At 39.6% G+C, this 144179-nt stretch overlaps 1 protein-coding gene across 1 annotated transcript; it reads left to right on the top strand.

The window, feature by feature from the left end:
• Positions 1-136533: 136533 nt before the first annotated feature.
• Positions 136534-139265, top strand: pitx2 (paired-like homeodomain 2). Its single transcript, XM_078261331.1, has 3 exons — positions 136534-137005; positions 137501-137700; positions 138468-139265. The coding sequence occupies exons 1-3, from the start codon at positions 136822-136824 to the stop codon at positions 139023-139025; spliced, it is 942 nt and encodes a 313-aa protein (XP_078117457.1). The 5' UTR covers positions 136534-136821; the 3' UTR covers positions 139026-139265.
• The last annotated feature ends 4914 nt before the right edge of the window (positions 139266-144179 follow it).

Genomic DNA, 144179 nt, shown 5'->3' with positions numbered 1-144179 from the left:
AGGTTTTATCAGCAGTGGTGTAAGCACTTAAGCTACATCACAACTGTGCTACTGTAGGAAAAGGATTATGGGTGTGGATGGTAGTAAAGCTCTGTTAAGTTGTCTGTTTTGGGGTATACAGCTTTTCTCTATTATTGGACAGAAATGGAATAGTAATTAAAAAAAGAATGCTGATCTTCTAATTTATGATGATACATTTCTGTGTTTACAGAGCATGTTTAAGAAATTAAAAGTAGGCAGAATGTGTTTCAAGCATCTTAAAATGTTCTCATCAAATAAATATCCATAGCGACATACAGTCACCAAAATGCCTGTTGAATAATTTCTGTGACAGAATCGTGTGTGCTAATTGCTGTTGAGAATTGTAAATTTGCACTTTTACGTCCTTCATATTTACATCAGCATCTTTTGGTGTTTATTCAAGCACAAGATCAAATGTGGTGGAGCCGTTTTCAGCATCAGACTCGCAGCCAAACCTCCTTCAGATCTGACCGATCAATGCCTAAAACTTCCTACATAATCTTAGTTCAAAATAAATTACAGTCTGTAAATCAGAGCTGTGTAGGCAGCTCAACTGACTGACGCTGCAGCAGTTCCGCTTTTAGATGGATAGATTTCTACAATGGAGTCATATTTTCCAGTGAAACGAAATGTAGTGCGATGGAGGCCATCCCACACGCTGGCAGAGATTGCCCCTTAGCATTTAACCCCATCAGATAAAAGACAGCTGTGCTTAAGAAATAATGACATGTCATGTATGTGCTGCTGTTTAGGAATAAATGCAGAAATTGTATTTAATTGTGTATGATTCACTCATTTATTCACTAACCATTTGCTAGAAATGTGTGGATACGTTGCTCAAACAGCTCAGTTACATGTAACCTACGCCTGTGATGCTCTACTCCTCACTGCCTTGAATTTGGTCAAAGTGTGAAAGTTAAACCCCAATCCACTGCTCTTCACACTTCACAAAAAAATGCATCTGAAGAAAATGTTGTTACTGTAGTGAAAAGTCTTATATTGACCTAATATGTTCAAGGTTGCAACTACTGTATATGAACATCACATATGTACTAAGCAAATAAAAAGCATCAGAGCAAGTTACACATAAACAACCATTTCAGAGACTTCAGAGAGACAAACATAACACAAAAGAGCAGACAGATAGTCAGACAGACAGGCACTACTGACACGGCTGAGCGCTGCATGAATGTTTTCTTGACAAATAAGAAAACCTGCCCCGGTGAAATTCACTGCAAGGACCAATTTCAGGGCTCCTGCACCAGTTTGCGGAATCAATACCAGGCAATGGAGCAGGTTGGGGCTAGGATCGATATCTGATGATACAATCATATCTTACTTCTTGACACTGTCTTAGGAGGCACACCACACTGGGGAGGATGAACTGTGGGTGGTTAAATGAAAACAAGCAAGAAAATAAAGGTCTGATTGTTGAAAATAACGTTTATGTTCAATAATGCAACAAAAGTAACTGAAAACAGAGGATTTAGTCTGCAGATTTCTATTTTTTCGGGCAATGGATTAAGACTTCTGCACTTCTCAGACCAGCAAGAACAGTTTTTGCAATTTCATGCAAATAGAAAATATTTTCATTTCAACAAAACAAAGAGAACTAAGAATTAACAGAAATTGATTTCATCTGCAGCAGTTTGGATGTCTGGATGTCAAATAGTATCCTAATAAAGAGTAAGAGCTACCTTCCATCTCTAAAATATATATCTTCATGCAAGCTTGTTACTTATTGCAGTCCTTAAAAATACTAAAATAAACCATTTTTTTTTCCAGAAAAGCCTGTCGGAATGTCTTCGCAACCACGCATGTTATTTCTTATTTATTTCTTCTCATCTTATTCCCAGCATGACTGAAACACAGCGCTGTCTTGAAGACAGCCTCAGTCACGAATGATGATAGATTAATGAAATGGGTTCAATCCCGGCCCGCTGGATGGTTTTGCACATGCAGCAAAAAGCACTCAGTGATGTCAGGGTGGTTTTAACGAGCTGGTGGTCACACAAACGCACGCTCAATCAAATATGGACACGCTCAGATGAGAGGGGGAGACCTGGGAGGGGCAAGAGTCTCACTTATTCAACAGAACGAAATATGATATTGGATAATAACTGTAAACATAGTCGAGCGACATGAACTGTATGCTCCAACACTAACGCATTTCACTCACACCTGCCCTGCTGATGATTGCTCATACTCTATAATGAGCATACATTGGGCTGGTTTCAATGGCATTTTGAGGGTTAACAGCGCTTATATGTGAAGCCTTGAAAACAATAAGCCTCCCATGTGATTTAACAGTATATCCTAGGATTTAAAACTTGGGCTCTTTAAAGTTGTATGTGAAAGCCCTTAAACCTCACCACACCCTAGAGAGGGAAGCTGCTTTCTTTATAGTCCTACATTGACTTCCATGGACTCCCAATCATGAGTCACCCTGTGTGCATTGCCATCACCCCCCCTCTCTACCCCTCCATCCCCTTCCATCTACCCCCGCACCCACCAAAACAGAGTGCCTTAGCTTTTAATGGGCCAACAGGGCTTGGCTTACTACAGTGGCACATCGTAGCCAATGCAAACCAAATTATTGCTGGAAGAAAACAGCAGAAGGCAATTAAATCCCAGGATGATCATTCCAGTCTTCATTAACAGGGTCAATGGGGGGAGTCTTCCTTTTTCATGTTCACAGTGTTAATTTATCCTTTTTTAATTACAATGATGAAAAGTACGCAGGTTACATTCTTTTATCAGTGGCTACTTAACAGTAGAAAACTAATGAGACCTGTGTGTGTGTGTGTGTGTGTGTGTGTGTGTGTGTGTGTGTGTGTGTGTGTGTGTGTGTGTGTGTGTGTGTGTGTGTGTGCAGGGCAGGTAAGCAGGAGAGTCTGCACAAATGATGACATCACTGGCACATCCTTACACTGGCATGATAGCATCAACAATTAAAATGGCTGCCTGAAAGTTTACATTGAAGACAGTTAGTGAGTTTTGGCAGGAGTGATATTGCCGTGTAGGTGCCAACATGATGGCCATTTGTTCTAGTGGTGTCAGATGTTCTGGTCCGCAGACTCTATACCTAATCAAGTAAGCATGCACGACTTATACCGTGCTTCCATTGCACTTACGCTGCCATTGCACTAACGCTGCCATTTCTTCCGGCCAAGGCATGGTTTTGATTATCACGTATCATTTAAACTCTCTCCAAACATTTGCCAACATGCTTTTAATTTGGTCTGTCTGCCTGTCTGCGGAGGAATAATCTCTACCACAGCGATTTTACGTTCAGTGATAATGCTAAAAAATGTCTCTATGCCATCTTGTCGCATGACAAAGGCCTGAGGCAAAATCTTACTGCGTGGATGTTGTTGATTTTACATAATTATAATGTAATTCAAGATAAAACCATAAATCATCACATAGTGAACATGTAACTAGAACATTAAGCACATAATTTGCCTCTCCTGTCACCCCTCTTGAACTGTTTGACATTCATACTGGAACATGCCAGCACAAACACACACATCAACAGAGAGGGCTGAGCAGCGAGCCACTGTTTGTTGACCAAATGACTGTCACCCTTTGCGTGGGGAGAGGAGGTGGAAATGAGCATAGTGACAGTGCATTCTCCCCTGCTATTTGTTACTATACAGTTGTCACTCAAGTCATAAGTTGGTCTTTGAGGCTAATCACAGCTAACTCCTCAGAACCTCACCGCAAGCCTCATACCACCCCATCTCATTCCCACATTCCTACAACCTCTTTCCTCACCACTCCCACATCCACCCTCCGAAGCCCCATCCGAGCCCACCCTCACCTTCTCAATCCACTCTTGGATCATTTCAATTTGCATCCCAACTGGCCCCGGGATTCCCTAGCCCTGTTAAAAGGCAGGCTATTTGTTGTGCTCCGCGGTTAATGCCGTGCAGAGCTTTAAATACCCATATCAAATCTTGGAGGCTCAACAGATTCAGTTTTGCAAACCTGTATCGAACAGAGGTTCAATCCGTCAGCTTAGAAGTGTACACTCCTTAAGTTGTGTGATAAGGTAAAACCAATCACTGGATTAGGCTCTCTCTGTCAGTGATGGTGTTATTTCAGTGCACAGCGTTGCTTTGCTGAAACAGGATAAGCTGATGGAGTAACATTATGGTGCTTGAGATTTTTCTTTTCAATAGGAATATACTATTAATGGATTCTGAAGCTACTGCATGTTGCTGCTCTTGCAGTTGTTTATAATGCATTAGCATTAGCTGTGAAAAGCAGCTGGTGCCGGATACCATAAGCAATCATCTGTCAAAATCACAATTTTGATTGTTTTTAATCATGCAAATCCAGCCTACTAGCCAAAAAGATTGATTGAGGTCTTAAAGTAGGATTGCAGTGTTTATTCTCATAGAGATTCTCACAAACAAACCTCAGCCTTTAGATTCACACGTATAATTTTGCACAGCATATGGTGAATGTATAACTCAAGAAAGGGAGAGTCTTGAAAGTCTACTGCTTTTTGCGGTTACTCTGCCTTGTTCCATCTGGTTTTGGGGGAGATGTGGGAGGTTTTGGTACACGGCGAGCTCGAGTGAAAATTCATGGCAGGTACATAAATAATCACCAGGCTATATATAAATATAGGCTACAACTTATGTTTCTGGTCGGAGTGTTGCAAGACTGTCTTGGATGACATTTGAGAGGAACGTGGAGCCATCCGCAAACTGCAAAGTACAAACCAAATGTCCTCTCCCTTTCCCCTCACATGAAGCTGGGTTTCCACTTCGTCCTGCCAACAAGCGTTCCATGGAAGCTCCCCGTCTGACATTTTACGCTTGGTCGAACTCACACTTCAAGCCTTGAGGCATCGTTTGTGGACAGCTATGAGCCAACTGTCATATTCTTTTTTCTGTTGGTTTTGCGTGAATGCAAAGAGATCAGTGTGGTGATTGGTGATGAAAACCCTTCGAGCGCTTTTGACGACTCAAGTGAGAAAAATTGAGAGGCTGCTTATTTGAGTTTTCTGGACCGTACAGTGCCAGATCACAGCAGAGTTTGACCACAAATTTGCATGTAGCTTTCTTAACACTTTAGTATGTAATGCACAATTAGTGTACTTACAGGAATACTCCTTTTTCTACACACACACACACACACACACACACACACACACACACACACACACACACACACACACACACACACACACACAGATAGCTGAATGTTTGAAAGTGAGCACTGCATTTTGATCAATTAAGACAACTTTGCACAAATGAGACTTTCTTATCTCTGTAACAGGTAGTACAAGGTATTTGTGCCAAATTATTGTGTGTGTGTGTGTGTGTGTGTGTGTGTGTGTGTGTGTGTGTGTGTGTGTGTGTGTGTGTGTGTGTGTGTGTGTGTGTGTTTGAGACACTGTGACAGCACTATTCATTTAGGTCATGTGTTTCTTATAAAACCAGTGTAGTTTATTCAAAATGTAAAAACAGTTGGGCAAACTGTGCTGTATATAGTAACAGGGCAATGAGTAATTAGTGAAAGTAGTCATTTAGTCTAGCCATGAGACGCCATGACAAATTACAATATATTTTATTAATTAACATTTTTGGGAAGCTTGACAATCATCTTAATGGGATATAAACTGTTGACATATAAAATTTCATGAAGATGTGTTTCCAAATAATTTTATTGTAGGCAGCAGCTTGTAACACTTTGCACATCCAAATTGGTTTTGCACAACGTTGAAGGAGGAAAAACCCACATAATGCCATGAAAAACAGTTAATACATTTAAAATGATCCCAAAGTCGTTATTTGAAATAAACATTCCTAATTTAGGTCATATTTGTTGGATTTCTTTTTTCTTATTTGTTTGTTTCGATTCTTACCTAACAATCCTGTCCACTATTTCCTGCTACATCAGCCAACAACATCTTACACATCTTTCAGTGTTCATCTCAATACGTTGCAGTACATTCTTTAACTGTATAACACGTTTAAGTGTACAAATGTTTTTTCCATTTGTAAGTCCTGTTGTTGCCAATGATAGCATTGTGTGAGGACGAGCCCCAGCTGGAAGTTGTTGCCCATCTCCTCTTCTAAAGCCTTCATGTAGCAGCTGGTGGTCTAAGTCCTCCCTCTCATTCCCTCTCCCCAGTCCACCCACCATGTTGCCTCAGGTTAAATGGACACAAAAACTAAAAGAAGTCCGTCCATTTCTGGCCATTAGCTGGTTGCTATGCTAATCCAGGGATTACATGAAATACATTTCCCCCACTTAGGGTTTCTCAGAATTTACAGACTAGTAACACCACACCAGCTCCCAGACCGTCTATATCCCACAGGTATGCATTAATCTTTGATGTGCCTGGAGTCAGAACAGGCCTGATGTCCAGTCATCACATGTGAACACCACAGTAATTAATGTGTGCTGTGAAAGGAATGCTGATTTCACTGATGTCTTGCGTGAATATGTTCATTTTGATTCACATTACGTACATTGGATGGTTTTGTCCAAAGCGATTAGACATGCTGCATCATCAAAATCTGTTTTGTCAAATGCAATTTTTTTCCCAATTGAAATTGAGTTTAACGATTGTCCTAAAGATTATGGGAGCTCCTGATTGAACAGCAATACCAAGAGCTTTTTTCACGAAAGCTTTTATTGTTGTAATCACTCCGTGTCTGATCAACTCTATTGTCAGACAAGAATGGTGATATCGGATGATTCTGCAAAGCCCTGGATTATGTTCAATAGCAAGGTTTTTAACATTTATTTTTCTGTCTTCAACAACTGCGCATCTGTGACATTCAGGTTTGGGAAATATTGTAGCTGGGTGAAATTCTCTGGTGTGCTAAAATTGATGCATTTTATATGTCCAACAACACCACATGAATAAAAAAGGTGGTATTTACAATGAACAGTTCTAACTAATATAACAAAAAAAACCCTGAAAAAACAAAGGCGAAGAGATTGGATACAAGAGCTATCACAGTATTGGACACAGTGTCTGATAATAGATTCATCACAGGCTTGACTGATTGACGTGTACTGCCAAAGCAAACAGCAAGACCTCACCTTAAAAAGTCTTTCACTTATAAATTATCATCAGACAAAGTGAATGAACAATTTTCAGTGGCACGAAGATAAGATACTAATTGCTTACACTTTTGTACATGAGTTACTTTATGAAGCCGATGGCGATAAAATGTTGGCCAGTGAACACACACTGCATCTAATTAAAGATATACAGGAATAATGAATAGTGCTACAGTATGTATCAGTTAGCTTTTCAGCAAACACAACAAAGGGGAAATCACCACAGTCTGATTGTTCCAGCCTAAGGCCTGTTATCATGTGCTTACAAAGCAATGTTTTCAGCTAGAATACAACAACGGAACAGGCCGTACTAAAGATACCTCCCCACCCTTGAGCCACTTAAACACCTGGTGATGTCCGTCAAACAGTAGAGGAAGACAGGTTGATACTAAACCCAACAAGTGTGGCTTCAGGCTAAGGATGAGCTGCTGTGCAGAGATAAGATGTTTGGTTCATCTTGGGTAGACAATTCTCCAGGGTACATTTCTAAATTTGCCAGCAAACTAGTGCCATTTTAGGGCACATTTGTACAGAGTTATATTACAAAATTCAAAGTAGACATTGGGGAAGTTCTGTTTAAACAAATGACTGACATAAACTATCAATATCTTTTGGAGAAATTCCTGTTTTACACAGTAAACATGATGGTCATATACACAAGTGGGGAGATGGTCTAACTATTGATCCACTGACCCTACCAGTGCTCAGTCCAGCTAAGAGCTAATGTTGACCCAGGACTGGGGATCTATGTGGACAGTGCTTTTGTCAGTATAGCATAAGGGATGGGCAAGTAAAATCTAAACATTTGCTTTTGGGTTGGGACCAACAAAGAAAAACTCTGAAATAGCCAACAGAAGGCAAGCACAATGAATGGTGTGATGTTACCTGTCTGAGGTAGCTCTGTGTTTTCAGACTAAAAATCTCCAAATAAACACAGAGACACAAACAAGCAGGCCAGTAATACTTGTGTCATACAATCCCAGTGGCAACAGTTTTGTTAAAAAAGAGGCTTCACAGCTTCAATCTAATGGTAACTACATTTTGAGTCATCATGCAGGTCTTGTGGAGTGTTTTCTGTGTAAAAAAAGTCCTGCATTCAACTGATAAGGTTGATTTGTGCACACAATGTTTTTATTTTTCACCCTGTACTACAAGTTGCAGCTTGAAAAGTCATCTCAGAAACCTGCTATTTTTTGTAGCCAGATAATTAGACTGTATGCAAAATGATCAGCCAATGTTAACATGTGACTAATCATGGCTATAGCCTCCAGTATGCAAATAATTATTGTTCACATGACAGTTATATCTGCTTTGATGGCATGATTTAAGCTGAAATTCTTCAAACACAAAAATCTGTCTGATGTAGGGTCTGCTCAGACCCTCAAGCTGATACATTCATCACTATTTGATACCTAAACTATTCTCTTAGTAATATCACTGCTGATTGACAGCGTATGTTTCAGTCTCTATTTGAATGATAACAAATTTAAAAAAAACACACCAACAAACACTCCCATTGCCCACAACTTGTCTTTTGACCTTCTGGATCCCACCTGTGACAGGTTTCTTAAGGACTCTCTGCTCGCTGGTCTGTGAAATGATGACTTTGATATGTTTACTTTTTTTTTTTCCAGCATGTTGTAATTCCCCTTTTTAGCTTCCACCTATATATTCCACCTCATATAGCAATACCACCACATACAGGATTAGCACATTACAAGCAGTGGCATAAAAAGGACAAATGACATGGTATGCAAATGGTTTATTGACTGTGTAACTGTTAGATTTTATGAAAAATCATACAACCAAGTTGAACAATCATATCAATTATTGAACTATTTCCCAGCAAACAAAGCTGTATTTCAATTTTATGTCACTCCCATTAAGATGCGAGGAGGTGGTTCCAATAAGAAAAAAAGGAGCAGAGCTGTGCCTAATAGCATGGAGAAGACAGTCAAATCATTACCAGAGAGTAGCTTAAAACTTCTGAGTACATTCATATGACTGACAGCATATCTGGATCAGAAGTACAAAACCTCAACCAACTGGCGCTCCAACGAGGCTGACATGAATTCAAAAATAGAGCTATGTCTGTGCTAATGTGGTTCAAATACTGCAGTCAGTACAGGCCCAGGTGAGCCAACTGTCAGCATGATGAGGTCACTGTGCTCTCTTCTTATGCTGTGTTATGCTTAAGTGTCGACACAGTTCAATCAAAATAGCTCCATTTGACTGTCATTGGCATTACCGATGGTTAAAGCATGCAGAGAATATATTTTTAGATATGTGTGTGTGTGTGTGTGTGTGTGTGTGTGTGTGTGTGCAGTTGTGTGCCCATATGCGCGCTTGCACACGGCTGCCACCGATTATGCACATACATGATCCCCTGGAGGAAGACAATAATATTGGCATTAAACACCTCAAGATTCTGCTGGTTTTTAATATATCTTAAATAATGTCAAGAAAAACACTGGAACATCACACAAAAGCCACAGTCAGTGTATAATGCTATCTCATAACGCTACAGATCTCTCTAACAACATTGACATAGGGAGCAGGCAAACAAATGTCAGCCCCTATAACATATGAAATACTCAACGTAACCAATTTTCTCCTGTCAATCAACCTGGGAATAATGACAGACGGCTGAGAATCAATACACCACAATTGAATTTTTTGACTCCCAAACATGTCTCACTCTGCACCATAAAAGACTGTCAAATGTCATGAGCTGCGGGTGGAGTCTAAAGATTTATTTTATTTCCACCGCTGCAGTCTATTAGCAACAACGTTCCTTTTACCACCAGGGGAAAAAAAGCAGGTCCAGACTCTTCTGCTTGTTTTGCCAGCGAGTGCCCAAGGACAATGCTAGATGTGTATGTGCACTAACTGTTCCAATGTAATGAATATGCATGTTTTGCAACTGACAGCAGCCTGTGACGCACATGCACGTCTGTCGGGACATTTGCAACGCCTTGCATGAAATTGAGGCAGCTTTATTAATTGGTATTTTAGAACATTTATTATTCTATTTTTAGGACCAAAACTTGATTTTCTGTCTGTCTAGTTAGTTATAACCATACATAGTTATACAATAATTTTATAATAACATGTTGTTCTATTTCTTCTTATTTCCCTTAAATACTGAATGTTCCCATGACCTCTTCCCTGAATGACACAACAAGATTTTCTTTACTGTTAACCGCCACTGTAGCGGAAAATAACAGAGGGTGAAGCTACTGAGCATTGTGGTCTTTGTCTATCACCTCATTTACAATACGGTGCCCTCTGCCTCACATAATCAATTAAAAGACGGCGAGGCTGAAGAGGCACCCTACCAGTCACAGAAGTTTACATCAAAAGGAAGAGATGCTTTTGAAGACTTGCCTCATCCTTGAGAGTCTTCCCCGAGAATGCAAGGACAGATTTAGTCACTGATAGATGTGGTTCTGGCGTACTTCAAGGTCTCGCCTAAAACATATCAGATTGCGCTGCTGCATTGTAGTACAGTATTTCACTGCTGGGCTCTCTGCGAAGAAGAAAACACTGGCCAGGAAAAGTGTTCACTTCAGGAAATATTTCATTTATAATTATGCTAATGAGTATCTTTCAGAGCCATAAATTGGACCAGAACAATAACTTCTGACCTGTTTTCTGCAGTTAAAATCTAACTACATAAAATTAAAGTAACCTTGACACCTGATAGGATTTTACAACAAAACCCTGACTTTCTTAGGGTCATCTTCATCATATTATTGGCCCTGTCACTGTCATCTTTATCCATGTCTAGGTGAGCTAGCTAACATCTTATAACAGACAGAAGCCAACTAACAGAGAGGAAGGGGCTGTCTCCAAATTAAGGGCCATTTTATGGTCTAACAGCTGTGCCAGTAGTATTGATTACCAGACACTGTGAATGAGCCAGAACATTTTTTTATGAAGTGAGGAATTCTGGGTCTGTATGGCTGGCGCCGAATGGGAGTGACCACAGGATGTTCTATGTGGCCCGCTGGCTGTTGCGGAAATATTGATGTGTCCTGTTCACATCCATGTGCCAACAGACGCCATTATTTGATATGCACTAAGCAGTAAAACGGTCCATTCTTAATGCAACCAGATATATTGTTAATGGCCAGCGCTTTAAATGTCATCTCTATGTGTGCTGGGAGTTGTCACAGGAGTTTGTTAGACTTCTTTATGCAGAGAAATTGATAACTCAATAAAATAAAAGGGACTTGAGACATTAATGTTGTAGGTCATACATCTGGGCAGCTGCAAGGGTGAAACTGAACAATTATGATTTATGAGTGAACACACTGCAAAAAAAAAAGCCCATATTCTCCAGTCATTTAGGACTGGGATCTGACATGTATGTATTGCAGCGTTTCTAGTCTGCAATATATTACACCTACATTTAAATACCATAAACAAATAAAGCTATGGTTGAAACATTGAAACATGACAGTGTGCTTGCATTTAATAAAAACAATTAGAAATGAATGGCATCCTCTTTGACTGAATAAAACTATGCTTTGTGCTATAAAGCAATCTCCTGTGCTGTAAAGCAGTGGTAGTTGGTAGTAATCCCTTATATTACATTTAATTATGAAAATGAGATGTGGGTTGTGTCAAATCGTATTTCCCTTAAAGAAGACATTTAAAGGGTAATTTTAAGACTACATGCCTCGATGGCTGGTCACACAGTAGATGGATATTTTTTGCAGTGCAAGCAGTGAATGTTCTTGGTTCCCAGAGACCCTTGTGGTCATCAGAACAGGTGGCTAGAAGCTGATTTTGGCGAGAAGACAGACACAATTGAGAGCTTGGGAGCACAGGTGTAAGAGTAATCCAATCCATTTAGAACAGAAGATAATCGTCTTTTTATAGGAGTGTATTAGAGTGCAAACATGTCCATTCGTTTATAATGTATGAGAAACTATGTCTCAGCAATAATAAATCAACCCAATCCCTTTGAGTGACTCAATATGTGTGTGTGAGTTGGTGGGCGGATGTGTTTACCAGTGTCTCAGTGTGTGTGCGCCAGTGTTGATGACACAATAGCGTGGCTGGCGTCTGCCTCAAGCAGAGTTATGCAGAAGTTGTTGGTTGTTTTGCTGATCCCTCTCTGTCAGTGTCACAAGAAGCATCATCAATCATGAGAGAGAGACTGGGGGACCAAGCCACCCTTCCCTACAGGTCTCTGTTGGCTCAAACAAGCCCTGATCATTATGGGAGGATTACTATATAGGCTAACAGTACATATGATGTCAGTCCTAAAGGCAAAAAAGCAAACCATAGACGATGCCTCATAATAGCTCAGGGTCACTTGAGGCTGTCAATACCGACATGGAAAATGATTGCCAAATTTTTATGTGACAGTGACATGGACACTTGTTTGTAATCCAAGTTTTACTTCAGTCACACACGTGTTATACTTTATTACTTTTGATTTTCTAAATTACATTGAAAGAGTAGTGATTAAGCATTGCACTTATACAACATTGTTGAACTCATGACAGGCAGTACAAAAATAGGATCAATAGTTAGATAGATATAGTCCTTTTAATTCAGTTCAGCTGGAGATTGAGATGTGTTATGCTAGTAGCAGCTAACGTAACCTTGAGCCACTAACCTCAAGCACGGATGAGCAGTGGGCTACAGAGGTCTGGTAAACTCAGTTATTTCTAACGCCACAGCCCCAGTTTTGTTTTATTTTTCAACTTGTAGTCTTTAGCCCCAACCAACGTGAGCTAAAGTGACATCACTTGAGGCAATGTATCAGACTTCATGTAGCTTCCTCTCAAGCTTCAAAAGGCTTTATACAGCTTTTTGTGAGGCTGTACTGTATTGTAGTACTGTACTTTGAGCTACTGTAAATGCTAATGTCAGCATGCGTAAACGCTCACAATGATAATGCTAACACTCTAATGGTTATAAAGTATAATCAACAGATCATTTCAACATTAACATCAACATTTCTCCGACGCTCCATTGTTCCGACCTCTCAATAACCCGAAAAATTCCCTTTGGTCCTACAGCCCACTAGTCTGACGTCCCTTTGTGGAGAAATTACGAATCCCACTATGGCCAAGACCCGCCCTACGAAGCAGCTCGATTGGTTGGGGTTAGGCATTTGACCTTGAGTGCTTAAGGTTAGGATAGCCGATTGGTCAGGGGATAGGACCTATACAAATGGGGTTACGTTACCTTGGGTGAGCATGGACGCCTGGCCAATAAATGCTATTGAAGGGTGGGTCTTGGCGTGGCCATAGTGGGATTCATAATATCGCTGGTGGACGTCGGACTAGTGGGCTGTAGGACCAAAGGGAATTTTTTGGGTTATTGAGAGGTCGGAACAATGGAGCGTCGGAGAAATAACATGGCACCCCAACAGACATCATCATCCCTCGCTAGCGTGGCTAAAAATCTGAGAGGAAAGTTTGGGGTGTTGCAACCAAAAAAAGCTTCAAGAACTTGCAGTTGACAGTGTGATTTGCAACAACAAAATGCATATAGACATAAATCATTGCTATTGATGTTTTAACCATTTAAACATCTGTCTTGTATTATGACACATTAATGAAACCACACACTGTGATTGCTTTTCAATCCATTCTTCTGCAAAAACATAATCAGAAAAGAGTTGTAAAAGTTATAGTGAAAATGAATTAATTGTATTTTTACGTCAAACTGTTCACATGACCTGGGCCAGTCATCCTGTCTGTACTGTACCAGGTGTGCTGTCAGCTATTGCGTCTGACATTTGTTATCTGTTGAAAACATCTGGTTTCAGTATCCACCCTCAGAAGAAGAGAAAGAGTCTTCGGTCGGGGGGGTAGAGATTTTCTCTCATGGCTCATGTCATGTTTTCATCTTTACCACAAACTTCTGCCTCCCAAAAAAGCATTTTATACCCAATGTTTACAGAGAAACCACACCAGTGCATTGCTGTGAAATGAGTCGTCATATCAGCAATGCCTGACAGGGAAGCACTCCTCCCCCGGCACACGAGGAGCGGAGCTCTCTCTGGTCTCTGCCATTGTAATGGAGGCTGTTGACAGAAATAGAGACAGGCAAACATATGTTCCCTCCAAAATACAGGAGGGGAGAGCCTTCTTGTTTTCAAAGATGCCATTATCGCAGCAGTGTATCGCCACTCCTCACTGTTGTTTGAGGAGGGGTTGTCTCACGGTCTCCTCCTGGTCCCAGCTGAAACTGTCACTGTCAACCAGTTGAAACCATCTTCCTCTGGTGCACACACACAGACACACATTTACCCACTCCCATGCACAGGACACACACACACACACACACACACACACACACACACACACACACACACACACAGATGTAAGCACATACAGAATTAAAAAGTAGCAGATTATATGTCACCAAATTATAGTAGAGTTAGCTAGGAAGCATTGTTAAATGTGAGATGAAATAAAATAAATAAATTTGTAGTTCGATTATATGTAATAATGTGTACTTTGGAATGTAAACTAGATTGGGAATGCAAAACATTTCAAAATGAAGTGAAAGTGATGAGATTATATTGGAGTTGTACTCTACAATAATGATTACCTTATGAAACAGGTAATCTTCTAAAATGATGAGATAAAAAGTACTTCCCAGATGCTCACCCACCCTTCCAAAGCTGCTCCACACATGCACCCAGCACTGATGTTACACACATGCACACGCAGAGGGGCCTATTACCACAAAATGACAAACTAAATATTTGGGGAGGGTGATATCATTCTGGTAGGCCTCATTACCATAGTCTGAAGCACAAATGCAGTTTCAAAGACTCAAAATCCCATCTCCGTTGATCTGCCAACATGCAGAGTCTGTCCTCCAACTGCCACAGCCATGCCAAAGCAATTTGTTTCTTATTTTGCTTTTGGAAGCCAATATGTTTTAATTAAGGGAATACATAAGCGAAAACAACACCATAAATAATCGTCTTTCCCCACCCATGACAAAGGAATTTAGTCAGACCTTTCTTTCTCAGGCATGGCATACATACTTAATGACCTAAACCAAAGGGAAGGAGGAAAATATGGTTTCTCATATACAGCGCAAGTTATGTTACCTTAAATTCAGTCTTGGCCTTCAGCTGTTGTGGCCTTGACTGGAGAAAAGTAAAGAGGTGCCATGACTTCCTAAAGCTCATGGAATCTCTAAAAGTCTTTGTTTTTTCCAGAAGCAAGCAAGGCAAGCAATCGTCCAGTTATATTTCCCAATAGAACCGCGCCATTGGGGGTCTTGTGCCACTGGGGGCCTCGCACCACTGGGGGCATCGCACCACTGGGGGCCTCGCGCCTGCCTAGTTTGCAATCATGCAGTTTTTATTTATTTATTTATATATATATATATATATATATATATATATATATATATATATATATATATATATTTTTATAATTCAATATTTGTTTATGCCTGTTCTTAACTCAATGTGCTCTAAAATGGAATTCCGGTTTGTCAAAAAAAAAAGAAAAGATTTTTGATGTTACGCCCTTATCATGGTTATGTTTTTTTGTTATGCAAGGTTATGTTAGGAAGAAGGAGACGGGAGAAAAAATTTCAGCTACACAAGAGTGCGACCCATTTCGCAAACACTGGACTACAAAGACTTTATTGCTGAGTTTGCGGGCAAGAAGGCAAGAATGGTGACTTCACTCTATCCAGCATGGTAAGTCGAACGCTATATAAAGCTATATAAATAGATAAAGTGACATGCAGCTGAGCTGCCATGCCGTAGGTCAGATGGCCGATTGTTCTGACAGCTAAATAGTCCGTTATCTCTCTTAACACCAAAATACAAGTATCTCTGTGACAATGCCTTTCATCTTATCTATTTTGGCACGTATTTCAGCAATATGGACAGAGGGCTTACGTCAACATTTAACACATGCACACACAGCAAGGCACCCGAGAACACACGTGTATTTTTGCGTCACTAATGCCCTTTATGACAGGGTGGAATCCTGTGCTTGTGTTCCTGTAATCTTAATAATGCTCATTTTGTATTGTATGCTTTTTGTATTGCTTTAAAAGAGTTGACAAATGTCTAGGAACTTGGTTGACCTGGCAATGAAGTATTATATTAGAACTCTTAAACTTTCATTTTATCATTTGCATTAAATTAAATAATTGTTTGAACAAGTGTACAGACCTTTGGGGAGAAAAAACTACTTTTGCTGAGAGCCTTATGTCTTTTAGAAATTAGGTTTTCTTTGTGTTGACCAACTGCAAACGATTTCCTTTTGCGAAGTTCAGTTGGGAGCCCAGCAGAGTTCTGACAGATTTGGTTTCCTCTGTAGATGTCTTGGCATCCACATTTCCATACATACAGTGCAGTTTCATCATGGACTCATTTTAAAAGCTAAAACAAGCTTTTTTCTGGTTATGAGTCAGCTTGGGTAAATGGATTTTCCATCTTACTATTCATAAAGAGGGAGTATCTTTCCTCCATTCCCTGTGATGTCAAAGTACAGTCAGTCATACAGAGTGAGAGCTCTGTTGGCACCCATCGAATAGACAGTGTCGCCCCAAACCCAAAGGGTTTACATGTGTGTCCTCTTTGTTCAGAGACATCCAGCGGCATCTGGCAACAGTCAGTCCCCTTGTGCTACTTTATGGAGACAAGTGTGTTGTGTGATCAGGTTTCTCAAGCTTCATTTATTAAAATAAGTAATGCATCACTGTGATTTGTCTTGCTTTTTTTGTTCTTTTTTTTTACTGGGGGGGGGGGACGACATACGGCTAGGAAGATACAAGGCCTTTCATATTTTGAGACAGTGGAAAGGGAGGGAGAAAGACGTATAGGGGGTGAGAGGAGTAGAGAAAGAGCGAGCTGGGAGAGATGGAGAAACAGGGAGAGAATGATAGAGAGGGAGAGGTAAGAGATGGAAAGAAGCAAAAACAGGAAAGGGGGGGGGGTATAGAGGCCCTCCTGCTCCTCTTCTTCTCCCTTGGTATCACCTCGGAGGGAGAAAACAACCTTCTGCCAGGTCATTTCTCATAATTTGTTCGATTTGTGCGGATCCTACTTTATTTTCATTAAAAATAACTCGGAGGAAGTGCTTTAAGTTGTACACCACCTGCCCTCCCTCCCCTATGAATTTCCATATGCAGACAAGTTAAAACCGCCTCGCTACAATATATTGAAGTGTCTTGCTCTGTATCAATGAACCTTGCAAATACAAACAAATAAATATGACTGAGCTATTGGTCATACACTTGTATGCCAAGTTTAAAAACAAAATTACAGTTTAACCTTACAATATATTAAAATGTTTCCAGCAGGTCCCTCATTGATGTCGATTGATTGAAATGTTGCTATGGTTACATGTGTAGTTTGGAAAAGAGGATACAGGAATATGATCAATGGAAATCACCAGAAAGTATTAATCGAATGCAATGCAGTGCCAAGCTGCACCCAGACCCATCACAGGTTAACACAGTACTCTGCTGTGTCTGACTGGTCACTGTCTGCTCTGTGCAGCCTTTTGACACGTCCATCAATATGAACACTATTGACAATCATTTAGAAGGGAAGTGAAGACAAAGTGTAGTTAACTCATCATTTCAAATTAAATATGACTTGTTAACCACGTCAGACGTTTTACTCGAAATGTAGAGTTGCTTTACAAATTTGACGACCAAGCAGAATCCAATTTCAGAACATTTTAATGATGTTTGCAGATATGGAAATGTAAAGCAGCTCAGTCAGTGGAGCTAGTGCAGAAAATACTGAAACATTAATCAAAAGGTGTTAAGGTGCCACGGGTTTGGGTGCTATCTTTTCTTAATTGGATACATGCATGTGCTTGTTGCAGTTAATATGTCTTTATTTGTTATATTTCATCAATCAAAATGGTACAATATTTTATTAATTCAACCCACAGTGCAGTGTTATATTTCCTGACAGGCTGCTGCTGCTGCGGGGGCCACGTAGCTGCCAGAGCATCATCCCATTAGTTTGACTTTATTCTTATTCCCATCAGGTCTTTTGACTGCGAATGAGTATGAGAGGGAGGCCAAGAGGTCACTGGTGACTAATTTTCTGAGCACTCACAGATTGTGTAAGTAATGGAGCACTTATTGCATTCGCTCCCCCATCACTGCAAACAAGCCCCAAAAAATCCATACAAATTCCCACACGTAAGATAGCGTCTTGGGAAGGGAGAAGTGGCCCATCTTTAAGATATAGCGAGCACCATGGAATAGGCCTAATGTGCAATTTAAAATCAATATCTTTAAAAGAAAAATGCCTCTCCTATCTACCACAGCATCATCTAAATATCAATAGGGCCTCTTGGTGCTACAGAGAGAGCTGGGTGCGAGGAGAGACAGATCCGAGGTGCTTTGACCAAGGATTTCACACCGTCTATCCAGAGGAATCGGGTTCTCACTGCCTCTCTTTCAATTTTAATACAGTGCCGTACTTGGCGCATGAGGTTTAATAAAGCAGCACAGTGTCTGTCAAGCCAGGTGTAGCTTCAATCCTTTCATATTCTAAGTAAATCCCAAAGAAAGGTGTTAAGGATACCAGCAGAAGAAGACAGGCAGGAAAAGAGGGAACCGAAGGGGGGTGGGCATGTTTTTTCTCATCTCTCATCTGCCCAAGGTACTATATTCTTTTTTTTCCCCCTTTGCAATACTCTGGATTTCAAAGTAGTGTTATTTTGAACAATGTAGCTTCTGTGCATTTCATGCTGGAATTTACTGGATTTTCCCAAAGATGACCTGTGGCTTTGTTTCTCCTACAAACCTGTGTTTTAACAAGGAAACATCATCACTCAAAGAATCAATTGGCAATGTCTTCGACTTAAGTAGGATCATAATAAAATCATCAAATTCAAAGCAAACAATAAGAAGTTGTTCGTGCCACCACAAATCCTTTACATTCTCCCTTATTACATTCAGCTGTCAAATGTGAACAGAAAATGAAAGAGACAGAAAGATAACATTAAATATAGCAACATTTTCTCTTATTTAAATGGTTAGAGCTGGTCCAAACATGTGATGGGTGGATATTTTTCATTTCATTTCAATTTCATCCAGTCAGGCCTTGGAAAATGTGCTATTTTAAAGTAATTAATGTCTCTGTCTTTGCCATGTCTTGTGTTTGCTCATCTGGATTCCATGGACAGGATTCCTCCTGATAAGGCCGCCAGGAGTGGATAGAAAGAGAAAGGGAGGTGATGGAAACTCTCAGAACACACTGAAGCACAATGGGAAGAAAGGAATGAAACTATCTTCATTTCATCAAACTAATTCATACACAAAAGTAATCTATTTGTGGTTTCTCATATCGTTCACATTGTCATTGCTTGCGTGGAGTCTTCATTGGTTTTACCTTTTCCAATGTGGTAATTTGCTGCTTTTCTTTGTCTTATGTCATAGTAAACCTTTGGGATTTGAACTGTTTGGTAGTAACTTTTTGACTGCCATTTTTCACTATTTGCTGAAGCTGTAAACACTAAGAGATGAGTCAATTAATTGAGGAAATATTCAGCAAATTAAATAATGATAAAAACAATAATTAGCTTAATTATTGTGCTATTTCAGTTGGTGATGGAGACTGAGTTCTTATTGAAGTGATTTCATGATGCACAACAGGCTGTAGAACAACACTAAACTTAAACTTCTTGACGACTTGTACAACATGTTAATCTGCTAAAGGCTGTACGATATCATTCTGCTGTATCAAACACAGCTGTCTTATTAATGGACTGCTTCGGCCAAGGTCGGGGGGGGGGTGCTGTAATGGCGACCCCTAGATGACCCTGGCTGCACTGGCCGGGGGACGGGACTGATTGGTGCTCTGATTTGAACTGGGCATTTAAGCGTATTGACACCAGATATCACGTCTGTAAAGGTAAAGATATATTTCATGTCTTTGAAATTGGACTGGTCTTGCTTTAATCGTTCTAATCTTGAAAAATATCCAGAACTGGGTGTCTGAAAAATGCCTAAAATTTAAATATTAACATTTGCATCTCAAAATATGTGTATTTTTCTTAATATATTAACATATTATAACACATTACACATTATCGGTTATTCAAATCATGTTAAAATTATAACATAGAATAGACTGTGTGCTCTGCTCCTGTTAGCGTGACAATGCTTGGCCCTTGGCCAACGACATGTTTTATTTAATAATGTGGGAATTTTCTACTGTTTTGCTTTCATTACAGCCTAGGAGGCTAAAGCTGAAAACAGAAACAGAAAGCCAGTTGCTTTAAAGCCTGAACTTAACAGCCCAACAACTGTCAGATGCAATATGAGCATCTGGATTCAAAAAAGGGAGTTTTTTTTTTTTTAACAGGATGTCTGCTTAATGCGGTGGTATTCTTTCTTTTTCTCTCCTCTCTCAAAATGTGTGCCCTCTTTCTTGTATGCCTGAGTATGCTGGAAGTCTACAACTTCACTGGTGACCACCCATAACAACCTGGGACCATGCTAGCTCTGGGGTCCAGAGATTTAGGCTGGAAAGGAACTAAAGCCAAAAGCCGCAGGGGAGTATTTCCACAGCTAGGATGAAAAGTATGGCTCAGTCTTGGGAGTCACAGGGACACGGGGAAATGGAGAAGAGGGAGGGAAGGGTAAGGAGGGGAAATTTATTTCTGTTCTCTTGCTCCTGGGCCAGTCCGCAGGCCCATGTATCAAAAATACCACCGCAATCAGGAGACCTGAGTAATCTTCCGCAGATTTGGTGAAACAGCAAATGTAAAGACCGCTTTCAAAATAAATAAATATTTGTCCTTACAAGTAACTCTGAGTGCAGCGATTACATTTTGATTTGTTGTCTGAACAGTTGAACACTAAAACGGGAGTGAATATGATTTGGGCAACCACGTATTTCCAGGAATTTTAGAATACAACCACCCTCCAGCAATTTAACAGAGTTTCAGTCTTAGTACTAGAGCAGTCTAAATACTGTAGAACAACATTACAAAATGTAAAGGAGTCAAATGATGTTTTAGCTGAGTTAAAATATAAAGCCATAGCCTCCTGACGATAGGTAATCAGTTTTCCCCAGAATCTTTTAACCCAATATCTTGGTGGTTTTAAACTGATTCATTCCTGAAAGCTGCGATGAAAAGTGTCATTATGAATTAAATGTAAATTTCGGTCTTATTGACAAAAACAGCAATTGATGTTGACGTTGTAATCAGGGGCGTAGCACACAATTCTGGGCCCTGTAGAAAGGCATTTTCTATGGGCCCCTCAAGGCATCCACAGCTATTCATTCTAGCATCTTTTTGGGCCCTCCTCATATGAAGGCCCTGGGTACTCAGTCCTCTTTTTCCCCCAGTCCTACGCCCCTGGTTGTAACAAAGCCTAATTTCATGCCTGACAAATTTTTCAATGAAAGTATGAACAAGCAAGCAGCAAAGCAACGCACCACGGAGACAGCCACTGGCACGTGATGCATTCTGGGAGGGGCCAGGACCAGAGTCGTACTGTTTTTGCTCCAGTGACGAAAGATCAACATTGGTCTCACGGTATAGCAGATCACTGAGAAATTGAGTGAATTTCATCTGGGAGTCAGATTTCTTTGTCTTTCTTCTCCTTGCTGAAAAGCTGGATCCCAAAGCAGATGTGCCTCCGAGGCACGGGCCATCAGGTTGAAGGGTGCAGGCCGCGCTGAGAGTTGGTGTTAGGGTTAAATTTAGAGGTTGGAGGTCAGCTGAGGGTCAGGGTTATGGTCGGGTTAGGGTCGTGGTGAGGTCAATGTATCGTACCCCCTTAGGGCAGCCTTTAAGTGGTCACTGTTTACCTCTGAGTCCAGTTAGAGAAATGTCATCTAACATACTGCAACTATGAGGATGTTGTTGCACTGTGTGTGAAAAACATAAAGAATATGCAGCAATGTAATTAGAGCTGAGACGATGAACCAATTAGTAGCTGGACAGAAAATGATTGGCAACTATTTTGATAATGAATTCATAATTTCAGTATTTCTTCCAGAAAAATGATAAATATTTGCAGGTTTCAGCTTCTCAAATATGATATATATTTTCTGTATCATATATGATATACGAATAAAACATTTGAAGACGTTGTCTTTGGGATATTAGGAAAGGAATCTTTCTCATTGACAAAATGATTAATAAAAAAACACAATTGGCAGATTAATCAATAATAAAAATAATCATTACTTGAAGCCTTATCTAAAATATTTGTTTTTTTACTCTGCTAATAATAGTTATTTAAACAGGTCTTTCAGGACTGTGGGTGTTGTGATTGTGGGTTCTATCACACTTATATTCTCACTGGTTTCTAGCTTAAGAATGGCTTATTTACCCCCCCCCAATATGATTTACGTGAAATGCCAAAAGAAATATTATTGACGTTTCTATGGCATCTTGCACCAGTTGTTGCTGATGTCACCCTTGGCTTTCACCACAATGTCTGGTTCTCCCCAGTTCTCAGAGGCTGCGGCATGCTGGGAAACCTTACACCGTCCAGAGGGAGACGTGGGATGAGTCTGTGCACATGTTTCATGCTGGGGGGCACAGACAGTGTGCCATATCAGACAGCTTCCCTGCCATGTCCCCCTATACCACAGTACAGCAGTGGCTCCCAAAACCAAAATTATACTTGAGGCAAAGACAGCTAAACTAGTGCAGTCAGACTGAGGAATAGTCCAAAACACTATTGGGCATGTGAGAACGGTTCAACATTGTGACAGTAAGTAGTGTTTATAGTGTTTCACATGCGTCTGTGCCAGACAAATCCAGTTAGTGCTTCCCTTAGTGGATAGACCAACAACATTATATGACAGATTAGTCCATATCGACGATAATTAATTTAGGGGATTAATCGGAAAATCTGCCGGATTGTCCCACAATTTCGGGCTGATGTCTCTGTCTAGCTAGCTGTCGGGACAACTTTTGAATGAGCACGTTCCACCACAACAAGTTCCTTTGCAGAGGCACGTTATTGCGTTCGGTGCTTAGCGCCGCCCAAGACGATTGTGATTGGTTTAAAAAAATGCCAATAAACCATAGCACGTTATTCTCCCATCCCGGAATGCTGTGTGGACTAGCCAGACCCTACTCCGTAGCGCTGTGGAGGAAGGTCTGGCTATGCGAGACTAGTTACAGATTAATATAAAGAAAGTTTGATATTCTGTGAATTTTAAGTTAAATGGGAGATAAACTTGTGTTTACTGATATAATGAGTGTAAAAATACAAGGAAACCGCTGTTTACTGAAATGTTAACTGGCTTGTAAAAGGTTAAGGAACTGCCTCAGGCAGCAGTATTCAAGGTTGCAAAGAAACAGGACGAAAATATTCCTCCAATTCATTATCTCCTTTCTATACCATCTCTCTATTGTATTAGGAAATCCAACCAGGGGCATTCTCAGGCTTTGGGAGGCTTAAGATCTCATAAAATCAACTGTCACCTGCTTAGTTATTGGGTGCTTACAAATAACCAAGATGCATAACTTGAGAAAGTACCAGTCCCTTAAACCCTTTCCAGCAGGAAGAAAATAAGCTCCTTTCAATGCATTATTAATATTTTGCCTAAACTCAGTCTGGACCGAACAGCGAACTGGATTAGCCAAAGGAATTTAATATAAAATTCATGCCTTCTCTCTTTTTCTCTCTCACAGATATATTCAGTCTGTTGTTAGTTAGACAGCCACGGCATTCCTCCGAGCTCTGACAGACTCAACATATGACAGCAAGGGTGGGAGCAGAAAGTGTGTGGCCCCGCTGACTGCCATGTGTTGTCATTTAAAATGATATTTTCTGAAGTTAATGACTTATACAGGCTTATAGGTATAAATGGACAGTCTCTGGTGTTAATTTCATTGGCTGAGTGGGCCCCATAAAAAGGTCATTATGCCTGGTTTGTGTTTAACTCGTGTTTAATTCCAGGCAGCGAGAGAAGGGAAGCTGTATTGATTAAATGACAGCTTAAGGACTAGTTTTGTAATAAATAGGCCCTGTGTATTGGACTAGAGAGGAACAAGGAGTCGAACAAAAAAGATGGCTTGAAATAAGTGTCTGAGCTGACAATGTGTGGAGATGAAGGAGTGGAGAGGGACAAAATGGAGGCTGGGACACTTCAGGCTGATGTTAACAAGCAAATTAGCCACAGCGGGGCAGCCGGGACTAATCAATAGCCACAATAAAAAAGTTGGTGCTGACCACGTAGTGTCTGCAATGTAAACTGCCCGGCTCTAGGTCCCCAAGGCCAGGCCAACAATAACCTACAACTGAGCGAGACACAAAAGGTATCGACACGGAGAGCGCTTCAATTTCCCCAGACGGCGGGGCCCTGTCACATCAAACTGGCTATTAGTCACAAATTCTGCCTGCCACCAATCCATCCCCCATTCTCTAGGGGGACCTTGTCAACTTGAAAGTTGTGCCGCTGGCAAAAGGACATCTGGTTCCACTGTAGTGTGTGTTGAATACAAGAGGCCAGGAGCTGCCTGCCTGATAAAGGAGAACAAACAGGGCCACTTTAGACTTGTCAAGCCTTGTTAGAGGGAGCAAATGACAAAAGAAGGGAAGATATTAAGAACAAGAGGCTGTTTTTACGGCTCTCTGGTAAAACAGAGCAAGCGGGTCTGTATAATTATGATGATACTGAGTTACTGTACATGGAATAAAATGGTCTGACATGAAACAAGAAAGATGTTAATTTCTTCTAGTAGCAATAAACTAATTATATATATATATATATTTAAACCAGGCCTATAGTGTAAGATTTGCCAAAGACTAATCTAATAGAAAATCGGAATTATCCAAATATATTTTGTATTATATACATGACTTATGTCATTTTGGAAACACAGCAAGTCAGATTTTTGCCTGCAGTCCTTTGCACTACTTGTTATACGTCTGGCCCTCCTCAAAGTGTCCAAACCGACATGGCTGTCAGTGGCGTGTGTGTAGCCTTGTAAATTTCAATCAGCGTCTCACAGCAGGGTGCCATGGTTCGACTTCATTTCCCTCCACACTGAACAGGTGGTAACAGACTGGTCTTCACTCAACGCTGTCTGAGTGATCTGTCGCCCCCGCCATTACTGCTCTATTAATTGCCCCTTGGTGTTCATGACAAGATGCTCAGGCGCCCCCGCTTAATGTTTAATGCGGCGACGCCTCAAATCAATGCGTGTTTAAGAAAGACACGACATGCTGACCAAGACTGCTGGATTGTGCCATTAGATAGCTGGAGGAAGGAAGTGTCACATCACTCTTGCTGTGGAGTGGCAATTGGAGAAGGCGGGATATAGTATGTGGTTAATTGACTCAGACAGGGAAGTTAATGTGAATCCTTTCTGCTGAACTATTTAAACTATCACTAATGTTAATTGTAGGAGAAGGAGGGCAGATGGTAAGTCTTTGCTTGACCCTTAAAATCCCTTAAAGACTATAAAGAGACGAGTTAAAAACAAATAAAATGTGTTTACTTTATTAAGCATTTTCTTTGCATTTTCACCCCTAAAACCTACATTTTTTTTTAACATTGCAGAATAAGCAGCAAAACTAAGCCTTTACACAAACTGTTAACAAAGGCCTATTTAATTAGATCCTATCATCCCACAGAACATGCACATGTTCTAAAGAGGGATATTTTAAAGGAGATTTATGATTCTATTGCATTTGCCTCTTGATCGAGGGGGTATCATCTGGGAATGGATCTGGAATACAGATGAGATTGGGCAAAGGCTGAAAAAAAGAAAAGAAAAAAGGAGATCAATTTTAGAGGCAAAGGTTTGGCACATTTAATGAATCCATGCTCCTTCTCCCTCTTTATATCTTTCCCTCACCCCTTTCTCTGTAAGGATGAAAAAGATGAAAAGAAAAACCCTCACAGAGTGACCGTTAGGGAGGTGCTCTGCGGGCAATCAATCACCAATCAGTCATTGAAAGTGCTTGTCCTGCTGTTGGAGGATGTTCTTCATTACTTACAGACTTCCAATAACGGATGTGAGGGTGAAGGTGTGTGTGTTTGAGTGTGTGTATTGAAGGCAATTATTCATGGCCTTTTACTCTAACCGCCTCGGAAGGAATAAGTTTAAACCTGCGATATGGTTTTTGGCATTCACAGGTGAACACAATATCATCAAACCTCTATTTCTGCCCCTTTCATACACATGTACACGCACATACACACATGCACATATCATCCTCATGAATTTGGAGTCCTCTGCGGACCCAGTGGGCTTTGGATGATCCCCGAGGTTGATATTAGCTCCCATGATAGGCATCAGAAAATAACCCAGCTTAGAATGTGTTTAGATTCGCCAACCTTAACTTCTTTAAAAGCCACAATAAGCACACTGGACCTGGAGTTTTTTTTTTTAAGAATAAAGCTGAAATATGTTTACAATGTGATATTGCTTCAGAAACACACCTGGAGTCATGTTTAAGATATTTTTAGAGGAGTACACAAATTAAACCAAGGGTCAAAATGAAAATGAAAGTACATTATTGTTAATAAATAAAAATGACCAAAATTCTAATAAGGATTATATAAAAAGATACATTAATTAAAAACAAAAACAAACTAAAGATTGGTGTTTCATACAAAGTAACAACCACAAAATGACAAATTCCCACTTTAGCAACAGACAATAGAGAAAAGAGAAATATTCAGCCCTATCCCACAGCAGATATCCCACAACTTATTAGATGTGTTGCTGGAATACCCTATTAGGAATGAAGAAGGGAGGTAGAAGGGAAAGGGGGCTTTACTTTAAATTGAGGAAGTGCCAACGCACATTTATTGGCTCTAATGTGGCACGGGCGACCCCCGTCACAATATTGGAGCTCCGTGGGCCGGTGCTGCCACAGTGGGGGGACATAATAACCTTTTTAAGGGTGCGGCGTGCTGCCGACTCACAGAATAAAGACTTCACAGTCAGCGCCTGGCGAGAAAACGGAGGGCCTCGCCCCAGATGAACATAATCTTTTGTTATTATGCTGTTAATACATTTTCTTTCCACACACTGATCTCAAACAAACCCACCCCCAGCGCCCCACAACCACCGCCTGAAAAAAAGGATTTATTCCTATGTTCATCTAACCTTGTGAACAGAGCTACAAAGTCTCAGTATATTAGGGGAACAATGTTTTTTTCTATACACAGTCATTAGAAATCATGTACAGGTATTAAAGGCAACAGAAGTGAATAATTGTGTGTGTCTTGCTGAAGAAAAAAAAAAAAAAAAAACACACCTTCCAATCTACTACATCAGCCACAACACGAAATCCCTGTCATCTCCCACAATCCCTTTCACCCAGTGTGCTGACACCAAGTGGTTTTGTGGTTCTGTGTCGCTGCTCTGTGTGTCAGCCAATCGAGCAGGCCATTGATTAACAGATTGGAATTATTAACTGGGGGATCATCCATCCCACATCGCCGTCATTTCCATTATGCCTCATTTCAGAGACAACGCACGGCAGAGGAGATGGGCCGGGCAGAAAACCACCTCCTCATTAGCATTCTAATTAAGAGGCCATCAGATAATGATCAATCAAAGCAATCAGCAGGCAGACAAGCAGCCGCATGCAGATAGAGAAGAGGTGCATCTCGGAGCACAAACATGCACACAAACGCACAGTTAAACACACAAATAAGTTGTTATATGTATTTTTCCTAGGGATTTGGGGGAAAAGAAAACATCTTGTACAATGTGCCTTTGTTATTCTATCTTGTCATATATGATAAAACATATAATAAAATATTATTATTATTATAAGTCACAGCTAAGTGACAACAGAAATCCATTACAGTAAGTTCAGAACATGTCCTTAAAAATGACATGATTGCATTTATGAAAAAAAAACTGCATAATTTTAACAACCTTTAACCCTTGTATGTTGTTCACCCACCACATTATTAGGCTTTTAAAACAATACAGCCATAACAATTTATGTAAAAATACTTAACAGATGTTTACTTTAGCTCAATTACCAATTATATATACATCATTTATGGTTCATATATGCCATTTTCCCTTGTGAGATCACATTTATGATCATATGATCATTTTAGTTTTTTGTGAGAAAACAAGGAAATTCAATTAAAAAAATAGAAACAAGATTTTTGATCATTATTGGTGCTTATTTCTTAGAACTTAATCAGAACAGGTGAAAGTGCTTGAAATGTAACAATTTTGTAACTTTGTGTGGGAATAGCAGGTGCAGAAAGACAACATAGTTTCATAGCACCTACATTTGAATACACTCGGGTCCAGTAGACCCGAACACCTCATATGTAATAGTAATGTGTAGGGGGGGGGGGTTGTACCGTGTGCATTGAAAATAAGTTATTTTTTATGTTCCTCACAGAAAATGAGCCAAGGCCAGTGAGTTTGAGTTAGAAGAAATAATAGATAGCATCATTTTTCTTTTAGCAAACACTGAAAACGGGTCCCACAGACCCAAACACCACACAAGGGTTAAAACACATTCACCTCCCTTGGAAGTTGTCATGTTTAATGTCTTACAATGTTGAATCAGAGTAGATTTAATGTGTTTTTTCGACACTGATCAACAAAAAAGACAAAGGGACAAAGACATATCTACACAGTGATTTGTGGTGTGTAATCACAAATATAACACACAAAATACATGTTTGTGTCACATAATTTGTTATAATTTGAATAGAGTTTACCTGTGTGTATTCAATGGGTTTCAGTTGATCTGTATCTGGAAGGTCCATCTTTTGGGGGGTCAGTATCATGACAAAACCTATGCAACAAAGATAAAGGCTCTAAAAAAGCCACAATAAACCTACTTTTTTGATGCAGCATTGTGAGACAATAAGCCATGAAAACTTCAAAGAGTGGTGAATACTTTCTATACGCACTGTATCTGCAGCACCAGATGAATAAAATAACATTACATCTGCAAACGAATATTGCAACATGTTTGACGTTTAAAGTAAAAGTCTACATGCTCATTCATGTGTGTCAAGGGGTTATGTGATTCTTTGGCCCCACAAACCACACATTGTTTGGAGAAGTGTCTTTGGCCCAACAGCAGCGGTGCGATGGACCATCACCTCTATGCAGGCATGCAGCAGTTATAAATAAACATAGACCCTGTTTGGCAATATGTCAGTGCTTTAGTGTTTTATGAAGCAGTGTTTTATACCACCATTCACATTAACTCCATAAAGCCGTGCGGCCACCACTGGCGACTCAACGCCGGGCCACTGCTGCTGCACAATTATGCAGAATCCCATTGGCTTTGATTTAGGAACTATCAGCGGGGCCGAGCTGCTGGGCTGAGAGTCGAGGTGTGGAAAGGAGGCGTCATTGATTGAATTTTATGTCGTTGTTGTTGGAGATCTTAACATGCCAGAATTTATAACCCGGAGAATAATAATGTCATATAAAAGCTGACAGAGCCAAATAGGGCCTCGCACTTCATCTCTGCCGCAACCCACCACCACTGGGGCGGCCCTGTCACAGCCATTCTCCATTTCAAATGTATTCCCCCTCTCTCTGTCTCGCTCTCTCTCCTTTTTCTGAAAATGAAAAATTTGTGTTTGACATTGGAGAAAAAAATCAATATGAACTTATAAACCATACATAGGGTGCACTTCATTATATTGTGACAAATTTATGTCTGCTTTTCATGATATAATAAAGCAGACATATACATTATATATATATATATATATATATATATATATATATATATATATATATATATATATATATATATATATATATATATATACATGTTGAGTGATTGGATATAGAGGACTCAACATAAAACATTCCCACAGTAAAATGGATGCTAATTACTTACTGATTTATTTATTTAGCATTAAAATATATGTATTCAAACTATAATGAGTAGAAAAGGGTGAAACTGTAAGCATTATCCTATTACTACGGGCAGTATAGTCAAATATAAAAAAGGGCCTAATCCTTACAGTTAAAACCACATATTATAGACTGCAGCTACATGCACGTAAACAACTATACACAGTGACCAGATTGTTTAAATAAACTTAAGTTTGGTTCCTAATTTACCAAGTACAGTTTAATTTTATGACATCATCTTTAGTTATAAAATAGTGAATCGTTTTTCTCTGAACTTCATATGAACTGAAATACAGAATGACAACAATTCATCTAGTTTTGCCTGCAGTTAACCATGACTGTTTACTAATAACTTAGAAAATGACTCCAAAATAGAATTTTAGATGAATCCTTATCCAACTTTGTAGCACTTACGCAAAGTATTCAATCAGCTAACACCTTGCAGACGCAGAAATTTTTACTTATGTTGGGAAAACTAAAAAGAGAAGCCCAGTTTCTTGTGTTACTGTCCTGCTTAGCAGTGCTGTGCTTTTAAACACCCCCTGGTATCAAATAGATGTGTGCATCACATCCCAGTTGGCATGCCCCCTCCCAAACTATGGTGCTGCAGGTATCAATGAGAAACCTTTACACCACCAGCACCATACTGGCACACAAACAGACAGCCCTGTCCAGACGTCATATTAGTGCAGCGTAATCTCACTCCCCATCTCCAAAAAAAATGACATGACGTTGACTGAGCCGAATTATCGAATTTTCATCGGCTGCCTTAGGCCATGTTGGGACTGTCCAATTTTAGCCTGAGGAGGACACACCATTAAAGGAGATGAGTCAAGATGAGTCAAGAAAGTGCCTCTTCTGATTGCCCCAAGAAACCATTACCGTCCAACTGCAGCAGGACGCCACTGGTGGAGTGGACACATGCCCCAACTTACACATACACACATACGTACTGTACAGACACAGGCAGGCATGTATTCAAAAATGCATGCACACATACATCGCTGAAAATCCACATATCCCCATCCTTACTCCATCCCATCCCACCCCCCTCCTGCAGAAAGCAGATGCAATTTACATGAGTTGAAGGGAGGTGACAGGTAGCAATCAGCCTGGGGAATAGGGTTAGAGGCTGACGCCCGGTTGCGTATTACCGCCTGCCAACCAAAGCCTACAGATTGCTTATACCAGGCCACGACCTCCGACCCTGCCACATATCAACCAATTGCCCTTTAGTATAATTATGTGGAATAATCTTTTAGAGTTTGATTCGAAGGAGATAGGGAGGGAGGGCCAGTTCTAATTTATTTTTTTAAGAGATGGCTTGTTAATAAACACTTTTTTGGGCCCGTCTGGCAGCCATAAGTGAAATACCCTTAGTACTAGAGGTCAGATTTATCTATTTGCCTGTGCATCTGTCAGTCAGTCCAGACAGACATCTACACTGAATTGGTTGTAGGTGAAGACCGTCGGGAATGTCATTATCCCGTGATTATGTTTTAATGATAGCATCATTGGAGGTGGCCCTCTTGGATCTGTCAAAATATCATCACATTGTTTAGATGTCATTAAAATTTCATGAAGTGCAGTGGCAGACGAGTCCTGCCAACAACCTGATGTTACCTGCAGCCATGAGATTACATCTTTCATCCTTTTCTATTTTATATTTCCAAGACGCACCTCATGCTGGGACTGCAATCATCGCTGGGTTGCTGAACACTCAAACCAAAAATAAAGAATCAGGGAAGTATTGAAAAATGATTAGTCTATCGACAGAAATGATAATCTATGTATTGTTTAAGCAAAAATGCCCCAAAAAAAATCCAGCTTGTCAATTGTGAGGATTTGTTGCTTTTCTCTGATGTAGATCATCATCAAACACTGTCATCAAATAGTGTTGTTAGGACAAAACAACTTTAATGACACAGACATAGCCTATGGGAAGGTGTGAGGGGTTATCTTTCATTTATTTCTGACATTTCAAAGACTAAGCAAGCCTAGTCAATTTTATTTATATAGCTGAAAATCACAAATTTGCCACAAAGGGCTTTACGATCTGTAGCAGGTTACAACACCCTCCATGATTAGATCCTGGATCGGGAAATACATGGGGTAACATTTTCTTCCAGGTTGGACAGACATGCAACATATGTGTACAGAGTACACAGAAATAACAATAGTGAAATGGAAAACACTATGGAAAAACAGAATGACAATACTAATTACGAATATGAATCTGGGAAAGATGTTGAGCAACTTCCAAACACTTGATACATGATACTAATGGAGAGATTAATTGGTGATAAAAATAGTCATTAGTTTTAGGCTAGGCTTAACTGAATCCTTTGGTCATTGTTTTCAACATCTGAGTCTTCATGGTCCATGCCCAAAAGAAGTGTAACAGCTTGTTGCTTATGAATTTTAAAACATGTTTTCACACTAAGTAAAAGATAGAAAGCTTATTTCATGTTTAAAAATAGAATAAAATGTCCAGTAGGCTATGCATAAACCCAAACACATGGAAGCAGTGTTGAATTTCATTAAAACGTACTTCTGACAATTACATTACTGTGTTTTATTTTTTTCGGTGTCTGATCTTAACCTTGGCCCGTTAAAAAAAAATCATGAACTTAACCCTTAAGAGTTTGGTATCCCTTCGACGCCACACACAGCCACATTAGTAGCAGGGTCTGACCTTAATCATACAGTCCCATCAGAAACCCGCTGACCTTAACCTCCCAGGAGAACTCTCACCATTCACACACTCACTGGGACCCCCGGCTGCCCATTTAGTGCTTTAATGGTGGGAGGCGCCCGCTCAGCCACCCATTTCATTGTGTCCCCCCTCTGCCTTACACCCCCCCCACGCACCAACACAGTGCACGTGTACACACACACATTGGAACACATAAGTCTACGTGCACACATGCACACAAAGGGTTTGCATCAACACAAACACAAACTGATATTGCACCAGCCTTCTCTCCACAGGGGGTTAACATCAACATATGTCCCTGTCACACACATAAAGGTGAAGGTTGTAGGCTTGTGTGGCCACATGTGAGGCTGCATGTAAGAAATAAAATGTGAGTCAAATCCTGATTTTCCCTTTCAATTTACAGACTTTTTTTTTTTTTTTTCAAAAGTTGTTCAAGTTTTAAAACCAAGACTTTTGACAGACTTCTTGGCTTTATCGGAGGCGTGCGACACAGCTCCCATCCACTCTGTAGTTTGAGCAGTCTGTAAAGGGCAAAAAAGAAATCAATTCCACCCTGACAAATGTAAATAAGGTCTTATCGGGGCAGCAGCGACGCATCGACAGCATCAAGCGAGCAAATGTTCCACTCGCTTGCCTGTCATTTAACTACATCACCGGATCGCTTCTCCATATTTTGCCCCGAGGACAACCAATTCTCCATCACATCTGCGTACATATGAGCTCACATGTGTGGGTATGTGTGTGCATGTATAATAACGTACGTGTGTGTGCCTTTCATTTTTGCTTGTGGACAGCATCACTTTACATTTATTGAAATGAGCAGATCTCCCTGGGGCGCTTGTGCGGAGCTGAGGCCTGCAGCCATGCTAGCATCTATCGACTCTCTAGGATTAGGGCTGGCTGAGGCAGCCTCTCCCCAGTGGCCCCAGCGAGGTGACCTGCACCGAGACAAAGTTCAGCATGGGAGAACAGGGTGAGCTCTCCCGGGCACAGATTAGGGGCCCTGCCTCTCCCAGTGGAGACATGAAAGTGTGAAATGATACGATGTGTCTCTGTGCGTGCACTAGAACACACACAAACAGTCACATCAAACAGGCTCAGGTTTGTTCAGGCAAAAACTCCAATTAGGAAAACATGTCACATGTGACAGGTGGATACATTTATCAGTGTGATTTTACACTAATACACCACTGCCTCAAAACACACACATTTATTGAGTTATACTTGAAAAAATAACCAGAACTCACATTTACATATACTACATCTCAATGTGCTGCTCTCCAGGCAAAGGCAAGGAAAACTTCGTTTAAAAAAGCACATTTTCTATAAATTGGAAACTAAATAAACTTTAAACAGTAAAAAGCAAAGAAAGCAAACATACAAACTATTCAATCATTAAGATGCAATACTCATTATTGAGGGTCATAAAAAAAGAACAGTTGTGAGGCGGCTTTACAAATTGGACGTCCATGGACGTTATTTTTTGAGAAAAAAAAAATGAAACTCTGTTCCGTGTGTCTGATTTAGTCCACGACAGACATCCTTTTCGGTTCACAACATTAAATCAAATTATCTACATGAAAACTTTTTGTTTCTTTGACAGACAACCGATAAAGTTAATTAATTAAAAAGTGCGCTACTTCGGCTAGTTTCTAAATTATTAAATAATTGCTTAAAGCATCTAAACAAAGTTTAGTGTTGGATTTTGTAACATTCCAAAATCTAAATTTTGACTTAAAGATTTTATATGCGTTGTATATGCATATCGGTTCCAATATTGATTATCGGTTAAATTAACTACTGATAATCGGTATGGGTACCGGCCTTGAGAAACCAGTAGCGGTTGATCCCACATGCCTCCCATTTATTCAATCTTTTCTCATGAACTTGCAAGTGGAGGCTGTCTGAGAGCCTCACTTGCATTTACAATAACTACATTGCAAAATGCTGTTCCCGTCACACACAAGGAACATGTTGACATTTTACAAAACATAGTTCTATATCAGGAAGGCTGCACAGGCTAACAGCAAGCTAAAGGCCGCTTCACCAGATTATAAATTGACCCAATATGTCTCAATTGTCCAATAGTTAGTAAATAAAAACAGTTGCTCATCTTAACATCAAGTGACTCTGTCTTTACAATGTTGGTGATGCACAGGAAATGAGGACTTCTATGTTTCTGGCAGCAGAAATCACTGCATTTCAGGATAAATAGCAAAAAGAACAGGCTTGTTAGTATAAACAGAGATAGCTACCACACTCGACCAGACCGCAACCGACCAGACAGAGAAAAGAGCACAGACTACAAAGAACAAATATATAAATGCCAGGTGCGGCCACATATTAGTTTGCCAAGTGATCCCTGGGAACCGCAGTGCAAAAACAACACAGCAATGACTCCTGAGCACCAAATGTGTCACCAAATAAAACAATAAAAAAACACAAGAATGTTGTGGTTTAAAACTTTATTACACGTGACATTTTCGTTTTGCAATCAAAATAATCACATACATTTGAAGTGTTCCTTAAGTAAGACATTTCTCGAAAAACAGCTACATTTGTTTAAGTTGGTTCTTTCAGAGTATCGTTCACTGATCCTACCTAAGGCCACTAATTGCAGGGAGAAAGGTAAACATCTGTGTTCAAACAAGGCCATCCATTACACCCTAGCAGGCAGGGATATTACAGTTTTTAGATGTTAAAGTAGTAATTAAGGTTTCAGAGATTTTAATTGGTTCTTTTGTTTCATATAAGCCCCCTTGCCTTTGAAGCTACAATGAACAGGAGTATTCTTTTTTTTATTCATCCCAAGAATTTCCCACCAGAAACAGGATCCACACAGAATCATACAATTTTGATTTTGTTTTATTTTCTGAAGCAGTGTAACAATCACATTTGCACTTCACCAAATGAAATATCACCGTTTCTGTTAAAAGTCAAGACGTTACATACAGGAATTGGCTAATCTGGGGAAGGAAAAGGGGGAAGGCGGGTACAAAGAATGAACTCCTTAAGTCATGAAGTGGCTATCTTGCCTCTGAGTGGTATCATCATCATCTTCATCATCATCACCACCACACAAACCCCTCTCTTCTTCTAGACTGAAGAGGCAAAATAATTGGATTCTTTCCCACAAATAACACCTTCACCCCTGAGCTTAATTAACTAGACAGACTGCAGGGCCAGGGTCCATTCTCCACCACTCTCACCAGGCTCTTAGTGAGGAAGAGGAAAACCCAGCTGTTATTGCCCACTGGCCTTTATTACCATGGCTGAACGATAATATAGGTTATTAGGCCAAGTTGTTGTAAGGAATGGTCTTTTTTTCCACTAGCCCGTTATATTGATGTGTAGTACTGATCCTGGCCTCTATAAAAATCCTGACTAAAAAAATGTAGCGTTTTGGACAACAGAATTTGGTAAAACGTTAACACAAAATGTTTCTTTCACCATACAATTCCACTGATAATCGACATAAGGCATTGTATGTATCTGTTATGTGCATTTATGTATCCATATCTATCCATCTATCTACCTAATATATGGTATTGAGCCTATTTATATTTATCTATCTCCATCGATATCTATCTATCTATCTATCTATAACACAGTACAATAATAACCTCATTGAAAGATGACAATGTGCAATAGTTTCTCACCTCCACACAATCCTCTGAGGTGTCATTTGTCTTGGGGGGGGGGCATGAATGACAGTAGTCAATATACTAACAAATACAGGCTTTGACAAGTACTACAACAAACAGACGAAGACTAAACAATCTATCACAGGTCAGCTACGACACCATTGGTCAATGCATTAACAGTAAAAAAAAAAGTAAGATCAACTTAAGGGGATAGTGTGGTCTGTGGATTTAAAGGGTTTGCTTTATTACCGTGGGTGTTGTTTTATGGCAAAGTGTATGCAGTACACCCACCGGCCCTCCTAGATGCCACCGTTCATATTATAACTCTTCCTAAGGTCCTTAGGGCCACTTTGTATGGAGGAGTTGCCATTTTGCTGTCACTGGTCCCCCCACACTTCCCTTCGCCTCTAAAGCTCCATGTTTGTTGTTCCATTCTCCTCTAGATCTCCCAGAGGAGCTCCCTCATTTTAATATAAATAGAAAGCTTCATCATGCAGTGGCACAAACTTCCCCATGTTGCATTGCTCCAGTGGCATTAGCAGCAGCAGCCGAGGTAGGAGGACATGCCGAGGGGATGGAGCAGCGGTAGCACGCAGACAAAAAGCAAACATGTTTTGTTATAGTTTTAAATGGCTGGTCTGGTTGGTTTGGTCTTGGAGGCAAAATATGGACATGTAGCAACAAAGAAATATGATGCTGAATAGCAACAAGAAGAAGTAGCACTCTGCTCTCTTGATACAAAGTACAAATTGGGCTTCTCTTAAACATACGATAGAGCAGCAATCAATTCTCTCTTGTCAGTATGCCAGTGGGCTCGCACAGACATGAGGGATTTAATAGCTGACTGATGGGCAAACTGCAATTCTATTGAGAATTTTTCCCTTTTTTATGTGTCAGATGAGAAAGCCGCTGAGATCTAAGAGAAAGCACTTCTTAGGCAAACTGGACCATGCCTGCCTCACTCTAATCAGATGTGCACAGCTGTATCCCAAATGCCAGAGGGATCATTTGACGAGAGATATTTGCAGCCCCTCTCGGCTCAGGATTTCTGCTCTCTCCTCTGTAGTGGTAAAGAGGCCTGAAAAGGCCAGCGGGGCTAGGACACAGCCCGGGGCACTAACTGCCAATAGCTTCGCCCCAGAGAAGCACTGACTTGTGCCTTGTGATCGGTGAACACCTAAAGCCGCCACCATTGACTAATTGTGCTTCATCTGGGTGCAGGATCCATCTTGGCTAACAAGAAAGCACTAGAGGTCTTCATTTAGCTATCAAGCCTGCTCTCCCCGGGGAGGGTTCTGAGTGCAGCTGCTGTCCTTGCTCCTCTCCCAATCAACACATCAAACGCCAAACCCCAATTCATTTTCCTCCCTCCCTCTCTGTCCTCTCCCCTCCGCCTCGTTCCCCTCCCTTGCTCCATCTTGCTGCGATAGAGGCAACAAGGAGGAAAGTTCCAGGATGGTGGAACCAAAGAGCAAAGAGAGACACAGCGGTGAATACTGAGCGGCAGCTTTAGCCCAGCCCTGCGAGCTCTCTGGATTTAGCAGGATATTTATTCTTTTATATCCAGACAAAAGAGATTGCACATGCCCTCCTGTGCTCACCAGAGTCACTGCGGTAAATCAGCAAGAAGTAGCCCGAATATAATCAGACTCCATTATGAAGATTCTTACAAATGCTTGGCAATAATCTGGTGTAAACAGTGTGGCAAACGTGGGCCTAACCTTTACATGTGGATAGGATCTGACTGACAGCAATAATATTTATTTATTTATTTATTTATTCAATCATTCATTCATTTATCTATAACCTGATTTATCCAATCTTTCATCTCATACCAGATGTAGTCAAAAATGCAACTATTTATCCTGCTACTGTTTATAAAAGGTTTGGAGATTGTCACAATGTTACTCGTCTTACACTGCAATTAAACACATTATTTCTGCTGATTTTAAAACATTTCTTCAGAAAGAAAATACTTTGTAGACTACAGTCATGTTTCCTCTTCATCCTCTTCTCTTCTTGCCCTGTTTTTATTACCTACAGGAATCTAATAACACGCACATACCCCAACAGCTCCCTGTCCTCTGTCAGCAGCAGCTCATGTGTTTATTAAAAGCTGGGTTTAGCATATGCCTTGATTAGATTCTTAATTACAGAAAATTACCATAGAGCCACAAAAAGTATATGAATGTCCTCCAGGAAATAAGAACATATTAAAGGGACTTAATTCCTCCATTATAATCACTTTGGAGAGGCTGCTCACTCCGGTTGTGTACAGTCTTACACTGTAAAATGTATATATCGCACCCTGCGGTTGTGTGAAATGGTGGCTTTAATCCAGTTTATCATTAAATGTGATGTCACTTCCTATGCTCTTTTAAACAAAGCAAGGGTCCCCACCCGATAGTTCAAAGAGAATGGCAGTGATGTTAAGCATTTGTTAAGTTCTTTTCAGTAATAATCCTGTTTTTCTTTATCAGATCAAAACGCCTGTTAACATGGTGGTTGTCTTTTTATTTACATTCATACAGTCATGGTTACTTGTGCATTTTTGCTGGATGAGTTGCATGTTCATTAGGCCCTTTAAACAGCTTAAATCCTATTGTCGAACTAAACTAAAAAGGCACAGAATTTCTTTTTCTTCTTTCTGATAGTTATGCAAGAATATTGGATTGATAAAACACCAAAATCATTGCTCATATTTATTATTTTAGTAGCTTTTAATATTGATTTTGGCACACAAAAAAGGAGCACTATATTATCGCTAATTTGGAACAGTTATTCATTACACTTCTTTTATCTTAAACATAAAATACTCAGTAAAAGTAACTATTGAAACTGCGGTTGAAAGGGTACCATGAACTGCAATTAACTGATTTTATTTTATTGAACTTTTGTATTATTAAACAAAAACAAATGTTCTCATTTTTTGTCATTGTTGTCATTGTTGCATCCAAACCTTGTCCTCCAGTTTTGTCTATTTTCCTTTTGAAACCTAAACATAAATGGGCTAATACATGCATGGAAGTAAAGCTACATTCAGGACTGATAAGTATAATTATACTGCTAAAAAGATGACATTATGGAGAAATTATATCCGGAGTGACATAGTGTTAAAGTGTTTCCCTTTTATTATTGTGACACTGACTGTGTTATTAGACTAATTCCTCTTCCTTTATTGCATCCACAATTAAAGTGATTGTAGTCCATGTGTCCATCACATCCCACTGGAGTATGACGTTGACACTCAAGGCTGCATCTGTGTAGCATTACAGGTTTCACATATAATGTGACATCAATAATAAGAAGGCAATCATTTGAATAGGATGTTGCACCAACTCATATTAGTGAATATAAATTGGGTAATTAAAGCACAAGTTTAAGCTTGATCAACTTTGATCTGAATGTCATCCTCAGCTGATGGATCTGGCGCATCCAAATTGCCAATAATCAATAGCTACCAACTATTAGTCCAGTTTGGTGACACCAAAACAAACACGTGTGTTGTTGTCTCAGAACCATGAGTAGTAAAACAAAATGGCATTTTGAATTGAGATAATGAAGCCCTTTTAGGCGACTGGGTGTTGAGTTATTTCTGCACCAATCAATAGGCTGAGAAAAAAAAGTCAATAAACATATGCGTAAATTGATTTCATCTGCTTATTATCATATAAAGCAGCCTGGTAAATATGCAACTAATTACTGGTCACACTCCAATACCAAATGCAAAAAGTGATGCTCATGACTCAACATTCAATACGTTATTATTTCTATATCAATAAAAGACACAGGAAATTTGTCAAGACAAAAAAGCAATTATTTTTTGCTTCTTTTTTTCTTGTTCTTAAATATTTCCTTTATACTTTTGGACACAGCTTGCCAAAATATTCCTCTGCAAGGAAAGACAGATAATACTTTGAATATTAGTGACTTTAGCGTTTTCTTCAAGCTCATACTTTGTTTTTGCAGGATAATATCTAAATAAGACAATGATAAATTGTGTGCATGTGTGTCTTCCTCTACACATTTCTTTTTCACAAAGCCATCCCACTTGATACTATAAAAAAACTCTAAATGCTCTATGTGTCACTATATCCACATCACTGCCCTCCTTGGCATGTTCATCCACAGGCATCCATGCCATCCAGTTCTGCATCTCGAAGATGCCAACCGCACAACATACCAGCCTGCCATATTTTCCAACCCTAATTCACCAAGCCATTTCTTGCCTAATCCCCCCCCCTTTGCTCGCAGTCGCTTTCCCGCTGGAGTTTGGTTATACGATCTGGAGAGATGACTGATTTCCCGTTCCGTCCAATATCACAGAGTCGCTAGTCTCCTGCCTCCCTCCTCTAACAAGATGAGCTGTTTTCCATTTGGGCCCTTAATGCCACTCTGGGCTTCATTTTGTAGATCCCTGATGTACCACAGTGAAATCATAGCCCTGGACTCAAACATGCTTGTTGATCTTGAGATTACTGACCCACACAGGTCCCCCCCCCCCCTCCATCTAAACCCTGTCCGCCCTCGATGGGGAAACCCAGGCATGGGATGATATTCAGATGTCTTCCACTGCTTCTGTCTCTCTCTCTTTTCACTCCCTTTCTCTTGCTCTCTAACCATGGTCGTCCACAAGTGCTCACAGCTGCTCGCGCCACCGTGCCGCTAAACGGGTTTTAAGACGGGTCCCAGTCGAGCCTTCTCTCACCCAACCAGGAGGCAGAGCCCTGGATCCAGACCTTTTTAAGTGATCATGCTTGTATCATAACAGATTAAGGGCTGCTGCTGCTCTGGATTAGGCCTAATCTAACCTTTATCCGCTCCCATCTTCACCTGAAACTTACAGCGACTAGGAAGTCAATCGCCAGGCCCCCGTGATAAACAGCGACACTGATCTTTCTTTTCGCGCTCTAATTATCAGGATTAAGAAAAACACTTTTGAGTAATTATTTTCACATTGGATAAACATAAGGCTTGCACGGATTTAGCTGAGCTTTCGCCCAACAAGAAACAGAGATCTGAGCGAGCTTACGAGCTCCAGACAGGCAGATGGAGATCCTTTCTAATCAGGAATAACCAACAAACAGACAATGGAAGAAAAGGCAAAGAACAAAGAAATGAATGTCCTTTTTTTCATTTAAACGATTGGGGATTTTTAACAGCTGAGGATGCACTGTGCACATAATGCCTTGTCATAAGTATATTTACCGTTAAGATAAGGGAGACGCTACGTTGTGTCTTTTGCTTCTACTCCTTTGCATGTCTTGAATTACTGTAGTTATGTTTTCTTTTTTAGTGCTGCTTGCTAATGGATTTGCCAGACGAATCACACATTTGGAGAATTCTTCTCAGAGGAGAAAAAATGTGGAACCATGGGAAAAAAGATGACCTTCAGAGCTTGTTTGATATTATATATTATTTCAATCATACACAATTACAAACTGAAATCACATCACAGCACCAAACTGAGGCCCAGATAACCTTTTAAAGGGACAATTCCCTCAGAGGGGTGACCCATGACCCCAGGCCTGCCAGCAATCTTCCGCAGGATGACTTGGCTGTGGCTGCAGAGGTTATGTGCGCCGACACATACACATGGACACACACTCTGTCTCTCTTCTGTCTCTCTGACTCTCCCAGCTTTTCAAATGGCTCTTACTGTATCTCCATCTTTCAAATATTGATATACAAAACAACAACAATTAAGCTGGATAATTATTTATTCATGCACTTGTCATTTCAACATGTTGAAAGGATGGTCTTAAGGAAAATCACAGTAAGTAGGAAAAGAGTGATCCACTTTGTTTTTCTACTAGCTTTCTGTGTGTTTATGTCTGAACCCAATAGTCAATGAGTCCAATGATGTGCATCCACTGTCTGTAAATACGTCAGACTTGGGCAATGGGCATACAGTACATTTCTGTGTAGACCTGTTGGGTTCCTGAAAATAAATGCTTAATTTCTTCTTTTCCATAAAAACTTTAATTTAGAACCAAATCATCTAACAATGAAATCTAAACTTACGACCTATCTTAGAAAATGGCTACAAGGCAGTCAATAAGTATTTGAACAGTAATTCCAGCACGTTGTATCTGTATATGTATAACTAAAAAAGCATACTTCCTTGTTAATTATTAAGAGTTTAACACTCAAAAACGTAACTCATCTGTGTTTGTGTAGTTTGATGAGATTTGATTGACAGTGGCCTGGTAACAACAAGCACAACTGTTATTACAGTTTGATTCAAACATTGCTAAATCCTAAATTTGGGTGCAGAAGTACATGACACAATCATTTTCCAGGTGAGACCCACCCACCTCAAACCATAAAAAAAAAAGTGAAACCCCCAAAACTAACGATAAAACTTTGGCAGAACCTTATGTGTTCATATGACCCCATTGCTAAATTGTCTGGCCTTTAAGTTGGGGGAGTTTACACAACTGCATAATTGTGAATATGTTTAGAAAAAATGGATGGTAACAACTGCATGCTTATCATTTCACTTGAAATCCAGTGTGCTGCTGTAGAGCCAAAACAATGTAAAACATAAACTAGTATACTTGACACTGTATCCCAGGAAGACATTGGTCCATCTGTCTTCAGATTTAGTGTTTCTTGTTTGTAGTTTGTTCATGACTGTGTACTACAAATTATTACAAATTTGATCAAGTTCTTATTTTTGGACAGTGTTAGTTTCAAATGACTTTTTTTTTTTTTTACAACAAGAGAGTTGTGTCTTAATGTAGCAGAAACCCTGAAAAACTTCAGTGTCTGCAGAAAGGCATGTTTATATAACCCTTCACACTGGAAATGTCCTTTAACACATTTTACTGTACACTAATTAGGTTGTTGAACTGGAGCTGCACATTGTATAACACAAAATGATTACTTGGCTGTAGTTACCTCAATTCATATAAACCTGATAAAAGCCAGGACAAGGTAGGGCCTACTGAGATTTACAGCCAAACTAATTTTCCAACACTCATCCAGGAAATGACAATCCTGTTCCTCTAAACTCTGATTAATCTCCCTGAAGTGCGGTGAACATTTCTGTGTTGCCACTAACCCCTCGCTACCCTCTGACATCCCCCCGCTGCTAAAATGAAGACCTCTTGCGTCCACCTGCCCTCTGCCTCTACTCAGAACCAGATGCCTCGCAGCTTTGATGTGGACCAAACTTTTCGGGTCAGGGAAGGACAAAAAAACTGAAACTGGCTCGCATGAAGCCACAACACACGCAGTGCTTTTGTCTTTCAGCACAAGCATCATATACAATTGTGAAAAATGTGAATTCTTTAACTCTGTAGCCACTCCATGATCAGTCATGTGCAGGGGGGACAGATGTTCTCCTCTGCTGGGGTTGTGGGTCTGCTCTTAGTTTCCTTTGAGCAGTGAGACCCTGAGAGGAAGACAGCACTAATGTATAAAGGTCAGAGTTATGCACATTATTCAGTTAATTTTCCTTTTCTAACTTTCATTTGAGTACAATTATTCTAAATGACACATGACCTAAACTTACATCCAGAAAGTTATCATTAACATACTGTATACACATACACATACAAATGCACTCATGAGATTGTTGTACTTTAGTATGAGATACTTTACTCAGATTTATTAAAATTGCTAGTCAACCGAAACTTGCATTTTTGCTCTTAGAAGGCACGGTTCACTGAAGTTTGTAGTAGAACAGTAAAAAAGCTGCTCATTTTGCTACTTTTAAGGAACCGAATGAAACGACAAATAGTTATGTGTTTGCCCTGCTGGTTGTATCTTATGTTCACCCTATTGTTGAATTTTTAAGCCTTTACCAGTATATTAATATAATTCCCAGATTATTTAATTCATAAAATCTGAAAAGAATGAATCCTTTTATGTGACAATCACTATAAATTGGACAAGCTGAAGCCAGACTTCTAGTTGAGTAACTGATTTTGAACAAGAAACCTCTTAGTAGATAATTAGTGTAGCTTTGTGCAATCAGGCCAAGTATTAAATAAATTGTGACTATTTCTGACAGGCAGCAGGTGATTTACAGATTTGATCCCCTGGATCTTTTCAAATTTCAATGAAAATCTTCTAGTCATATTAAAATTTCAACTTCCAAGTCCCCTCTATGAATGCAGGCACCTGTTTGGCCAGTATTGCTTGCAACTTTGCACCACCTTCTCCACCTCAGTTTTTTGTGTTTCTACTTTTTTTTTTTTAAAACCTGACTAATATGACTAACTGAGACTGTAGCCAAAGGCAAAGGCAGCATGAGAAGGTGAGTTTCTAGTTTTCCCAAAGCTCTGTTGGAGGTAAAAGAAATCACCGAGACTAGACATGCCACTGGGCAATGCAAAGAGGGAATGAGAAATTAATGGATTACTCAGTCAGGAAAGAGGAATGTATTTGCTACTTTGTTGGGTTTAGGGAGTATGTCTGAGAATATGGAGCTTGAAAGAATGGCTTCAAAATAACTGTATATTTAGGGCTTTGGTTCAGGCTATTGTCCCATAATTACCTGTTGTTTATTCGAGGGATGGGCAGCTTTGGTGCGGTGCAGACTTCCTGCACAAACAGGAGGGACCAAACAAATCCAAGGTTCACTGATGAGACTTTTAAGCACTTTCAAAACGTGGGTGAGATGATCAGCTAAAAGATGTTAACTAAAGTAACAACTTCAAGGGTTTTTTCCTTTGAGCAACAGATTATCTGATTTGTAATGATGACACAGGTCCGGACAGACAGAAGCATATTTACGTATTTTAGTAATGTATGTTATTTGCTACTTACTGGAATGCTTGCTAGAGGATCAGGTATACTTAAATAAACTCAATTATACTGTTTATTTCTACGACTTATTTTGTATCATTTGAGCAGGAAGTTTTTTTTTAGGATATTACATGAAGTGATTGGGATTCAACCTATATCTTTGAAATCAGCTGGAAAATGATTGTATTGTACGGTGGCCGAGACACTTCAACACAAATACAAAAGCCACAACACAAACACAAAAGCTATAACACAAACGCAAAAGCTACAACAAATACAAATACAAAAGCCACAACACAAATACATAAGCGACAACGGAAGTGAGTGACAACGGAAGTGAGCGTGCTGTTGACAAACAGAGCTGGTGGATGAGCAGCTGGAGGAAAGTTCTTGTATGTTTGAGAAGTAAGTGAAACATGGTTCCTTGCTAATTATGATTACTTTCGCTATGTGATTGTCACGAATAAGCACTTTTGTTCAATATCTTTGTGTGTGTGTGTGTGTGTGTGTGTGTGTGTGTGTGTGTGTGTGTGTGTGTGTGTGTGTGTGTGTGTGTGTGTGTGTGTGTGTGTGTGTGTGTGTGTGTGTGTGTGTGTGTGTGGGGGTGTGTGTGTGTGTGTGTGTGTGTTCTGTGTGTGTGCTCGTCGCTGGGAGCTGATCAATAACCAGATAGATATGGTTAACAAGTTACAAGCACGTAACAGTGGGATATAATACATTATTAGTGTGATATAAACAGCTTCACTAAACGTGACAAACTATAGACTTTAAACGTAGCACTCGCGCGTTAAAAGACGCTGGGCGCCATTTAGATAACGTTATAGCTGTAGCTTCGTATCCTAAATGGCAGAGTACATACATATGAAAATAAAAAAGATATTGAACAACATTGCTTATTTGTGACAATCACATAGCGACAGTAATCATAATTAGCCAGGAACCATGTTTCACTTTTCAAACATACAAGATCTTTCCTCCTCCGGCTCCATTTGTCAACAACACACTCACTTTCGTTGTCGCTTATGCATTTGTGTTGTAGCTTGTGTGTTTCAGTTGTAGTTTTGGTGTTTGTGTTGTAGCTTTTGTATTTGTGTTGAACCGTCTCGTCCACCTTACCACTGACGTATTTAAACAAATGCAAATCTCTATATCCACACATTTCAGCACTAGCATGTGGCTTTTAACTGTAAATGGACATCCCAAAAGCACTGCATGGGAATGAGACGGTTCACTAATTAGTCTTTTAAGTACTGAGTTTTTTTTCAATGAGGACAAATTACAAACAGCCTGTCTTATTTAGTTGCTGGTATGTTTGCAGGAATGTGTCCTTTCTGGTGAACTAGAGTGGTAACCTTTCACAAGTCACAAGTCATAAGCTGAAATTAAAGGCAGTATGTTTTCTCTAGCTGGGCTTGATTAGCAAAGGAAACATTCGCTGCACATGCAACATTTATAAACTTTCTTAAGAGCATAAGTGCAGTTTACTTAGTTTCTTGTCACAGAGGTAAAAGGTCAGCAAGAGGTTGGTGTTTGGAGAAGCACATTAAATGTTGGTTTACCCCTCCGAGTTATTTTTGAGACTTTATTGACCACAGCTGGCTTCTGTATGACTAATGCTATATAATGCAGGAAGATTAAACCAGGGTTGGCAAATTATCACATTCAATTGTCCTGTGGCACATTCCTTTAAAACATAAAGAGGCCTGTACACTGAGAAGGAAGAGGTGATGTGAAATCATCTGCAAAATCTTTAGAGTTCAAGGAAATATAGAGTTTGTCAACCTCATTTATGTGTTTGATTACCAAGTGTTTTTTTCTGTGCAGTGTGGGGACACAACGGCTACATGAGCACTACACAAAAGATGTCACATTAATCCATAACTCTTAACCATACCTTAAACACAATTTATTTGCCACAACTACAATATTTTCCTAAACCATTAACATAACCTAGTCACCATGTGCAGATATTTTAGTAGGAAGTGATTTTTAAAATGTTTGCATTGGAAAATAACAAATGTTGTCATTGGACGTAATCATATGTCGACGACGGGAACGTTAAAGCTTTTAAAAACAAAACAGCACATCTACCACTGTGCAATGAAAGGCAGTAAAATAGATTCTGAAGTCTTCACCATAAAGCAACTGCTGACTGATCAAGTTTTATTTGGTTTGGTTTACTGACCACATTCTAGCACCCTTATAAAGAAAGAAACACCCGGCTTTGTCAGGGAGAAAACGATACCTACTCATTTCCCTGATGCTTCCTCAGTCCAATAACCTCTTTTATGTTGGCATCCTATAGTATCTGAACTAAGAAAAGCACAGACAAATCTTTATATCTGCTACTCTGAATGTACAACAAAAGAACAAACGGTGCATCACAAAGTCAAAGATCTCACTGTGTTTGGCCGGGTTGGGTCAGTGGTAGAGCAGGCGCACACATACTGAGAGGTTTATGCCTCGACGCAGAGGTCCTAGCTGTCCTGTCAAGTTAAAGGCGGAAAAGCCCCAAAAAAAGAATCTTAAAAAAAAAAAAGAAATCTCACTGTGTTATCCTCTGCATTTCTGCATATCCATGTGTCACATCTCCCACAGCATGGTCCACTCATCATCAGCTGTAATTTGATTTTTGCCGTCTACGATGACAATGATGGCGATAATCCACGTCACAATGGAATATTTCCCAGTAGCCTCTATTGATCGGTACTGTTATTTGCCATGAGGATCAGTGTGATAATTAAAAACTAAACACATTTAGCATCTGACTTTCAAGCTTTTATTACCTCAGATAGTTCAGCAGGAAAAAGAAAGGTCATATTGAGGATGGCCGATGGGTTTGACAGGTCCAGGTTTGTTTTGGATATGATGGATTCTAATTTATTGTATGAAGACAGATTAGTTGGTGACAATGTCTTTACAATAGACATCTATTGAAATACACAGAATGTGTGATAGGAGCTTTCGTGTGTTTGAGATTATGTTGATGCCGTTTTTGCTTTACTCAACATCGCAGAACAGAGAAAAATGACAATTATAAGAAAGGAAAAAAATGATGACATGCATCATAGTGCAATTTAGAGATGTAGTTAAAACTACTTAAAGTCCATAATAAACTCTGAGATCAGGTCTGATGGTGCGCACAACCAAAAATCTTCACAGATGCTGGATCAAATACAACACCTTACTCTGCTAGATGAATATTCTGCTGAACTATCAGCACAGTGTGCAGGTCTTTTGTTTGACTTCTGCCTGTTAAGAACTTGTAATGGAGCTAATAGTAGAAATAACTGTTCCAATTAAAAACCTATGGTGATGTTAACTGTGTGTGCATGTATTATGGACTGCAGTGATGGAAGAAGTATTCAGATCATTTACTTTCGCAATATCAGACTGAGAAAAACAGTCCAGCATTGAAAATATTATCAGCAAAATGTGAGAGTATTCATAATGCTGAAAATGAAACCTGTAAGTGTTTAACTAGTATATGTTGTGTGATTGAATTATTATTACTGATGCATTCAAGTGTAATTTTACTGTTGTAGTTTGTAGAGGTGGAGCTTATTTGAACAATTATACATACTGTTGGGTAGTTTAATATATTTTAAGTACAAAATGATGCATTGTTATGTTGTTTAGTAAATAAAACCGTAGTTTGAAATGTAACTAGTAGCTGTCAGATAAATGTAATCAAATAAAAAATATTATAGTTCCCTTTGAATTCTAGGGCTGTAAAAGTTTGCGTATTTCAGAGTATTGATTAGAAGGATAACCCCTTGAGCTGAATCCTTTAATTTTACAGGGGGGTTCTTATACAATTATACAGAAAATACAAAACACAAAATACATTCATACATACACACAACACTCCCAAGCCTAACTACTCCAACACTGACTGATTTACCCCCAACAATACTAAAAGAAATAATAATAAGAAGAAAAATAAAAATATGTAAGTAAACTCACACAATAAGTTTGCATACATCCCAATGGTGCTGCTATTTACGGTATATGCAAAAAGTAGCATAAGATAGAAATACTGAGTACCTCAAATGTGTACTAAAGCACTAATATAGTCAGTTACATTCCACCACTGATGGACTGCTATCTTACCATTCCATCTCAAACACAAATATAGTGTGTCTAACTGTGCTTGCAGGTCATATGTCATGTTCAGTGGTCTTGCAGTGAACTGGGTTCATACAGCAGGACAAAGACACAACTGCAGCACATACAATCAATAAATCACATCAGTCAGTCAACACGACTAATAAGATCATAGCATCCAACATACCGAGGCTCTAACAAGTGATAACACAGTCCATATGGCAGGCAGATCAGAACCAGTTTTCTTTTTTCACTGGACTGTCTGCATGTGCTGCAAAAATGTACATTTTAACAATTTGTTTAATCTTGAGTTCAGACTTAAAATCTAAATGTAAAATGATGCCTATTATGTGCTCATGAATGTCAGCAGCGTCTTACTGAAACAGGAGTCATCAAGTCACGTCATTTCAAGATTTTCCTTTCTTCTTCTTTTTCAGGTTAAGGGCTGCATGGGGGTCGACGTTTGGGGGTGCGCAGCTAAAGATGAATGGACTAAGACAAACCAGCTTCCCTCGCTGCTATTTGGCAGCTGGGGCCCTTAATGGCTCCCTTAAGATGCAACGCTTAAGAACTACAATAAGGTGGCAGGGGCTCTCTGCAGTCCAATAGCGCTGAACATGATAGAAAATTCTGTAATCTGAAATCATAGCTGTCTAGGCAATGTTACTGGGGACACAACAAGGGTCCAATAGCTCCAAGAGGTAAAGGCATGATGCTGGAGATATCGGTAAGTTTCATGACAATACTTCATCACTTTTGTCTTCCAGGAAAAAAATAAAAACTGGGTCAGCAGTCCATCTTCTATCAATAAAACCCAAGACGCTGAAGTAGCTTTTAAACAAAGCTATTTGTTTTTGCTGTCATATGATCGACATTTACGAAGATATCTTTGGGGGGGGGGGATGGGGGAAGCTTTGAAATGTATTATCCATGTGTTTGCCTAGCAGTGTAGAATCCAAAGTCAGGCCAGGGAAAGTTTTACAATTAATTGTTCTCTTCCGTTAGTTCATACTGCCTTAATATGGAGGGATCCAGACAGAGCACAACTGTACACATTGAATTGCCAAAAATCATACCACATTGTGTAAAGAAATAACATCTTAATATGTAGGTGATCTGACAAGATTAAGGTTTCTGTGTCTGACTGAAGTTTGCGGTAGAGTCAGATGAGAAGACTGGGTAACATTATTTACCGTAGATTGATACCACTCTAGCTGTCTGATGAATTTGAAGCAACAGTCTTTAAGCCTAGCTTAGTTTAGCACAAAGACTTGAAAACGGAGATAAACTTTATTAATACGTTATATCTCGTTGGTTTAATCTGTAAAAAAGTGTAAAAGCGAATTGTCACTGTACATTTTGTTTCTTGGCCTTGCTAGTTGCCTGGCCACTGCTTCAAAATGGAAAATTGTCATCGTTACAATTCAGTTTTTTGTCTGTTAATTATGTGCTAACTACAGCAGAGAGCTTTAGTTGCTGGTAGGCCGACTGTATTACTTTTGGACAGAGCCAGGCTAGCAGTTTCCCCCTGCTCCCAGTGTTTGGGCTAAGCAAAGCTAAATGGCTGCAGCTTCATATTTAAAAGACAGTTATGAGAGTGGTATTAATCATCTTTTCTTACTCCCCACCAGAAAGCGAGAATATAGTGAGAATATTTCCCAAAATGTCGAAGTATTGCCCCACTTTATTGTTGCAGAGGCCACCTTACCACTGAGCACCCCAAGAGCACACAGTCTAACACAACTCACGAAAGCATTTTATCTCTCTAATAAATTAACAGCGTGGCCATAGGCCCTCGCCAGGAGCAAACACAAGCACTCCCCTGGGGAAGGCAATTTAAAGGGAGAGAGGAGGGGGACAGTGCATCAGGCCACCACTTGGACGGATCAAATCGACCTTAAAGACTATTCAGTGCAAGATGCAGCAGAAATTGATGGCCATGTATCAATGAGATGGAGACAATGAGGGCGAAAGGTAAATGTCCCAGGGTAGATGTTTGTGCATGTGCATGGCTGAAGTTTACATTGGGCCTCTCACTGTGTGTGTAAATCATGAATATCCTCGCAGCCACCGCTGTTTAAGGCCCCTTTGGAGCGATTTCGCCTATTTTATTAAGCAGTAACAATTTATTAAATTCAGTGGAAGTGGATATATGGCATGCCATTGGAATGGATCCTTTCATACGTGACCGAATCAGATGATGGATGTGGCATTACTAATCAAATTCATTGTGGTAGCCACTTGGGAATTTTGCCGGGTGAAAACAAGCCTTACAAGTTTATGAAATGCAACCAAATGACAATTATATCACAATCTTAAATTATACATGCTTTCTATGAACTCCAATAACAATTCATACAAGGGTGCACTATAGTGAAACACTGGATACTTTGTATTTAGCTCATAAGAAAGTAAATCAAAAGGAGACTATCAACATGAATGATTGAAGATAAAATCACTAGACCATAACATGGGCAAAGCCTCCAATGAGACACATCCATCTATCTCTCTCATCACTTCATTTTAATACCTTTTATATTTTAGCTAGAGTCTGGCTGACCCAACATGGTACATACAAATAGCACATGTTGACATTTCAAAGGTCAGTGTTTTCTTATCTATGCCATATTTCATAATTAACCTCTTGTTTTAATGAATTCCAGGAGGAGAAAAGGCTCGAAATAATCAAACATATTCCAGCATCTGAACTAAAGCCATCTAAAATGTAAAGAAATGTAAATGCATTAACTGAGAAATTGCATCGACAAGGCTATCCCTGCTGCATTTTTTTGTTTAACCTCAGCTGACTTATTTGACAAACTGGTCAGTTAGGAGGTCTCCCATTTGAATAAGCAAAGCCCTGCTGTAATTGGGGTGCACATATTTTGAACAAAAAAAACATGAAAAGATGAATCACCACAAACCTTATTCGTCCAGCCAGACGAAGGTGGAAATCAACCTGATTCCCAGATGTGTCGCCCACCCCCGAACCACCCCAACCCCCACTCCCAGTTATTCCTGTAACCTCTGAGACTATAAGGAAATGAAAAAGGATTAGTGGGACTCTGAATCAACGAAATTACTTTAAATGACTTCTTCGGGTAGCCACAGGCCAGGCGCACAGCATGTTTAAGTTGACATTTCAATTGTACAAGTAATTTGCATTCTATTTGACTCTAAATGACTCCTCCATATTAAGGATTCCAATAGCAGTTTTTGATTTCCTCAGTTCAAAGATGAGCCTAAGAAACGTGGCTTAATCAAGGTATGTATGACTCCTGTCAATCTCCGACCAAAAAAAACAACACCTCTAACAAGGTGAGGTCTTAACTTCAATCAAATTCTTAACGTGTCCACTCATGACACAAAGCAAATGTTCAACCGTTGCACCACACCTTATTAAATAAAGATCACTAACTGAACACATGTATCTGTATTATGGCAATCTGGTGAAAATTAGAAAAAAGGAGGGAATGATTGCTTTGAGGTTATCACTTGAAGCTGCAGACAGTGAGGTTTAAATCGGATGTGATCCTGTTGCTAAGATACTTGGTAATGTCACTGAAACATAATTCTAATTGGTTGGAGTTCACGCATGTCTTCACATATTTTGTCATTGGGAGGATGGAGTCTTTCCAGAGTATGGTTGTATTGTTTCCTACAGAATTATCATTTAATCTCACAGTCAGAATTATGTGAAAAAGCATATAGAGTATAACATTTTATAATGGCAATTAACTACATTTTTATAGTGGATGTTTGTGTTTTATTTAGTTTAAGGACAGCTAAAACACAACAAATACACATAACAGTCTCACATAAATCTCACAGTAGGTATAATACTGAATCTTAAAATCATTCTTGTGTTTTCAGAATATGTGGGAAAACCTGTCAAAGGTACATACTATTGAATTTGTTTCTATAGTTTCAATCATTTTCATAAAGTCAATATCAGCGGCCTGATCTGTCTGAACACAAGGGAAATTACTCTTACTTTATGTGCAGGGAAAGAAAAGATTGTAAGACACGGTGCTTGTTTCTACCAAGCAGACTAAGCACTATGTCTGTTATTACCAAGAGTAAGTATAAGGGGTAAAATCCTTGTTAATGCGTAAAGACAGAACATGATTTCCTAGACTATTAAACTGAGGCAATTTTGGAATAGAGGAACACACTGTTGCTGGGTGTTGTGTTTAAGCACTGCTTTGGAAATCCTCCACTAGAACAAACTAATACTGAAGACATGTATGGATGCATGGTTATCAGTTACTGCAAGATGTGTTTGCTACTATGTGTAAAATGAAAGACTTGTAGAGCGTCTTGCCATATTTCAAATCCAATGCATTTCTTTTTTTCCCCAAGTACACTTTGTCACAATAAACATTGCAATAAAGGTTAATATTTGTACATATCTGCTGAGAAGATAAGACCATATTCAGACAATTAATTAGATGTATGTAGGTTGATGAATTTGATGTTTATGCATTCGATTCCTCAATTAAACCGCCTAATAATTACATATTAGGGGAAAAAAATTCAGTCAATTCAGATCTAAAAAAAAAAAAAAAAGGGAACTTGAAGATCGTTATAATTTGTACTACATACCACGGACCAAAGCATCATTAAAACAAGTTATTTAAAAAAAATAAGTCCCACTGGCCTACTGTAACCGTATTCCCAACCTGTATTGTTTGATCTTCTGGTGAGAAGAGATACCAAGGCCACTTCCCACATGTGTAAAGCAAAAGCACACAGACCTACAGATATCCCATCATAATCTGCCTGATATCCTGCTGTTCCATCAAACACTAGTTTCTCCTACTTAACAAAATATATACTACAGATACACTCTGCCGTACAACACCTCATTCTCATCTCAATTTAGAAATTGTGGTTATGCACCCTAGATATACAGCAGTATGGCTGGAGTATACTTACCCTCCAGCCCTATCTTTTTATCCCATGTATAGATGGGTACTCGATTGTCACCTTTCTATCTATTTTCCCAAGGTCAGAACATGATGGGTGAATGGCCAGACGCGAGACAGAGGTAATGAGTTTGGAATGGCATTTAGAGCAGCGAGAGGCTCAGGACTCACACCTGACTCATCACACTATGGATTCAGAAAGAATAGACAGTGTTAATGAAAATGTATGGCTCAATCCATGGTTCAGACTGATAAAAATGAAAAGAAATGAACTACTCTTGAAGGCAACATTATTAGCTAAAAATAATTAACATATTAACAATATTATCTCATGCTCATAATTTCAGCATCTTGTGTGATGTAATTTTAGAAAATAAGTGTTTGCAGCTATACTGTACCATTACTGTGCTGGCTAATTTGTAAAAAAGAACAGGAGTTTAGCTGGTTACATTTAAGTCAGAGGAGCAGCTGCATTTAGGAGAGCTGTTCTGCGGGATACCCACCAAAGAGCTTATGTATTTCACCATGGCTAACATGGTATACAATTAACCCTTCTGTTGGTTGGGCTAGCATCAGACTAGGCTAGCAAGGCCAAATACCAAAGTAAAGCTACTGTGTCACGGTAACATGCAAGTTCATAAAAATCATAAATAGATCGGGACTAGATCATAATAGAATAGGACTGCCTCGAGTGAGGTGAAAATGAAACCGTTATGAAAAAGATTGTTGAGTGACAGAATCGACTGCTAAAAGAGGAGAAAAAAAAATATTTTGATGGTTTTGACTAGTTTGAGTACTGTTAAGTTAAGTTAACATTTTTTTGAGTAATGCCTGGAGCTGCAGATAAACTGTATACCATGTATGTTGTTTTTAATTACAAGTAGGCTTTATTCATTTGCACACATCATGACAGAAAAATTACATATGAATTATAAATACAGGTCTGTGTGAGGCTGTGTGAGGCTCAGCGCAGGAACACAGAACATTATGTAACGGAAAGTCTGATTGGCTCATTCGGGGAGAAGAAACAGGTTAAGCCTGCAAAAACAGCTCACATCAACAAAACCCGGTTGCCCCTTTTATGCATTCTACGCCAGTGTTTGCTCTTGTAAATGTCCCCCTATACCCTAGGGCATATATCTCCTCACACAGGCCAGAGCAAGCAGAGAAACAATCATGTTTAGGCCATCCATGAATGACATACTTTTCAATTGTTCTGTCAGCAGCACAGGAGAGACCGATAGCAATGTTTTTCCAAGCCTTTCACTGCTCTCAATATCTTTGCCGCTCTGCCATGAGAGGCGAAAATGCTTGTTTACCCAGAAACCAACGGCCTCACTGATTGCCATCCCAACAGTAATGGCCAAGGATGAGGCAGATCAATAGCCATCTGCACCCATTCCTAAAGCAATAACATTCAATAGGAAAACCCATTTACTTTTACTTACCTTTGCTTTATTTTGTTTTACCAAAAGGACAGCCAATTCTCATGAAGATGGGATTTGACTGGACGGGCAGTGGTTATGGATCTTTTACTACTGTATTGCTTTTTATATTGAAATGTGTGCAACGGTGAGAGCACTAACGGAGACATAAAAGGTTGAGATGGTGAACTGGTAAGTACATTTATCAGAAGAATCTCCACTTGTTTATGTGTTATGTTTCTTGTTTACTCATTTAACCCTGAAGTATGGACACTGATCAAGAGCAGGCCTTTAGTGTTACAGCTAAGCATTGATTGCTGCCGTATAAGAATGATACCAATTTATGGCCTCAGGAACATATATTGTCATTATCACAAAAAAAGATATTTTTTTCTATCTTTCTGTTCTTTTCTTGTCTCTTAAAATACACAATTTTATCCCTGACAGCAAACAAATACGGGGTCATAAAAGCCAGTTAAATGCTACATTTGTGTGTGCATGTGCATGCTCTCACTGGGTGAAAACAGGAAGTTTAATAAGAGTTTGTGTGTTCTGCTGAACTTGCCTTCAAGCCATTTCACAAATCCTCTTGCAGTCAGAACAGCCAGCTCTCCCAGGTGAACTTGGTGAACACTTTTTATCACCCTATCATTCAATATTCACTTCAATATTGCACTAACCCCCTGTATTGAACCATTGCCTTCCACCCCTTTTGTCTCGCCAGTGTTTTTCCTGATGCAAGGTAAATTACTTTTCTGTATCTTTTCATTCTGTGGCAGTTGTTTGACTCGGTCTACCAAACTAAACACCCATTCTGGCTGCCTTCCGTATAACCTTGCATCTAACTCCAAAGACTTCCCTGAATCCTTAGCAAAGCTTCTGGGAATGATATTTCTTTACTTTGGCACATCGCTGACCTGCTGCAGATATACTTTAAACTTTTTTCTTTTTTTAAGACGTTTTCACACTCAATGTGCAGTACTGTGGACAATTTGTCACAGTGTTGTCACTGGTGTGTCAGAATGAGACGGTTTTGCCTGGATGCTGCATCTTTAATATATATATATATATGTTCCCTAGTTTTTGTACTCACCCTGTCTGGACATTTACAAAATATTTCATCTGGTCTTGTTTGTTTGTTTGTTTCACAAGCAAGATGTTCAATAAACTCACATGATATTTACTGAAAAATATTACAGTGAACACTGAGTATCTTCACATGCACACCAATATTCCACTATTATTCCGCATATGACAATATTCCAAATTTGATGCAGGTAATGTAAACAGCATATTCCGGTTGGATATTCCAAATAAGGCCTTTTTCCGAATATGGCATTTTCCGATTGAGACATGTGGGATATTCCAGTATTATTCGGGTTTTAGAGGCATTCTTTGGACATATTTACAGCGCATCTGGAATATGCATCTCAATCGGGGTTTTTACCACAGTTTATGCCCAGTTTATGGCCTCTTGCCTGTTTACAGCTTATAGTCAGTTCTGTGCGTTGCTATGGTTGCTGTACAAAAACCAACCAGCCAACAGTTTGCAAGGCTGCAGACCCGATAAGAAGGAAGAAAGCTACTTTTAAAGGGGTGATAGAATGATTATATAGGGTATTTCACTCTGTTCTTTAAGGTTTCCTAATAGGGTATGTAACATTGGTTGGGCTGAAAATGGCCTGGTTGCTATTCTATGGGTCCCAATGCATCCCTGTGTTTTGGCCCTATTTGGAACGAAAGCTTTTCTTCCAAATATGGTATGCTCATAAATATTTAGATGAGCTGCGCGCTGATTGGTTGAGCGAACCACATACACATACAGTGGAGACGACACAGCAGGTCTCATATTTCAGACACTGCAATGTTATACATCGTTCGTTACTACTAAATTACTAAATTCCCTTCTGAGACTTTTTTTATGCGAGAAATCAACTATGTAAAGGTCAAATATGTGCCATTTTACGAAAATGTATGGCTAATTGCAAATTTTGTCTGACTGTGTGTCGGAGTTCATGAGCTCAGTGACAGCGGCCGGTGCTGCCTGGGTTGCCGCCTCGCCACCCGGCCTGTCCTTTCACAGACCCCGGGTACACTTTCGGCATAACTATAGTACATTTACAATTTGAATTTCTGAGGTCTCGTTAGGAGGAGGCTAGCTAGCTCTCATTGATAGAGCTCCATCCAGCTCACCACAGGCTCTATCAATGAGACTCGCGGACAAGAGGCGTTTATTTCCCCGATCGTTTGTTTAAATAACTCAACACACATATACATTATAAGATTAACTGAAACCTGTGGTAAGAGATTGCGGGCGTAACAAGCTCGCTGACCGCGCTCTCACTCACACACACCGGCCATTTAGCAGGAAGAGCGGAGGGAGAGCAGGGAGCTGCAGGCCTTGGAGCTCCATCAGGGCCTCTGCATTTGGTAGTCCAGTAACCCAGAAGCAGGGCCGGGGTCTGTGAAGGAGGACAGGCCGGGCGGCGAGGCAGAAACCCAGGCAGCACCGCCGCTGTCACGTTAGCCTGCCCAGCTACTGAACTCCGACACACAGTCGGACAAAATATTCATAAAACGGCCCATATTTGACCTCTACATAGTTGATTTCTCGCATAAATAAGTCTCAGAAGTGAATTTAGTGATGAAATAGCAGACAAACAATTTATACAATTTCTGATATCTGCGCGACCTATTCAGAAGACTACCTGATCTCAGATCAGTGGTGTAGCCTATGTAAATGTTGGGGCGTGACAAAAGTAGAGACTAGAGCCAAATATGGAGGAGCCACCGAGTTGACATCAACTCGGTGGTTTGTTGAGATTTGCCCATTTTCAGAGGCTGTTTCAAATTGTGAGATTTGCAGAGGAAAGAGGTGTCAATGGGATTTTGAGGTTCTATGTATGTCCTATTTACCCACCAAACTGTCGTTATTCAACTATGACAAGGTAAAATCGGTTTTGCATTCTATCACCCCTTTAAACATTATCAAAGACTTGGATATCAACAGGTTTTTGGATATGCGCACAGATCGCTACGCCGACCTTTTCAAGAAGCTGGTTGAAGGAATGAAAGAGGGATGCTGTGTTTGCACGGTCCAACAAGACAGCCGCCACTGGTAAACTCTGAACAAAACATATTTTGCACGGCTGCATGTAAACAGAAATATTAGTGGAATATTCACTTTAATTAGCCATGTAAACAGCTTAGTCGGAAGATAATCTTTTTTGGAATAAGGGCACAAAACTGAATATTATGTGCATGTAAGCTTAGTCATTGACAGCGTTGTAGTGACATTTAGGTTGTAGTGATAAATGTAATTTCATATTTACCTTTAGCCCCATGAGCTCTCTGTGTGTTAGTCCAGCAGAAGTTTTCTATATCTTTCCAAGTATGTCACCAGCATAGTCCATTACTTTTATCCTACATTGTGTGAGGATTAGGGCCCAGTATTTTAACATTATCATGTTCTAAAATTAAATGGAAACCTTAACAGTCCATGGGTCGGGTGGACTACTGACTCAGAGTTACTAAGTCAATGTTTTTAGCTCAGAAATTGACATTGGTTAGTAGGAAACACATATATTTCCAAGATGATTTACAATATGAACCAAGTACACATTGTAGGGAGGTGTGCCAACTGTTGAATCCTGCTAATTTTAAAATAGTTTGCTATGGAAGAACCAATCCATTTGGCTAGTTGCTTGGAGAAGCTTACCACTACCACCTTGTTGCCAGGAAGCGAGATTAAGTGTCAACCCCGTCTTTTGAGGATGAAATACTGTATTAGTGTTGAGATTTCTCCAACCGCAGCTTCTCTTTTTACCTTAAATCCCTATTTTTTATGAGGAAAGACTATACAGTAATAACAAAACAAACACTGAATATCAAAATCTTCCTCTTGCTGCAACTAGTCAGCACAGAGATGATCATGATGGGCAGTGTTGGGAAGGATACTTTCAAAACGTATTCCGTTACAGAATACATGCCCAAAAATGTAATTTGTAACGTATTCCGTTACGTTTTTCAATCTGAGTAACTTTTCTGAACTATTCTGAATCCTTGGATTACTTCCACATTGAATTGCATTTTATAGGTGTAGGAATGCGGCCATCACATACAGCTTACTCAACAAGCTAAAACAGACTAAACAGTGTTCTTCTGTTCCATCTGGCTGAATGTGTACCTGAACAAGCAGATTGATTTTTGTATTTGTAGTCCCGAACTGCATACTACAAAAATCTAACCGCAATCTAAGCTACCACAAGCTAATTTTAGCTAACGTTAGCTAGCATGTAAAACGGGGCTAGTCAGTCTTTCAACGGCTCTGGGGCTATAATAAATCAGCACATAGGAGAATGTAAAGTCGCATGTCAACTATAAAATAGCAAGGTGACCAGTAAAACTACAGCAGACGACTACCCCTGGCTAATTTTAAAAAATAACTTACTTTAAGATGCTTCTTCAGGTTGGAGGTGGAGTAATTTGGACGCTGAAAGGAAGTTGGTTGCTGGCAAGCAGAGGTTGCACTGCACAGTTATATTTCGTTCTCCCTGTTCTTTCTTTAATGTGAAATGCTGTTTGAATTTCCAAGATAGAAAAGCATTCCTGCCCTGGCTCTGTTGTGCCGGTTCCGGCTTCATCTCTACCTCTATCAGTGATCATGCAAATACCTCACTTTTTTCGTTTTCATATTGGGGCTTCTGGGAAATGCATGGAGTTACCTTAATTTATTCAGAGAGTGAATAAACTCGTGAAACAGAGAAGTATCGTCATGTAATCCATTCATTTCAACCATGTAACTGTATTCTAAATACCAACTATTTAAATTGTAACTGTAACAGAATACAGTTACTCATAATTTGTATTATGAATACATAACACCGGTACATGTAGTCCGTTACTCCCCAACACTGATGATGTTGGTCACAGGTGTACGTTAATGCAGCACCTTACATGGGATTTGCCCTAAAAGGTTTGGAAGATTTGCAATTAATCATCCTGTATCTGCACTGCAACAAGTATTGTTTCCAAATTTATCACAATGCCAGACCTTCAAAGGCATGTGTCTCACATCATGCCATCCCACAGTAGGAGACATGAGATGTCAGCTGTAAATTAGGCAGACAGTGACCCCACACTGTTCCAGGTTTTGGTTAATCCAAGGCGAGGCACACAGAGGACATAGCCGGACACATTAATCCCTGTGACTTAGGTGCTCAAACACCATTTATGTAATTCAGACTATATCCCAATTTCTGGATGCCATTTACATTTGGGTTGTTGACTCTATAGCAAATCAGTATAGAAATGCTGGACATGTTATTGCCAGGGTCCACACAGGAAATGGAACTCCGACTTCTAACAGCACTAATGTCTTGCTGTACTTACCAAACTGTATAAAGAATGGAAGCTAAACTAAACCTTTTGGCTATATTAGCACCATAATCTGTCAGATGAAATTGGCTATGGGTCCCACACTGTGCACAGGTTTGTTGGCTGAACTAACTATCCTTTAGCAGTCTAAAATGTGGAACTGCCAGCAACTGGTCCATTATATCTCGTCCATCTTGTCTCGTGAACAAATTTTCTCCATTTCTTTTTCCTGGACAATAGTTACGTTACTTCTTTTGTCTTCACCCCCGCCCACTGGTGTACAATGTACTTAACCAACAAGACTAAGCCATAGTAAGATAACACAAGTTAGTATTTCTATTTTGGGACACTATGGACTATTTTTGCTGCCTGTAGGGACCATCTTAAATACATTTGATAACATATTAGTCAGTTCAGAGCTTTAGTGCAACATAACTGCGATTTAACAGGACATAATTACACTTTAATGTGGGAGCATTAAGCCAGTACTTCAGTCTTTGTCAGTATCCATGAATGGATCTAGGTTTGCTAATTTGTTCATTTCTAAAAGTGAACAGGAGCCTTAACAAACTACTGTGTGTTTGTGTATGTCTCTAATTATGTTTGCATACATGTCCATGTGTCTGTGTGCATTCTATTCTCCGCCGTGTCCATACTCTTTCCCCCACAGTCCTACTGCCTTTATCAGCAGGCTGCCGAAACAGCTGCAGCCTTTTACCAAGAACCCTGTGACAGCTGGTCTCAGACACACACACACACACACACACACACACACACACACACACACACACACACACACACACACACACACACACACGCACACACACTCTCCCTCTCCCTCTCCTCAGCCTCTCTCCAATCCTCTTGTATCTATCCCAGGTGGAATTGGGTTGAACAATGGCATGATGGGAAGGGTGTTGTTTGGTGGGCTTGGTGGATAGTGGAATCCTCCCCAAGGTGACCTTTGAGAGGTGGTGGGGGAAGAGTTGAGGGCTTTGACGGTGTAATGGACTGGTGTCACTCTGGCCGGAGATGCTCAGCAGAGTAATGATATCATCTCGATGCTGGGAGGTAAAAACCGCAGAACTACAATTTATGTTGGATGTTTTTTATTTTTCTTCCCATTGCTGAAATTGAAAGTTGACATGGTCGTTTTGCTGTACGTGTTTATGGCAATTCCATGACCCGTAGGCCCTTAAAAGTCAATTGAATCAGATCAAACATTAATGGGAAGTCATTAATAATGCCATTCTTTCATATGCAAAGACAGTAATGTAGTATATAGCTGGTAAATTATTCTGACCTTTTTCTCTTAAATGATTATATTAAAATGATAATACATTCGGCACATTATCTGAAGGAGATGATTATGGTGTTTAGAGGAGAATAAACAACACAGCACAGTTTTTCAGTACAGTACATTGTTGATTAATATGTCTGTTTGAAAGAAAAAAATAAGTAATTTAATTAGAGAGTAAAAGAGACATCATGTGTATACATTCCTACACACTCGTTATTCCTGTGTGTATCCACTTCAGTAATTGGTCCAAACACAAAGTGAGACAGGGTACAATTACAGCACAAGTGTAATTAGCAGATGCTGAAGCAATACGACTCGTAAATCTGCCCATCGCCAATGATACTGTATGTCAATGAGGCTACCCAAACTCACATGAGATCCAGATCATGCTTTAATTACCTTGAAATGAACCAACTTTGAAAAAAAAGTATCTTGAACTTTCATATATATTGATCTTAATTATTTCAGCCCCAGAGGGTTCAACACACACACAAAGTGAAAACAGAAGAGCATTTCTGCCTCCCCTCCCCTCCTTCGTCTTCTGACAGAGATTTTGCTCTCTTGGTGTGGAGGTGTTCAGAAAAAAAAGAGGAAAAGAAAAATAGCCTGGGGCATCTAGCAGAGGATTTGACCCGTTCCCTTGCAGTCAGAGGCAGAAAACGCACTTTTTCCCACACTAGCCATATTCAGGTTTAAAGATTGGAAAGTAAAGCGGTGCCCCTATAGGTGAAAGCATTCATCTTTCTCTCAATATGTAGGTGCGTGCAGCATGGAACAATCCAGACATTGTGCTGACCCGCCCCGTCTGCTCTCAGCTTACACACACAAAATAAGATAAATAATAATAAAGGTTTCCACGTTTATCAAGGGTCCCGGGGTCTGCTGCGTCACGTTAATTTACTTTCAGTCTTATGGCATCACAGCTAGTCACGCGATGGTGTGTTAACCCCCTTGATGATGTATTAAGTTGGATATATAATACGCAAAAATAGATGAAAGTTCTCCCATATGAAAACTTTCACTCTGCCTCTCTGTTTGGTCCATTCAGCTCTATTTAATAAGGAGCTTCTAGTTCTGAGGCGTGGAAAAATAAAGTATAATTTTCAATTTGAAAAACAATCACATTAATGAGGCTTCATGAAAATGCTTTATAATAACATAAGGACATCAAGCAATGTTTTGAACATGAGGAGCCTTAAATTTCACCAAAACAGTTCTGGGTTAGGGTATGGGTTAGGGATAGACCGATTATCGGCCCTGGCCAATTATTGATCAGTTTTTTATCAGTTTGCAGATTATATTTATCGGCGTTTTATTTGCCTGATAACCAATAAAGTTAATTTATTAAAAAGTGTGCTACTTTGGTTCCGCTACAGCTCTGTGTCTGTCCCTCTGCTTCGGTTTCACTCATCACTGAGTCTGACTTAATGTCCCGCCCACAACACTATCTGACTATCTTTTACTGTGTATTATGTTGAAAGTATCTAATTATCTAATTCATTAAATAATTGCTTAACACATTTAAACAAAGTTGTGTGTTGGAGTTTGTAACATTCCAAAATGTATGACTTAAAGATTTTCATTTTCACTGTAAATGCATATTGGTTCCAAATATTGGTTAACTACTAATAATCTGTATTGAAAAACCAGTATCAGTCGATCCATAGTAAGGGTTATAATCAATCAACAATACACTTTAATACACAATATAATTACAAAGACAATACTGCCCTGCAAAGGCAAAAGGAAATAACTTTGTTTTTGGTCGAAAATGAGTTAATTATATTTTTGGGACATTCAAGACATCCTTTATCAATATGGGATATAATATGGGAATTAATATGTGGATAAGTATCTTGAGTCAATTTTGTTGTTTTTTCGAGAAAATAAAGGGTTGTGTTACAGTAACTTCCAAAAGCCCAGAAGAAACCAAGGCAGAACACTGTAACACCAGTTACCGCTCTTTGACTTTGTTTTGGAACGCTGAAATTGAGTTAGGGTACAGGATAGCAATAAATAGATGGCTCTAAGTAATTGTAAATCATGAGAATGATATGCCATGATCACTACATTTTATACAGGTGTTACTAAAATGATATTTTAAATGGTGATCAGCAACCAAATATTGATAATGTGGAAGTCACTGCCTTTTGCCTTGGCGTGACGTCTCACTTTTCACAGACAATACAAAGGCAGAGTACAGTAACTTCAAAATAGAGGTCAAAAGTAAAAAAGTCAAGTTTGAGCTCAAGCTTTTTTATGTAGATAGAGTTCATTACTTAAACATCTAATTGCCAGATTTCCAGTGTCCTGCCTGTAATTCATTTGGCTGGACAACTAAAAAGCTTTAAAGTCATTTTTCTCAGTTCCACACTCTAGTGCAGGGGTCTTCAATGTTTTTTAAGCCAAGGAAACCTTAACTGAAAGAGAGACGGAGCAGGGACCCCCTACTACATATATTGTACAAAATGAATTTGCTTATTAAACTGGGCCTACAATAACGTGTAGGGCGGCCTAAAGCTTTTACACATACCTTTTTTGCATAGATTACTAAGCTATTAAAATAGCCTAATAATTGTGGGCATGATTTTATAAGTAATCTTTTAATGTTAAATATACATATGACACATTAAATCCTTGTGGATTTTAGTGGCTACCTTACCTATAGGCCAGTTAACCTATTATCAGTGGGGATTTATATTTGCTATTGGGATTCATTTTAGGACTTTAATTTTAGAAAAAAACTTAATAATGTGGATGCCCCCCTGCATTGACTCTGAGGACCCCCTAGGGGTCCCGGATCCCCTGTTGAAGATCTCTGCTCTAGCGAGTTAAGGTCTTTTGCCTTTGTAGGGCAGAATATATGTCTTCTATTGAGGCCAAATGTGGCACAGAAATATAATAAACATACTACTCTAAAAGGAGAGGTTTTTTATGTCAATCACACAGCTATTTGACAATAACTTGTGTTTTCCACAATGGCTCTGGTACCATGGGATAACACTCCAATTCTACTGCATAGCACTGCACAATAACCATATTTCATATTTCTGAGAGAGGGGCAAATGGAATCGCTGACGGCGTTTTTCCTGCACTGTGTTTTCATGGTGGAGTCGTGCCCGATGATGGTTATGATAATTTGATCTGAGAAGACACAGAGATTTGAACTAGCAGAAAGGAGGACGCAAATCCCTCAGTAAATCCCTACACTATATAGCCCCCAGCCTGCCGGGAGAGTTTAATATCTACTGGAATGATTAAACTGAAAAGGTGAAACCACTATTGTAGTAATAAGAAGTAGGACTGTGCAACAGGGGTTGGGGAGTGGGCTAATAGTTTGCACTGCAACTCTGACCTCCAATGTATACAGACGGTCCAGAATACTAATTTCACCAATTTATGTGCATCTATTCCTTTTATTTCTCCTAATCATTCAAATAGGAATATATTTGACAAATGGAACAAATTGGCCTTTTATTAATTTATTTTCTTGGTCTTCATCACCCTATTAAGTACTGCTTTGCACTAGAAAACAGACTGCAGCAATAAATATATAACAGATAAATAGGTAGATAAAAAAAATATATAATGCACTTTTTGTTGCTTTGATGAGATGCTACAGTATGTGATATATTAAGCATGACTTTTTAATAAACAGTTTTCAAATTAGCTTCTTTTCTTTTTCTCCATGAAATTTCCCAACAATTGTCAAAAAACGTATTTCAATTCTTTGAATACCAAAAAAAATGTACTGTTTATTTTGTGCTTATTTACAGTACTGCTGTGAGTGTAATTATTAACAAAAAAGTCATTCAAAAGAAGTAATGCAACTGGTTGAAACACCAGAACAAGGAATGCTCTGAACTTGGTTAAATTGGGCCATAAATGGGAGGTAGCAATTTGTTCCTCACGCTAATTACTGTAAAAAAACATAATCCTGTATGTTGCTGCAGGAAAAAAAACAACTTAATTACCAAAGTAAAATCAGAGGCAAGCCCTTTTTAACCAAAAAGGGCAACAAAGACCACAAAACAAACTCAAAAGAACATAACCTTAATATTATCACATATATGGCTTACATGTTAGGGAATTGCCTTCTTACGGATCCACCAGAGACGGAGAGCAGCATTAGCTATCCCATTGGTTTCCCCTTTCTCATCTTCGGTTGACTGCAAGGCCATTCCTTCATTACCAAACTGCCAGTGTATCATGGTGTGGGGAGAACACAGCTTTCAAAGTGCACGGAAGGAGCCAATCTGATTGTGGATTGTTTCTAGCCACTATAAAAACCCACTGATAATGTATGATAATGAATACTTTGTAATCTCATCCTGGCTGAAGCCTGGCCTTAAAACAGAAAAGTGATGCACATGTCACATGCCACGCAGTGTATAGCATGTACTGCGTGTCTTGATTTACAAAACGAGTGGGCATGGTGTCGCCAGCTTCTTTTGTCCTGCCAGTGAGGAGATTTATGAAGAGGGTGTAACATGCTAACCCCAGATCCCATCACCCATGGTCAGGCCTCCAAACCAACTGGTAGAATTCACCATTGCAGTGACAAGGACATAATCCCTGACTGGCTTACCAACTGCGGAATCCATACCAACCAAGCTAAGTACCACTGCCAGATGTAAAACCCATAGCATACCAACATGTTCTACGAAGGTGGGGGAGTGTTTTGCTGCTGTCTTTCTTGTGACCGTAATGGGCTGGGGACGTTTGGCCATTGTTAATGGGGATGTTGGTGAGTACTGATGGTTCTTAGGTGCTGAAAGCTGCAAATACCTGCACACTGCAATGTCAATTCCCTGTGGGTTCAGCAGCAGTCTACCTTTCACCATTCTGGTGGTCTTTTGATTCATGAATAATAAATCAATAATAAAATATAACATGATGGAGCATGAAAATAATTAATTTGTTAAGATGCACATACATTAGATTTCCAATCCTTCACTCATGGCACTGTAAAGATTTTGTGTATATATTTACGTTATGTTTTTGGTACCTCAGTCACGACATTTCAAAAAGTCATGGAATATAATGTATTATGGAAATTATCTCTGACTTGATTGGCTGCTGCTTTGGTTAGTCAACAGAATAAAATATCCAGCTGACTCCACAGCCATCATCTACATGTCTATTAATAGTATTAAGTGTGGGCCTAATAAAACCCATGGGGTTTTCACCAGAACCAAATCTGATAGTGCTGCTGGGTGTTCTCTAAAAAAGGTCATGGAAAGATTTACAGTACACAATCCCCTGTAAATGAATGTAGTCATCTCGTAAAATACTGCCCCCATACAAAATCTAATTATAGTATATACATATAATACAGTACTACCTGCTAACCATACTAAAATAAAAAAGGTTTTCTAAATCTAAAGCATTCTCAAAACTTTCGGGAAAAATCATTTCATTACCAATTCAGTTTTTTAGGTGATTTCTATTTTTTCTTAAAGTAATGTCCCAGAGCTATAATAAGCAAACATTTTAACAACTGACTCGACAATGGGGTCTTTAAACTGAGCTAACATCTCACATTATTCTTCCTCTTGCCTTAAAGTCAACTTAACATAATGTGCGGCCTTACTTAATTGAAGCTCGTAGTCTATGATTTCTACACTTTCACTGGTTCAGTAACTGTAAAAGAATATTGAACAATTGTTTAGGCAGTAATGAATTACACTCCTCCTTTAGTAATGAATTACACCACTTTAGTAAGAAAAATAATGTGTATAGAGTAACTTGTCACTAAGTATTGTGCTACCCCTAACATTGCCTTATAATGCAAATGATAAAACAGAAAAGAAGGACAGAAATATGTCATAATTATGATTAAAATGGCTACCCCCTTTTAGACAACCTGTTAGGGTCACTTCCTGGTGGTCATTCCTTACACTGTTGAAGTCTTCCTGGGCTGAACGTCCATAACTATAGATTTTTTGGTACATAAATTATATTAATCACAGTAACAACAGTAGGAGGTACACTGAGTCAGCATACCAACAGAAACCAACTGAGACATGTAAGTAGGGTACATTTACTGTCCATTACTCAGTTCATGCTTTTGTATCTAAAGTGCTGTTGCTATAGTTATACCTCCCCTCCAAACAGACCTGCATGTCAACCTGTAACACAGGATAAAAGTGCATTTTCATCTTTTTGTATTATCCTGCTAAACAGTATCCAGGCACAAAAGCAACCAACTTGCAGGGTAAATGCGACGACTCATTCAGGCTCCATACAGAGTAATTCTGCTCTAGCCCCTTTAGTCTCTGCTGGCTAAATCCTCTGTTAGAGATAGAGGCTGGGTTTGATCCCCTGCAGGATCTCAGTTTATCTCTCTTGCAAATCTGCTGCCAGATGACAGGGTTAGCTTTGTGGACTGTGGCTGCCCACGCTCCCTTGTGTTGACTTCGGGTCACATTGGCCCGTTTTTAATTTTTGTTTTATATCAGAAAAAATGGGACGTAGAAATAAGCACTGAAAATGTGTAGAATAAAAATTTTACAATTTAAAACGTTGGAAAAAGCAAAAACAAACTGTGAAATAAAGGCCTCAAAAACGTAGAAAAAACTGTGTTTTTTTCAAGGTTGACAGGAAGACAACACAAGGGATAAGATCGACACAATGCCGGGTGCCAGTGTTTCTCCCGTTTTACAATTCTGGAGCCATGGACTTATGTGGGGTTCAAAATCCATCTATGTCTTAAAAATACAATTTATGTATGTTTAATTGTCTATTTGCACATGTATATATCCTTATTTTATTAAATTACAATTTAATGGAGAGAAAAAAATCAATACCTTTTTTATCATTCAATATCTTAAATTTCTAAAATCCAATACCTATTAAGAATTTGGTTTAATTGTAGCAAGTTATTTTTGCAAAGTTTATTTTTAATGGAAACACATTGTGTTCATTTTTTGCACATTTTAAAATGATGTAGTTTCAAAATGAAACTCTTTAATTCTGTCTCAGCTGTCTCAGTAAACATGAATGTAATTTAATGTTAAAGTAAAAAGTGGTTTGACAAAGTTTTGACATTATCTGTAAACTCAAACGAAATTAGAAAGAAAATTTAATTGCATTATATTTACCGATACAACCACTGTACTCTGTGTGCTACACATGCCCAGTCACTGCTGTGCACAGGAACACACGTGTCTTGTGTCATCATTTCATCAGTGGGGTGCAACCAGCTGCTGTTGCTGCTTGCTCATTAAACATTTGTAGAGTCAATACAAATTCCACCAAGGCTCCCTTCCTCAGGGCAAACACTGGAAAATACAGTATGTAAACGGTGCCGCACTCATTCATCTATGCAGAAAATAGAGCTATCTTCCCGCCCTACTGTATCAATAACTGAGGGATGGAGGGGGTCCAGAAGCAAACCTCCGCAATTCATTACGAGCCTGCGTCGCCTCCGCCAGATGAGACGGTTTGCTGCTGTTGACAGCTCGTCTCTCTGCAGAGAATCGGTGATTATTGTTAAATGTCAATGTGAAATATCAAATCAGCATGCGAGAGTACCTCTGCTGGAGTTAGAGCATTCTGATTTACACTTGAACTTTCTTAAAAACTTTAATTATCTAGGAAAGAGATTGGTGAGCATGCCTTGTCTGTTGTTGACTTACATTTTACTCCGATCACATCAGGGAACTTCCTTAGACAGTTTCAGTCTTACTGCTGCAGAATCGTACGTTGACGACACTTTGATGGCTGATTTCAGATGCTAAACGAGGGAATTTCTCTTATGTTTACTACCAGGGTTGGGTAGTGATGGATTACATGTAATCTGGATTACCTAATCAGATTACAACAATCAAGTAACTATAAACAGCCCAGATTACAACAAAAAATGTGTAATCTGATTATGTATGAGGATTACCTGATTACATGTTATCATGCAAACAATGCAACTTTTTTATGATAGCCTAACTATGTAAAAGATAGAAAAATGTTTTAGGAATGTTTTTAGTTTTAAACATATATATATATATATATATATATATATATATATATATATATATATATGATGTATATATATATATATATATATATATATATATGATGTATATATGATGAAAATAGTTAAACAGATTGATATGAGGATATGCACTGAGAAATGGATATGTTCAGAGTAAAGAAAGTACTTAGTAATAAATATAACGTTTTTAGTTAATAACGTTTTTAGTTAGTTCACACAGGAATGCTTTAGTGAGAGCAAAAATATTTCTTAGATTTAATGAAATAATAAAGAGAAAAATAAAATGAGAATTCATTGATCAATTCTATGGCGGTGTCTTTTTACTTAAGGTGGATATTTATTGAAGTGATCTAAGAGTAATCCTAACCTGTTGATTACAAAAATTGCCATGTAATTTTTAGTCAGTAATGGATTACATTTCAAAGTAATCTGACCCAACCCTGTTTACTACCTTAAAGCTTAAGTGGGTAATTTGATATTAATGAACATCCATTACATTCAAACCATTGCCAAATGAAATGCTACAAAGCTAATTAAGACTATCAGTTCCACACTACTCTCTGTATTTCTCAGTATGGCTATGTTCAGAAGATTGTGTCGTCTGGTGATGCAGAAGCTCGAGTGAAGACAATTACCTTTTCTGAAGAGTCCATCTTGTTTTTTTAATCCTCCATGTCCTCTTTGGCTACTAGCAACTGCGTGGAGGAGGGGTGAGGACGCGTGCGCAATCACGGAAGGCTGTATCAAGTGGATGCGCCGACAGTGTTGTTGTCATTACTTAGAATTCCTCATGGGGGAGACAGAAACTACGCACTATATCTTTAACTAGTAATTCACCAGCTTTTTTTTCCGCTGACCTTTTGGTGTCATGCATCTTTCTTAAAATTCCACCTGAGGTAATTCAACTGAGGTGTCATACAAAGGTGCACCAGGACACCCAACCAATGTCAAACGGTGATTGTTAATCATGATTGTGCTGTGTGCAGTTGTCAACTCTGGGTCAATTATATTCAGATATTTAAAATATTTATTTCCATCATTTGGCGCAGCCAATGTACTACGTTGCCTTGACTTGATGAGCTTGAGTGAAATAATCCTAAATCTCTTTACCATCATCTTCATCATCACAGATAACTACGCATGAAGTCTCCATGGAGAATAGTTTCAATGACTGCTATGGCTGCGGTGACAGCAGTTATATGTGAATATGCCCATAGTGACATGCTCCTTACAAATTAAGACACAATGGCATGAAGACAAACCTGTTTTTTGTGTTATTATTCTAAGCGTATGCAGGCGTTTGAATGGCTAGGGACAGAATGGGGTTGTACAGCTAGCGGATATAATGCTGAGAAGTTTTTACTAGAGGACACTTTACTCAATATGTAAAACTAACTATACATGTGTGTACATGTGTGTATGTGGAGCTTACCTTTCACTGTATTTTGTATAATCAAGCAGAATATTATCTTAAGGTCACACAATCATTTTAGCTCTGGGGACAAGTTGACTAAACCTCCCCAGAGAGACAGATTGTTTAGCGGCTATCATATTTGCAAGAGCTTTGCTGTATGTTGGAAACATGTTAGGTCAAACATTCTAGTTTTTGTAATAGTAACTTTTCAAAAAATATATCATCCTCTACAGGTTTTCTCAAACAGCTCTTTTTGTCTGGTTGAAACTGAGAAGTTATGACAAGCTAATTGTAGATCTTTCTTATTAAATTCTATGTTTTGCCATTGTGCTCCATTTTTAGACCGAAGTTGCCCTGCAGTATTCTGAACCCAGGAAAAGCAAAGGGCATCTTGGGTGCCTGGGTAGCTCACCTGGTAGAGGGCGTACCCATATGCAAAGGCTCAGTCCTCAACGCAGTGGCCTCGGGTTTGGTTCCGACCTACGGCCCTTTGCTGCCATGTCATTGCCCCCCTCTCTCTTCCCTTTCATGTCTAAGCTGTCCTATCCAATAAAGGCCTTAAATGCCGAAAAAAAAGCAAAAAAGCAAAGTGCATCTATGCATTGTGCTATAGCATTTAAAAGATCACTATATTTGGCTTATTTTAGCCATTTATTATAGTTATTTGGAGACCGGCCTTTCGGACCATATGGTACAAGCTTCTACTAACCTCAGTGTAGAGTGAGAGAAAGCTGCAGAGACTGTATTGACTGCTGTGGTGAGTAATCTGGCTACTGGCATGCCGCCCCCACACTGCGAAAGTGAGAATAGCCTGCTGGGAGCAAAAGCACTCTGAGGCCTGCTTATCAAACGTCTTCCTGTGATCCCAGCCAGCTAGGCCCTCATGGTTCATTGTGAGAGCAAGATATTGCAGGAGACACTTCAACTCTGAGCCACCGTCACGAGAAACTTGTAAAACAGTGTCTAAGAGCGTAACTTGTGAAATGTAGAAACATTATGGCTTTTCAAAATCCATGGGAAATGTGTATGTAACAATGTTTTTTTGTTCTACTTTTTCTAAAGTACTGTAAAATTTCATGAATACAGACAGACATTCGAATAAAGGAAAAACAGCTTAAACAAGCCAGTAATTTGTTACTGGAGTTCTTACAAAAAACGTTGTCATTATTGCCAGATTATCAACATAACCTCAGTAAAGTATTGCACAGTTGCATGTCATATAAGTTACAGTACTAACTGAAATTGCGTGCTTCAGCCAGCTTAAGTTCACATGGGTAAAAGTTAGTTTACCCCCCCTCTCTCTTATGGCTGACCTCGAATTTCCTATGCCGCAGACACTTTGAAATCCAGTTTGTTTTTGGGCCTTTCAAAAGACAACACTCACTTTTTCATGGTGTAAATTCTTCTGGGCCTGAATTACAACAACAGATGAAAATAGTTTGTGTATATTTGGTCAGATGTTTTATATTTATTGCTTTTATTACCTATACATCACAAGGTATCATGGGCAGACTTTTTTTTATAAAAGCAACATTTTATTGTCCAGGACTTAACCTCACTCGTGAGTTGAAACAAGATTTAAGAGATAGGGCAAAAATGTAACCTTAATATGAACTTTGCATGAACGTATGACCCTGAGTGGAATGATCTTCCTCTGGTGTAAGACTAAATAATAAGTCCAATGTGTGCCAAATGATTCAGAAATAATCAACATTTATAGAACTTGTCTGTCCAGAATCTTACTTTGCTTTTGATCTTATCAGAAATTTCATTAGTTATCAAATTTACAACAGAGGAAGAAACGTGCAGTGTTGGAGTGTCGTAGATAGAAAAATGTTCACGACACAACATCTCTCTTGAAATTGTTTTCCTACCTATTTAGTTATTTAGGAGGTAAAGTTTACAAGAAATGTGGCGCGCAGGGCGAGGTGCCAGACAGTCAACACTTGACGCCACTAAACAAAAGTAAACACAAAGTCCAAAGATAGCTGATGGCTGTCAATCAAACCCATCCCCAGCTGCCTTTGCCTGTCAGCCGTCACTCTTTTCCCATGGTTCCTCTGGGCTGGACTATCTCTGCTCGTGTTTTTAGACAAACAGATCAGATTCCTGCTCAAACAGGCCGCTGACGTCCCTTTTGATAACAATGTAATAACTCAAAACAAATGATTCAGCTCTTTGATGAGAACACTTTTATGGGTCACGAAGACTCACCCTCACACTGACATCTGTTTGATTTTATCTTCTTGAACTTTATCCTCTGCTGGAAAATTTACTGGCTCTGACCAAAGCAGTGTGTCAAAGCCAGACTAATAGAGGGGCAAAGGCAACTGAGACACTGGGCAGGACAGCACATCTTAACCCTCAAAGCCTGCATCATATAGTCTAGTGCACTTACTGTATACTACACTCTCGAGCATATGGTGTCATGAAATTTAGCAAAATGAGCATATTTTAAAATGCAAATATTATCACCAGTGCTGATAATAGTATGGAAGTTCACCTGGTAGATGGTCAAATAAACTCACACTCAAAGAGAACTCTAAAGTCCCCCTCCACCAAAACATGTTGTGCTTGGATATCTGTGTCACTGTACAGAACGATGGATGTGCAGAGAATGACAGTAGAAGACTGTTTTCACATTCATCTGCTGAACGGGTTGAACTGAAGTTTCTCTGTACTCGCCTTAAATCTCAGTTTAACACGTGTGATTTTGTGACATCACAACTAAATATAGTTTTGGAAGCCAGTCGTGGTCTAGCATTTGACTTACACAGTTGGATGTCATTGAATATTGGCTTTTCAGTAGTAGTAGGAGACATAGTGTCTAGTAGTTGGACTTTATAAGCAAAACATATTTGTGCATTTGTAGATTCAGGATTTTCCAATGAGGGAGGAGTAGATGTTATTTTAAGAATTTTGTAACACAAATTATTACTCAACGAAGAGTGTTTTCATATGTCTTAAAACATGTCTGGGGGAGATCTTTAATACAGACAATAACTTCATCAAAGTTGAATCATCACACCGAAATTTAACTTGTAGCCAATTATTTCCTGTTGTGTCGGAGTGGCAGAAAAATTATAGCATAATAGCTTGGGCTGATCATCGGCTGCATTTCAGTGGAACATGTGTGAATAAAAAACCCCACCATGAAACCAAAACCTGGCCCTCTTAATTCTTGATATCAGCACAGCCTTCTCATGCTTCTCTATATTTCCTCCTTTGACGAGACCCTGGCCGTGGTTGGAGCTGTATGCTAAAGCCATGGTCAGGCCCCAGAGATTTCCAGCCTCTTAGATGCCTATAACTCATCCCTAGCTCTGCTTCTAAAGGGAGTCCTCCCCCTCAATCCCAGGCCTGAAATATCCTTTCAAAGGCCGCAGACTGGAGACAGATATGTAGGTGTTTCAGATAAGGTAGGAATTGCATTAAAAGATTTTTCCGTTTTAAAGCTCTTGCCATCTTTTTTTGCCCTTTCCCATAGACTTGAGAAGAGTAGTTGAGAAAGGATGGGAAGAGGGCTAAGGGATGTACTTTGGGACGGACTAGTCCGTACATTTGTGGTCAGTTCACAGCTCATAACAGACTAGCGCTAACCTCAGTGAAAATTGAATAATGTAGAGTGGCTAGAGGCAGCGCAGAACCTTCTCAAGAATACTAAAGTTATTGACCCGGGTTTGGAGGAAAATCCTCCCAGCTCATTGATCTCTTCACCAGCATAATTACAGGGAAGTCAGATGACTCTTCATGTAGAAGAAAATAGAAGATTCAGAGTGATGAATTTTCAGAGTGATGAGGATTCTTGCCAAATGCAACCGTTAAATTAAAAGCTCTTTCCACAACCTCAGAATGGGATAATTCTGTTTTGCAAAGTAAAGTGGCTGTGGCGTGTGAAAGTGAAAAGTAAACAGCAGGTCTGTTAAGGCCCTTGTATGTATGTATGTATGTATGTATGTATGTATGTAATTATGTATGTATTTATGTATGTATTTATGTATGTACTATGATGAATTATAGTGAAAGAAAGTGTGAAAAATGGCAGGTAAAATTCTCTTCTTTTGGTATCACAAGATTAAATTAAGTTATTGTTAATGAGCAAACATTTAACACAGCGTAAAGGATGGACATAGTTTATGTTTGGCAGAAGAAAACAATATGGGATCATAGTTTTCACCTAGAAGTTTACTTCATGAAAAGAGAAAGTGTCCTTGAGTATTTTAAGAAAAGGAAAGTATTGTACTTTAATATACTGCAAATATACCAGCGGTTAGGATACAAAAACATCCAGTCATAAATCAAAGTATTTGAAACGTTGCTGAACCAAGCCTAGATATTCGCTGAAATAATATATCACATATCTTGTATTGAGAAAATTACAGACAAGCACACGCAGTCTAGGGAAGGGCGCTAGACTAGACAGGGACTAGGACCCACATGGTCAAAACCCACACATCAGTGGATTCGTAACGGCATGAGAGAGAAAAATAAGAAAGAGAGACAGGGAGTAGGGAAACTTGCTGAAATGCTTGTGGCAGTGGCTGAAATCGAGGGAGGAATTTGCACACAGCAAAGCTAAAGATGAACGTGTAAATGGTTCCGATTATGAGGGGAAAAGCGTAGCCTTTGCTGTCCTTCTTTTGTCTTCATTACATCTTACTACTGTAAACCAGGAGGAGTGTTTTAAAGATCTCGAAGGTAAGACCCTTGCTTCATTTCTATTCTTTGCCACTCCAATGCACACATTTTTTTTTTCTTCTATTCCAGCACAGCTCATTGGCTCATTTGTTGTTTGGTAGTGTACATTTTACTTATTGAGCAGTGGAGTTTTGTACAGCCTAGGCAGAGATTAAGACAAATTCTGATAAGGACTGGAAGTTGACTCTCAGCATTAAGGAGGATTAATGTTTAGCTCTGTGTGGCAGGGGCCTTCTCAGTGGCTGTGTTTACGCAGTGTTGCAGACCCCGCATTAATCCGAAATTAGTATAAAAGATCAGCTGTGGCCACTGAGGCGAACCTTCACAGGGCTTAGGCCAGTAATCAAGTCTCACTTTGGGACAATGAGCGCCTGGAAGGTCAATGAGAGGCCTGGGTTGAAGGGACGAGGAGATTGAGGTGGGGGGGGGGGAGGGCGGTGAGGGACTTTTGGTGACCACATGGTTTAATTTAGGTGAGATCCACAGACACACACACACACACACACACACACACACGCAGTTTTCCCCCACAGTATGTGCCTTCTTTATATTGGGCGTTCATGACCATGATTTGTTTTTGTTACAGCTGCAAAGGACATTAGTGTTTATAATTTAACACTTAAAGACATTTCTTCCTTTTTCTTGAAGCCCGTCTGAAATCTTATACATGTATTTGATGTCACACAAGTTTACGTTTCAGCGCACTAAGTATTAGCTCTGTCACATAATTATAATGTGTGCTGAGGGATTATAACAATAAATAGAATAAGACTATCTAGCTGCTTCTAGCGTAGAACAACATCTCCTGTTCCAACGCAAACCAACATTGAGCAGGGCGGGTAGGAGAGTCGCAGGAGATGTCTCGCCTCCAGGATCGTCTCTTACAGGAAAGTAAAACTGTGTCAAATTGAAAACAAGCAGTATAAAAATCAGTGAATTTTCCACTGCCAAACTAGTGCTGGCTGTTGCAATACAAGAGAGAGCCCCACTGAATTCAGTTAGGAAAATAAAATAAAGGAAATATAACTCAGCATAAACCACAGCCCTTGGATGATAAATACTCGCAAAACTGTTGATATCTGCATTATTTTGTACTTTTAAACCATTCATACTGTGAGCGGCCACATTCAAACCTGGTTCCAAAAGGAGACCATTTTATTGACATTTTAAATAAGGCTCACCATACAGTACATGTAGCGTTATCATGTGACCAAGTGAATGTCTCTAATGCTGCAAAAAGGGTCCGAGAACTTGCCCTTGTAATACTTTCCAAACTACATCTAAGTTCTGAAATGATTCATTTATAGGGCTTTTACAGCGCCTGGGCAAATTACAGTAGCCTTGAATCTCTTCAGTCAACTATTCTTGGCACGTGCCAAACTTCATCCTGCACTAACTTTTCCACAGTAGTCCCACCATGTATGTATTTTGTGCACACATGTTAACAACAGAAAAACTACAAATGAAAGGGTAACAGCACAAAAAAACAACAGCAACACAGCCAAACGGCAATTTAGGGCATTTGCACCACATTGTGGTGGAAGCAGCTCTCTTCAAGTGCCAGCAGAGTACCAGCGAACCCCCCACCCCAGCCACCCACTGCTCCTGCTAAGATTAGACAAATTAAACACTATTATTCACGTCACTCCCGCAGCTGGCCTTTTAAGTGGTTCTACGTTAACTATCATAATGGTTTGCTTTGAAAGCCACAGTCGGTCCTTAATTTACAATATGAAAAAGCACTTTCGGCCAAGTCTCGGTGGGATTTTTCTTCTCTTCTTCCTTGTGTTGCAGAGGAAAATAGGTTTTCTTTACACTGCAGTTTCCAGTAGTATGCATGGGTTTCCCTTTCCTTATAAAATATGTTATACTCATATCCATATTTAAACAGCATAAGCAACAATTAGAGTCTAAAAACTTAGATTTAACATTATCATATCAAGTAGTAGTTTAATCCAGGTAACATTTATTTTCAAAGGGTAAAGTTTTGTATAGTCTTGTTAAAAGCCAGCCAGGATTCTAGAAGTCAGCTTTAATTAATCATCCCTATACACTATTTTATCATTTGCAAAAAGACATTCCTGACTTTGTGTCCTTTTTTAGACTGACGACTATAGTAGGTCTGCCAGACTCTCACATCTGTCCATAAGTTTTTAATGTAGTCTCCTGTTGGTAAAAAGCCCTTTTATTTTCCCTTTTGTATCCCCCTAACCCGATAATGGATGTGGTATTGGCCAGGGGCCCGTGGACGGAGGACGGCCGGTGATGGATAACCTAGTTTCAGACCAATCATCACTGTACAGCATGTGCCTTGTATCAGTAGTAAATAGCCCCCCCCACACACACACACACACACACACACACACACACACACACACACACACACACCCACACACTGAGCACGCTCCAGATACCGATTTAGGGAAGTGACAGTTAGTGGCATCCTGTTAGCTGCCTTACATTTTAAACCTCTATCATAGACACAAACTCATAACAGAGTACTTAGTTGTCAAACTACATTGGTATGGGATGGACAAAATAATGGAAACAGCACATAAACAAGAACTTCTAGTTTGCAGGGGCAGTTACAAAGGCCAAACATATGCCCATTAGTAATGTTAAAGAGGTAAACAGGTCACCACCTTATTATCGATATTTAAATAAAACAACAAAAGACTACTGAGATAACCAAAAGTGTCAACAAAACTTACAAAATTGCAGGACAGTTATTCTCAAAACGAATAACTGCAAGAATTAGCTGCAGCAAGAGGTAGTGGCAAGACAAAAACATTCAGACTTCATCAACGAAAAAGGATCAGTGGTCAAATGTCACAGCAAACCAAGAGGGATAGTTGACTTTTACAGAATTGCTGCTAAATGCCACCAAAATACGGCTTCAGAATGAACAAAAATTTCAGTCAGCAAAACTTTTACATTATGGATTTCATAAAAGTGTTTTTTTATGGTAGGCTTTGAAAACCATTTACTTGTCATGAGTAGAGAACTAGTCAGCCTGTAAAAACAGTTGTATAATGTCTGCTGAGGCTCTGCAGGGGGTCTGAGAGAATAACCCAGATGATATCATCAGGGTTATCTTGGCTTGGCTTGAGATTTGAGGTCCCCACACCACAAACTTGAGGTGTGGGGTTTGAAAAATGTGGGCATTTAGGAGGCAGGGAGGGTCTAATGAAAGACATTATTGAGTTGTGTAATTGGACATGTAGAATCCGGTGTTTTTAAGACCTGACCCATATTGTAGTTGGGAGGGCCTAAAAGTCAAAATATCTCATCTACTGCCACTTTAACTTTTACCATTCTTGTGAGCCACCTAATTTAATGTGTTGTTTAAGTATATTGCAAACCGAGCCTGATCTCTGAGCAATAGAAAACTGGTTTACATTTTGAGAAAACTATACAGTGGTATCTACCCTCAATAACATTGTTAAAGTACTAAGTAGTGTCACAAAACAATAAACATGGTGATGGGTCTGTATTGTTAACTATTAAGAATATACCGTACACAGTCTTTATAGGAGTAAAGACCAATGTCTCAAAGGACTAGAGTCTTCACTTATTGAAGGTCTAATATCTGACTGCACATAGAGCATGACTTGTATGGCATAACAGGCCCAAATTGGGTAATCAGTGTTCAGATATTATGTAACTATTATTTTGGCCACATCTGGCAAGGCTTTCTCAGAAATGTTAGGACATGAACTAAATACTACTAATAACAAATTAAACTGTATATAGTGTACATTGGTGTTCTTTCTGAAATTTAAGTTGCATCAGCAAGACCACAAAACACAGATTTTTGTTACATGATCACGCTGTTATGACTTGAGTCAATGTGAATCAGTGTGTGTTCTCACCAAAACCAACTTGTGGAAAAACGTATCCAAAGTTGGAGCGAGTGGTGTCATAACCCACACCATCACTGCAGGAGCCAGGGGAGCAGAGAAAGCGAGCCCTCTTCCACTCGTCTCCCCACATTATTACCTACGATGAGTCTTGCATATCAGCTTGAAATCCAGCACCAGGGAGCTGCACTTCTGCAGCAGGTTGAGATAGGTTAAGATTGTATGTCTATAAAAATAGTGACAGAATAGCTCACGCCTCAGTGAAACACGATCACTTTGTCCGCACACTGCCGCTCACTGAAACACCCTTTAGTCGGAGTTTCAGATTTACTGGTGGATTATTACTCCAATGCAAGTGTCTTAGCAAAGACGTAATGATTATTGCACTGGCAGGTCATTTGTTGCATTCAGTCTCTGTAATATAGAATGAAAACATTTCACTTTTCAATGCAGTTTCTCTCCATTCCACTATTTTTAGAGCATTTAAGAACATAATACATAAAGACTAATCCTAATGAATTACATGGTATATTTCTGGGGACAAACCTTTAAGACTGAATGGTATATTTGTTTTTTTATAAACACAGAGGAATTGTGGTTTACATTAATCATTTCTAAATTATGAATCAAGTTTGTGAACTGTCTTTTTTTGTTGGCGGGAGCCGCGGCGCCGCAGGAGGTAATTACTGCAAACAGGGTTAAAGCTGTGACACAATTTGAAACCAGCTGTACGACTCACCATGTCACCATACAGCATGAGCCTGTTTGTACCCGAGTGTCTCGAGGAACTGCAGGCGGCTGGTTCTCATCCTCACTGTGATGATTTATGCCTAACACATCTTAGTACAGTAAGAAAAGAGTCAGCATACAAAAATAGAGAGGGGAGGAAAAAAAGATGCTCTTCACATTCACATGTTTTGCATTTCTGCCTGCATGGGCGAGGATGACATTTCATTTCTTACCAAGTCATCTCAAACGGGCTAATTCAATTTGCACTCAAAGCTGTTTCTAATCCTCTCCCCATTCTCAATTTTTCACTCCATCGTCTGAATACCAGAACATTTGATGTTTGATTGTCTTTAAGGGTAAACGTGGGGCATTTTGACACAGCTGTTGGTAAAAGAATGGGAAGAAAACAGTAGTTGCATGATGGAGTTATCCAATGATATTTAATCTGCATCATGTAGTTTAGCAGGTTTAACAGTCGTTAAGTTTCTTTGGCTAGTTAGTACAGTTCGTGAAGCTCTTTGATCGCTCTTTAAGAGGGTGACTGTAGATTAGATTTGTTGAAGTAGGTGGAAATACCAGTGGGTTTTACTAAATAGATGTACACGCAAGCAGGACCTCTGGTCAGCAAGAAATATTTACAGCATGTAACTTCCAGTAAAACTACAAATTTAGCATTTATGTTTGTGTACAGATTAAACAAAGATATATGTATTAATTACTGAGCTTTGGAGGAGTATATTTTCTCAACTTTGGAAAGCCAGGCCCTGCTTCTGGTTTTAATGCTAAGCTAATCATCTACTGGCTCTGGCTCCATATTTAGTATAGACTCCAACTCCAGCACAAAAGTCAAAGTTTTCTTTAAAAGGGGTACTCAAGTGATTTAGCATTGCCCTTCCATAAAGTTGGGGATCTAAGAGAGACCAATGTTTTGTTTGAAGAATGGTAAAATGTGATGCATCAGAGGGCAAGATAGCTTTCCTAACGTGAGTTAAGCTCCAGAAATCTGAATCATACAATTCCCATAATGCAACTCAATGCCCTCTTTTCATAACACCCTCCCTGTGTGCTGAACGCCCAAAGCGTTCAAACTACATGCCCCTAGTTTGTAACTGAGGTTCGTTGTTGAAAACAAAATAATAATGTATCCAAGCCCTAACCATGATGGTCATCATATGTTATTTTCTCAGACTTGACAAAGGTCCTCCAGAGTCAAAGAAGCCATTATACAACTGAAAATGTCTAATGACCAAACTGATTTTGATGAGTGCAATCATTTGATTGCACTTTCAACATGCTGCTGAATTGAAAGATAACTCTTCTTTTTGAATTATTAAGGCCTGCTAGTAATCACAGCAACACTTTTGCAACAAGGTCGACCATCATCTACTGCTAGAACAGTTGCAGTTTCGCTGCCTGCGCTTCTATATTTAAGTGTTGTGGTCATGCATGATCCATTGTGGGCTCAGAAAGGCACTTGCCATGCCAGGCTACAGTATCAGACGTCTGGCCCCGACTGTTGCCATGAGAGTTTCTCCACACTGGCCACAGCTTGCCTGCACTGCGCCCGCCGCTAACAGCCCTCGCGAGGTAATCCTTACCCACTTATGTGCAGAGAGTGAAACTAATTTCCTCATCCGCTCATCAAATTAGCTAGTGGATTTTAAAATAGAACGGCTACTCTTACGACTTAACTGCATTTCTATCTTTTTAGAATATACAAAATAGGTTGTTTACCTGTTGAAGTGTCTTTTAAAATGTTCAATACCAGCCAAAACTAAAATGTCATAGCTGCATTTTTCTTGTGGACAGTGTTAATTTACAAAATGTATTTAGGGATCAGGTACCGTTTGAGGATTGTGGTGATGATGTTCAGCAAATGTCCACTTTATAAAGCTGTAAAGGTAGTGACTTGGCTATCTGAAGTCAACATTAGCATTTGGCATGCAATTCTAGGTCACATCAGCAGGCCGCAAAAGTGAAAGTAAGAAGGGAAACACTGTACATTTCTGAAGTTTTTAAGTTGTCTCTAAGGGAAACACTCACATGTGCAGTGTGTAAATAGATAACACAGAAATGTCTTAGTTTCCATCCTCTGCCAAGTAACATAACACTAGATATAATAGCAGCGATAAACTGAGAGTTCTGGCCACCCTGGCAGTCCAGCAGGTTATGGGAGAAGTTTCTCTTTACCAGCCCTGCACGCCATGTCCCTGCACTGCATTTCTATCCATTAACACTTTCACTGTGCACGCACTCAAATTGGGAGCGTAATAAGAGGCAGATGAGTTTTGTAGCCGCTCCCCTCGAAGCTGGCAGAGACCCTGTAGGAGGGAAAATTTGTCAGACTAAAATCACCCCAACAGGGGGGAGCTCTTAGGTCAGAAGCCCTTAAGTTGACGATAGCAGACACTCCTATGAGTTTGTGATGAAAACCGCGTGATCCATCATCGCCGGCGCGTTCTTATGTTAAGGGACTGTAAGCATGCTGAGAGCTCCCACGAGCCTCCACTTGATCACAGTTAAGCTGAGCTACATGGGGCACAAAGCTATCACTCATTATGAAAATGGAGGGAAACTGAGATAAGCTTCCAAATTAAATAATTAAAGTAGATCCTCATAGGGACTGTTTAGCATATGCACGTAGATATCCGAGAAGTAAAATAGCATCATAATAATATATCCCTTTATTCTTGACATTTTCACAAGAGCTTTTATATTTCCTGCTTGTCACTGGCTGAAATCAATATTAATCAGCATATTTTCTGATATATATACACACACACACACACACACAATGGATGCAAAATCTCATATGCTTAAAGTTAGATTCAATTCAATTAATTGTATTCCACCGTAGAGATTACATTAGAAGATCGAAAGTGCAAAATAAAATTTCAACAACTCATTTTGTAATAGTTTTTAATTAGGATTTTAAAAAATAACTTGATGATCATAACATGTTATCTATAGCCAGGTTATATACATATATATATATATACGTTAACACCACAATAACTTAAAAAGGCAAAATTACAAAAATGTAGATGCCAATGCACATTCGAGTGCTCCACTTCAGGCCAGGCTTAACAAGTTGTTGGGCTTTTACTGGGACGTTCCTCTGTGTAAAGTACAACTAAGTTATACACCATTAGTTGTATTTAAAATAATCATCCATGATCTCTTTCGCCTGAACTCTCTTCCAAATAAAAGCCATTCCTAAACAGCAGTATCACCTTGTCTTACACCAGTACTAATGTGACCCCCCCCCCCATTAGCCCCACTAGCACAAAGGTAGCAACATCCCTAAGTCTCGGAGCCACGACAAGTCTGGCTCTGATTACCATGGGAGCTACTGCCTCTGCCTGAGAAAAAAACTCTGCTGGTTTAAAATAAATGTTATTGTTTGTCACAGGAAACCAATCTGATTACTGTTTCTTCTCTCATGCGCACACTTAACGCCGCGCACCGTGCTGTATTTATGCATGTGGTTTTCATTCAGGCTCCCCAGCGAGGGGGAAACGGACACCTCGCGTTTTCATCGTTATTAAGTCACACTTTGGGGAAGGTTAAAATAGGGGTTGTTTACACAAAGCATTTGGCAGTCTTTGGAAGACAATCTGTCTGTCCACATCAAACAATAGATTGAGTTTCTCTGCTGCTGCAGCACCAGCAGTGTCTCAGAAATGGGCAGTGGAGAGGGAAAGGGACGACTCCTCTGATAGTCGTGACGTCTGTGTTTGCTCAACTTGACAGCGAAAGTGAGGAGTTGTTAAAGTGCAGTGTGAAGCTATTTTGGGTTCGGCAGGAATTGGCCATTATGACGGTATCATTTCACTTTAGCTATGTGTATTGTTACGGCAGAATTGTGTGCGTGCATGTGTGTGTCTTCCAATGTAGCATTTAGCTGTCTGGACATAGCATTTAAGGAGCCTTCTACCCCTTTCAAACTGTGCCTTGTATCCCTCTTTCTCCCTTCCCTCTCTTTCCGAGTGTATCCCTCTGGGGATTAATGAACACACACACACACACACACACACACACACACACACACACACACACACACACACACACACACAGATACACACACACAAAGAAGTGCAAAGAAAAAAAAACAAGAGTGCCAGTAAAAAACAGAATAAAAGGCTTAAAAGGCATCTGGGAGGAAAGCTGAGAAACCAAGAGACCCGTCAGCAGGGTCTGCCAAGGCTTAGAAGTCAGACTGTTTGTTTTGCTTCATATGTCGACACGGCCGCTCTTTTTCTCCCAGTGTGGTTCTGTCCTGCCGTGATTCTCTGCCAGGCTCCTTCTCATAAACTTTACCTCCATGGGGCACCCCTACTTGACACCGAGCAAACCAACAACACCCACCTCCCAGAGAAAAGAAAGGCAATATGTAAATGTTGTGAAAGGAGCCAATTAGGAAATGTATCTTGTTTGAAAGGGCCTGTAATAGTTTAAATCCAAAAACATGTTTTCTGCCTCCCTGGTAATGTGTCACATGTGAGGCTGTGGCTTTCTGGAGACCATGGGGTGGGTGGGCGGTGAAAGGGGGAGGCGGGATTTGAACGTGCTTGGTGGCAAACATTTGTTTATGTTTTCCAACTGGTGCATCATTTCAAAGGGCAGCATGCATGTCCCATCATGGGCTTCACATCTCCTGCCGATTGGAAACACATTGCAGCGCGCTCTGCATGGTAAAATGTCAAACCAACAGTCATGTCATGTATGAGAGAGAGCGGGAGCATTATGTGATGCATTTTTTAAAGAAACAATAACTTACGCATTTAATCAGGGAGACATCAGCTCATTTGGTTTCACTTAAATCCACAAGTCCCTCCTGATGTGCACAAATAAGATTGTTTTTCCGGGGGACCCCCTCCCCCACCCCCACACACACACTCCCAGTGAGAGGGAATAAACTGCTGTCTGTGTGTGTGTGTGTGTGTGTGTGTGTGTGTGTGTGTGTGTGTGTGTGTGTGTGTGTGTGTGTGTGTGTGTGTGTGTGTGTGTGTGTGTGTGTGTGTATTCAAAGATTGTTTTTTTTTTTTAAAATAGGTATTTTCTCCCCCTATCGTTCACTCCGTTTGTGAGGAAAATATCACAAATGTCTGTATAAGTGAAATGGAGGAGGCCATAAAGCATGTGTGTTTCCTGCTTCTCTTTATTTTCCACTCCCACTCTGCCTGATGGTTAACAAGACTTTGCCTTAATTGCTCCCATCACACAGTTGAAGCGTACTACCAGAGCGATGCCCTTGAATGGACCACCAACCCTAAAACCTAGAAGAAACTTTTAATTTCCTCATAAGTAGCCACCGTAACCAATCTTAGTTTCCATTTAACATACATGAAAATCACATCTGTTCTCATTTTGATTAAACTCTTAAAAAAAAGGAAAAGAAATATGAATCAGTCTTTTGACATTTCATTTGTTAATGTGTCTTTCCTCTTCTCTAAATTAAATGCGGTCAGGTTTAACACATTTTTAAATTAAATTAGGATTTTTGCACAGGGATTGGCACGCATCCTAGTTCTAAAAATAAAATTTAAAAAAGTTATTAATTATTTAAAAAAAATTTTTTATTTATAATTAATTATAAGTATTATATTAAAAAAAATGTCATGGACAAGGGTTTTATTACACAGTAGAAATGTAATTTTGCTGCTAGGAAGATGGAAATATACAAGCAGAACTTACTGGATTTCCCCACATTTATCTGTCTCAAAGTAATTACCACTCAGAAGATGTTAGTGTCTAATGTATTTATGCCGTTTACTGCATTATGCAGACAAAATACATTTTGAACATATACTGACTTAACTGTCGTACAATAACTAACACTGGAAAAAGACTGGTTTGGAAAGTAATTTATTTATTTGTGATTAAACAATGATTGTCTTGGGTTTTGCGATTGCAAATTCAGATATTTTCATCATCCCTTTGTTACATAGACCTATAACAAGTTTAATAAACTTTAATTTCAAGTTAAGATGTTAAAGTAAAAAGAAAACTGCTAATTGCTGGGATTTGTAATTTTGCAATATATAAACAAATAATAAACTCTTCACAGGTAACAACATGACATTACATTGACATGACCTTAAACACATTTCAACACAAAGCTATTTTGCTGTTGATATACAAAAGACGTGAGTGAGCCTTCTTTGAACCAAGTGCAATTCAATCTGAACATCCCAAACTGATGGTGACAATTGTAGTTCTTGTTGTTGTTGGTGCTGTTAAAAAAAACTATGAATGCTTTAATTTGAAATCTGCTGGTAATGACGTAGTTATAATGCTAGACTATTTAATGACACACATAATGAATCCAAAACGTAAATATGCTTTGTCTTTTTCTTTACTTCTACTCTATTACTAAAAGAAATGTTAACATTTATCATGTTTTTTCTGTCATATTACCTTTAGTTTGTGTACAGATGCTTACAAGACAGTGAATATGAGACTGGCCAGGTGTTATCTGTGAGAGCCTCCAGTAGAAGACAGCAGTGAGGCAGCGGGCAGCACAGGGTGAACACGGTGCTGGGCAGGGTAAGGCCTTATCGCCGCTTTAATTTTTCTCCCCAAGGTGAGCTGGGAAAAGATCAGTGGCACTAAACCCTGGGAATTACCCTAGATATTGGCCCCCTGTGCTCTGCAAATGAAATCCTGCCGTCGGCAGGAAGAACATGGTGGTTAACACTCTGAAAATCAGTTTTTGTGCAGACCACAGCTGGCGTGAAGGGGCAAGGGAAAGCAGTAGAGAAGGAAGAGGAGAGAAAAGAGGAGGGGGAAGGGCGCTTTAAAAAATATCGACATTACTCAAAGAGAAAAAGACAGAGGGAGAGGGCTTTGCTATTGGCGTCTCCATTCTTTAGTTTATCTGCTTTCAGTCCAAACGCATATTGCTGTGTAACAAGTGTCAGTGTCATAATCATTCACCAAGCATGATAAGTCTTTGTGATTGCATTTAGGCAGAGACACATGCAGATGTGGTACAATGACAACAGACAAGTGCAAGATAGTATGTGACAGCAAACTGGAGTTTGTAGTTGTACTGACCAAACTAGAAGTGAAACCAGAACCAGGGTCCAGCTGTCTGGGGGTCTGAGCACTGTTCCCGGGGCTATGGTGAGTGGGTGAGTGGTGAGATAGAAATCACTCACCTTCTGATCATAACCTTCACAGTCCTGAACCTGACCAGCTGTCAGGCCTGTGTTCGCCTGCACCCACTTTAAGCACCGTTGGGAATATTAGCGTAATCACATTAACTATTTTATTATTCAATTTGAATAGATTATATATATAATATATATATATATATATATATATATATATATATATATATTGAATATATATTAGTTTCAGAATGTCTGAGTTTATGTTTTCTGCCAGCAGCAGTTGGTTTGGATGAACATTTTGTTGCTAGTAGCAACTGCTACAGACTCAGTTCCATACCAGTTTAACTGACATATCTGCCTTGTATTATAGCAGTTTTGTGATTGTTGATTTGTCAATTTAGTTCTTCTGTGATAGATGTTTGCTAACCAAACTAGCCATACTAGCCTAGGCTAATGGCTTGCTAAGAGTGCGTTCCATTTTCCTCGGAAGCCAGAGCTGGGAATGACGTCACACCCGAGTTGAAAGCGTTCCATTTACAAGTACATATATATGTATATAATACAATACCAGTAGTAAACAACGCATTATGCCGTTTTTCTGCATCCAAACAGCGTAACCTGTCCACAGATAGAAGTTGGACAAGACTGTGTGTATGACTGATTTAGTGAGACACAAATAAGTCACAAGTGCTAATGACTGCATGTTACTACAGCTTTCACAACTGTTGATGCACGGGGCATCCACGTTGGATTTTGAACTTGGGGTACTGCAAGGTTGTCCGAGTTCTGAGGTCAGGGTGCGCGTTTCCGACTTTGACCTCGGAAAATCTGACTTCCGAGTACAAATGGAACGACCGCAGGAACTGCCCTCAGAACTAGGAACATGCTGAGAAACTTGTTGCGTAAATTTTGTTTTGGGGACATTTTCCGGGGCCTTGTTACCCTCCAAAAAAGTCCCTGATCAGAGGGTAGTACTTCTGAAAGTACAGGAACCTTTGAGGTGGAGTTTTCGGGGATGACCGTCACCGATTTGCCAAACACAGCGAGCTGCTTCAACTCGCTGATGATTAATTCATAAAACAAGGAAGCACTCTCATATCAATGTATGACCATTTTAGGACGAGGGAAGAGCATTTCTCTTTGTTTGATAATATTGAAAAGGAAATTTAGGCTTTGCTGTCGGCTTCCCAACTTTTGAAAAAGACAGGGAGAAAAAGAGAGAGATCACGAGCCAGTGCCACACCGAAATGCAGCTTATTAGAACATTCTAAGGTTGTTAATTTACTGTTGGGCTGACAGCACTGCAAATAATAATGTCAAACGTATTTGACAGCTGCTGTGACATCCCTAGGGTCTGTCCATAATTGAACACAAAATCACAACATTTAATGCAGATAAAAAAATGTAATTAAAAAGGATGATTAAAAATTGCAATTTGAAATATGCTTGGCTTATTATTAATTAGATGAGCTTATTCGTATGTTAGTACAATAATTAACCTATTTTACAACAAAATGTATATTTGTGAACTTGCTAGCAGAAATGTGCTTCAAAGTCACTAAAAGAAAGTGACTTTGTAATATATATATATATATATATATATATACATATATATATATATACATATATATATATATATATATATATATATATATATATATATATATATACATATATATATATATATATATATATATTTTGAAGTAGTTAACAAAGTAAAGTAGCTAATGCCTTAGAAAGAATTTATCATCAACTACTCTTCCCACCACCAAACTGACACGGCACGAGAGGAAACTGTATATGTTGTTATAATTTAACACTCACTTGTGTCAGTCTCAGTTTCTCTGCGCCCCCCTCCCACACACACACACACACACACACACACACACACACACACACACACACACACACACAGGGTTCTGATCAGGGTGTAAAACAAGACCATCTCTCTTTAGAATACCACTCACCATATTCTCCCAAAAATAGCAGGTGCCCAACCAGCTACCAGTGGTGGGAGGATTCAGAGCTTAAAGATAAATGGAAGGATGTTTACTCATTGCCAGAATCAAAACAGTGCTAATCTCCAATCAAGTCCAAAAGGCAGATAGTTAGCAAGGAGAACCTAAAAACAGCCCAGAGGGTAACACATTCCTGCTATGATTGAGCTTAACTTTGATCTGACTATATGTTGGCCCTTGTGCACTGAAAATGATTAGCACTTGTGTACAGTGATTTAGGACATTGTATATTTATAGATGAACTTAAGGACATAATATGGTGACACCGGAGTATTAGTGCATGCTCCACAGTTTAGTGGGATGGAAAATGCAGAGTGGTGGGGATGTGTGGAAAACTGATGGAAAGCTTGGTTGGAAAACATAGTTAGCTGACTGATGACCTTGGCGATGAGCATGTTTTACTGAGGTGGTTGGGTTACAATATCAGGACAGTTGTAAAGAAAAGACCAAAATGTGTTCTTTTTACATAATACAATAGTTGTAATGGATTTATTTGTGATTAGCAAGCGGAGAATAAACACAACATGGACTTCTAAAGTAACAGATTGAATTAATTTGTCAAGTGCAGACTATTTAATTCAAGCTGGATCGAAATTGTCAGTCCTGAAACTATAATCAGCCATGCTTTTTAGAAGTGCGAAATAGTCTGCTCTGGCTTCATTTAGAAAGAGATAAAATACAAAAGGATGTTTGTGTTCCAGTGAGTGAATCACAAGAACTCTTTAGGCTGTAGCAATGAAATGTGTGTGCAACGCCACAAGTATTAAATGGTCTATTACAAATGAAATATGGTTTCCATAATTGTTCAGCTTTCTAATGACATGTAGCTGCAGTGTGAGTGTTACTGTGTTGAAAGGGCGTATTTTATTTTCCTTTGGGTTTCAGTGTCAGTAGTTTGCATTGGCCCCGTTTCTGTGTTATGAAACGAGCAGCCTCACGAGGGGGCAAAAGGGGGCTTTGCCCCCTCAGTTGTATTTTCTGCCCCCTTTGTTCAACATCGTCCATAAAATGTTCAAACACAATTACTAGTACAAGGTCTCCATGGCGTCTTTATCGCAGGGTTCTTTCAACTGCTAACAATGTAATCCCATCTGTGGCGATATTTGACACAGAGCGACCGCTCCAGCCGTCCTCTCACTTCATTAGTAGCCTATGTCTATGACTTTAACCACCTTATAAAAGTATGTGCTTATACATCTATAGTAATAGCCTTGCAACGTGATCTGTTTACATGTCTTTTGACAAGGCAGCTGCATTATCAGAAGCTAGAGCAAGATAGATTTGGATGGAGAATCGGATCGGGGAGAGATCAATGACCCGTCACTTTCATCAGATGAGGAATCTTCATCTGATGACGAGGAGCTCCAGCTACCCGTATCATCACAGCGCAGCAGCCCTCAGACGCTGACGTGACAGATGCTTACAGTCTAGTGATAGGCATTCTAGTGTTAGACGTAACTCGTGTAACGTTAGCCATTTCTAACGTTAGCTTACTGCACTAGCTAAACAAATTATAAATATTTCATTCTTTAGTGTCGGCTCAACCATTACCGGACGGAAACGTCTACAACCGGAAACACGCACTGAGAGCGCAGTCACAGCTGTTTGTGTGTGTGTGTGTGTGTGTGTCTGTGTTCGATCTGTAATGAAAGCCTAAAGCTCATACATTGACTTATAAATAGTTACTTTGTCAAGTCGTAGGCCTACTTATTATTTTTTTAAAAGAGAGCTAAAAAATGGACAACTTAACTGCTTCAAGAAATGCCATAATTGCGAGTGCTGACGCTGTTGCGGCAGCGGGTAAAGCCTGGGTGAATTTGGTAATTTTAGCCTACTTTATGAAAAAAAAATTGTCCCCTTGCAATTTTTACCTGCCCCCTTACCGAGACCGGGCCTGCAAGCAGCACTCTCTGCAGCTGCTCTACTATCTTTCATGATTTACCTTCATGTTCTACTATTTTGCATTAGCAGTTTAGGGATTAGGGATTAATAATGGGGACATACTGTACCAGAACAGAAAATCTGCCATGATAAGAAGTAGTGATCGACCAATATGGATTTTTTTAGTTCCTATGCCGATTTTTTTTTCATCAGCCTTAGCCGATGACCGATACGGGCTGTTGATTTTCTTGAGCCAATATTTGGAACCGATACTGCTTTTGCTCCCTCAATTTACATCATAAAAATGTAAACCCTGCCACACTGGATTTGTTTTCGGAATCTGCTCTGCCATTTCTTTTAAAATAATAAACAAAAACACAGATCAGTGTCACTTCTGTAATCATCTTACATTCATATCACCCAAATGATGTGTGCAATGTGCATCATATGGATGGGTGCACTGCATATGGTTAACTGTGCAAGGGTAAAAGGCTTTCATCAACATCTACAACACAGCCTTGGTGATGCATTGCTTGCTGACATATTATGAGACAGATATAATCAGGTCATCAAAACATGTCCTTTGTCAACACATTTAAATAATTTAAGAAAACAATAAACCTGAAAAGTAGCCATTGAAATAAAGTGCTTGATTTGTAATTTAAGACTGCCAGCACTCTGCTAGTGGGAGAGGGGCAGTGCATGGTCTGCATGTGAACTGCAGCATCTCCAGCAACACAGAGCTGCCTGTGGACGCCTGTCTGTAAATAATGCCGGGAAAAAAATTATCGGCAAACGCAGCAGCCGCGTATCGGTCGATGCCGATATATGTAGAATTGCAAATATCGGCCGATATATCACTAATAAAAAGGCGATAAAATTAATAACATTTAAGGAAGAAAATGGGCATATTTCTTCAATTAATGTGAAAAATTTACCAACGTAGGCAGGACAGAAGCATCACTCACTACTGATAGCTACATAATATCAAAAACGTGGATATTAAGGCCCAGTCAGAAATATTCTGAATTAACCCTTAACCATAAATGTCACTGTAACTTAAGTCATTTTACTTGCCAAAAAAGTATAACATTTCTCACTTTATCCGCACCACATACTTGACTCATTGTTCATGCCCATTTCATGCATTTGTAAGACTTGTGTTGTTTTTGACGACACTGAAGAAGGAGCAAATTCAATATGCTCTAACCATTGAGAAACATGGATGCGTTTCCTGAGACTAAGTGTCACAATAGACGAAGGGCTGTAGTGCAAATAACTTTTTGATATGCTGCAGATTAACAGTCACTTTAGATTTATTAACTGAGGAACTGAGCATATGTGGCATGCATTGGCTTGATATTCCGAATGTGTATGGACTAGAAAGTGGCCATTTCCCAAGTGGTTTGGAGGGATGTTACCTGCACTTTGGCTGCTCAGTGAAGCATTCCATGTCTTCTGCCATTTGGCTGACTATGACTGGCGTGTGCCTGTGGCAAACAAACAGGGTGGCTTACTATTAGGTAAAAATAGTGGTAGGTAAGTGCCCCCTTAAATGAATATTGTCAGTTCATAAAATCTTAAAAAATGTCAGTTCATAAAAAATACTTTGCATGGATTGATAAAATGAGGCTGATGGCTAAATGGAACCTCTTTTGTGAAAAATGTCCCTGCAACTGAATTAAGAGTACTTCCAACATTCATCAAACCGATAAATAACAAAACAGTAAGTAATGAAGTACAAAATTGTATATCAGGACTCTAGGAAAACCATTCTCATATATTCCCACACCAGTTTAAACACTACCTTATAGCAGCTAGTCCCCTGAATGCAGAATACATATTTCAGTAATCCATCTGTAAAGAGCTCCGTCTTCATCCACAGTGGCAGAGCGAGGCAAACAAAAGATGCAATATACCATGTTAAGTACAATATACCATGTTAAATAGTGTGATCCATTCTCCAATCAATGTGTGCCAACTGCTTCCTACACTCTTGTCTATTAGCTGACAAATGGCTGCAGCTACTACTTATATAATTTGCTGTAAATTAACTCATTATTTATGGTGTATTAAGCCCTTTTCTAAGAAAAATATTTTCTTTGCTATACTTTTAATTTCAATCAGAGAGAGTAAAAATGAAAGAGAGTAGTGATAAGTAGCCTACAGTATAGTCTTGACATCACTGTGAGGTTACCAAACAACCAGCAGAGACTCCAAAAAGTCACTTTTCCTGGCTAAGAAATAGTCTGGCACATAACCTTTCGTAAAATGAAAAATGTGTCGTTTTTACACTTCGGCTTTTGCACAAATAAACAACTGAGATTCAAATATTAATTAGTGAGCATTAAAGGTGCTGCTAGATGGATGCTGTACCTGCAGAGCCAGGCTAGCTGTTTCCACCAGTTTCCAGTCTTTATGCTAGGCTGTGCTAATCGCCTGCTGGATCTACTGTATCCTCATATTTAACATACAATTATGAGAGTGGTATCGATATTCTTTCCCAACTCGCGAGAAAATAAAGTAAAAAACAATATAGAAATTACCCCAACTGTTTAACAATCAAGCAGTACTGTCATCATTTTCCTTGGATGTTCTATTGATTAAGATTTAGTCTTTGCTCTTATCTTTGTCTTGTCAGCTGTGGCAGCCGTTGATAGTTATAACCGTCTCCTTTTTATTGCAAACAAATTGTTAGTTCTGGTGCCTTAAAAATACCTAAACTTTCAACTTGCATGGACTATTCCTGGGTAAGGCCTAAATGTAAAGTGTTTCAGATGTTAAAATGTTCACAAACTGGGGTGCATCACCATTGGGTTATATCCAGAAGCTATAGAGATCGGGCAAACTTGACCGCTATTTATACGTATAGGGATAGTGACTGACACAGAATATCTAAATCAAGCTGAACTCCGTCTGAGACATGAACATTTCAATCAACAAAAAGGTATAGTTCCTCCAGTCGGTCTTTCTGTCTAGCAGGAAATTATGACATCTCATGTTGCTTGGCTTGAAAAGTACACATGGAGAGGGCAGACATCATAAAAAAAAATGCCTATCCACCTGTTGTTCTGGCATTGGGGGAGCATTTGAACCCCACCTGCAATTCTTTGGTCTGGCAGACTGTGATGTGTGTGTACGTGTATGCATGTGTGTGTGTGACCAAGTGCGTCTCCCCATAAACAGGTGGGGTTCCCCGCCACAGATATCGGGTTCCCCTCTTTGATAACGCATTACAGACTTCATTAATTTCACTCCAGCCACGCACTCGCCTTCTGACAATCTCACTGAGGAATTTTTGTGTGAGCACACCTCCTTGGACTTGTGTAACTTTTTCAAGCAGAGATTAACATGTGTGAAAACAAATGTAATTTAACCCTTTATTGTTTTAGGAGGTTGAAGCAGACATGCCCAGTGTTAAAAGAGCTGTCTGTATCGGACACTGCAGGACTACCCCAGATAACATTATGACCAATGTTTTTCTCTCATTTGGGAAAAACCATGGAGTATTCTTTGATGGATTTATTTTCTTTATTTACTTGTCATGCACACAAAGTGCCCAACCCTCATGGGTTTACAAAACAGTAAAGTACAGTTGCAGTGGTCAAACAAAATTAAAGGTTATTTTATAGCTCCGTCTTAAACTAAATATTATGCCTTTTCAAGGTTGGCAAAATAAAATCTGCTACAAAAAAGGTTCCCTTCCTGAAGCTGAAACTCAAGTTTATTATCCAGCCAAAAGAAACATAAATCATCATCATCAACCTTTATTTAGTTCTCAGGAGTAAAATCGAGGGCAAGCCCTCATTTTCAATGTAGCCAAGATATCATGAAATAAATACACAATATAATTTAGTACACAATTTACAAATGTTGCACATATATAAATATTCAATGCAAAGACTGTAGAACTGGAGTTTCTTTTACTAAATCTTGTAGACAGGACAGTAAAAATTAACCTCATTCATGACATAAGGGATATCCATAAAACATACATTAAATAAAATGACGACAAAATTATAACTGATGTTTCTTTTAATTTAATATATCAGATATTTTGAAATTAAAAGGAGGGCCAGGAAACACAACTCTCCACACGTACATCCCATATGTCCAGTTGTGTATGGGCTAATTTGTGCTTTACTTTGTTTTCTTGACATTGATTGGTTATTCTCGAGCACATGGGAAACCCGACACCGCAGCCCTCCTGATTTCCAGTTGTGCAGTGTGTCATCTCTGTGTCTAACAGATGACATAGTGGTTCGAGGTGAACTTGGACTGGCCCCGACTCCGTCCGCATTGAAACTCTGAGCACTATGCTTCCAAAAGCATGTCTAGCATTACTCCCAACTAACAGAACAATGCTGGGGATTAGGACCCTGAGCTAAATTTATAATCGTAAAAGAATGCATGTAAAAACCCAATGACCCCTCAAAGGGGTTTCATTTTCTTGTCTTTTTTCCTAAAATTAATTGTTCCAAATTACAGAGAGGAAAACTGTGGGCATATTGCTGCAAGATTATGTTTGTGTCTTCTGGGGTAGGGTGGGGTCATTTAGGGGCAAGCTTCAAAAATGAATTCAAACCAAAACTTGTATGACAGTTGTTCTCAAACAATTCCAATGAAACAGTTTAATGTTTGATTTGTCAACAAATAAGGCAATAAATTATGTGAGAGCCTCAGCTTGTTTGTATTTAACAGTCTCACAAACTTTTGTGAAATAAGCATAACGTTAACAAGGGCACCCTGCTTGTAAAGACACACTTTTGTCAGATTTGTAGTTGTCCTTTGTTAAACACACTCAATAAAGTAAATCTATTTGGTTAAAGTCGGGGAATATGAATCATAAATATAAATGTATTGAGCTATTTAATATTGAACATACATAATATTATATGGAACTATTATTCATTAAAAAAAACTTTTTATATATCACCTTTGGGCTGTGCCTGTTTGCATGAAACGGTCACTTTGGCCACATAACATCTTCTCTAAACATTACCAGTAGTAGCACTGCCCTGTAAGTACTGCACTTCTTGTTAAATGCTTGGTGTGCCCAGACACAAGCTCGACCTTCACACTTAAAAACAGACAGCTCACCGAGACGGCGACAAGTGCTGGGGCATGAACTTGACCCACTGAGGGTAAGGAGGACGGAGCTAACAATGTTGTACTGTCAGGACAGAACCAAAACATACCTATTCTCAGTTTAAATTACAGCCTTGTTGCTATATAATAGTGAGAAATAATATATCAGACTACAAAACATGTTAAAACCTCAGAATAGAACCCAGTGTTACCATAACAATAGTTTTTGGCCACCATTGTTTCACTGCTGTGACCATATGCCATAAGAACATACAGTGCGTGATTTTCAGGTATTAGAAATCAGAGAACATAATCTATTTTATTTGTTTTATTAAATTGTTTTTTTTACCGATATCCAATCCTACGGCTGTGCGCCAGTAAAATAAACTGGACTTGAGAAGCATTAATGGGAGAATGAAACCTCCTCTGATCAACAGGCAAATAGGAGCCACTTGTGCAACATTGTTTAAAGGATATCCATGTCATTTATTTTTAGAAAGCTATACCAACTATTCAAAAAGGTCCTCATAATGTTGAAACACAGGTCACCGCTGTCATTGTTTTTTTTTGTCTTGTTCAGAAGAGGGGCAGCATCTGTTAGGACCTTTAACTCTCTGTATTGTGTTGGCTAACACAGCTTTGAACTTCATTCTGATCAGACAAGCTCCTTGATTTAACACAAGAGAACAAAGTTTTTTTGGAAAGGGCCAGGGTATTTTTGGCCACAGCAGTAGATACAGAGCATGTTGATGCTTGATTTTGAGATGATTTACAATGCCAGGTCATCTATAAATCCATAGTGTTGAAAAGATAGATAAACATACCACAGTGGCCACTGAACAGTGGGAGTGGGAAGTTGTGGATAGAAATACTAACCAAACCGTTTCATCAAGCAATTTTTGATCTTCCTCTCAACTGAGTATTGATATTTGTGGCTCACTGTGTAACTTTGTATGCAATCTTTAACGGGTTCGATGCCGTGCAATAGTGACTTTAATTAACAAGGTCAATTGTTACCTCAAACAGAGTAAACCCTATCTATCTTTGCACCCATATGTATTTCTTGTTGGGTGTTGTGGAGCTGTTATTAAGGACTAAGGGAATGAGAAGAGAGAGAGAGAGAGAGAGAGAGAGAGAGAGAGAAAGACCTCCCCCACACAAGTCATTCAGTTTTGAGTTTGCTGCAAACAGACAGCAGGAATTACTGTTATGTTGTTTGATTCAAAATCATATTGATCTCTGCTCCTTTTGATTCGCATTTTCCCCAATCACAGCCAAATCCTCCCACACAGGCTTTGCTTTTGACAGATCGCTTTCAGACAGTTTAAAGATGCCAGCCACACACCGAAAATTATTCTCTGAGAATATTACTTTAAAATGCGTATTGATTCCGCTTGCAGAAATGAGGCATTATGTGGGTGTTGAGTGGAGCGCAGAGATACGGCAGTGAAAAATGACACTGCGTCATGAGCTATCAGTTTCAGTGGCTCAAAGAGAAACATCTGGTTGGACTCGGCTCCAAAGAACACAAAACCAGCTAAGGAGACTGCATAAGTTGGGAGCAGACAGCCTTCAAAACAAACGCCACCAGCTTTGTTGGCTTCTGACACAATTTGCTCCAGGTCTTATTCAGTTTCAGAGCCGGGAGTCTTACAATGATCTCCATGTGCAGAAGAAACTTATTGCAATGTGGCGGGCCAAGATGAAAAGAAAAAGGTGAAAAAAAGGTGCAGTTACTGTGTACGATAACAGATACCCATCCTATGAATACATTACATTGTTACCCCTTTGGACACTGTACATAGTTTGGCTTTAGGCGTAATCCATCAACCTAGGGTGAGAAATAGCCTTCTATATTTGGCCTCTACATCTTTAGCTTGTTCTCTCAGTGGGTAAAGGGGCAGCTGAGAAGACAACCCTCTCCATCAGTCATAACTGCTGGCCCAAGGCCCAGAGTTCCTGTCACTAAGAGGCTTAAACCAAAGAATCTTCCCCTCATTCGCATAAAAGCCAAGCAGGTCAAAAGGTTCTAAAATGATTTGCATAGCCAATGAGGTACTGACTTTATGACTATAGTCCACTATTTGGACTGTAAGTGGTTATACTCTCTGAGGACTGATTTCCTTAGTTGGCACCTTTTCCTCTTCTTCCAATCAGTGCAGCAGCCAAATAACCTTAAATTGCTAATAGTACTAACGAGCGTGTCGGAGGATTTACTAACATCATCACCTCAGAAACTAACATGCAGCACTCTAAAACGTGATCAACCTGGATCTAGTTCATTTCAGTAATTTATTCTACAACAGCTGAAATTAAGGTATTAAACACCACCATGAGCCACAGTATATGAGCCCTGTAAAATGCAAGTGTGAGACCGGCAATAGGAAAACATTTGGGGAAAGGAGCCGAAACTGGGAATTACTTCTGTAACGCTGCCGGGTGACCACAAAAATCTGTCTGTGAACCACGTCAAGACTGTGATCATTATTTTGCTCTTTTCTCCGGCTTTTCGTCTGCATTCGTTTACCACCGCATCAGCATTTTTCCTCCAAATGAAATCTAAAGGCATTCCTTTCTCTTTCCGCACCCTTTTCAGAGCCCTTGTTAAACCCAATATGGCTTTCTTTCCTGCTAAAGACATGTACCTCGGCAGTTGATGTTGTAGAATTACTCTACCATTTTTAATCAAATTAAATATCTTTAAAACTTAGCTGGACTGAGTGATGAAGAATTTAACATGACATAGATAGAGTTGACATATTGATAGCTAATGTTGGATCATGTATCTGGTTTCTTTCTCCACAACAAATGTTTACTAATAAACTCATCATAAAGATTCCCAGTATTTTAGACCAAATTTTGTGGCTGCGCTACTTTAAAATCTATACTTTTTGCATATAGTTTGCTGTCAGAGGAAATGGGTGGGAATTCTAATAGACCAACAAGTCATTCAATGAATTACACTGGTATTAAAAGGTGCACTATGAGTTCCTGCGTGGTCACTCCTGTTGACGTTCCAAGTAAATTTCAAACAAAACAGAGCAAGCTCCCCCCTCCCCCATGTTTCCATAACTGTCATGACTAACTGACTAACTGTCACTAACCCCCACCCCCCTCCCCCAGCCATCTTGTCAGTAATTGGCTGGAGTGTTTTGTTGTATTTTGGTGCCTATCCTGTGCCCCTAGTGTTTGTTTGACGTTTACGACCCCTGTGTTGTCTCCCGAGACCGGGCTTTTTCACGGTGTGTTCAGGGGGCAGGCAGCTAGCGGATCAAGGAGAGATGCCTACGATTTGAGACAAAAATGAAATCGCGCTGAAACCATGCAGGAACTCATAGTGCACCTTCAAATACCTTTGGACCCTGAAACTGCTATCTACAAGTTTAATGAATACCCCACTTCATCTGTGTGCAACTCAAAGTGTCTCAAAATCAAAACATTGTAAATTAAGTTTATAAAATTCCCAGTAATGAACCCAGAAAGTACAACTAGGCTGAATCCAATTAAAAGAATCCATATTTTTTGGGATTTAATGTATACAACTGGAATTACAACTGCTTTCTATCCCATGCTTTATTTGTGCCTAAAAATAAAGACATGTCCCTGTTTTATTTAGCTTGACTTTAAGCATTTTATTTAACCAGTGTCTTTTGTAATCTGCATCTTCAGCCTATGATGATATGTAACTAATATAACTCCCAATGTAAATGGTACAGTCTGCTTTTGTTGTTTTAATCTGAAATTGGTTATTTTCTCAAGACTATATGACCGGCACTTAAATGATCTATTGGTTATTGTTCTGTCTTACATGAGCATATCATTTACTCTAATTCATGTGACTCTAAGTATGTGCACAATGTCTACAGTAATGTTCTTGGATGTTTCAGATCTGCTGAACACAGTGCGGCAATTTCTAAGCTGGAACATAAATATGCACTGGCAAAGGCTGATATCTTGTGGTTACAGAACTTATCCCACAGAACTACTCATGGCTGAAATGATTGACATATTAAGTTTAAATAATGGTGTAGCCATCCCATGCCGTCTTCAAAGTGCAACTCGTGCAATTTCTGAAATGTTTAGAAGTATTAAACTCTCTGCCTGTACTATGACTTGTGGCAGGATCTCAAGAACTTAATGTTGCAGGACAGTTGGAGAATGTATACTTTATCCATATTAGAATCCAAACCTATATCCAACCGTTGCATACTTTATACATTGGTCATATGGGTGGTTTTTTGTATCGCAGATATTTTTTCCGATGCAGATGTTTTCCAAAACAAGCTGGCTGATTGATCAACTGTAAACACAGGTGTTAACAGGATGTGATTTGCCGGGAAGGATGCGTGGGATTTCCCCCTTTCTGGTCTACATATCCCTGCATCTGCTGAATTATTTTTATCCCCGGTGGTGACAAAATGTATCATCCCTTCAAAGTGATCAATGCTACTTCAACAATAGACCATACGTTAATTACACCTATATACCTGAAATAGAAGTAGCCCTAAGTAAACTAAGTAAAGCGCTGTAACGTGAACAGTCTATAGTCCGAAAAATCCGAGCGGCAGTTGCTGGTATTTAGTCGCTATAGAGCCAGCGGCAGGTGATTAGCCGCCAACAGGTGACTGCGAGCCGGCTACAGACACCGCCAGATTACTGTCCTTTCAGGGGCCATGGTAGTTGAGTTAAGCCAGAAAAAGTTAGGGTCATGAGGCGCTGACAGTTACATTTAGGCACCAAAACGTCTATAGTTTAGGAAAAAGATCGTGGTTTGGATTAAAACACTCCTGAGGACGGAACGAGTGATTCCTGGGTGAAAGTGCTTAGTTTTCGCCGCAAAGTGAAATGAAAGCACTGTGTTGACGCCACGTTTCACTGAATATTGAAGATGATAAATAAGTGTTTTGGCATGCCTGGCTCTAACTATGGTATTGGAAGGGGGATATAATTCTTGCATGTTTTGTTTTCTTAAGCATGATCAAAAAACATCCCCCCCCCTCTGCTTTCTTCACAAATCGTACTCTGATACCCTGGTAACACCAGAAAGTGGAAAAATCAAAGTTCATTTGTTGATCCTTGCTAAAATGGTGGTGCTAGTACTACTCACGGGGCTATTTGTCAAACTATTGTTGATTACAAGTTAACAGCTAACATACTAGCTGTAGCGAACTCGGTTGAGTGTGACAATACGTTCACGAAGTTTATTCCACAGTCTCCTGTCTAATAACCATTCCTCTACTGTGTGGGAGTTTATACTCCATCAAATAAGGGTTATATGCGATATGCAAATAGATGGTGCAACAGAGCCAATAAGCCAGGGAAGCTTCCTCTGTCTCCGTTACCTCAAAGGTCAGAAATGTGTGTACGGTTTGCTACTATAGTCAACGGTGCAAATTCTCGTATCGAATTTCACCAAAGTTATACTTGATGAGAAATATTCACCCAGATTAACTTCACCCCTGTGAACCAACAAAGGAAGGATGACCATAACACCTACACAACTGCAATATGTTTTTTTATTTTTAAACTGCAACTGGAATTCTGTGAAAGGTTGGAGCGGATATGCAAATAGTAAATTGTTCCAGGTGTAGTCAGAAAGACTTATTTCATAAGCTTTACATAAGTCTTATTTGTGATTCTGATCAGATGTTGTATTTATATCAAAAAGATTATCCTAACAGTTAGATTTTTTTTTTGTTCCCCCCCAATTGCATGTACAAGAATCAAAAGAAAGCTACTGTGTATAACAAACCACTTTCTCACCACTTTTCTGCACTCAATACAGTCATGTATTATAGTCATTTCTGTCTAGGGAGAGTAAAGAATACTGAGGCTATACATTTAAATGTACCAGAAGTGTCTGACAATGTTATCCCACTGTTGCATCTTTTGCACTACTTACTAGTAGTACTACTGTACTACCAGACAGCACTTGTGATTCTCAAGAGTCCTCATTCTATGCTTGAGTTGACCACCACCCAAGCCATGAAAGGCGGTATGAAGTCATCACAAAAGTCAAGAGCTACTGTGCCACAGAGACTGATGTTCAAGGAGGGAAGAAAAAAGTTGGCAGAAAATCAGTGTTGTGTCACTGGAAAGGATTTGCAAGTGGGAGGAGGGAAAACGAGGGAAAGTAGGAGGGAGGGTTTGAGAGAGGAACTCGGGTTGAAGCGGAAGACAGATGCATTGGAGAGAGTAAAGGAGGGGTGAGGGGGAAAAAGGTTGGATGAATAAAGTAAAATGAAGAGATAAAAGAAAAGTTGTAGGGAGTGGAAGAAGGTGAAAGAGGTGAATTGTGGTTGTGAAGGAGAGAGAATGGCGGTGTTGACAGAGGAGGTGAAAGACATTTTATCTGGCTCCAGGCCCAGCTGGTGTCTACGCTGGACCGCTGTGGGTGTCAGATCTTTATTCCAACCCTAGAGACAGCTGGAGGTGTCAACGCCGAGCCAGCCTTGGTTATACATCCCCACAAAACTCAGCCATGTGTTTGTGCACACAGCAGCGCCACTGTCACAACAAGCAGATATCACCTTGACAGGGGTTCTCCCTCATCCAATGACCATTTGTTAAATATTCCCAAATCAATGGTTTGAGTTGTTGTCACTGCTTTAACAAAATGTTTAACTTAAAGGAATTTATCTTGGAATCTTTAAAATGGCTACTTTAAAACCAAAAGTCACTTGTGGGATTTATAATCGAGCATGACAAGACCCAAAAGAAAAGTTATAGAGGGGCTTTCATGCCCCATTTACATTGAAACAATCACTCACTACTGGGGTTTCAAATTCTTAAGAACCACGGACAGACATTTGAGGGGTTAACGCTCTAACTACAAATCAAACTTGTACGAAGGCATTTTATACATTTCTTAATGGGTTCCAGAGGAGGGGATGGCTCTCTATCACGTGTGGCTCTGAAACTACCATGTCACCATTAAAGCGTTACAGCTTTACGTAAGGAATGGGCAAATTCAAGACATAAATAAAAAAAAAAGAAGATGATGAGAATTCATTTCTATTCAGTTTAATGGTTTTTCTTCTAAAGCTGGGGTCCAAAAAAGTAGCATATCCAGCCACTAAGACATATTGTAGAGAGGAAGAGGTTGCAGTGTGTATGAGTAAGACACATTCCTCTGTAATGAGGTTAGTTCTGGTCTGATAGGTGAATGAGGATGATATGACAGTCTCTCCAGGAATCTAGAAACAGCAACTTTGGGTACAAAATGTTTCCAATTCCAAAATAATATTAAAAACGTCTGTTTAAAAAAGTGAAATTATGTTACTTGAATAATAATCTATGCTAAAAAAAAATTTACTTTTTGAAGGAAAACTGGTAACGTGTGTCCTTTGTTAGACTGGATCTTATCCATGAGATTTGACAGATCACCCTCCACTCAGCTGCAGTCTTCTTAAAAAATAATGTGGCCATTTAAGGGGGAAACATTTACTGTCTATAAATCAGACAGGATCAAGGGACGGAAAACCTTAGAGTAATCACTTTGTACGAGTATGCTTCACTTTTTTAATATGGTGAAAGTCCAAAAGAAAACTCATAACACTCATTACAGAAACTGATTTAAGAGGGTTAGTTTAAACATTTGCAAATTACTATGACTAAATACTATACTGTCCACAATATTGCATTCATTTATTAGATGGAGAGATGTCATAAGTGGTAAAAAGGAAGGAAAAAATAGAAAACTGAGCCCTCCTTTAAGGTATATTCAGCACTATTTGTCTCACTCTGTCCCCAAGCAAACAGCTCTGAAAAAATTAGCATGTTGCAGCACAGCCTGCATCAAACTCAGCAAGCAGATGTGTTTACGGGAAATGGGATGCCTAATAAATCTTTGGCATAATGTTATTGAATTAGTGGGGACTTAGGAACAGATACCATTTTAAATCCTGTCTTTTCCAGTTCACTGCTTTTGATAGCGATATATTAAAGTCCCACATGATATACTTGCGTATCCGCCGTCATTTTTCATCACCTCTAGTGGGGCATTGGCGAAGGGGTGACAATGAATAATAAATTAGGCTGAATTTTCTGATGGAATTTCCATTTACGCTGTGAACAATTTTCAGGAAAGAGGATTTACACTTAATACCTTGCGGTGCCCCCTCCAACAGTTGCTGTTTGTAGCACAGATTAACGTGAGATCTCCATCCCGTCCATGGCATGATGTGATATTTGCTGCCATTTAAAAGAAACTTATTAGTCTGAGGACTCAAATCTTGGATGTTCAAGCTAAATTAAAGCAGCTGTCCCTGGAATAAACCTTGGTAAAGCATCAAATCTACTAATGCACAGCAAATAAACACCCTAATATTACATCTTTGCAGGTCTAAATCTTATGATGTCTTATTTTTTTAAACAGGTCTGTGTGCCTGGTTTGGGAAGATGTACTTTTAACTTTGCTTATAGCAATACTATTGGTAGTGCAATGTTGTGAGGAACAACTATAACAATATATCAATTACATTATTCTCAATTACATGAATTATGAAGCTCATTATCACCGACCTAATTACATACTGAAAATGCCATTCCTTTAAGAGAAAACCATTCCTTAAATATACGTCAGATGGTGGCGCTTAAGGAAAAGTCAAAGGATCGCCAAAGTCACCAGGATTTATTGCATGGCAGCCATAAATATCTGTACCGAATTTTGTGCAAATCCATCAGGTAGATGTTGAGGTGTTTCACATGACAAGTGAAAATGTTGACCTGCCTAACCCTAACCCTAACCCTATCCTCTGGGGAACAGAGTCTGTACAATATGCCACGGCAATCCATCCATTGATGGAAGCGATATTTCAGTCTGGACCAAAGTGGTGGACCAACCAACCAACTGACATTGCCATCCATAGAGCCATGCCACTACCATAGCCTAAAAATCAGACAATGCCTAGCCCTATTTTAAACAATGGATGTGGTATGTTATCCGATATTAAGATCTGGATCGGGGATCGGAAAAATTAACAGATCCACGGGCCGATCCAGTTTTGTTAGTTTTTTTTCCCTCTGTCGCACGTGAGTCGCATGCTCGAAGAGTTGAGTGTACAAATAAATAAGAATTCAATACATTACATCTATGTTATTTTGTCTTAGTTAGAAAAGTAATGTTTAGTTAGGAAAGTCTGGTGCATTTAGTCTCTTCCACATGGTGGAAGGAAGGTATAAGGTGGAAGGTATACAGTTTATTATTAATTCAACAACGGTATTGGATCGGTATTGATAGATACACAAAGCCCAGACATCGGTATCAGGACTGAAAAAGTCGGATCGGTGCATCCCTGAATATAGCACGTTTATAGATCTTACGATTAGTAATCAGTGCTTTTAAGTCAACCCCATACCACAGCACTGACTTCTTATCACGTAACATGTCAACAATTATAACAGACTCTTCCCTGTCATAAACTTCTTCCATGCATCACCTCCTTGCTCTGACCTTTCCTCTCCTTAAATGTTTGCAATGAAGGAAGCTCATTCCACTTTTCCTCTGGATCAAAGCAGAAGCTAAATACCTTACTGGTAAATGTAAACAAGCTCACACACCCTCACACAACACATCTTTCCTTTCTTCCCAACATGGCTCGTAATCGGATGCCTGGATGCCCCTTGCCATCCCTCATTACCCAGCATTCCTGAGGGCTACATGCCGAGGGCGCGGCAGAAAGACTGGTGTGAGGTTGGCGCGGGGCCAGATGACAGTGATTTATCGAAGTATGATTGATGGCTACAGCTGATATGCCAGCTCTGTTTTCAATTGTTGTTGGATCTGGCACTTCTCACCTTGTAAAAGTGCTTTAAGGGGAGCTTGGGGATGAATGACGGTGCAGTGTTAGAAGTAGATGATGGTAAGTGTGAAAAGTGGTTGAGTAGTAGAACTTGAATGGATGGACTGGAAATGTTCATAATTTATTTCAATGCCGTCAGAAGGAGAAAAGATGGCTGCTGTGGAAGTTTAATTCCAGTTTTATGAGATCAAGATTTGATGTGGTCCCTAAAACTGGTACTGGAATGTGCAGCCAAATGGTGATATACACCAGAATAAAATATTGTTCATTTGACAACATTATCAAATATTTTGCATCCAACTGACTATTCAATAAAGTTAAAATTAGACCGGTCTATACCATAGACTGTATAATATTAATGGACAAAGCATCCGGTTCGGCGAAGTGCTGCAAATGCGGAAGTGCCTTAAACATTCTATAGCATTCTATCTGAATTCCAGCAGGGGGCGACACGTGCAGATGCAAAAGGACGTTGGTTTCTGTAGAAGTCTATGAGAAAGTGACCCACTTCTCACTTGATTTATGAACTCAGTAAACATTTTCATAATGAGTTTATGGTCTCAATCGCTAGTTTTAGGTCTTCTGCAATACAGAATGATGTTCATTTTTTAAATTGTGGTCTCGATTTTAAAATCGGTGATAAAACATGGGGTTTTTTAGAGCGCGGCTATGATGTGATTGCCAGTGAAAGTGTGTAACGTAACGTGGCTCCTCCCTCACTCCTCCCTCTGGTCTAAAATCGTCACATCCACAACCAGGATGGCTACGCCCGTAACGGCAAACTCGTCGACTGATAGCAGATCTCCACAAACCAATGGGTGACGTCACACATGCTCTGTCCATTAATATTTTACAGTCTATCTTCTATACCAATTTTTAGCATCTAGGAGGTATTGTAAGTACCTTAAAAACTTCCCAAGTACAGAAGCCTGTGACTGACTATACATTGGGAGCAAAGTAGGATGCAGTGCGACATGATAGAGGAAGGAAGAGGCCGGGGTGGAGGGATGGATCAACAAAACATTGGTCTTCGATGAGACGACTATTAGCTTCCAGTTTCCAAACACAGTCAACATTGGTTTTTCTTAACCATGAATAGCGTTCCCTAACATTTACCAAGTAGTTATTTCACCCCAAACCACAATCTTATTCAAACCAAGTCCCCTTTAAACTTTTTTTTGAAAAGCACTGAAAATGATGTTGTTCTGCCGACAGGGGCGGGATATTACAAAATGACAGTGGCCCTGGGAGCTCAACATACAGCAACTTAAGAAAACATATGCAAGGAGACAAAACACAAGCAAATTAAGAACACATATATCATCACTTTGACAAGTTACAATGTGTTGAGCTTTAAGGGCCACTTTTGAAAATGTTTATATGTCGTTCTAGGGAAAAACAAAAACGGATTATTTTATTAGTTTTTTGTAACACACTAGTGACATGTTAGGTTAGTGCAGTCTTAAAATCATACAAACCATCTGATCATTCCTCTCCAGGCTGCCATCTAAGCTTGATTTTATTCAGAATATAGAATATATAAGAAGACAATATAAATTTCCTAACCTGGAAGCCACATCCTCCTAGATATTCCCCTAGTGATATATTTGTCCCGGTATGAATGTATCCAGTGTTATATACAGTCATGTGAACAAATTAGGACACCCATGCTAAAGTTGACTAAAAAGAGGAATAAAAAAATCATCTTTAGGAAATTGATCTTAATGCCTTAATAAAAAAAAATGAGGAAAAATCCAATATTTAAGGACACCAATTTTCTTTGTGAATGAATAATGTATCGTAAATAAATAAATGTTCTTCCTTAAAATACAGGGGGCATAAGTAAGTACACCCCTATGTTAAATTCCCATAGAGGCAGGCAGATTTTTGTTTTTAAAGGCCAGTTATTTCATGGATCCAGGATACTATGCATCCTGATTAAGTTTCCTTGGCCTTTGGAATTAAAATAGCCCCACATCATCACATACCCTTCACCATACCTAGAGATTGGCATGGTTTTATTTCAGTTAGCCTAATAACTGGTTTGATTTGCATTGAGAGTTGAGAGCATTTTATGGAAAGTACCCCATGCCAATCTCTAGGTATGGTGAAGGGTATGTGATGATGTGGGGCTATTTTAATTCCAAAGGCCAAGGGAACTTTATCAGGATGCAGAGTATCCTGGATCCATGAAATAACTGGCCTTTAAAAATAATAATCTGCCTGCCTCTATGGGAATTTAACATAGGGTTGTACTTACTTATGCCCCCTGTATTTTAAGGAAGAACATTTATTTATTTACGATACATTGTTCATTCACAAAGAACACTGGTGTCCTTAAAGATTGGATTTTTCGTCATTTTTTTAATTAAGGCATTAAGCTCAATTTCCAAAATATGATTTTTTTATTCCTCTTTTTAGTCAACTTTAGCATGGGTGTCCTAATTTTTTCACATGACTGTATACATATGCTATATGACTCTGGGTTACACTAATTTAAATTAGTCAATATTCTTCTACAGTCAAACTTGGCATCAACCATGTTCCATCTCCTGCCTGCCAGAATGCTACTAGATGTACCTTGTAAAGAATGTGTGGATTTGGTTGTCAAAGTTGAATTTAGCCAAAAGCTGCCAAGAAAAATCAAGGCAATTGGTTTCTACACAATGTTGTGCTTGTGGTGAAAGCACTTTTCAAAGTATTTTGTGACTTTTGTGAATGCTGATCATGTGCTTATACTTACTGTCCTACGCTAGTGGCTGAACGGGCGCTGAATTTGGAAAGACATTGCCGAGGCAGTAATGTGTTTTAGAAGGCACATTAAGAACTATTGAGCCACTGGTGTTAATCCCTAACCATCACTTTGGCCATTCTGCTCTATGTGGGCAGTAAAGATAGTAATTGTAATGGTTTCCGTGTTAAACGGATATATTTGTTCTCTCCTTCGAGGCGCTCTAGGTTAAATGTTTAGCTGAGGTGAACAGGTGGCATCCTCATTGCTACTCCCCACTACCCAATTTCACAGCTCCACTGTTCTTGCTGGGAGCTGCATAGCTGACGCCATGGCTTTCTGAGTTCCTGCTTCGCGGCCAAGAACGAGTTGCCTTGTGTCCCAGCAGGGAGGCAACCTATCAGGAAAGAGAGGGAGCTCCACAGCATGCCGACAGCGTAAGGAAGGACATTAAAGCCTCATTCGTGACCTTCTGAGACAACAATAGCTATCTGCCCTTTACTGCACTGCTGTGGTCCTACTGTATATTGCGTCAGTAGAAACAAAGAAATAACATAGCTAAATGTATTTGTTTCATTCCTAAAGCTTAAGTATCATGTGATTTAACTTTTGGTAAGAAACAACTAACATAATTTAAAGAGTAGAGGCAGATGACCACAATATTTTGGTTTAATAAATTGGCAGGATACATTTAGAGGTAAGATACAATATAGACGACTCAAAAGAATTTTACTTGAAGACTTTTTACACTGAGTGATGGTGATGATGGATAGGTGCCTGCTCAGAGACTCCAACCTGACATTTTTAATGAAAGCCACTGATATTAGACTTACTGAAAAAATACTACTTCACTCTTGAAGGGTACCAGAAGACATTATTGATCTGAAGTTGAAATGTCTGTTCTGAGTCCAACTCATTCTTTAATTTGGCTGCTCTGCTTCAAACACTAAAAAGGGATCTGTGGTTTGTATGCTGAGGTAATTGGACTGATACCTAATTGGGTGTCAGAAGAGAAAGGAGCGGGTCGGCACGATAGAAATTTTCAGTTGTTTATCAGCTTTTTTAGTTTGATGTCAATTGGGCAACTTCTTGGTCTTTAAAATATTAGGATCAATCATAAAATCTCAAAAAGGTGTCAATCATGCCACCGTTGGTACACCTTTTGCTAATAGGCCAGTTCATTTCAAATTTATGACAAATTTTTCATCTAATTTTCATCCCTGATTTAATAGTATTTCAACGTTTTCTTTGAGTTACAGGTAAGCTTAAGTGCTGGAGCTACACAGGGAAAAATAATCTTCTTTATGGTGTTTTTCTTCTCTGTGGCCATAGACCAGTTATGGAGTCAGGAGTTGATCGATTTGTTTCCCCTTGAAGTTGAGTGGGATTGGTGACAAAGCCTTGGTTCTGTTAATATGGGCCCCCGATGACCTGACGGTATTTGAACTGCCCTTCAGGTCCAGTGATCAGAATGCGCTTTGTTATAACCATGAGCACCATAGAAGGGGTTAAGACTCGGTTGGTCCGCAAGGGCCAAGCCTTCAACATACTAGAGGATCTGCAGTTCTCTTTGTGAGGATCATGGACCTACAGCCTGTCAACCTGAATTAATGTCTCAGTGGCCAATGGAAAATATCAATCAATCATTGCCCGAAGCCCACCATTCAATGGCAGCAAATCCAGTCGGTAAACATTTTATCTTTATCGCAAATATGGGCCATCCTTTAAAAAACTGTTTTGTTTCAGGTTTTCTATGACTTGTTTTGTCAAAGTAGATAGGGCATGATGTATGGATATGGATCTAAGGATGTCTCACTCTCTGCACTCCAGCTTCCAAAATAATTGTACTGGATATTTATTTTTATGGTGGTTACAAGAGCAGTACACAATTATTTGCAAAAATGTAGACTTTTTTTGGATTAATCTAAAACATTTACTAATTTAATTCAGTTAAGACTATAAACATGTAATTCTATCCACAGTATCTATCCACAGCCTATAAGGTGAAGTGTCTATACAGAGGGGTCGTGCCCCCTTTCAACTTGTCACACAATAAATCTGAGGGGTCACAAGAAAAAAGAACATTTTTGTTTAAATGAAGTATTACATATCTACTGTCTTCGCTTTTTACTTTGTTTAAAAAGCACTCTTTGCTTTAACAGCTCACTGTAAACGTTGACGAGGGGTCGCAGTTTGACTTTGCTTTGTTTGAATAGATCACAAGTCACAAAGGTTGGGATTGGGAACCACACTGCTTAAGTGCATATGTAATATTTGTCTTAATCAAGTTTTTTTGGCCCCCATCCTAATCCGAGTTCTTATAATTGGGTATTATCGACACCAAGTCCGATCGGCCAATTCACCTCTATCAATGTTGTGTTTAAGGCCATTTGTGTGTTTATAATGATTTGTAAATTATTGTGTGATGCTGTGGGTTAGGATTAGTTTTGGAGGGAAGTACAGACTAACCTACAGAATTACCTCCTTTCATTAGGGCCCACAATGCCAAGCTGTGCCCAAACAGTCATACCCATAGGGTCTGCAATATGTTGAATATAAAATGTTTAAACTCTAAATGTCTGGCCAGGTTTTATTCATGTGTCATGTCATGTTTACACATCTGTCTACCATTAAATTCAATTTCTCTAGTTCCTCTAGTTGATCTAATTTTTCCATACAGTATATTGAGTGTTGCTTAGACTTGCGCCTTGATAACAACATTTATATCTTTGTACTGACAATAATAACATGGCTTCGATTACATTTTGGAATAATGCCACAGGTTTTGTTAAATTAAATTACTTTAGGGGCATTTTTAGTGGATTTCCATTTTGTCTGCCAATCAGAGCAGAGTTCAAAGAACAATCTGTCTCCTAGATAATATAGCATTACATAATAAACAACAAAAAGAACCACAGTATTGCTATAAAGACATATGAGATAGTTTATTCTAAACCACTGTTGCTCAATCTCTGCACTTCTGAGGTTTTATATAATGTTCCTCAGAAACCTCTCAGGTCCTATTTATCAGCTACAAAACCATTCAGTTTGGCCCAAATAATCACACTTATACAGTATATTCTTGACTATGAATTTCAGATAAATCTGTCAAGATAAAAGGCAAGTTGAAAGGGTCATCCACAGCTGAATCTCACAAAAATGGAATATGATCCAATGACACACCAATTAATTTTGATAATCAAATTTAGCTTGTGCCATATTTATTAATGTAACATATGAGAATATGCTGCAAAAGCAATTATAGAGACTCGAAATTGCCTGGAGTGAATGTTTGTCCCACCACACATGCAAAATGAAGTCATGTGCACCGCCAGGGATGCACAGCGTTTGCGTGATCCATCACATCAGGCATTATCAGTCATATAATGAAGGCTTTGGTTCCACTCCCATGCTTTCCTTTCTCTTACACTCCTCAGACATTTTTTCCCCAAAGAATAAAACTATGTCATCCCTTTTTCATTACACAAGTATTCCAACACTGGAGTAGCCTGAAGGTTAGAGAAGCTTTCTTGTGACCAGAAGGTCATATAGTCTGAATCTGCCAGATTGGCTATGAAAACCTGGGTGGGGGAACTAAATGAATACATGACGACCCCCATCAAAGTGCCATTGAGCAACACATAGCAATACATAAATGACAGTTCATAGCCTGTTTCACCTGTCGTTACTACCAAAAATATTCTGAAATCCATAAATAAACAATTACACTTCACATTTTCTGGGCTTTTTTTGGAATACATTTTTCACTGAAAGGCTGATCAATTCATATTTCCTAATATACAACACCAGTAATGGGCCTTAAAATAAAACCTGTGATGAAAGAGTGGAGAAAGACAGAGGGAGAGGACGCAGTTGTGTGAAACAATCTGGAAAGAGATTTAACACTTCTAATTACATCTATCAACAATTGGGGCTTTCACGTCAAAGCCAATGTGTTTCCTGTTAGCTGAACACCGTTCGTGACAGCCCTGAAATTAATTGAAACATTTGAGAGAGGGGGGAGAATGCTCTGGGGCTCATGTGGCCTTGGCTGACGCGTCGCATGCACTGCAGCCCCCAAAAGACACGGAAAGCACGAGCTATCCAGCAGGAGCTTAGCCCAGCCTCAGTGTCAGCAGGCTAGCTTTCCTCCCAGTCAGGGGGAACCAGATGTAACTTTGTACTCTGCATTAGCACTTGTATCATGTAGAGGCAGCCGGCGCGGAAATGTCCCTTTCGTGACGAGGTAATTGCTCTGCTGTGTATTGTTTTGGAAAGCAGCTCTTTAGAAAGAATTAGACATGAAAGACCCGAAATGGAGGCATTTACTTTCTGGTGTTCATTTGATTTATTGACTTGCTATATGGAGGTATAGAAATATAGGTGAAAGGGTGAAGTATGGAAAGTGGGAAGAAAATAGGGAGTGGCAGGAAAGGCTTGTAATAAGAGAGACCATCCTGAATATATCAATATTATATCGATATTGTGATTTGAGACTAAATATCGTCTGGATACAGTATGGTAATATTGTAATATAGCGTAAGTGCTGTATTGTCCTGGTTTTAAAGGCTGGTTACAGTAAAGTGATGTATTTTTTGAACATACCTGACTGTTCTATCTCCATCGAGGTATCGCCCAGCCCTAACTCCAATTACTAATATTACAGTCACTTATTTCCAAGTCAAAATTACGGTCTGCCTATTGATGTTAAGAACACTCTTTCCATGAGGCCGTTTTTTTTTGCTTTGACAAAGCTATCGCTCATGTTTTTCTACACCCTCCAGCAAAATGCTTCTTCTTTTCCCAGTGTGTTGGCGCTCTCTTGCCACATATATAAGATAATTTGACTCCCTGTGGTCTGTAGATGAAGAATCATTCAGATGTTTGTACAGGCGAACCTGCTCGGCCAGCCTGCAGCTGACCATGTTGAAATAGAACGCGCAGAGTTACGAAAATTCAGAGGTGCTTGAGTCACGGCGCGTAGTCGTGCACACCGGGAACAACGCGGTGACCATAAACCTACCTTTAGAGGTTAGATTTCAGGCCTCAGTTTATAATTACGTAAACGAGTCACTAAACCCATAGTGTACACCCTCAATAGTTAAAAGATTTTTTTTCAACAAAGCTCCCAGGTCAAATATTTGCAAACTCAGCAATAAAATCTTTTCTGTCAATTTCTCGGTTGTATGTCATTTCAAAATGAGTCTCTTTGGATTCTAGACTAGACTAGTCTGTCAAACACTAAAAGCTATTTAAAGATGTCACCTTGCATTCTGGCAGTAAACAATTAATTAGTGATCAAAAACAGAGCAACAGATACATTCTTAATCAAAAGGTATTGTCAGTTGCAGCCCTAATCAAATCCTTATCACATCACAGGGACATTTCAGTCATTATACATGTTTGACCTAGTTTGTTCCAGCGTTTGTGTGTTTTATTCACATCATGATTTATGGATAGTTTTTGCTTGTAATTAAACTAAAACTAAATCATTAAAAGCCTTTGCTGAAATAAGAGTTTATACATTTGCTTCTTGACTTGAAAACTATTTTCTCTGAGTGCATCCATCTGTGAGGGTTTAGGCTGGCATTTTTTTTTCTCAACACTCTCTCTACAGTTAATGTGCATGCATATGTGTCTGAACATCTGTTGTGACGACTGACTGAAATGTTGTGTGTCCATGTTGGAAAAAAAATAAATCCTTAGATCTATAATTGAGCATCATTGAGCAAGTGTTTTCATTTTGACAATGATAAACTGCCATTACTCTAATTTTATACCAACATTTGTAAGACTGTCTGTTGGAAAACTCATTCAGTAATGGAAGTCTTTGTGCGTCTGCTCCGTTGGTTCATTACAATGGAAACTGTTGTGTGACATTCACAGCATGCCAGGGGTCAGCAGCGCCAGCCTCAAACAAACTGACGTGTCAGTCAAAAGATGTACTTGGAAATAATCTTAAGCATTATTTATGAGGCTGGCAACTGCCATTACAATGAACTATGACATCACCTAAGCTTAGCCCATTAAGCATTTATTTGCAGCAATGTGGCACCTCACACAACAAAGCTGACCGCCCGGTATTCCCTGCACCTCCGACAGCCTGCAGCTAATTACATGATCTGATGGTTACACAAGGAAGGTTGCGACTGGTGGCTTGCTGCTGGGACAGTAAACGTGCTCACCGCCACCTGAACAACAACAGCTGCTGTGCCCTTGAGCAAAGTGCTAAACCCACAACCGACCCAGTAGCTGCTTATTGGCCAACGATGTGTAAACTGGGCAGCTCCCAGATATAAACCAAATCTTTTGAAATGGAGAGCTGCCAGAAGAAAACAGCAGTGGGTAATATACCGAAAACTGAACATTAGACATTTAGGAAGGATATTAAGGAATGTTAAACGGATATGACACAGATTTTGGATTGTACCAATACTATACATACGCAATGACAGATGATTTGATTTGCTTAGGTTACCTAAAAAGTTAACGATTGCTTTCTGTTGGGCAGGTAACTTAATAAAAATAGCAATGAACTTCTGCATCACTTCAAGTTTTTTGTCAATCTTAAAAAATGGTCAACAGCAGAGTGCACACTTGTCTCTCCTGTGTCTGCTGACGAGGTGTAACAGTGTTCTTCCATGATTGAGTCACAACAAATAACACTACGTGCATTAAAAGAGACATTTTAGCTCTAACCAGGCAGAATTTGTTTTAGCAAATAACTGATGAATATGATGGCTTTTATGATGGGGAATTATGCTATATTTACAACAAAAAGATTATTTGTCACTGTACCTTATCAAAAAATATATAAAGATACCTTACGAATGTAAACAAAAAGGTTGCCCCCATCACTAAAACAATGCAAGGCTGCACTGTCAAATTGTTGTATAGGTGTTTTAAAACAGTAACACCAACAATACAGGTTTCATGGCTCCTGATGCTATTTAAGGTTTGTTTACATCAGTATTTCTTGTAAACACAGGTCTGGAATTTTTTAATAATGATCAGTAGACAAAGTATTCATTATTTATTAGAATATATTATTTTAAAGTCAAACTCTTGTGATTATATATAAAAGAAAATGTAATTGTGGCTTTAAAGAATGTATTTGTGTCTATAATACACTAATACTAATACAGAAATATATCAATAATGGGGCCACTCGGTCCCTATTAGGGTCTCATGTTAACTTGAGACTATCACAATCCTAGTTGTGAGAGCAAAGATGGTCTATATCCTTTGCGTTCTACTTCCGGGATTGCTCCGGTGCTGCAGGAAATTCCGCCGGATGCATGTATTTTCCGTTTCCTTCCGCTTTCTTTGTGTTGGAATTTTAAATTTGGTGTATTAATGAAGACTATTGTTAACTGCTCCTCAGATCTCTGCAGGGTAAATTGAGACAGCTAGCTAGACTATCTGTCCAATCAGAGTTTTCTCTCGCACAACTATTTTGCAGCGGCTCCGTGCAGAGCTTAGCACCGCCCATGACGATTCTGATTGGTTTAAAGAAATGCCATTAAACCAGAGCACGTTTTCCTCCCATCCCCGAATGCTGTGTGGAGTAGCCGGACTCTCCTTCAGCGCGATTTGGAGGACTGTCTGGCAAAGCGAGACTAGAGCAAAGAGAATAACTCATCAGTTTGTGGAGCTCTTTAAATGTCAAACAAGAACCATTCTGAGGGCCACATTTGGTCCGCAGGCCAAACTTTGGGAAGTCCTGTATCATTCATTGTCTACCAGATAAATAATAAACAGAAATATGATATACTACGACTATGAATATGACTATGATCATTTCCCTTTAGGATCATGAAAACATTATCAGATTTCACACTTTCACTCAATACCCACATTTGCCCTCTGGCATCAGTACAGTTCATCTTTTTTAATTACGCTGTCACTTTGATCTTCAGATATAAAGTAGGCAGAAGCTTTGATTAGTTGTCTTGTTTTGAAATCCGGCCACAAGGTGATCTCACTTTCAAATAGGAGAGGAAGCGATCCTGGAGCGATCCAGCTCCTTTCAGACTTACAAGAACAAACAAGATTTCTGATCAACTGAAACAGGAAGTTCACAAACAGGTGGCTTTCAGAAACTGTTCAGGGGTCTCATTTATAAACGTGGCGTACGCACAAAACGGGGCTGAAAATGTGCGTACGCCACTTCCCACGCAAAGGTTGTGATTTATAAAAAACTAACTTGACGGGAGAGTGTGCGGTCCTCCACGCAAACTCTGACCCATGCGTACGCACATTTTGGAGACAATGGGAATTGGCGATGCAGATGAGGTGGTGAACTGAAGTCAGACTGCAGAAAGTAAATGTGAGAATAACGATTACTCGTATAAGTATTGATGCCTCACGCACATTTTTTCACTCCATATCATCCACGATTAAATCCAGCAGTGTTATTTGTGCTTGTACTGAGTGATACTTGTTCCATGAACACCTTGTAAAATCCAACTCAAATCTTAAAAAAAAAATGTATTAATGTTTAATCGGCGCTGTCTCGCCGTAACATTGTCTGCTACGGCGTGCAGGAGGAGGAGATGGCCCGACTGCATGGAATACAGCATAGCATCAAATACCCTAGCATTATATAACGGCAGAACACAGTGTAAATAACTAAATATCTGTCTTTAAAACTGTGCATATATCATCAAATATCAAAGTCTGGAAATACAGCCATTAAGTTCTCATGCAATCGTTACTTAATGTCCTCATTATCTGTCCTAACTTTAATACTGTTCATGACCAAACCTGCATGAAGAAAAGTGTTTTTGCTTATTAGACTTTCATCTTCAAATTGTATCTCGGGGTGGGGAATACCACTAGTTGATGCTGTGATTTTGGCAAGGTGTTAACAATCACAAATTGTTGTAAACATATAAATACTGCGGTGAACCCGTGCGTAATGCTTCACGATGGCATTGCTGGCACTGCAGGAGCACTCCGCCAATGGAAGAATCAGGAGAGAAAGAGGCTTCAGGGACCATGAAATTCCCTAAAGCTGTGCTCTTGGATCTATGTACTGAATTGGGTCCAGTAGAGAGGGCAACGCGCCGGAACCGTGCCCTCCTGGTCCAAATACAGGGCCTCGCCACTCTGGGGGAAACTTCTGGGGGACATTTCCCTCTGTTTCCAGAGGGAAATGTCAGACAGCTAAGTGTTTTCTATAAATATTATATATAATCTTCAACTTCATCACTAAGGCTTGTTTGGATAGCCTATGATATATAGTTTTGTTCAATCTTATCATATAGGTCTGGTATTGTATATCGAAGCTGTCCCAGAGTGCCGTAATGCCTGCCGTTTTGGAAGGTATTATTAATATAGGTAGTCTATACATCAGGCCGAATTTATAAATCAATTTGCAGCAATTCACCAGCGTCTGAGAAGCTTTTTGCTTTTTCCCGGCCAGTCATGCTTCGGCATTATTCGGCATAACGAAAGAACAACTGCCAGGGTCATTAACATACTGGTCAGCATCCATGAGGTGCTTTGCATTGACTATTTAAGGTTAAAAATGGGCGTGTACAGGGCGGGATAAGAGGCGGATTCAAGTACACACACTTGTGGGTAATCTGTGATTTATAAAGGGAACATTGCTTGTAGATGTGCCTACGCACGGTTTTATAAATCTGAATTTTTGTTTGCCATACACCATTTTTGGCTTTTGGGCGTATGTACACTTTTAGTAAGGATCCTACGCACAGTTTTATAAATGAGACCCCAGGTTATTAACCCTGCTACTGTGCCAAGAGATTTCTCCATCTGTAGCATTTGAGAGTCTTGAGCTGCCGATATGTTTCTTTAACCCCATCAGAAGGCTACAGTTTTCTATTGTGAGTGTAATGAATTATACAAATTAAATATAAGAGCATTCATTGTTCTTTTTTCACTCAAGAAAAAAAATATTAAATCTATTAAAATGTTGATAGAAACTGCCCTGAAGAGACGAGGTTTTGTTGTGCTGCAGTAAATTGGCAGCTCGAATGACACCATGTCTTTAACTTAACACCTTTCTTTCCAGTAAAATATCAGTTACACAAAAGACCACATTAAAGAGCACAGCCACCTTGTGAAATTTTATAATTTGAGTGATTTTTCACTTGAAAAAAAATAGTATAAAAAGGATCAGTGCTTTATGTAAGTGTTCAAACTGGACATCACAAGCTTACAACATTTTTATTGATATCTTGTGTCGTCTCATGTGAGAGTCTCTCTATTAGAACACCTGCATATAAAAGAGGTTTGTTTGACTTTATTCAAGTTTCCACCTCCACCAAAGGTCAAAGGGTAAACATCAGTATTCCTGTTTTTAGACAAAACTTAAAGCATTTCAATGACACTCATATTTCAATATTTTGTTGTTTTAGTGAGCAGGCAGTTATTGCACACTGCACTATCAACCCGTTAAATGCCTCACAAAGAATGAACAAGAAGAACAAAAGAATGCTGACATCTGTTGTTATACATGTGCATGGTTTAGTATCCAATCACGGGAGTGAACATAACAAAATGCCACCGGCGGAAGGCTACGACGTGAGGATTGGTTAGGACAGATTAGCAATTCAAAATCCGTTTTCTCATTTGCCTATTCTAACAGCTTTTGAAAAATAGGGTATCGAAATGAACAATCAACTATGAAACAGACCAGTTATAGAACAAGCACAGCCAACACTGTTACCAGACTAAAGCTTTCAGTGGCCGTCCACCTGGGAAACGGCAACAGGAAAGATCAAAGCTTCAATCTTTTCTCCATTCTTCTTCTTTCCTTTTATCTTTCTTTGACTTGAATAATTCCACTTTAGGAGAATGTCACATAATTACCAAACTGGTAGTGATGGTCTCTGATAAGGATTACAGTCCTTTCTTAACTACCAGGCGCTTTTTTGATAATCTGTAACCATGGATTTCTGGATCTGTTTTTTTTTATTTTATTTTATTTTTTTATTTATTCTTCCTACTTTAAATGAAAAATGGTACAATGCAGCCAAATGTTGCATTGTTAATTTGGACTTTGACCGAGTGCTGGTTGAGCTGTTTGTTGTTGTGTTAGGCATGGTGGCTATCGCAGCAAGTTATAAATATCTAGTTCTTCAAGTCTTGACAAAAATTAAAAGCTATTGCTGTAGACAAAAAATATAAACTGTATTATTCCCTATACTCAAGGAAAGTATCCCTAGAAATGCCTACAGACTCTGCATGTTTGGAATAACTAATGTGAAAGCTTAACTGAAATGGACATTAATTACATTACTTTGTCTATCAATTGATAATGATGAGTAGCCTTCTGACCTGTATTCAAATAAAAGTGCAGGCAATCATTTTACTTTGAAGATATAGTTTATACTTCATCCATGTAACAAATGTAACTCAAACAACAAATGTACTCAATACCATGAATGAACTATCATCTCATATAGGGAATTATTCCAACCAACACGAGGTCTACGTGGCTCAGACCAGACTTCAATTGCCCATCATTTTTATGAAATAGGTATTTTCTTCTTCTTCTCTGTTATCAATCTGTATAAAAATTGGACTCAAATTAAAATCTCAATCCACCTTCACGCCACTGGCCCTTATTGTGCTCAGGCCGCATCTCCATTGTGTTGACAGAAATCAAAGCTGGTAGTGGAGAGAGAAATAGTGAATACGTATACCTCTAATCCCCCTCATCTTGCTGTTGGGCCAGGGTGTGTCCCCCGGTCTTCCATAATAGTCTACAATGAGAAGCTTGAGTAAACACAATCAATGGAAGATACTAGCATATTCACCGCAGAGACTTCCGAAGTCTCTCCCCCCTTTTATTCACCCCTCCACGTATTCAATTACACACCCCTACCTTTGTGGATTCCAGGCAAATTACAACCTGAGACAAAAGGTATTGATGCAATATTACACATGGGTAAGTAGTAGTAGTAATAATAATAATAATAATAATAATAATAATAGGTGATGTTATTGGCGTCACACGATTTTCTTGGAAGAAACAACATGATTCTACCAGAGTGGTGCCCTCTCTCCCCGTCTCTCGCTCTCTGTATGGTGCTCCTCCATGCTCTCTTACTCCTGGATTACAATCTCTTCATCCATTATTAATGAAGTTAAACTACTAGTGGCATACTGAATGTGCTGCATGGGAGATTTGTAGCTAATCCAGCGCAAAACAGCCCCAGTCACATAATGAAGGGAAAAAAAGCACAAATGTCAACAGTTTCACACTGAGACTGGATTAGACACCCCCACCTCAACCTCCTCATTCACACATTGCCTCGCTCTCACTTTCCTCCTCCATGCCACACACACACAGACAGAGACACACACACACACACACACACACAGACAGAGACACACAGAGACACACACACACACACACAGACAGAGACACACACATCCAGCATGAAGACTTATGAGTGTACAAACATCCACCTCCCTCCATCACCTTATCTGTCATGTTTCCCCACTAACGGTAACGGATTAGTGAATCTGAAGTACTGATTTGAAGGAAAAGGCCGAAGGGCAGTTGAAGTCTATATGTGAAATCTCTCTAAGTCTTCCAAGGAGTAACAGTTGTAACCCTGTTTCTTAAAATCAGCCATATATAAAAGGATAAGACTAAGAGAGAGATACACATCGCACGCCTACAGTATGAGTGGCTGTTGACCCTACGTCATCTATAAAGGTTCCCATGTGTCACTTGCAGTCTAGTGGTTGCACAGGGATGGCCGTTGTGTTGCAGGGAAACACTCTGTACTCATATACAGTTCAGCCAGGCAATGTGGCTCCATGAAAAGCAGAGACAAGCATGAAACACTGGAACTAATCACAACGCAGGACATGGGACTAGCATCCTGATTTCAGATTAGCCACCCTCCCTCCCTCCATTTCTCTTTCTCTGCCTCTGTCTTCACATGTTATCTTTGTCTCCTTTATCTACCTTTTGGAGGAGATCTTTTTGATCTGCATCTTGCGGTTTTTTAAACCCGTCTTTGGATCATCTATGTTTTGTTCTCCCCTTTGCTTTATTGCAACTTTAATCTTCTCATAGCCATCTCTTTTTCTCATCATACCTTTTATGTCTATTCCTCTTTCTCTTATCTTTCTGAAATTCTCTGTTGATGTTAGTTTTTTTTCCGAATTGCTTTCTTTAAGTTAGCAGTCTACACTAAAACTTCACTAAAAAAAAGACCGTAAAAGACTAAAACATCTTTGGTTTTAATAGCCTGATAATCAAGGCTGAATTGCCGTTTTGTTTTCACTTTAAATTCAGACATAAATCTCATGTTGGCCATTTCCTGTTCGGATGAGGGATGATCTTGTTCTCACCAACCACATTTTCTGTCGATGAAGAAGCAGTTAGCGCGAGCAGTTAACTTATAATTTAGTCATGTCAAACAAAGTCAACATCAATTCGCACAGCTGCATCGGTCTCATCCACGCTTGTTGCCATTTTTGTCGCCATGTTTCTGTGGCTTTTTTTGTCCCCATTTTAGTCCAACCTACAAAACTCTGTTTGACACATCACTTTCCGACTTTGTAAATAGCATACAAGTCAACTTCCAAGTGTTATTTATGACTGGAAACTTCTCTGAAATTTAAAATGGACATATGGATGTCTTAAGTGAGCCAAAGTATGTCATTAAACTGAATTTGACCTACATTTAATCTTTATTATTGTGCTACAGTTTATTCTCAATGCACAATATTTTTAACCCTCACATGACCAACTCTGCAATCATACAACCGTCTTCAGTTGTCAGACAGTGTTCGCTCGCCAGTTAATCCATCCCATATCACATGAACAGAGCAAGAGCACAAGACCAGAACTATTTGGTTCGGAGATGTGGGCAGCAGTTCAGAGGCCTGAAACCATATGCAAGTCTGCCAATTTACAAATGTATCCATTTTGGAGAGAATTTGTTGAATTTGAACAAAAACAACTCGCAACTCAAGTACCACTTATTAGCTATTGTTCTGGATTCTGTTTCAATCTCATCTCACATTCTTCATCAGCAGATGGGGTTTGCTCAGTTGCCATGAAGATGATGAAATGGGGAGTGGGTCTACTGAGCCATAACAGAGCAAGTTCCATGCACTGATGAAGACCATGAGATGTGGTTGAAAGCTCCAAAGTGGATTAGCCTTTCCTGAATTAATTATTTATGTACCTACACCTTCCATGTATATATCTTTTTTTTTCTCTTTTTTTTTAAACGCATAAATTTTGATGGTTTATTTTCCAAATATCACTAGGACTGGGTACATAATTTGATACTTTTTAGGCACCGATCAAATTGCCTCCTTAGTATCGAGTATCAAAAAATGCCTCGTCATTCAATACCTAAGGAGTAAATCTCATCAGCGTCAGTGAGCCAATAAGCATGCAGCATGCTTCTGCCAAAAAAAAAAAAAACTATGTTACGCACATAGACTGGGCTCACGTAGAGCTGAAAAATAAATTAAAAGAGTTATGCCGTAATGTCTAATGTTATCATTTCTTTTTGTTTTGTTTTTTGTCTTTTTAGTTTATAAAATTGGTATCGAAAAAAGTATCATTCAGGAACCGGTATTGAATTCAATGTATTGGTATTGATACCGGTATCGAAAAATATTTGACCGATACTCTGCACTAAATATCACCCATCCTGTATTCCACTTAGGGTTGCACGATAGTGACAAAATGTGACATTGCGATATTTATTATGAATATTGCGATATAGATATTAATTTTGATGTTTTTAAACATATGTAAAATTACAAAAGTTATTGGAAAATGCATCAAAATAGATTCATAACAAAGAAAACAAGTTTTCTTACAACACAAGGTTCATTTCAAGTGACAGTCATATTGGACTGGTCCAACATGAATAAATAAATAACGACCATGTCTACAGAACAGGACATGTTTTACTGGTTGTGCAGTATAAAATAAATAAATAAATAAAGAGAACAGGACACAACTTTTCTTTCGCTTTTCTGATTCGTTCCATTTAGTTGTCTCTATTTCTTCACTTACACTGTCACTCTGTTGAAATATGTACACTCGTGGTACACTCCATACGGTTTGTCACGTAGTGGGCCCATGTGCTGACGTGTACTAACATGTGCAAGTGGCACGGTAACTGGCCAATGAAATGATCATTATAGCGTTTCAAGCGGGCTCTAAATCAAACACAACTAAGCCACACAGCCAACGGACAAGACGCAGCGCTCCACAATATAAACAAAATATTGCATACTTATCGTGACACTATCGCTATAATATTGCGCAACGTGATATCACGATAACGATATTGAGTTGATATATCATGCACCCCTAATTCCACTGTCTGAACCAGCCTCTATACATCTCCAGCTCCTTCTGTTCCCCCTCCTCGTGCCCTCTCTCTCTTTGCCACAGTAGACCAATTAGCACTAAGCTGATTCCAGTTGTGACCTTTGGGTCCACCTCAGGTCTGCTGACAGGAGAGTTAACGTGTAGCTGAACTGTTTCACATGTTATCGACGGGGTGGGAGGCATCATAGTCATTTCATCACACCAATTTCATTCTTGGCCGATTTCCCCTTAGGCAGGTTAGTGGCAGCTTCCCATTGATTTTTCATGTAATTGATCAGAGACCTGCTTGAGCAATTTATTGGCCAGCTCGCACCTGTGATTAAGGCTGAGGCCGCATGTGTTTATGCATGTGCTGGCTATTACTTTCTCCACGATCACCCACGTGCCATGAAAGGCGCTGCCCGTCTGTGGCTGTCAGCGCAATGAATGCCGTTCGAGTCTCGGGGACATTTTTAATCATGCTTGACCAAAGCCATGTCATGTCATGTCCAAAGTCAAGAGGAATGGAGACAGGCTCGTCTGACTGACCAGCAATGACAGGAGTTAATGTGTTCACATGAAAACATGGGCCAGAGTTTAATTCAAAATAATCCTTATTCATTTGAAGCCGTTTCATGCATGGGATTAATATTAGAGCAGTCGGGGGGCCAAAACCACAATGACATCAGCTTGAGCATTTTCTTTGGAAGCCGAGGATAGGATAATTACAGAAGAAGACAAAGACGAAGAGCTGAGTACTTTTTAAATATACACCATGTTAGCTTGGCATGTCGGGAGAAGTGAGGCTAGCCTATCATGTCATTTACTGGCCTTGCGTATTAACGTTCTAAACCACAAGCCATGTTGCTGAGTTGGAGTGCTTAGCGTTGGTGTAGCTCGTCTCCCATTGGTACTGTGACAGAGCTGGAATAGTAAGGATCAGGCATAAAGCCGCTCAACAAGCTCAAGAGCCATCAAAGAGCCACCCTTTTAATTTGGTTAATTTACAGGCAGCTTTTTCACTAATAACGTTCTTGGAGTGATACTTGACAAATTGAAATGCACACAGGATATCTGTGTCTCTCTCTCTCGCTCTCTTTCTCTCTCTCTCTCTCTCAATTGTAGAGAAGTTCCCAGCCATTACTTTATTTCTAACATATTAGCAGTACATAAACTGATTTGTTTAAAAGATTTGTGGCTTTGGAAACACCAATTTGACTCCAAATTTTATTACATGGCCACATAGTGTTGGCCAGACAGAACACTAGGCGACAATCACATGTGGTTTGAGGCTCAAACTAAAGAAAAAAAGAAAATCAGGCTGGTTTCTCAATGAAAGAGCACCCCTGACTAATGGAACCACTTCACATCTTCATTACTCGAGCTTCCTGGTGCAACAGCATGATGACAGGACTTGTATATTTCACTGAATGCTGTGGGGAAAAGGTTTAGATTCACTTTTAATGACAAGCAGGAATGAATACAAAGTCATGATGTGAGGTGAGGGAAGAAATCAGAGAAAAGTGCATATTAGAATTTAGTTTCTGTCTGATTTAATTGTAATTTAATTGATTTCTCATTGCATGAGCAGGATGCAAAGGCTGCAGAGACAGGAAATATTTTTCATAGTAAACCATTTACTCTATATGTCTTTGGAAATAAATTGGGGCTTCATTTCACAATAGGACTAATAAGCTTGTGTCAGAGTGTAATTTGGCAAACAATAGAGCCCATATAACAAGTAATACAATGTTTCAACACAGTCTTTACTTGTGGAGATATAGGGCTGTATTCTGCAGAGTGTACATATCAGGTTATGGTCGTTGTGCATATTTTTTTAGAACACCGTTTTGGCTTTTAAACTGCCTATTTAGCCACTTTGAATAATCATATAGCTGTCAGTGTATTGGTTCCAGGGGGAAATATGTTGTGTTTCATGCATTGTATTATGTGCGCAACCTATGCTTAGATGATCTGAAGTCTGCATTGGTGTGAAGGTTAAAAGGGATAGTTCAGATTTTTTTTTAAATGTGGGGTTGTATGAGGTACTTATCCATAGTCAGTGTATTACTACCTACAGTAGATGGCGGTCAGCACGCCCCCAGTTTGAAGGAGCAGGCAGGAGTACCAGCACGGACGCTATGCAATGTAGGCCTACTGCTGTTGACGGGGGCAGCAGCTAAACGTAAGCTATTTTAGCCACCTAAAGAAATCAATATCAGTGTAAGTGTACACTATATTTAGAATATTTTCGCCGCTTTACCTTGCCGTTAGACAGACCTTTCCGATGGGGAACTGAAGCCATTATATCCATCTATGCTCTCTTCGCATACTTCGCAGAACGCGAAATTGCTGGTATAACGTTGCCTCGATCAGTTAGTTGGTTTGTGTTATTGTGTGACTTTGGTGAATCTGTACCAACGCTTTTAACCACCAAGTCACACAATAACACAAACTAACTAACCGATTGAGGCAGCGGTAGACCAGCAACTCCTGTGTTCTGCAAGATAAAAAAAAAAAAATAAAAAAAGAGAGCATACAGTAGATATTGGCTTAAGTTCCCCGTCTCAAAGGGCTGCCTGACAGCAAGGTAAAGTGGTGAAAATATTCTAAATATAGTGTACACTTAAACAGATTTTTTTTTTTTAGGTGGCTAAAATATGCTTTGCTGCTGGCCCCGTCCACAGCAGTACATTACTTAGCTTCCGTGATGGTCCTCCTGCCTGCTCCTTCAAACTGGGGGCGTACTACTGTAGGTAATACACTGACTGTGGATAAGTACCTCATACAACCTCACTTCAGAAAAAATCTGAACTATCCCTTTAAGCGCTGAAATCAATAGCAAAAAAGCGAATTGATTCATAAAAAGTTCAGACATTTTTAACTACAAAGGCCTAAGTTTTGAGATTGTGTTGTTGCTGACTTGCTGCATGGTCTATCACCTCTCCCCTTTAAAAGTGGAGGCTTGGATGCGTGCTGATGTCAATGGGAAGCCGAAAAAGAGTGTTTTAAAGTTCTCTTCATTATGCAGGAGGGGCAAAAGTTGAAATGTCCAACTACACTGGCTGTGGGCTGATGTGCTCGTTAAGAATCAGGAGAGAGAGCATCGGCAGAGCAGGTCACCGCGTTTCTCACATCACAGCCCCATCAGAAATTCTTTCAAGTGTCCTTCTGCGTCGCCAAAGATGACAACTGCGAATCGATAAGCGCTTGAAATGAAAAGAAGCCGCCGGTTTGCCCCCGAGGCGAAAGATTTCACGCCCGCCAGCCTTCTCTGAACTTCAGGCATTCCTCTGCACCTTTCTGCGTGAGAAACAGGAGGCTCTTGACTGATTTTTTTTTTTTTTTTTTTGTATAAGAAGGTAAGAGGAGAATATAGCCGAAGCATCATGCCTCTCCAGACGCCGTTCACCCTCTTCTCCCCGTGCAGGCGGGGCGTGATTTGAAGATGTGCATGATGCAGGCTTGGTGTTTTCTGCACGGGTTATGGGGTCGTTTACTTTGCATTGTGTGTGCGTGTGCCATATCACAACATCTAATATTAAAGCGACCGGGTCACATTTTGAAGAACTAAGCGAGCTGTGTTGGCAAATATGCACATTTTATTTATTTTATCCTATATTGGTTTGCATTTGACCCAACGCTCTTTGCCTGCACGTGTGTTTAGGCGAGTGGAAGATTAATAAAATATGGCCTTCTTGGGCCTTTGTAGAAGACTAAGAGGAATGTGTCTAGGTGCTAAAAAAAAAAAACTAACTTAATTTAATGTCTATAGTCCTGACAAAATAAACCTGATCTAAGCAGCTATTAAAAATACATCGACCAGTATAATCCCTCCATTATAAGTAGCCTATATGTAAGGCTGCAGTAAGAATGTATTGCATTACATTTGTGTTTGGGATACAAGGATGCAAACCATTCCTGAATCATCAAATGTTGGTCGGGGGGCGGAGGGGATGGATGATGCGCTCGTTTTGCTTCAGTGTCCCCCTATTGCCTGGAAATTCCCGTGTGGATGTGCGCATTAATTACTGGTTTAATGGGAGTATGACTAAAAATGTAAAAGGCGGATTAGGCGCAGGGAACGCCGGCCTACGTCCGGTCTGCTCGCCTCACTTAAAATGCGAATGGAAAATCAGCCTGTATCTAACGAAACGGATCTATAAAGAACATTTGCATCTGAGCCAGCTGTTCAACTCTGCACATAAATCCGCAACACGATAGGGCTCTGTCTGGCCCTGAAGGAGCCTAATGTATCCATTGAAATAGGTTTCTGTTTACCTCGGAATATTCCAAATATTGCGTTTTTAAAAATGTGTTACATTATTTTATAACCAGTGCCCAAACGGTGGGCTTAATTAGGCGTTAATTAGGCTCTAATTTGCTGATTACATAATAGGCTGCCTTAGGAATCCGTATCTGTGACTTTAAATACAGTATTTCTTTAAATGAGTGGGTAAGTGGGTTTAGTCATGAATCCGTGGCTATGACTGTTGTTTATTTGTTATTATGTTGATAATGAGCAGTGGAGTTGCTTGTAAGTTGCATTTAAGGTTTAGGCAAATTCAACGATTATATGTTTTGCATGCCTGCAACTCAAATGGTGCAATGTTACAGTGAACGCACCGGGGCAAGGTAATATGAATATCAGTGGGGTTTTTTGTTTGTTTGTTTGTTTGTTTGTTTTTTAACCTGCGTTCGCTTTTTAAAGATGCCATCCTGAATTTTTGTTTGATTGTTGTTGAAAGTTGAGAGGCTCTAAGTTTGCCCTCTGACTACACAGGCGCATACACAAACACACCCCTTTAAAAGGCACACACACGGGCGCGCGCGCGCTTACACACACACACACACACACACACACACACACACACACACACACACACACACACACACACACACACGGGGTCCCTCTCTGAGCTCAAAAGAAGGAGGAAAAAAATGCGCCACTCTTGGAGCGTCTTTCAAGAGGAAAAAAGTTGGGCAAGACAGAAGAGGACGAACCAAGGGGAGACTCGGACGAAAGCGCCTCCTTCGCCATTTCTCCTCGCACTGTAAATAGATGGTTATTTATGCGCATAAATGAAACTATCCTAAAAGGTAGCGCTGCGTCTCCTTTTGGATAACATAGCGGGGGGAGCCACATCCAATGCAAGGCTCGCATTTCCGGACAGAAACTTAGACTTCAGCGCTACTGGACCTTGAAGTTTCCTGCATTTTCGCTATAAAAACACAGTTACTGGTGTCTTGAGTGCGTTTGGACGGTGGAATTATCTCTTCGCTATAGAACCAAACGCCGACGGCTGGGAAAGTCGAACCCCACCGGTGTCTACAACTGGTAAGTGCAGCAGGAGGAGGAGGAGAGGCACTACAAATAAATAACACAGAGATGTGAGTTAATGCAAGTGAAGGAATTTGTTCCACATCGTGTTTTTTTCTTTTCTTGTTCTTTGCGTTTACGACGTGAATTTCAAAGTCGTGGCTGTAACATAAAGGAGCATGAAGTGATGTGAGGGTTCAGGGTTCGCCTTACAGGTCGGCGGATGATAATGATGTATCATTAGCGGTGATGGAGTGTGGGGACTTAAAAAGAAGGGGGGGGGGAGGGGGGAGAACCACACTGTATTGTCTTGCAGTTGGTGATAAATGTAAGAAACCCGTTAAATATCGATTCATGTATCATATCCTGCAGCGTGTCAGTTTGATGCTCTAAAATAATAAACACAAATCCCAATAAAATGAGTAAAATTGTGGGTAAACTTAACAAAACAACGCGTATAAAGTCTCCTAGATTATAGCCTAAATGAAATGGCCCTCCAAAGAAAATTATTAATAACCCTGTTTATAAAAAATAAAAATAAAAAGGAATAAAGTGCAGTTTAGATGCGTTTTACCCTCCTCTGCATCCTGTTGCAATATAGGGAGAAAAACATTTTTTTGGGGGGGGGAAAAAGAAGCGACGTTCACGGTCTCACGCCTTTAATTAATACAGGACCATATGGTGGAGGTTAGTCGATTCAACTCCCGGTAAAGGCTGCAGTCTCATGCTCTACTGTGTTAATTTCAGAAGTAAAGCCAGTGTGAGCCAATGCCAGCTTTCTGTCTGCACTGGGCCGCATGCCACGTGAGTCACTGATTCATATCAACTGTTGGTGGTGAGAGCGTCCGTAAAGTGAGAATGAATGGGTGACCGGGAATAATAGGCTAAGTAATCCTAATATTACGCAGCTCTATATCGTTAAACCGTTCCTATGGGATCAGCACTGTGCATATGTTAGGAGAAATAGAAATATGTATTAGCCTATAACAGGCTTCATTACCACCAAACCGACGTTACAACATAATCAGAAATTAAAGGTAATTGTACGTGTTAAATGCATTCTAAGAAATGTATTAGGTTATAAATTAGCACAATAATAAGCGATGCATTTACATTTTAGTCAAAGAAAATCAATAATAGACTATATGCTACACATTTTATTTAGATTCTTTTCAAAAAAACATTTTTTTCCCTGAGATTTTTAAAAGGAATACATGACTTTCATTTTAAGTCCCCAACAACAACAACAACAACAACAACAACAAATAGAAACAAATCCCTCGATGTAGAAATGGTATCCATATTTTCACACAATCAAAATAAAATACAGCAAAAATGCATAAATAACACCGGGTGTGATTTCAAAGGCCGCCGGAGTAGCCAGGCAGGCAGGCTGAAATATTGGAAGGACCCGTCATTAAATCTCACTGATTAGATAACACTGAGCCGCCTGCAACAACCTTACACCTTACAGCATGACCCCCACTATTTCATTTTGCAGTCGGGATACAAAGGAGGCATGAGAAGAAAGGTTGTGCAGGTACATGCCGTAAAACTTAACCTCCAATATCAGCATCTTTTGAATTAGAGAAGAAGAAAAAAAAAAACCCTCACAGATGATGTAGAGCAGGTGAAGAGAAGAGCTGAGGAAAATGGTTAACAGCATGACTGCATGCAAATTCCCCCCGACTTGAATTATCATAAGCAAACAGTGTGAGCCTGGACTAATAAAACCCCATCTGTGTAACTTCATATCGAGGTAGTGTGAGGGCTGCTATAATGAATTTTGTAATATCCCACCGACAGACATCTCAATCAGACTCTAATCCCGTGATTTTACTACGGAATCACTCCACTTCCAACTGCTGCAGGCTGCACCAAAACACAAGATCCGGCCCATGCACAACACGGCGGCTTTTATAAAGCCTCCTCGGACTGCACAAAAATCATTCTTAGCCTACACTGGAAAAAAATATATAACAATACATGACGTGCGATTTGTTTTTGTTTTGTCTAAATCAAGTGAAAACAAAGCGTCAGAATTATGATTATAATTTGTTTTTCTCCAACGAAATTTATCTTGTGTCCTTTATTGTTTATTTTTTTCCAGTTCAGAGAGTTTTTCTATGTCCTGCCGTAGCTCAGCGAATGGACAGTTGTATTCCTGACTGAACTGGAATTAAATTGGAAATAAGTCGACCACTAACGCATTTTACAAAAACTAAAAAATCCCGAGACTCATTAAAATGCTATTTCTTTGCGTGCAACTTTGTTTTACGTTTTTTTTTTTATGTAAGTTCATTTTAACAATCAGCACTGTGCATCGAGTGTCTGAATTTTGATTTTTATATCAATTTGAAATATTTTCCTCAAGACCAGAAGAGTTGTTTTTTTTTCTCTCCTTGTAATCTAATAGGCCTACTTATCCTTTGAGCACACCACTAGGCCTGTCCTTTTCAGTCTTATGTTGACTCCAAAAATTATTGACTGCAGAAGTAGAATTGGATGTCATTGAACAACACAGCGGGGTTGTTTACCAGACTTTAAGGCTAATTATGGCTCTTTTGTCTGTTTTTACAGAAGCGGTTTCTTTAAGTTGCCATAATGGACTCCCACTGCCGCAAACTGGCCACCACCTGCGCGCAAATAGGTGAGTATCTGATCCATCATCCATCATCTTGACAGAGCAATTCTCACAGAACACATCGTTAATAAAATGTAGGTATTTTAGATTTAATAGTATAGACTAATTGTTAGTTTCAATTACATAAGAAAATGTAATTTTGTGTTTATCCAGTTTATTTTATTCTAATATATTTAGCCTATAAAACGGTACTCTTGACAATCAAACAGGCGGAGGGTTTATCAAGCGTGTTGCTTTCAAAACAGGATATTTATTCATTACAGCTAATATCTTATATGCTGCCGTTTTTAATTAATTCACCTTCTCCAGAGGCCTAGACACTGATGATCTTAAAATCGGATTTGGTTTAAAAAATAAGTGAACAGTTCTGGCACTAGTGAGCTAATTGTTTTATTGTATTTTATTGTTCTAACTTGTAGTTCTGTGAGCTTTCTTAAAACAAGCTGAAGATGTTTAATTAAAACAAAAAAGGCCAAATTACGGAGATTTCTCACAAAATAATGTCCCATTGTCCTCTTCACAATCTCAACTCCCACTTCAAGACTCTACGATATAAAACCTGACTGTAAAACCCTGCTTTAGTTTGTTTGGTTGTTTTTGTTTTTTTTTGCAGTGGATGTCACTAGTTTGTTCCAACATGTTTAGTAGTCAGAGAGCTCGTCGGTGTGGAGAAGTTGGTGGTGAATCCATGTTTGTTTGCTGTCTTAGAGGGACACCTGGTGGTCCAATGTGGATATGCAGCTTCAGAGCGTCATCCGAGGATTTGATCCGGATGAAAGCTCTGCAGCCACGTTTATTTGTTGTAATTAGAATATGGCCATAACCTATAGGACCACTGACACATCTTATTATAGCTACCCTTTAATTTACAAATTCACTGGCCTTTGGCACGTTAAGGCGTTGTTGTACAACGACCAAACGTGGATTTATACTTTGATTCTATTCGCATCAACAGCAACATGTTTTCCTAAATAACACCTAGGAATAAAACCCAACAAGAGACTAAACAAAAGCTAGAATCCCCTGCTCGACAAAGTCTGGGATTTATTAATTATTCTCCAATTTGGCGGGGAAATGACATCAGGTCTTGTTAGGGTCCTAAACGAATAACCGATAACTCTCATTCGGTTTCATTTAGCCGACATTGATGGGGCAGAGGGCAGGCTGCTCATAGCTTCACAGCTGCACAGTGTGAACGGCCATTGATTAAGAATAATAGGATAACTAAAATAAAAACTGAATTACACGGAGGGGGGAGACACACCCGCGCCAACTGTTTTGCTGTAATTTATGCAGCGCTTGTTGGATTGACTCCGGGGAAAACTAAATGTATAATGAAAGCCCATTCGTGAGGAGGAATATACTAATGGAGGAATCTGATGTCTCCTTAATCCTATGTAAAAAGCCTTGTCGTCTCCCCCTATATTGACTGAATTGCTAATTAATGGCCCTCAATGGCGGAGGCCTATTGCGCGCAGTAATCCGCAGAAGAGCGATAAAGCATTCAGAAGGTAGAAATGAAGAGGAAACCGATAATCCACTTCAAGTTTAGTATTACAGTACGGCCGGAAGGAAAAGGGAGCAACAGACTGTTCAATGCTTGGCATAAAATAAGATCTGGAAAAGGTTGTTTTATTATAGTTATTTCTAATACAATATTATTGTTAACAAAATAGCAGCCTCGTTTTGAAATATAAAACGTATTTTAGAATCCCGTTTCCCTTATGCACACCGTTAAATAATTATGAAGGTCATATTTTTCCCAGTTTAAGTGAACGTTTGTTCGAAATGTAAGTTCTATGTTTTTCCCATACAAAATATCTATTAATGAAAATAAGTGCATTACTTTTAAATGACACATGGATGATTCTAACTTAAAATGTGCATCATACTTAATTGGATTACTCAGAAGCCATCCAAAAAAGGTTTTATTGCTCTGTATGAGAAGCGATTGGCTCCCTATGTTTTAATAAAGTCTTTTCGTCCCTCTGAGTGCGCGCGCGCGTGTGTGTGTGTGTGTGTGTGTGTGTGTGTGTGTGTGTGTGTGTGTGTGTGTGTGTGTGTGTGTGTTGCATACAGTCTATGGTGTGCTGGTATTTATATACCAGGGGCTTTCACGGGATTAGCCCAGTAACTTCTTAACAGAGCCAAGTCCAAATGTGCTGGCTAAATGGGCGTCCGCGTGGCCACGTGGAGATCGGAAATGTGTCATCTGATGGTGCTGATGAACGAATTGTGTCATGGAATAAGAAAAGGACCCGAATATAATCAATATTTAAAGTCACTTTTTTCCATGTATAGACTACTGGAATGAATCGCATTAATTGGAGTATACAATCAGTCCGTCACTTCAATCACCTGTTACCCAGCTGACACCACACCCCCCCGGAAAAATTAAAGTCTCATTTGTTTGATTAGACATGTTTACTTTGCCTTAACGCGTCGCAATCTTTGGGGAGTTGTAGGTTAAAAAAAAAAAAAGTGCTGGCATATCAGCTCAAACTCATTAAAAGTCCTTCAGAAATTCTTAAGCAAATTAGAGTCTTATCAGATTAAAAAAAAAACACTAGAGGAGTGCTGGCTGAGGACGACTGAGGGGTCCAAACGCAAAGTGAGGAGAGAAATCCAGTTAAGCACCCAGATAAAGTAATCCGTCGTCAACAAACCGAGTCTGCGTAGTTAACTCCGGCGGGGTTGATTTAATGGATATTTGAACCTTAACTCTGGGGAGGTCAAGAGGATCGTCTCATTTGACAACTAGTATGACTGACGATGCTTTTCGTGAGCATGTAGGATGCATATAGGGATGTAGTGGATAGTGAACCACTTTAAAACTGTTTGGTCACTTTGTACTTCATATCCAAGTAGGAAGATGATTAGAATGAGAATGAGAATGCCTAAACACAATGCGTTAGTGGTTTTTAGGGCCTTTAATAGGCTAATTGTAGGCTATCGCCTTCTTTCTTCACGTTACTTCACTGGCTTAGGTGAATATATATATATATATTAAAAGTAAGTATGTATGTATGTATGAGCTGTACCAGCTTATACTGTACATTTCTGGCACTTAGCGTCAGTTGACAAGTGCGCACACACCGTTTTGGAGCAGTCTGGCACACCCTCCCTTTGGAAGTTCCATGTATATTTCCCTTTAATCGCGTGTCCTTTCTCAGGATCATTTTGCTGTAGTTTTCTTTTGTGTTTGATATTCAGTGTGCATCTTTTTTTTTTCATACGGCTTTCAATACAATCCGCTCGGTGGTTCGCTTTATCCACATTGAGTCCCTGAGTAAACTGCGTTGACGGAGCCTGCGAGCATGCGGCTCAGCTTGGGTATCAATAGAACTGCATCGTTTTACTGGGCCACTGGACCCATCTCATAAAATGAGGCCAAACTGTGTTATTTTCATTTTTATTTGGTCTTGGGCTGCTGCGCAACGGCAACGGAGCGCCGCGGGTACACCGTGAGTCCCATCTCTCTTTACATGCTTTTATTTGGAAGAGAAAAATAAGCGCCAGCCCCGGCATAAACACATTGGCACACAGATCTCGTTTCTGCTAGCTCCGGTTGGTTGGACACACCGTCATATCCACATGGACGTGCCTGTCAGAGAGAATATGGGCGGGCGCAACATAGTGACGTGGAGGTCGGGAGAGAGGCGCAGTTGGATAGGCAGTGCGCAGGCAACAGCTGAAATGAACAGAGAGCGGTTTAGTGTGTGTATGCCTCTGGATCTAATATCACCTACCTGTCCTTGTCACTCTGATAGTCAGCCGCTGTTTGACACCGATGCTAGTATGGCAGCACTTAATGGCCTATTTTAAAGCATTTTCCAGTTTAAACAGAAAGAAGGTTTTATCTCAACCGCAAAAGGGACTGCTCTGCTGTGCGTTTTTTTGGAGATTTGAACACATTCCGCAGACGGACTTTCCGCGTATCCTGGTTGTACTAAAGGGACTTACTCTGCTTTTGACAGCCAGTTTTGCGACCTTCTACTCATGAACTCTATGAGGGATCCATTAAACACAGACCATCACCACCTAATTGGGAATAAACTTGCCTCCACACATCACACGGCTTTGGCGATGGCCTCTACTTTGCAGCCGCTGCAGCGGTCTGTGGACTCTAAACACCGGTTAGAGGTGCACACGGTGTCAGACACGTCCAGTCCGGAGTCTGTCGGTAAGAACCGCCCGGGGTGCAGATGTTCTCAGCAAGGCGCCGCAGATGTCATATTGATATCAAACAAAAGATGGCTTCCATTAATCAACGTAAAGGGAGTCTCACGTGCATGCAAATAGGCGATTAAAGCTGTCATTTTGCAGACCGGTAATTAGTTTTGCCACTGGCCTGTGTGTGGTGTAGTGAAAAGTTTCTGTGTTACGTAAATGAAAGAGAGCTTGTTTTGTGCAAATGAAAATAGTCAGGCATTTACTCATACACTCCTTTTTCCGATTTAATCAAAAAGGTCAAGTACAATCTCATAGAAGAAAAGAAAAATCCAAAACATGGGAAACCAAGTATTTGTGTTTATTTGATGAACCAGAGCATTCCTTCCTCGATCATCAATTTCCCAACAGTGTCATGTTTTTGTTTTGTTTTTGTCGTTGCCTCTCTATAGCATACAGGCCTTAATCCGCATGATACTGACTGAATCAACTTCTTTCCACTTGACAGAAAAAGAAAAGAACCAAAACAAAAACGACGACTCTTCAGATGACCCTTCTAAAAAGAAACGGCAGCGGCGGCAGAGGACTCACTTCACCAGCCAGCAGCTGCAGGAACTGGAGGCCACTTTCCAGAGGAATCGCTATCCGGACATGAGCACGAGGGAGGAGATAGCCGTGTGGACCAACCTCACAGAGGCCCGGGTCAGGGTGAGTATTCCCTTGGGTGCAAACAAAAATAATCCGTGTGTATAATTTCGGGTAATTTGTGCCAATTGCCCGGTTAACCTACAAATACCCTATGCCTTAACATTATTACGCGCGGACACCAAACTTTACGCACGGCTTACATTTCCGTGAAAATGATGTAGGACACAGTTTCTAGCTGGAAAATAAATAATCAAAGTCTTGTTTAAAGATTCTGCTGGTATATGTTTGTTTATTAGGCTAAATATGAATTCCAATCCTCTGCACACAATGCAAAATGAGCAAGTTTAGCACAGTTCATTTGTGGTTCTCGGCACACGTTAATCTGTTCAGTAATTTCATATTAAAATAGGACAACTAACTACTTGTTATTTGCCTATTAGGTGTAATTACACACTATTACGGTGTTAACAGTTGAGCTGTTGATGTTAGTCGGTGGCAGATACCAGTCGTGTTCTCCTGTCCGTGTGAAAGAGGTGCAAAGCTTTTTTTTTTGCGATTGTCACCCTGGTGCTGTGTGATTAAGGTCAGCGTGTTTGTGGAAGCCGGCGGAGGAATACACATCCTCTCCACATTAAGATGGTGCAGTGCGAGCCCAGTGTGTATTCTGCTCAGATAAAGACGGAGTCAAAGCGGAATTGTCTGCACAGGAAAATAGATTAGCGAAGAGTGTTTGGATTTACAGCCGTTACTTTGACAAGGATTTTAAAAATATATATAATGCAATTTAATAATTTATTTCTAACCTGCTCTCATTTCTTTTGCTTTAGGTTTGGTTCAAGAACCGGCGAGCCAAGTGGAGGAAACGGGAAAGAAACCAACAAGCCGAGCTTTGCAAAAACGGCTTCGGCCCGCAGTTCAATGGACTCATGCAGCCCTACGAAGACATGTACCCCAGCTACACGTACAACAACTGGGCAGCCAAGGGCCTCACGTCGGCCTCTTTATCCACCAAAAGCTTCCCCTTCTTCAACTCCATGAATGTCAACCCCTTATCCTCGCAGACCATGTTCTCGCCGCCCAACTCCATATCCTCCATGACTTCCAGCATGGTGCCATCGGCGGTCACCGGCGTGCCGGGCTCCAGCCTCAACAGCCTCAATAACTTGAACAACCTCAGTAACCCGTCTCTCAACTCGGGGGTGCCCAGCTCGGCGTGCCCCTACGCGCCTCCGACCCCTCCTTATGTGTACAGGGACACTTGCAACTCCAGCCTGGCCAGCCTGAGACTGAAAGCCAAGCAGCACTCGAGTTTTGGATACGCCAGTGTGCAGAATCCGGCCACTAATTTGAGCGCTTGCCAATACGCCGTGGACAGACCAGTCTAATACCTGCCTGCACTGCAAATGTGTAACCACCATAGCAAGTCATAATAGGCTAGTAGCGACGCTTAAAGTGTTATTCTTCTCTACGCAAGGAGGAATTATGTTTTGTTTCAGGAAGTTTCTGATGGTCATATGGTAGGCCTACTTCCTTGATTCTAGTTGCATCATTCTGACTTTTTTCCTAAGCTATTGCCACTTGTTCCTTGAACATCCCCAAATATATCAAGACACAAGTGAGGTTATTCCATCCATTTATTTTTGGAGTGGGGGGGGGGACCTATGAGTTTGAGGGTGATTACAAGACCAAATGGCTTGTTATGGTGGTCATTTTTTGCAGTGTGCAGGTAATCACAAACAGCCGGCCACAGGAACAAGAGACTACTACAACTACTTTTTTTTCTCTCTTTCATTTTTCAAAAAGGGCACTAGAATACTGAACCACTGAAACAAGCTCAACTCCAGGTCGGAGTCAAACTGAAACAGGAGATTTTAGGTGTATTCACCTTTGATGAGTCCAGGCCTTCTTCACACTGCAACACAGTTAAAGAAAAAAATAAAAAAGGCCCGTTTTATTTTTCATAGCTCGTCATGTTTTTGTTTTGGGTTTTTTTCTGGTGGATTTTGGACGTTAATTGTTGACTGAAAAGGTTGTATATATATTTGAATTATCATCTCCTGTTTGTCGAGGCGAATGCGCTATTGCGCTATAACCCCCCCCCCCCCCCCCCCCCCCCCCCCGTCTTCTCCAGGTTCAATTTATCAACGCATGTGGGGAAAAAAAAAAACAAAACCTAAAAAAGGAATCATGTTTTGCTTGCAAACAAAAAGGGAATGTACATACTAAAACGCACCAGTTGTGTTTCTAACATATTATAAATTTATTATTAATGTCTGTGTGAATATCGATTTAGAATAGCAATTCTGGATAAAAAAAAAAAAAAAAAAAGCATCAAATATGATCCTGCGACAAATTATGTTTGTTTGTTTTTTTGCTCTGTGTATACTATTTGGTACGGAATTCTGTTTTTTTTTTTTGTTTTGTTTTTTCAACATCCAAAAAAACTATTGTGTTTTATTTAATGGAAGTAAATATATTGTTCAAAAACACTCTGAATGTATTGAATCTTTGTGTTAGTAGTCCGTTAGTGGAGTGTAAAGCAATGACAGTCTGTCTATAGCCTTTCGATTATGTGAGGTGCTTGTGCGGCTAATCTATAGAGGAAAACAATGGGCCGCTCCAATACACATAGCGGCGAGATGCTCCGTCAGATTAACTGCTGAATACATGTCTGCCTGCTCAGCCAAGGGCCTCGGCTGGTCACTGGTGCTTGAAATAACACGGGAATCAACAAACAGGAGTTGGACCACACAACAGCGACAACAGTCCATTAGGGTTTGGGTTTTTGTTTTCCTCCCTGTGTTTGAACACAAGAGATTGTAGTTCTCTGAAGGGGGTTATAAGAAAACAATACACATCTTTAAATACATTTCAGTCAGGTTATGCTCTAATAAGGATTTTATTAAAAAAAGCCTACTAATTAATTTATGAACACTATACACGAGATTAGAAAGAGAGTCATTTGTATTTTTTTTTATTTTTTAAAAAAGGTCTGTATAAAAGGTCCTTTGTTGAGAGTTTATGGTCATATGTTTAAAGCAAGTCTTGCTGCTTTTTTGTCCCATAAATCTAAATGATCTTTATGCAGCCTACCTGACTCACACATGCATTTGTTTGCCTTTGTATTGTGGCTTTCTTTTGGAACGTGGCACTTTTGAAGTCATGCTTTTTATAGTGCGCAAATGCGCCAAAGCGAAACAAAGCTACGGTCTAGGGAAACTATGATCCACAAGCTTAAGCAAACAAGCGCCCACAGAGAGATCCAGCGGTATGTGGGCCGAAGCTGGTTGGAGGAGGAGGCGGGGGGACGAGTGCAGCTTCCTGGCTGCGGGGAGAGCAGAGACACCGGCGAGGAAAACACCGCAGCACTCCCCGCAGAAAGAGAGACAAATAAAATAGTGAGACTTTCGGTTTGCAGGCTGAGCTGAGGTCATTTATCAGCCTCATAATGTTGATCGTGTGAGTTGTTTGTGTCTATATTCTTCATATTCACGTACCACTGGAACATTAACTAGAATATTAAAAATAAATAATAATAATAATAAAAGCTAATGTGGTGGCTTGGTAAAGAGAGCTGATTTAGGATCTGATGTCATGCTACAACAGGCCTTAGCTCATTCCCCGAAGGGAGGTTATTATGATGAGAAATAAATCACTTAGTCCAAATGTTTTTACAATAACTACAAAATAACAAACACAAGAGAAGCATTCTTCTCTTTCTGATGTTCCGAGCTGCAGCGCGCATCCTGCGGCCTGACCTCCTGAACTCGCCCTCCACAATTAGATTTTCTTCTAAAGAAGCGGCGGGCCCTTTTTGTTGCACGAGTGTCACCTTTTGATGGAGCCGGTAACGCGGAGCAATAATCAGCTGACAGGGGGATAAGCCTCGTCTGCTGTAGAGGCGAATACGCAAGTCTGCAGTCTCAATACACATCCACACAATCAACATGTGAACAGAGGATGACCTGAAGAGAAAAGGCTTCAGTGGGAAACGTTCATTTGGCTGAAACGGCGCGCAGGACTGCCGACCTTTTTTTTTGTTGCTTCTCCATCCTTCTCCAAGGTAAGAACTTATTGAAGTTTAAATGGTAAACGTGTGCATTTTAGCTGTCGTAGCTGCATGTTCACTCATGAATAATTATAGATTTCTCGCAAAATAAGCTTGTTTTTTTTTTGTTGCACCATGGCTACTCATATTCTGCTCACGTTTTTAGCTGAAATTAATATTCTAAATTCAGACGCTGCAGAGTCATTTATGCGTCAAACTAAACTCAGTTTAAAGACATGCTTCGCATGCATAACCACGCATATTAATACCTGAGAAGTATACATAATACCAGTTATACAAATATAGGCTAGTTCATGCTCCCACAAAGATACAATTATACATGTCTGTTTAAACCAAATTCGTATTTGTCCTGCCTCAGTTTTCGGACCCCTAAAGCACAATACTACATCTTAATGTGAGATTTGTTCCGCCAGCTGATTTAAAAAAAAAAAGAAAGAAATAACGCACCGAGCCGACACAGCTCTCACCTGCACTCCACTCTGAATTCAAATAGAAAGCGAGGAAGTGCGAATATCCAAACATGTATCGTTACACCTCCAATCTAAATGATTAACAATATCTCAATATTCATGCAGCGGCGGGGTTTGGAAGAGACCTGAGACGGGTTGGTAATAACGCTGCATGGGATATATCAGGGAGCATGTTTTCTAAATACACGCTAATAAAAGGTCTGGGATTCAACTATTGCATTGTTTTTCTGAAAAACACGTTTTTGCACACGCTTGCTGACATATTTGTGGCATTTCAACCAAGAAAACAGTATATTTCTCAGTGATTTTTTATAAAAAAAAAAAAAAATAATAATAATAATAATATATATATATTACTGGGCATTTGAGCAACATTTGGCAGGTAAACTGTTATTTATTGCACATAATTAATAGATATGGCAACTATTTAAGCTTCAAAGATGAATACATAATTTAGAAGAGGATATTAGGCTAATTTCTGAGAGCTATATTCTTTTGGACAAAGTACTTTTGTTTTGTGTGCCTCGCCTTCAAAACTACATGAAAATCAAGCATTTGCTTCTTTCTATTCAACCACAGCAAGTTACTTAAATCAGTGGAGTTTAAGGTTGTGTTTTGTGTGGGAGCTGTGGGTTATGGGTTAAGGAAATGAACACACATGTCAGATGTTTCAGAGCTTGCAGGGTGGTTCTGATCAATAGTTTTGTTGCAACAGGCCAAAAATTAAAATCACAGCACAGCAGGACTCTGGTGCTGAAATCAAGCTAAAAGCAAAAACTCAAAGATCATGACTTTGACTAAGAATAGAGTATAGGGTAATGTTCAGGTTATTAAAGCCCCATTCATATCTATAATCAGTTGCCACTGGGGTGTACATTTGGTTTTCACAATCTGCACGTTAATGCCTCAAGAAAAAAAAACATTAAAATACTAATACTACATAATTGTAATACACACACACATACACCTTTCTTATATCTCCACATACGGTTTACTTGGATACACGTGTTGCGCCAACATTTATATACACACATGCGTAGTATTCAGTGATGTATTTTATTTAGGGCCGCGTTGGCAGAAAGGACTAAACTCCTATGTGCTTCGGAATAAATGTAGGCTAATAGCCACAGAGAAGATAGACGGTCTATCTACAAACACACAACTAATCTCAGCACTTTGCCCATGCAGCGGTCAGGCAGCAGAGACGGCTGCTGTGTGACTGGGGGAGGTGGGTGGGCTGAGGGTTTGGGGTTTGGCTGTGGACCAATGGCAGCCCAGCGGCTTCAGCTAAAGGTCACATGGTGTGACCTCACACATTCTCACCCTCACCTAAGGCCCGAGGAGAAGCTCTCCATAACAAGATGCACGGCCGTCCATCTCAGCACAACTCTAAACACCTCCCAACTAAATAATGTATCTGACCTGGTCAGCTTTTTTCAGCAACATTCTGCAAGATAAATTGGCTTTTGATTCAATGCAACAACATTCATATATGTTTGCACACTGCAAAATGAAAACTGTATACATCTTTGCCTGTGGCTTTGATTTAAAAGTGTGCTTGGTGTAAAAATATTGACTTCCTGGCGTTCATTTATATGTCTGCAAGCTTGGATGCAAGCTTGCTCAATGCTGGTATCTGTTGCATGTGGGTTGGCTATATGTTGTGTATCCTATGCATGAATCTGCATGCATGTATGTGTGTGTGTGTGTGTGTGTGTGTGTGTGTGTGTGTGTGTGTGTGTGTGTGTGTGTGTGTGTGTGTGTGAGCGTGTGTGTGTGTGAACGTGTGGAAGTGGTGTATCAGCCCCTCTCATAGTGGAGGCTTGGTGCCGTTTGAGGGCAGGCGGCTGGCCAGAGCGTGTGAAAGCAGACAACCAGGGCGAATTTCATGACGCACACACTTCCTGCTCTCTGAAGTTCTATTAAAGAAGGATGGAAAACAAAAACACACATCTGAGATGTTTTCTCTCCAAATCAATTTCTACACATTAAGCATTGCT

Source organism: Sander vitreus, chromosome 10, assembly GCF_031162955.1.
Source record: "Sander vitreus isolate 19-12246 chromosome 10, sanVit1, whole genome shotgun sequence".
NCBI lineage: Eukaryota > Metazoa > Chordata > Actinopteri > Perciformes > Percidae > Sander > Sander vitreus.
This window is presented reverse-complemented; position numbering and strand designations above follow the sequence as displayed.

What these genes read in the sequence shown, in the direction of transcription:
- pitx2 (XM_078261331.1), top strand. Translation starts at nt 136,822, where the DNA reads ATGAACTCTATGAGGGATCCATTAAACACAGACCATCACCACCTAATT. An exon ending in GTCCAGTCCGGAGTCTGTCG is followed by an intron (nt 137,006 to 137,500) that starts GTAAGAACCGCC and finishes TCCACTTGACAG; the next exon opens with AAAAAGAAAAGAACCAAAAC. An exon ending in TCACAGAGGCCCGGGTCAGG is followed by an intron (nt 137,701 to 138,467) that starts GTGAGTATTCCC and finishes CTTTTGCTTTAG; the next exon opens with GTTTGGTTCAAGAACCGGCG.